Raw genomic sequence first — 144,179 nt, 5'->3', positions numbered from 1 at the left:
GTGATGTTGAGCAGCTTTTCATGTGCTTCTTGGCCATCTGTATGTCTTCTTTGGAGAAATGTCTATTTAGGTCTTCTGCCCATTTTTGGATTCGGTTGTTTGTTTCTTTAATATTGAGCTGCATGAGCTGTTTATATATTTTGGAGATTAATCCTTTGTCCATTAATTCATTTGCAAATATTTTCTCCCATTTCTCCCATTCGTTTGCAAATATTTTCTCCCATTCTGAGCATAAGCTGTTTATATATTTTGGAGATTAATCCTTTGTCCATTAATTCGTTTGCAAATATTTTCTCCCATTCTGAGGGTTGTCTTTTCGTCTTGTTTATGGTTTCTTTTGCTGTGCAAAAGCTTTTAAGTTTCATTAGGTCCCATTTGTTTATTTTTGTTTTTATTTCCATTTCTCTAGGAGGTGGATCAAAAAAGATCTTGCTGTGATTTATGTCAAAGAGTGTTCTTTGTATGTTTTCCTCTAAGAGTTTTATAGTGGCTGGTCTTAAATTTAGGTCTCTAATCCATTTTGAGTTTATTTTTGTGTATGGTGTTAGGGAGTGTTCTAATTTCACTCTTTACATGTAGCTGTCCAGTTTTCCCAGCACCACTTATTGAAGAGACTTTCTTTTCTCCATTGTATATCCTTGCAACTCTCATACATTGCTAGTAGGAGTGTAAAATGATATAGCCCCTCCCACAAAATGCTGACTTCTCTGGTCCTTCTCTACAGTTTCCCATAGAAACGATCCCCCTAAATACAACCAATGTCCCATTCTGGGCCATCAAGCATGTCTAGGCACATAACTGTGCATGGTGTCCTGCTCCTACCCCTACCACACACACCAGAAAGAATGTTTTAGTTACTTTGTATTTGCTAGAAAAATGGAAAACATAATCAAATTTATGGCAGCAATTTTTTTTTTTGGTGGAAAAATGTTGAATTCATTTTCAAACTGATAGGGAACTGTGTGATACTGGAGAAATTGCCCATGAAAGCAGTACAGGTAATAAGAATACCCATACTATCCTACCTTCCCCCTCTCCTCTGAGAGGGAGCAACAAACATTATCCCTCAACACCCATAGGCTCCTCCTGCCTTGTTCCTGACCCTACAGAAGGTAAGAGTGGGGACCTCAGCACTAAGGAGTACTTTTCTATTCTTTTTCTTTGTAGTTTATTACAGGATATTGAAAATAGTTACCTGTGCTATAGAGTAAGACCTTGTTGTTTATCTATTTTATATAGAGTAGTTTGTATCTGCTAATTCCAAACTCCTAATGTATTCCTCTCTTCCTTTCCCCTTCAGTAAACATGAGTTTGTTTTCTATGTCTAAGTCTACTTCTGTTCTATAAATAAGTTCATTCATAACATTTTTTTTCGATTCCACATATAATGATATCATAGGATATTTGTCTTTCTCTGTCTGACTTACCTCACTTAGTATGATAATCTCTAGGTCCATCCATGTTGCTGCAAATGGTATGATTGCATTCATTTTTATGTGTGTATGTGTGTATGTGTGTGTGTGTGTGTGTGTATACCACATCTTCTTTATCCAGCCATCTGTCAATGGATATTTAAGTTGCTTCCATATCTTGGCTATTGTAAATAGTGCTGCTATGAACATTGGGGTGCATGTATCTTTCTGAATTAGAGTTTTCTCTGGATATATGCCCAGGAGTGGGATTGCTGGATCATATGATAACTTTATTTTTAGCTTTCTAAGGACCCTCCATACTGGTTTTTTTGTTTGTTTTGTTTTGTTTTAACATCTTTATTGAAGTATAATTGCTTTACAATGGTGTGTTAGTTTCTGCTTTATCCATACTGTTTTCCGTAGTGGCTGTACCAACGTGCATTCCTACCAACAGTGTAGGAGGGTTCCTTTTTCTCCACACCCTCGCCAGCATTTATTTGTAGACTTTTTGATGGTGGTGTGGAAGCACTTTAAAGGAAAGCTGACTATGACTGCATTGTTTTTCACCATTTACTCTATTTTCTTCCTTTTCAAACTAGATTGTGATCTCTTCATTTCTGAATCTTCAGAACCTAGTATATATAGTTCCCATGCTATAAGGAGGCACAATAACTATGAGTTTGACCACTTTCATTTGGAGCCCACACAAATGGCAGGAAATAGGTTGGTTAGAAAATGTCACTTGTTCATATTATTCCTTTATTCAAAGATAATTATTGAGCTATTATTTTCTGTTTATTAATTTTAAATAAACCTCGGACTGTTGGAGAAAAGACCATATATCCATTGTCTCTTAACTACTGGGCGGAGCAGATATCAGTAATTAGAAGAAATAGATTTTATGTGAAATTTTATACTGAAATCAATCTTGTAACTGTAGCTAAAATTGGCATCACTCTCTAAGTAAGGGACTTGATAATACTTATATGAAATCTAAGTCTGGTATGAAAATTAGGTGCTTATCAATACCACTTCTTGGAAGCTATTTCCTTCCAACTGGCCATTTGGTTTGCATTCTGCATCACTGCTGAATCTAAAGCTTGAGAACTTTGTCATAAAAATTCCTTTATTCCATGTGACTTGTGTTATTTCTTCAAGTTTCAAAGTTGGAAGGGATCTTTAGAGACCACCTGGCCCGATCCCCTCATTTTTCAGCCGAGGAAACACTCCCAGGAGGTTAATCACTTAGGCAAAGATCACACAGCTAGCTGACATTTGGGATAAGAATCCAGTTTTGTAACCAGATTGTTCATTGTTGGTTCATTGTTCTTGGTTCATTGTTCTTTCCTTGGTTCATTGTTCATTGTTCTTTCCTCTACTGCAAGTAGGTGAGAAGAGAAATCCCGGGAATGGCTTTTTGTCAGGGGCTGGAGTGGGGTGGAAGGACAGAGTGTCTGCTTTGGGGAGGGTAGGTTAATCACAGAGCTTTCCAGAAGCCGTATTCCTCAGAAGCCAAACTATGCATCTCCTGTCCCCCTGCCACAGATCACAGTTTCCTGCGCAGGTTTAGGTCAAGCAGGTGGCAATGGAGCTGGATACTAAGGGATCTAGAGGAAAATGAAGTTCAGCAACTCATTTCACAGGAGGAGAACTGAAACCAGAGCCGTTAGGCCACCTTCCTCATCCGCCTCTTTGTGACAGCTTATTTCTGTGGAAGCTGATTTTGAATATTGCATTTAATCACCAACTCTGGCCAGGGGCTTTATTGTCACGAGGCTCTCATTTTACTGATAGACAAAGCAGAAAAACAGAAGTGGTGTACTGTGATGCGAAAGTTCTGGCAGGAAATGAGTTGGCCGGTTACCCCCCCGTGGCTCTCCTGCTTCTCTCTGCAAGGCTTCTTTTGAATTTTTCTTGCTTTGCCTTCCTATGGAGTAATTGAGCCAGGCTTCATTTAAATTGTGCTCATTTGCATTCACTCTCGTAATGAAGAAGTGTATTCCCACCTGGCCTGGAACAAAGCCTGTGGTTACTTTGTGCCTTCTGCGCTGTGTCCATTCCCTGGGGGCCTGAACGCATTCTGAGTGGAGAGTCACAGTGGGAGCAGAAGGAAGTGACTGGCAGCTGCAGGCCGTGCATTAGATGAAATCACATGATATGTGCCTGACACACTGTATGTGTTCAACGTTTGTTAGCTCCTGGTATTGTGGCAGTAGAATTATGAAGCACACTACAGCGTATCATTCGTTTCAAAGGTGACATAAGGCCATACAACTATTAACCAACCTGAGTTAACGTTTTAATTTGTATTTTTGTTTTACAATCTGAATATTGCATGGTAATTCCAAACATATGTTTGCTCATTTGCAGGAGTGTTATCGGAGCAGAGTCTGTCTGGAATTGACATCAGCACGTCTTATATGAAAGGCCCTTAGGTTGTGCTTCCCAACACGTGGCGATTATAAGATGGTCAATAAGACATGCCTCTCACCCTCAGATAGTGTTTGGCAGGGGCCTATGTGTTTCCCAGCACACCTGGCCTGGGCTCTGCTGTTCAGGAAACAGCAGGCTCTGCTGTTTACTGTACTGAGACACCCGCCGCGAGCCCAGGGGTAGAGCATTTGGGGAGTGAAGCAAGTCTGCAGTGTCACTGGGTTTGGGGAGGGTCTCTAGGTGCTCAGCTGAGAACAAAGCTTTCCAGAAAGGTGCTGCTGACTGGGATGATTTTTCTGCCCCTGGCCTGTGAGCCCTCAGGCTTTAACCAGCAGGCGTAAATTAATGAGCCAGCCTCTGTCAATAGCCGGAGCAGGAAAGTCTCATTCTTGTCTCTCAGAGGGACCTGGCCTGGAAAATTCTTGTCCTGGTAGGGATGATCATTTTGGACGATCATGTTTGCATAAACATCCTACTGAAATTTGAGGGGCAAACAGTAAAGGACAGGGGAGGCCAGACCTTCCCCAGGTCATCGGTATGGATGAGAGTTGAGCCACTCAAGGCCTTTGGGGCCCCCTGCTCAGTGATTTCACATTAGTCCTCACATTTCCAAGGATTCTCATGGTCTAGGTTAAGGCTTTCATCACTGTGGCCACTTCTGGTAGAAAGGGTGTGCTCATAGCTGTAGTGAAGAGGGGCCAAGTAGATCTGTTAGTGCTAGCCTCAGAAAATCCCACTCTTGTGTTTATTTTTTTCAGTAAATCCCCTTATCAGATACAAAAGTAGTGGAGGGATGTTTCCTCTCTATCAAACAGAAGAAAAACCTTGATCCTTTCCCAGAGATCCTATCTTCCTTGTACAATACAGGTGAAAGCAAATAATGCATAAACACTCATAACCTCTGACCCTCCTGTTATCCATAAGGAAAATTCTGGAAATTCTAGGATTCTTGCCTTAGTACTTAGCCTTTGACCATGTTCTCTTCCCCCAGCCTACCCACCTCCCCAACAGACATTTCTATTATGAGGATCTAGTTTATTAGTGAACAGGAGAAGTGTAAGACAGAAAATTTATACTGAAAATGAAAAAAACCCCAATAAATCTAAAAATGGGATAGAATACTAGATATATCTAGTAAGATAGTTTTCGTGGAATTTTAAGTTGGGACTTGAGGATGACAGATAAAATGCTCCCAGGAAGTAACTTCTATCTACATGGAAGTTATTGAGAATGGAAGAGCTAAAGAGACAGGATGCTTAAGATGTTTGATTGTGGGTTAAGAAGTTGGTTCCTCAAGAAATGGAAAAATATTTGAATTACTTTGAATTGTTTTTAATAACTATTTAGTTGTCTGGCTGTTTTTCTTTGAGTTGGGAGGCATTGTTTAAAGTTTGGGCCATGGGGATGGGGACAATTATATTCATATTCTTCAAAAAAGAAAAACATAGTGAACCTATCTTTGCTCTAAATGCAGAAACCCTGCTTTAAGAGAGAAGAAGCACTTTTTCCAATTAACAACCAGAAGTGCAGCCAGTGCCAGTGTGTGCTGACCTCACCTCATTGCCGCAAAGCCTCTCTTCTTTGGGAGGTGGGTAAATCGCCTACTTGAGTTGCTCTCACTGCTGCAGTAACACTATGCTTAATTGCTGCTGACAACACTTTGCTGAGTGTGCAGTGGTACAGCCCTTGCCAAGAACCAACTCCATGCTGTCACCACTCGTGACCCTCCTCACACAACCTCTCTCTTGATGGCATTCCAAAGTTGTCTTGAAATAAAGTCTTCACTCAACCAAAATTGCCGAAGTTGATTGTCTTCCAGCAGCCTTCCCAACTACTGTCAGAACTTCCTTATATGGAGGCAAAAGGAGAAAACCTGTTCTTTGTAATCCCCACTATCTTCTAAGGAAGGTTGCTCCTGATGAATGGAAGGCTCTAAGTTATGTTGATTATCTTGATGAATTTCCACCTCTAAGTTTCAGAGCAGACTCTGTGGGAGAGAAGAAATGCTCTGCATGATAGGAAGGGAAGAATTTGAGGGTCACAGGGTGTGCTCAGAGGAAACAAGGAAAGAGGAAGGATGGAGCTTCTGAGATGGTAGAGGGACGTGTGCTGTCCATTGTAGCTCCAAATCTTTAGCAAATCCATCTGAACTCAAAAAATGCGCTGACTTCTTGAGTCCAAGTTGATGCATGACAGAGACAGGACACATGAACTCAGGATCCATTGACAGAGAACACCAAGAGAATAAATAACTCTTGGGAATTCACAAAAATCATAAAAAATGGCTGTGGAATTGGGGATTTTCAATTAAGTTTGCCTGGATCTCTTGGACGGCTGATACTGGATTTTCATTTAAAAGGTTCGTTAGTATACAGTGAAGATAAAGATTTAGAATACAAGTATCCCTGACATAAATGCACACTGAGGTATAAAGAACTAATGTCTTATTCAAAAGACTTACTCAAAAGTACATATGGAAGGGTAGTAGGAAACTGAAGTAGAAAAAGAGGGAAAGAGAAGAGATGATACTGGTCGGGAAAGGAAGGTAGAGAGAAGGAAAGCTTATCTGTGCCTGGGCTAATTAAAATTTGCAACATATGTGGGAGGAAGGAGTAAGCATCAAATGGATAACAAGAATTAATTTTTCTGTATTAATGTATAAATTAAATGAAAAAAATTGAAAAGGTGTCAAATGCTATTCCTAAATCTCAGTGATATAAAATAATATATATTCTCCTACATCTTTTTTAAATGACCTAAAAACATCAAGTGTGAGAACTTGAGATTTTGTAGTTTATACATTCTGAAGTTTATGCTCTTTGTGTGTCTTTATCCTTCATTTAAAATATTATATACATAAAAAGAACATATTTTTGTTATAAAATGTTTTTTGCTGTCCTTAGTTTCACTAAATCACTTCTAAGAAATGATTTCTTGGTTAAGATTATTTGACTTAATTCTGAATTTGACACTGTACACATATGTTATTTCGCCATCTCACCACTCCCTAGGATAAAATCTATAAATGTCAAAAGGTAGCATTAAAATGCACCAATTCCGATTGTATTATGAAAATTTGAAGATGATTTGCATTCTTCTAGATTCCTTTGGGGAAAGGCACCTTTACTAATGAAAAACATATTTTCATTATGGAAATTACAACTGGAGACACAGCCTGCTGTGAAGAGTTCAGACCTATTTGGTTAATTGCTGAGCAGACATGACAGATGGCTACTTGCATTTGGGCCTAAGGAGTCTGATTGGTGTGTGTTTGTGTGTGGGATTCAAACCACATATATTGTTGGGGTTCAGACATAAGTGGGTATGTCTGGTGAATTTGTGCAGTGATCTGAAAGAGGCTTGCTGTGCTATGCTGCTCAGGGAAGAAGGGGCAAAGCATGAAGAGTTTGAACCAGTAAAAAGATGTACTTCTCAGAGGTGACAGGGATCTGGAAGACATAATTGCTATTACTTAAATCTGCCCTTAGCGTAGATGCCCACATGTCTACCTTGTTATAGAGGGAAGAAAAGATGGAAGAAAAAATCTGTTGTGTGATACATCAGGCTCAAGCAATCCTGCCTTGAGATCTCTCATATAGAACACAAGAGAGGGATCCTCATAACACAAAAATGAGGAATGCTCTCTCCTTCCTCTCTAGAACATTGCATGACTCTAGTGTTCCATGGCTCATGGTTTGTAGCATGTAGCCCAGGGGAATGGTAGTGATGGTCCACTCTGGCAGAGCTGCATTGGAGCAGGATCTGCTTGGTGGAGTAATTGCAAACATAAGTTGGGAAAGTGCTGTGCCCAGTGGAGATCTGAAGAGAGACCATGGTGCAGAGATTATGGCGCATGCCTATGGAGCCATGCAGGCACCCTGGGAGAGAGATTTCTCTAGGTACACAACCCATGAAACTATCAGAAATAACTTGAGCTAGAGTAACTGTGTGGCCAAGTTAGAGCTAGGATATTTGATTTCTATGTGTAACTTAATGGAAATTAATATTACGATACACTGAAGCTAAAATGTGAAGTAGATATGATATTAGGAGTATACATAGAATTGGAGTATTTTATTTTGAGTTTCATTTTGGGGTAACAAGTCACCTTGATTGACATCTTCAAGGAATTCAGTATCTAATAACAGTAAAACATCAAGATGGCATTTCTGCTTCCATTTAGGGTAGAGAAAGCCGGAAAAGAATGTCACTCCTAAACTAACAATGAGAAAAAGGCAGACTTAGGAGAAAGATTGGGCCAGGGCAGGAGACCTTAAAGAGTCCCCCTTTTTCATTGTGGTAAAATACACATAATATACAATTTAAATTTTTTTAAATGAAGTGTAGTTGATTTACAATATTATATTAGTTTTAGGTGTACAACAGAGCAATTAAAATTTAAAACAAAATCCAAACCAAGCTCAACTATTGACTAAATCAACCCATTCCTTCAGACACACACACACACACACACACACACACAGACACACACACCACAGAAAAATGGTCTGAAAAAGAAGTGTACCGATTTCCCAGCATAGTATTATTTACTTACTCTCCACTGTTCTTTTACATTCACATGCTGGCATTCAATAGAATAACACAGAGGAGAAAACAAGAAGATATCCACTATCAAAAGATAAAAAGAACAGAATAAGCCCCAGAAATGGCAAAGATGTTGAAACTATCAGCCAAAAGTTTTAAAATAACTACGATTAATATCATGAAGAATCTAATAGAAAAGATGGATAGCTGGCATGAGCAGATGGGAAATTTCAGCAGAGAGAAAAAAACTATAAAAATATCACATTACATGTTGTAAATAAAAAACTACCATGATGTCAAAGAAAAACAATTCTCTTGATGAGATTGTCAGCAGTAAGCCTGAAGATAAGTCATGAGAAATTGTTCAAATTGAAACATAAAGAGAAAAACAACAACACAAAAATAAACAAACAAATTTAAAGATCCTAGAGTGCTGGACACTATAAAAAAAACTAACAAATACAATTAGCATTTGATCAGGAGAAGAGAAAGATAACAGAACAAAATAAATATTGGAAGAGATAGTGGCAAAGAATTTTCTATAATTAAGGAAATATAACAAGCCACAGATCCAGAAAGTACAGAAAACAATACAATGGAAAATACAATAAAATAAAAAATTAAATGGCTGAAAACCAAATACAAAGAGAAGACAATCAGAGGGAGGGAAAGCCCATCATATACAGAGAAACAAAGATAAGAATGACAGCAGAGTTCTCATGGGAAACTATGCAAGCCAGAGACAATGGTATAACACCTTTAAAGCACTGGAACACTCTCAACCTAGAATTATATACTCAGTGAAAATCTATCTTTCAAAAATAAAAGTGAAAAGATTTTTTTCAGATGGACGAATGCTGAGAAAACTCATAGCTGGCATACTTGCACTATGGGAAAGATTAAAGAAATTTCTTCAGGCAGAGAAATGTAATACTAGTGGAAACTTGGTTATTCACAAAGGATAGAAGAATGCTGGAAATGGAAAAAATGTGGGAAACTTAAAAAGACTTAGTCTTCTAAATTTTAAAAATGTAAATTGACAGCTTACAGTAAAATTTTTGACATTGTATTTTTAGGTTTATAACATATGTAAAATAAAATGTATGATAATGATAGCGCAAAGGCAGATGTGGGAAAATGAAAGTATTTTTAAAATAGATCTTTATTGGAGTTTAATTGCTTCACAATACTGTGTTAGTTTCTGTTATACAACAAAGTGAAACAGTCATATGCATACATATATCCCCATATCCCCTCCCTCTTGAGCCTCCCTCCCACCCTCCCTGTCCCACGTCTCTAGGTCATCACAAAGCACTGAGCCAATCTCCCTGTGCTATGCTGCTGCTTCCTACTAGGTAACTATTTTACATTCAATAGTGTATATATGTCGATGCTACTCTCACTTTGCCCCAGCTTCTACCTCCCCCCTGTGTCCTCAAGTCCATTCTCTATGTCTACGTCTTTATTTCTGCCCTGCCAGTAGGTTCATAGTACCATTTTTTTTTTTAGATTCCATATATATGTGTTAGCATATGGTATTTGTTTTTCTCTTTCTGACTTACTTCATTCTGTATGATAGACTCTAGGTCCATTCACTTCACTACAAATAACTCAATTCCTTTTCTTTTTATGGCTGAGTAATATTCCATTGTATATATGTGTCACATCTTCTTTATCCATTCTTCTGTTGATGGATATTTAGGTTGCTTCCATGTCCTGGCTATTGTAAATAGTGCTGCCGTGAACACTGTGGTACATGTCTCTTTTTGAATTATGGTTTTCTCAGGGTATGTGCCCAGTGGTGGGATTCCTGGGTCATATGGTAGTATTTTGAGTTTTTTAAGGAAACTCCATACTGTGCTCCATAGTGGTTGTATCAATTTACCTTCCCACCAACAGTGCAGGAGGGTTCTTTTTTCACCACACCCTTTCTAACATCTATTTTTTGTAGATTTTTTGATAATGGCCATTCTGACCAGTGCGGGGTGATATCTCATTGTAGTTTTGATTTGCATTTCTCTTATAATTAGTGATGTTGAGCATCTTTTCATGTGCCTTTTGGCCATCTCTATGTCTTCTTTGGTGAAATGTCTATTTAGGTCTTCTGCCCATTTTTTTAATGAATTGTTTGTTCTTTTGATACTGAGCTCCATGAGCTGCTTGTATATTTTGGAGATTAATCTTTGTCCGTTGTTTCATTTGCAAATATTTTCTCCCATTCTGAGGGTTGTCTTTTTGTCTTGTTTATGGCTTCCTTTGCTGTGCAAAAGCTTTGAAGTTTCATTAGGTCCATTTGTTTATTTTTATTTCCATTACTCTAGGAGGTGGATCAAAAAAGATCTTGCTGTGGTTTATGTCAGAGTGTATTTCCTATGTTTTCCTCTAAGAGTTTTATAGTGTCTGGCCTTACATTTAGGTCTTTAATCCAATTTGAGCTTATTTTTGTGTATGGTGTTAGGTAGTGTTCTAATATCATTCTTTTAGATGTAGTTGTCCAGTTTTCTTAGCACCAATTATTGAAGTGGCTGTCTTTTCTCCATTGTATGTCCTTGCCTCTTTTGTCATAAATTAGATGACCATAGGTGCATGAGTTTATCTCTAGGCTTTCTATCCTGTACTATTGATCTATATTTCTGTTTTTGTGCCAGTACCATACTGTCTTGATTACTGTAGCTTTGTAGTATAGTTTGAAGTTGGGGAGCCTGATTCCTCCAGCTCTGTTTTTCTTTCCCAAGACTGCTTTGGCTACTCAGGGTCTTGTGTGTTTCCATATGAATCTGTAGGTTGCTTTGGGTAGTATAGTCATTTTCACAGTATTGATTCTTCCAATCCAAGAACATGGTAGATTTCTCCATCTGTTTATGTCGTCTTTGATTTCTTTCATCAGTGTTTTATTGTTTTCTGAGTACAAGTCTTTCACCTCCTTGAGTAGGTTTATTCCTAGGTATTTTATTCTTTTTGTTGCAATGGTAAATGGGATTGTTTCCTTAATTTCTCTTTCTGATTTTTTGTTGTTAGTGCATAGGAATGCCAGAGATTTCTGTGCATTAATTTTGTATCCTGCAACCGTACCAAATTCATTGATTAGTTCTAGTAGTTTTCTGGTGGCATCTTTAGGTTTTTCTGTGTATAGTATCATGTCATCTGCAAACAGTGACAGTTTTACTTCTTCTTTTCCAATTTGTATTCTGTTTATTTCTTTTTCTTCTCTGATTGCCATGGTCGGGACTTCCAAAACTATGTTGAATAATAGTGGTGAGAGTGGACATCCTTGTCTTGTTCCTGGTCTTAGTGGAAATGCTTTCAGTTTTTCACCTCTAGGTATGATGTTTGCTGTGTGTTTGTCATATATGGCCTTTTTATGTTGAGGTAGGTTCCCTCTATGCCCATTTTCTGGAGAGTTTTTGTCATAAATAGGTGTTGAATTTTGTCGAAAACTTTTTCTGCATCTATTGAGATGATCATATGGTTTTTATTCCTTAACTTGTTGATATGGTTTATCACATTGTTTGATTTGCATATATTGAAGAATCCTTGCATTCCTGGGATAAATACCACTTGATCATGGTATATGATCCTTTTAATATGTTGTTGGATTCTGTTCTCTAGTATTTTGTTGAGGATTTTTGCATCTATGTTCATCAGTGATATTGGTCTATAATTTTCTTTTTTTGTGATATCTTTTTCTGGTTTTGGTATCAGGGTGATGATGGCTTCATAGAATGAATTTGGTAGTGTTCCTCCCTCTTCAATTTTTTGGAAGAATTTGTGAAGTATCAGTGTTAGCTCTTCTCTAAATGTTAGATAGAATTCACCTGGTCCTGAACTTTTGTTTGTTGGAAGATTTTTAATTACAGTTTCATTTATTTACTTGTGATAAGTCTGTTTATATTTTCTAATTCTTCCTGGTTCAGTCTTGGAGAACTGTACCTTTCCAAGAATCTGTCCATTTCTTCGTGGTTGTCCTTTTTATTGGCATACAGTTGTTTGTAGTAGTCTCTTATAATCCTTTGTATTTCTGTGGTGTCAGTTGTGATTTCTCCTTTTTCATTTCTAATTTTATTGATTTGCATCCTCTCCCTTTTTTTCTTCATGAGTCTGGCTAAGGGTTTATCAATTTTGTTTATCTTCTCAAAGAACCAGCTTTTAATTTTATTGATCTTTGCTATTTTCTTCGTTTCTATTTCATTTATTTCTGCTCTGATCTTTATGATTCCTTTCCTTCTACTGATTTGGGTTTTCTTTGTTCTTCTTACTCTAGTTGCTTTAGGTGTAGGGTTAGATTGTTTATTTGAGATTTTTCTTGTTTCTTGAGGTGAGATTGGATTGCTATAAACTTCCCTCCTAGAACTGCTTTTGCTACATTCCATAGGTTTTGGGTCATCATGTTTTTGTTGTCATTTGTTTCTCTGTGTTTTTTAATTCCTTCTTTGATTTCTTCAGTGATCTCTTGGTTATTTAGTAGTGCACTGTTTAGCCTCCATGTATTTGTGTTTTTTACAATTTTTTTCCTGTAATTGATTTCCAGTCTCATAGCGTTGCGGTCAGAAAAGATGCTTGATACGACTTCAATTTTCTTAAATTTACCAAGGCTTGATTTATGACTCAAGATGTAATCTATCCTGGAGAACGTTCCATGTGCACTTTAGAAGAAAGTGTACTCTGCCACTTTCAGGTGGAATGTCCTATAAATATCAAATAAATCTATGTGGTCTATTGTATCATTTAAAGCTTGTATTTCCTTATTTATTTTCTGTTTGAATGATCTGTCCATTGGTGTAAGTGGGGTGTTAAGGTCCCCTACTATTATTGTGTTACTGTCAATTTTCCATTTCATGGTTGTTAGCATTTGCGTTATGTATTGAGGTGCTCCTATGTTGGCTGCATTATCATTTATAATTGTTATATCTTCTTCTTGGATTGTTCCCTTGAACATTATGTAGTGTCCTTCCTTATCTCTTGTGACAGTCTTTATTTTAAAGTCTATTTTATCTGAAACAACTATTGCTACCCCAGCTCTTTTGATTTCCATTTGCATGGAATATCTTTTTCCATCCCTTCACTTTCAGTCTGTATGTGTCCCTAGGTCTGAATTGGGTCTCTTGTAGACAGCATATGTATGGGTTTGTTTTTTTATCCATCCATCCAGTCTGTGTCTTTTGGTTGGGACATTTAAACCATTTACATTCAAGGTTATTATTGATATATATGTTCCTATTACCATTTTCTTAATTGTTTTGGGTTTGTTTTTGTGGGTCTTTTTCTTCTCTTGTGTTTCCCGCTTGGAGAAGTTTCTTTAGCATTTGTTGTAAAGCTGGTTTAGTGGTGCTGAATTCTCTTAGCTTTTGCTTGTCTGAGAAGCTTTTGATTTCTCCATCGAATCTGAATGAGATCCTTGCCGGGTAGAGTAATATTGATTGTAGGTTTTTCTCTTTCATCACTTTAAGTATATCCTGCCACACTCTTCTGGCCTGCAGAGTTTCTGCTAAAAAATCAGCTGATAACCTTATGAGGATTCCTTTGTATGTTGTTTTTTGGTTTTCCCTTGCTGCTTTTAATATTTTTTCTTTGAATTTAATTTTTCTTAGTTTGATTAATATGTGTCTTGGTGTGTTTCTCTTAGGGTTTATCCTGTATGGGACTCTCTTGTGCTTCCTGGACTTGAATGACTATTTCCTTTCCCATGTTAGGGAAGTTTTCCACTATAATCTCTTCAAATATTTTCTCAGACCCTTTCTTTTTCTCTTTTCTTCTGGGACCCTATAATTTGAATGTTGGTTTGTTTAGTGTTGTCCCAGAGGTCTCAGAGATTGTCTTCAATTATTTTCATTCTTTTTTCTTTATTCTGCTCCTCGACAGATATTTCCACCATTTTGTCTTCCAGCTCAGTTATTCATTCTTCTGCTTCAGTTATTCTGTTATTGATTCCTTCTAGTGTATTTTTCATTTCAGTTATTGTGTTGTTCATCTCTGTTTGTTTGTTCTTTAGTTCTTCTAGATCTTTGTTAAACATTTCTTGTATTTTCTCAAATCGGGCCTCCATTCTATTTCAGAGATTCTAGATCATCTCTACTATCATTACTTTGAATTCTTTTTCAGGTAGATTGCCTTTTTCCTCTTCATTTATTGGGTATTTTAGGTTTTTACCGTGCTCCTTCATCTGTTACATATATTTTTTCTGTCTCTTTTTTTAATGAGTGGGATTGTGTTCCTGTCTTACTGGTTGTTTGGCCTGAGGCTCCAACACTGCAGTTTGTAGGCTGCTGGGTAGAGCTGGGTCTTGGTGCTGAGATGAAGACTTCTGGGAGACCTCACTCTGATGAATATTCCCTGGGGTCTGAGGTTCTCTGTTAGTCCAGTGGTTCTGACTTGGAGCTCCCACCACAGGAGCTTCAGCCCGACCCCTGTCTCATTAACCAAGATCCTGCAAGTGGCATAGGGTGGCAAAAAAATAAACAGATAAATAAAGGAGAACAATAACAAAGTAAAAAATAAAATTAGTCTAGGAAACTAACAGCTATATTAGAAAAAAATAAAAATATAGATGAAACAACAATCAGAATGTAAAACAGAACCACAATAGTAAAAAAGAGGAGGAGGAAAAAAAAGGTGGAAAAGGCCTTGGTTGTGGAGGGTGGGGGCCTAAGAAGGGCTGAGGTTTGGGTGATGGGCAGGGCCTATTCTTAGTACCCACAGGGTAGGAAAAGGCGGGGTGGGAGGGTGGGAGGTGGGGCTTAGGCTCAACAAAACAGAAGGGACCCAAGCATGCTTCTCTCTCCCACCTCTGGTCTCAGATGGTAGGGGACCCCACCTGGGAGCCCACCAGGCTTCCTGGGCTCAAGTGGGCAGGGCAAACACCCTCTGCTCCTCTCCTGCTCCTCCTGTAATGGAGAGCCCCTCCCACCTGCCTCTCCTGATCTCCCCAGCCTCCCTTCTACACCCCCAGGACAAACCCAGCCCAGAAGGGACCTCTGAGAGCTGGGAAGACTTCCCCAACCGGTTAGGCAGGGGAAGTGCTGTGGCTGCTCCCCCTGATTCAAGCCCTTGAGGGTCCCTCCAGGTGTGGGAAACCCTCCATCCTCTCAGCCACCCCTCAGGGGCACTGGTCCTGTCCAGCCTCCACTTCTCCCCTCCCCTCAGTCCCCCCACATCCTTTCGGTTCCCTTGGGGGTTCTTCCCATCTCCTTGGATGTTGGGGTCCTCCACCAGCATCTGCAGGTGCCCTAGTTGTGAAAGCATTCTGTTGAAACATGTTTATACTCTATGTGAAGTAGTATAATATTATTTGAATTCTTACTACAATAAGAATGAATACTGTAGTCCTAGAATAATTACTAAATACAACACAAATTACAGGTAATAATCCAATAAATAATATAGAATGGAATCATAAAATAGTAAATTAATCTGAAAGAAAAGAGAAAAATCAGAGAACCTAATAACAATTTCAAAACATATTTAAAAAAACCTGATATAACTGAAAAAGGGACACAGTCAAATCCACAATTAGAGTTGAAGATTTCAACACTTCACCCTTAGGAATAATTAGAACAACTAAATAAGGCTATAGAATACCTGAGCAAAGTCATTAGATAATTTTGCCTAAATAATAATTACAGTAAAATCCACTCACAAAAACAGAATCCACATTCAAATCCATATTGATCATTCAACAAGATAGGCAATATTCATAATAAAATTAAAAGGAATCAAATTACATAAAGTATACTCTTTGAACAAATTGAACTTAACTACAAATAAAAAAATAAAAACCTGTCTGAAACACCCTCAAATAATTGAAAACTAAACAATATAATTTACATGTAATTTTCTTTTTTTGTAGTGATTTTATCCGGTTTTGATGTTACGGTAATGGTAACTTCATAAAATAAGTCTAGGAGTGTTGCCTCTTCTTTAATTGTTTGGAATAGTTTGAAAAGGATAAATATTAATACTTTTTAAAATGTTTTATAGAAGTGACCTGTGAAGCCATCTGCTTCTGGACTTTTGTTTGCTGGGATTTTTTTTATTTTATTACATATTCAATTTTATCGCTAGTGTTCAGTCTGTTCAGATTGTCTGTTTCTTCCTGATTCAGTCTTGGAAGATTGTATTTTCCTAGAAATTTATCCATTTCTTCTAGTTTGTTCAATTTGTTGGCATATAACTCTTCATAGTATTCTCTTATGATTATTTGTATTTCTATGATATCAGTTGTTGTTTCTCCTCTTTGATTTCTTAGTTTACTTATTTGGCTCATCTCTGTTTTCTTCTTGATGAGCCTGGCTAAAGGGTCATCAACTTTGTCTGTCTTTTCAACATACCAGCTCTTGGTTTCATTGGTCTTTTCTATTGTTTTGTTTTTGGTTTTGTGTGGGTTTTGTATTATTATTATTACTTTTGGTCTCTATTTCCTCTCTGTTTTTTAAAAAAATATTTATTTATTTATTTGGCTGCACTGGGTCTTAGTTGCAGCACACGGGACCTTTTAGTTGCGGCATGCAGGATCTAGTTCCCTGACCAGGGATTGAACACAGGCCTCCTGCACTGAGAGCGCACAGTCTTAACCACTGGACCACCAGGGAAGTTCCTCCTCTCTGATCTTTATTCTTCCCTTTTGCTGACTTTGGGCTTTGTTCTTCTTTTTCTAATTTCTTTAGGTTGTTTATTTGAGATTTTTCTTGTTTCTTGAGATAGACCTATATCTCTATAAAACTCCCTCTTAGAACTGCTTTTGCTTTGCCCCATAGGTTTTGGAAAGTTGTGTTTTTATTTTCATTTGTCTTGAGATATTTTCTGATTTCCTCCTTGTTTTCTTCATTGACCCATTGTTTTTTTTTGTTTTTTTTTTTTGTTTTTTTTTTGCGGTACATGGGCCTCTCACTGTTGTAGCCTCTCCCGTTGTGGAGCACAGGCTCCGGACACGCAGGCTCAGCGGCCATGGCTCACGGGCCCAGCCGCTCCGCGGCATGTGGGATCTTCCCGGACCGGGGCACAAACCCGTGTCCCTTGCATCGGCAGGCAGACTCTCAAAGAGAGGGAAAGTCATTAGATAATTCCTAATGAGGAGGTCCAGCAGAATCACCTGGGATTCTTTTTCAGAATAAGCATGTCTGAATTCATCTCAGGCTTACCTTTATAGAGGGGGCTGGAGAATCTCCATTTTAGTTTGGACTCACCATTGGGAAGGCCCCTCTCCTATTTTCATCTTTTGGAGCACCGGGCTCCTTGAGAAGATTTTCCCTATTGATGTAGACCTAACTTCCCTATCAGCTCACATTTGGCAAGAAGATGGCCCTCTGTGTGTATAAAGCACAGGACCTGGTAATAAGGGGACAAATTGTTTTCTGAAACGCCAGCAGAGGGAGCTGAGATACAAGTTTTCCTCTTGCCAAATATTCCCATGGCTACAGATAAAAAATACAAACTTTTCCCTACTAGGTTATAATTTGGAACAGATTAAGCGAAGATCCTAATATTCCAGAATTTGGCAAGTGAGTGTGCCTGGTATTTCAGTACCACTTTCCTTCCTGAGCCAGCCATGTGGTCCTTGTCTTTGAGTGATGGGAGAACAGATGTAGCACTGTGTCCCAATGTGGACATTTATGCTGCCTTATGATCCTCTTCTGGTAGAGACAAAGAGAGGAGAATCAAACTGGATTACAAGACAAATGGTTAATACATTTCTCTTCGGCTTTTTTTCTAGTAAGTTAAAGAATGATTTTACTTAAAGTAATAGTGTTATTTATTCTTTGTGAGAGATGACTTATTGAGGAGTCTGATGACAAACGCTTCCATTTGATCCATAAAAAGAACAGCTAATTACTCAGGACGGATAGTATGAGGTTGAGTTTATGCTAGGTCTGTAAATGAGTCAAATAGATAATTTATAAAGGAAAAGGAGAATCAGTCATAGAAAGGGAGGAAAAAATAATAATTCAACCTAACTTTGCAATTGTGAAGAGAAATGGAAATGCTTAAGAGAAAAAAATTACAAATTTGAAATGTTAAAGACATGCACTGATGAACAGAATCCATTAACTTCTTGAGTAAATGGAATAATGGCAATAATTTTATATTAGTGGCAGAACTTCACATTATTTCCTGGGTATTAGTGGGGCTAATAATCAGGCTAAAAACAGCCGTAGGACTTCTATTTATTTATTTATTTAGCCCCTATGATAAGTCAGGCCTGGCTTTTCTGATTTCTGCATAGATGAACACCAGCCTAGGAGCCCTCAGAGTTATTCCATCTGAAGAACATGCTCAGTTTTTGGAATAAAACTCCCAGTCCAGGTGCGAGCTCTGGACACACCTGGACCATCCCCTCTTCCTGGAAGATGTCTCTGCAGCAGTTGAGTAACAGTTTCTTCTCAGGAGTTCAAAGCCCTCAGTCATCTGGTTGAAATATTATTTCCTTGATATGAACTTGGTGGCTTTTTCTAGTTCTTATATAACTAACTGGTATGTCAATTGGGGGCTGACCTGCCCCTTGAGATGTAGGTAAAATTACCTTCAACTCTCTAATAACTGGGCCTGTGGAAAGTGAAACAAGATTTCTGCTACATTCCCCTAGGGCAGACCAGTCTTACATTGTTCTCTGAGTCTCCTCTGCCTCTCTGGCTTTCCGCTTCCTCCTGGGTTGTCTAGGTCATCCCATGCCAAATGTGAAACATAGTCGCTTTAGCTTCCACCACAAAAACTCACTCAAATAAGCATGTGTAAGACTCTTAACAGAAGAGGGCCCTGAGGAATTGATGAAGGATATCTAGGTGAGAGGTCACAGCTCAAAATGCAATTCCTCCTTCTCAATGGCACACAATTCTCTCTCTCCTCCTCTCTGCTTTCCAGTGGATTTCCTGAGGAGGTCCAATGACTTCTCCTTTTATTTTCAGAGTATGTCAGCCCTTTTCTCTTGAGCCTTGGTTTTGGCCTTCATGGAGGTCCCTGGTGATGGTGACTGAGGAGAAGTGGAAGTGAACTTTTCCCCCAGGTTCTTCTCAAATTATTTTTCCAAAGGGGAAGAGTCTTCTTCCTAAGACAAATTTTGGTGCAAACCATAGGTTAATATTTTGTCAACCTCATGATGATGATTTTAACTCAATTACTCAATAGCAACTCCCACCTACATTAAGCTCCATTCACAACATTGATATTGATACATAGAAATGACTGGTTGGAAAAAGGAGGAGCTGAAAATATTCTTTAATAAGAAAAACATGCACTACAAAAGCATTCTTATTAAAGCAATAATACAGATGAAAAGAAAAATCCAATCAGTTCAGATGGGCATGTAATAATAATAAAATATCTCATTACTTCCTTCTGCCCCCTCTGCTCCCACCTGCTCCCCAGAGGCAGCCACTTTTGACAATTTCTGCTTTTAGTTCTTCTGATGGTTACAATCATAACTTCCCTGAATGAGAGAAATGACTAAGCCCTGAGCATGAGTGCAGACCATGTGCACTAGAAGGTTTAACTTGAAACATGTGGGCAGGAAGTTAGGTTAGAACTACTTAAAATGCTGAAAGAGGATAGGCCCTTTCACTGCTGTTTGCCTCCTCAAACCCAGTGATCACGATCAGCATCATCTGGGAACTCTGCAGAAAAGCAATTTCTCTGGCCCCATCCTGGGACTTACTGAACCAGAACCTATGGGGTGGGGCCCAGCAATGGGTGTTTTAGCAAATTCTCAGGGTGATTCTGATGCATGCTCAAGTTTGAGAGGCACTGCTCTAAATCAGCCACAGAAATCCTATTCCTCTTGCCCATGATTGGCTTAGGGTGGACACGTGACCCTGTTCTGGCTAATGAGATGCCACAGGAGGTTTGTTTGAGGGGCTTCTGGGAAAAGAGTTCTTGCTCTTAAAAGAGGCGCATGGAAGATTAGGAGCCATCCTTGGTCCTTCCACCAGATATAGTCACCTCTAGGTGAGAGGATGGAACTGCTGTGGCGTCTATTGGTGGTGGGGTGAAGTGACAGAGTGAAGAGGGTGGAGTTGAGAGGTGGAAAGAATCTGATGCCCTAATGATATCCCAGGGCTCCAAAATTAACAATCTTGGACTCATTCTCCCATGGACTTTTTTTTGTTGTATGCATAGGGGAGGAGAGGGGATAGGTGAATGAACCTACTCCAGCATTTATTCCATAGGCATTTGTCCAATCATTTTCACACCTGACATGCCTGAATCCAGGACCCCTCTTCTGCTGCAGCCTTCTCTTGGGCATGTTCTGAGCTGATATCCCTTCTGCCAATGTTTATCCCTCAGTGTAATTCTACCCAAGAATCATGAAAATCCTTGGTCTGCTGATCCTCTCCTATGCTCTCCACTCTTCCTGGTCCTTCCTTATTGCCATATAGATGGGATGTGGGGAGAGAAGAGAGAGAGGAATATGCTTAGTTTGCTAACTTGAATCAGAAGGCCTAGTTTGTTTGTTTGCTCTTATTGAGACTTGGCACTCATTGTCCCTGGTGACCCATTTCAAAAGGAGAAGGAAAGATGAAGTGCATGGAGAAGGAGGAGAGCTGTTCAGTGTGGTCTCTTCTGGCACATCCATGTAACCCTTGTGGGACGTTTCCGTATATGGAAATTATGCTTAACTCTTTCATGCTCAAAATGTAGATCCTTCAAGAGAGACAGGAATACTGCAGCAAGTCATTGTGGCAATAGAGAAGGCCAGCAGGGCTCCTGAGCTTGCCTTATGTGGCTTCTACCCTTTCCTGGAGCTTGGGCCAACATCCTTCCCTCCCAGAAGTTATTGAAACTGAAGTTTCAACTGCTGAGCACAGAAGGATTGAAAATGTGTGTATAGTTATATCCAAAACCTCAACCACATGATGTAATCTTTTTTAGCATACCTTAATTTAACATAACTTATTTTTTTATTTTTAATTTTATTGGAGTATCGTTGATTTACAAAGTTTTGTTAGTTTCAGGTGTACAGCAAAGTGATTCAGTTATACTATACATATATTCATTCTTTTTCAGATTCTTTTCCCATATAGGTTATCACATGATACAATCTTGAGTTAGCACTTACACTGGTGAGAAACCACCAGGGTCTCTAGGGACATCTTGGATAGGCATCTGTATTCTACTTTATAGAATAATTTTCCAGCTTATACTTCCTTCAATCTGATGTGCTTTTGCCACAGCTATTTCAATTTACTCTTTGATCGTAATTGAACAATACATGTGATTCTTTTTCTCTCTTTAAATGTCAGAACATGACATTCTGTTGTTTAGAAGAACAACCCTGGGTTGCTGAGGATGGCCCAGAATGAGGAGGCTTTTACTGCCTCTAGAACTGAGTCAATTCACTCCTTTCTTTTTGAGCTTCAGTTTCTTCCGCTGCAAAAGATGGAGATTAATCACAGCTTCTGACAGGTTTTGGTGCTGAGGCTTGACAGCAGTGGTAGGAAACACTGCAATGTTGTGTAAGAAGAGCCAAAGGTCTGAAGTATAAGTAAGTACACCATCCCCACCATTGAGAGCAGCAATAATCACTTGACCTTTTACATTTTCACTTAAAAAGTAGATGCAAGAGTGCGGTTCTTTCCAGGGAGACATCCGCGTGGTACCAGGAGTGTGTCTGATGAGGAGGAGGTGCCACATGGCCTTGGCTTCGTAGTGGTCCAGCCTGAATGCCAGTTCTTCTTCTCCAGATTGCAGGTTCATCTTCCACAGGTTGAGCAGGGCTAGTGGTGCTCACCCATCCCAGGTGGGGGTCCCTGACGCCAGGCCTGGAGTGGGGCTCCTCCCCCACCCCGCCCCCAACCCGGCTGGAGGCTGGGCCACGTGCAGTTCTGAGTCCCCCAGGGCCACAGCCCAGGAGAGTGAGGTGCCCGAGCCCTGGGCAGCTGAGGAGATGTTGAAAGAACAATGGCAATAGAAAATCAATACAACATGAAAACTGGAATCTGCTTCCTGAATGAATTGGAAAATCAGGGACTAGTAGAAGGATAGCATACCACACAGAAACACTCTTCCATTCGTTGTTGCCGTGTGGCTGACAGGGTCTTGGTGCTCCAGCTGGGTGTCAGACCTGAGCTTCTGAGGTGGGAGAGCTGAGTTCAGGACACTGAACCACCAGATTGGCGAGAACTCTCCCAGAGATTTCCGTCTCAATGCTAAGACCCAGCTCCACACAATGACGAGCAAGCTCCAGTGCTGGACACTCCATGCCAAACAACTAGCAAGACAGGAACACAACCCCATCCATTACCAGAGAGGCTGCCTAAAATAATAAGTTCACAGACACCCCAAAACACACCACTGGATGCGGTCCTGCCCACTAGAAAGACAAGATCCAGACTCATCTAGCAGAACACAAGCACCAGTCCCCTCCACGAGGAAGCTTACACAACCCACTGAACCAACATTACCCACTGGGGGCAGACACCAAAAACAATGGGAACTACGAACCTGCAGCCTGCGAACAGGAGACCCCAAACACAGTAAGTTAAGCAAAATGAGAAGACAGAGAAATATGCAGCAGATGAAGGAGCAAAGTAAAAACCCAACAGACCAAACAAATGAAGAGGAAATAGACAGTCTACCTGAAAAAGAATTCAGAGTAATGAGAGTAAAGATGATCCAAAATCTTGGAAATGGAATGGAGAAAATACAAGAAACCTTTAACAAGGAACTAGAAGAACTAAAGAGCAAACACATGATGAACAACACAATAAATGAAATTAAAAATTCTCTAGAAGGAATCAATAGCAGAATAACTGAGGCAGAAGAACAGATAAGTGACCTGGAAGATAAAATACTGGAAATAACTACCACAGAGCAGAATAAAGAAAAAATGAAAAGAATTGAGGAGACTCTTAGAGATCTCTGGAACAATATTAAATGCACCATCATTCAAATTATAGGAGTCCCAGAAGAAGAAGAGAGAAAGAAAGGGGCTGAGAAAATATTTGAAGAGATTATAGTTGAAAGCTTCCCTAGTATGGTAAAGGAAATAGTCACTCAAGTCCAGGAAGTACAGAGAATCCAATACAGGAGAAATCCAAGGAGAAACATGCCAAGACACATGTTAATCAAACTATCAAAAATTAAATACAAAGGAAAAATATTAGAAAGAGCAAGGGAAAAGCAACAAATAACATACAAGGGAATCCGCATAAGGTTAACAGCATATCTGTCAACAGAAACTCTGCAAGCTAGAAGAGAATGGCAGGACATATTTAAAGTTTTGAAAGGGAAAAATCTACAACCAAGATTACTCTACCCAGCAAGGATCTCATTCAGATTTGATGGAGAAATTAAAACCTTCACAGGCAAGCAAAAGCTGAGAGAGTTCAGCACCACCAAACCAGCTTTAAAACAAATATTAAAGGAACTTTTCTAGGCAGGAAACACAAGAGAAGGAAAGGATTTACAAAAACAAACCCAAAACAATTAAGAAAATGGTAATAGGAACATACATATCGATAATTACCGTAAATGTAAATGGATTAAATGCTCCAACCAAAAGACATAGACTGTCTGAATGGATACAAAAACAAGGTCCATATATATGCTGTCTACAAGAGACCCAATTCAGACCTAGGGACACGTAGAGACTGAAGGTGAGGGGTTGGAAAAAGACATTCCATGCAAATGGAAATCAAAAGAAAGCTGGAGTAACAATTCTCATATCAGACAAAATAGACTTTAAAATAAAGGCTATTACAAGAGACAAAGAAGGACACTACATAATGATTGAGGGATCAATCCAAGAAGAAGATATAACAATTGTAAATATTTATGTACCCAACATAGGAGAACCTCAGTACATAAGGCAAATGCTAAAAACCATGAAGGGAAAATTAACAGTAACACAATAATAGTAGAGGACTTTAACACCCCACTTTCACCAATGGACAGATCATCCAAAATGAAAATAAATAAGGAAACACAAGCTTTAAATGACCCATTAAAAAAGATGGACTTAATTGATAGTGATAGGACATTCCATCCAAAAACAGCAGAATACACTTTCTTCTCAAGTGCTCATGGAACATTCTCCAGGATAGATCATATCCTGGGTCACAAATCAAGCATTGGTAAATTTAAGAAAATTGAAATCATATCAAATATCTTTTCTGACCACAATGCTGTAATACTAGATATCAATTACAGGGAAAAATTCTGTAAAAAATACAAAGACATGGAGGCTAAACAACATGTTACTAAATAACCAAGGGATCACTGAAGAAATCAAAGAGGAAATCAAAAATACGTAGAAACAAATGACAATGGACACAGGATAACCCAAAATCTATGGGATGCAGCAAAAGCAGTTCTAAGAGGGAAGTTGATAGCAACACAATCCTACCTCAAGAAACAAGAAAAATCTCAAATAAACAAACTAAACTTACACCTAAAGGAACTAGAGAAAGAAGAACAAACAAAACCAAAAGTTAGCAGAAGGAAAGAAATCATAAACATCAGAGCAGAAATAAATGAAATAGAAACAAAGAAAACAATAGCAAAGATCAACAAAACTAAAATCTGTTTCTTTGAGAAGATAAACAAAATTGATACACCATTAGCCAGACTCATCAAGACAATGAGGGAGAAAGCTCAAATCCACAGAATTAGAAATGAGAAAGGAGAAGTAACAACAGACCCTGCAGAAACTCAAAGAATCATGAGCGATTACTACAAGCAACTATACGCCAATAAGATGGACAACCTGGAAGAAATGGATAAAATCTTAGGAAAGCACAACCTTCCGAGACTGAAACAGGAAGAAATAGAAAATATAAACAGACCAATCATAAGCACTGAAATTGAAACTGTACTTAAAAATCTTCCAACAAACAAAAGCCCAGGACCAGATGGCTTCACAGGCGAATTCTATCAAACATTTAGGGAAGAGCTAACATCTATCCTTCTCAAACTCTTCCAAAATATAGCAGAGGGAGGAGCACTCCCAAACTCATTCTACGAGGCCACCATCACCCTGATACCAAAACCAGAGAAAGATATCACCAAAAGAGAATACTAGAGGCCAATATCACTGATGAACATAGATGCAAAAATCTTCAACAAAATACTAGCAAACAGAATCCAACAACACATTAAAAGGATCATACACCATGATCAAGTGGGGTTTATCCCAGGAATGCAAGGATTCTTCAATATATGCAAATCAATCAATGTGATACACCATATTAACAAACTGAAGAATAAAAACCATATGATCTTCTCAATAGATGCCAAAAAAGCTTTTGACAAAATTCAACACCATTTATGATAAAAAGCCTCCAGAAAGTAGGCATAGAGGGAGCTTACCTCAACATAATAGAGGCCATATATGACAAACCCACAGCCAGCATCATTCTCAATTGTGAAAAACCGAAACCATTTCCCCTAAGATCAGGAACAAGACAAGGTTGCCCACTCTCACCGCTATTATTCAACATAGTTTGGGAAGTTTTAGCCACAGCAATCAGAAAAGAAAAAGAAATAAAAGGCATCCAAATTGGAAAATAAGAAGTAAAACTGTCACTGTTTGCAGATGACATGACACTATACATAGAGAATCCTAAAGATGCTACCAGAAAACTACTAGAGCTAATCAATGAATTTGGTAAAGTAGCAGGATACAAAATTAATGCACAGAAATCTCTTACATTCCTATACACTAATGATGAAAAATCTGAAAGAGAAATTAAGGAAACACTCCCATTTACCACTGCAACAAAAAGAATAAAATACCTAGGAATAAACCTACCTAAGGAGGCAAAAGACCTGTATGCAGAAAACTATAAGACACTGATGAAAGAAATTAAAAATGATACAAACAGATGGAAAGATATACCACGTTCTTGGATTGGAAGAATCAACATTGTGAAAATGACCATACTACCCAAAGCAATCTACAGATTCAATGCAATCCCTATCAAACTGCCAATGGCATTTTTCACAGAACTAGAACAGAAAATTTCACAATTTGAATGGAAACACAAAAGACCCCGAAGAGCCAAAGCAATCTTGTGAAAGAAAAATGAAGCTGGAGGAATCAAGCTCCCTGACTTCAGACTGTACTACAAAGCTACAGTGATCAAGACAGTATGGTACTGTCACAAAAACAGAAATATAGATCAATGGAATAGGATAGAAAACCCAGAGGTAAACCCACACACATATAGTCACCTTATCTTTGATAAAGGAGGCAAGAATATACAATGGAGAAAAGACAGCCTCATCAATAAGTGGTGCTGGGAAAACTGGACAGCTAAATGTAGAAGCATGAAATTAGAACACTTCCTAACACCATGCACAAAAATAAACTCAAATTGGATTAAAGACCTAAATGTAAGGCCAGACACTATAAAACTCTTAGAGGAAAACATAGGCAGAACACTCTATGACATAAATCACAGCAAGATCCTTTTTGACCCACCTTCTAGAGAAATGGAAATAAAAACAAAAATAAGCAAATGGAACCTAGTGAAACTTAAAAGCTTTTGCACAGGAAAGGAAACCATAAACAAGGTGAAAAGACAACCCTCAGAATGGGAGAAAATATTTGCAAATGAATTAATGGACAAAGGATTAATCTCCAAAATATACAAGCAGCTCATGCAGCTCAATATCAAACAAACAAACAACCCAATCCAAAAATGAGCAGAAGACCTAAATAGACATTTATCCAAAGAAGATATACAGATTGTCAACCAACACATGAAAGGATGCCCAACTTCACTAATCATTAGAGAAATGCAAATCAGAACTACACTGAGGTTTCACCTCACACCAGTCAGAATGGCCATCAAAAAACCTACAAACAGTAAATGCTGGAGAGGGTGTGGAGAAAAGGGAGCTCTCTTGCACTGTTGATGGGAATGTAAATTGATACAGCCACTATGGAGAACAGTATGGAGGTTCCTTAAAAAACTAAAAATAGAACTACCATATGCCCCAACAATCCCACTCCTGGGCATACACCCTGAGAAAACCGTAATTTAAAAATAGTCATGTACCACAATGTTCACTGCAGCACTATTTACAATAGCCAGGAGATGGAAACAACCTAAGTGTCCATCGACAGATGAATGGATAAAGAAGATGTGGCACATATATGCAATGGAATATTATTCAGCCATAAAAAGAAATGAAATTGAGTTATTTGTAGTGAGGTGGGTGGACCTAGAGTCTGTCATACAGAGTGAAGTAAGTCAGAAAGAGAAAAACAAATACCATATGCTAACACATATTATGGAATCTAAAAAACAAAAAAAAGGTTCTGAAGAACCTAGGGGCAGGACAGGAATAAAGATGCAAATGTAGAGAGTAGACGTGAGGACACGGAAAGGGGGAAGGGTAAGCTGTGACGAAGTGAGAGAGTAGCATTGACATGTATACACTACCAAATGTAAAATAGATAGCTAGCGGGAAGCAGCCACATAGCACAGGGAAATCAGCTCGGTGCTTTGTGACCACTTACAGGGATGGAATAGGGAGGGTGGGAGGGAGAAACAAGTAGGATGGGATATGGGGATATATGTATATGTATAGCTGATTCACTTTGTTATACAGCAGAAACTAACACACCATTGTAAAGCAACTATACTCCAATAAAGATGTTAAAAAAAAAGAAAAAGTAGATGCATATCCCTATAGCTTTGCTTGTCTAAGGCTTATCTGTAATGTACTGGCAGGAAAGTTTTGGTTTCTTTAAAATGGAGTGAAAATTTATAGGCATATTTTAAAGCATTCTAAGTGTAGACATTTTTGTGATTCTCCCTTGCATTTACCCACCTGTGATTTGACATATTTTATAGTGCTATGCATTTACTCTCTCTTTCCAAAGCTAGTAACTTAATTTTCATAGAAAGAGTTATGTTTTTTTCTTTGCAGAGACTCATATTTCATTAGTTTAGGTAATCAACTTCATCCTATAATTAGAATAGTAAGTACAGCTTGTAATACCTTGGGACACACTCACTTGGGAACAGATCCAACTGAGTTTATATGTACAATATACTTGGTAGGAGTGGAAGTGAATGAGGCGTGACCAGCCCTGGGCACTCAGCGGGCCTTGTCAAGTTTTACAGAGTAGTGGACAGAGTTGGCAAGGTGGTTTAGGGCAGGTCCGTTAATGCAGCCTTTTGTGTGCCAAGCAAATGTGTTCCCTCACCCTCCCACACTGTTGGTAGAAATGTAAATTTGTGTAGCCACTATGGAAAACAGTATGGAGGTTCCTTAAAAAACTAAAAATAGAACTACCATATGATCCAGCAATTCCACTCCTGGGTATATATCTGGAAAAGAAAAAAACTCTAATTTGAAAAGATACACGCACCCCAATGTTCACAGAGCACTATTTATAATAGCCGAGACACGGAAGCAACCCAAGTGCCCATCAACAGACAATTGGCCTTAGAAGATGTGATATACATATCACATATATATATATATGTAATGAAATCTTACTCAGCCCTAAAAAAGAATGAAATATTGCCATCTGCAGCAACATGGATGGATATATAGATATTATACTTAGTGAAGTAAGTCAGACAAGAGAAAGACAAATATTATATGATATCACCTATATGTGGAATCTAAATATAATACAAATGAATCTATATACAAAACAGGAATAGACTCACAGACATAGAAAACAAATTTATGGTTATCAGAGAGGAAAGTGCGGGTGAGGGATAAATTAGGAGTATGGGATTAACAGATACAGACTACTATGTATAAAATAGGTAAGGAAATACTGTATAGCACAGGGAACTGTATATTCAACATCTTGTAATAACCTATCAAGCAAAAAATATCTGAAAAAAAAATATTACTGAACCACTTTACTGAACACTTGAAACTAGCATAATATTGTAAATCAACTATACTTCAATTTTTAAAAATGTGTGTTCCCTTCGAATTGGTCCTCTAGAGCCTGGCTACTCAAAGTGTGATCTGGGGACCAGCAGTGTTGCATCATCTGAAACGTGTTAGGAATGCAGTGTCTCAGGCCTCACCCCAAACCTCCTGAATCAGAATGTTCATGTTAGCATGAACTCTAATAATTCAAAATCATAGGATATTCTGAGAATAACTGGTCCAGTGTCTGCTTTAAGGCCTCTGTTCTTCCCACTCTACACACTGAAATAGGTACGTCATGAATATGTTCTGAAAAAACGGGAGAAACTGTTTTGTTGGAAATTGGCCCCCAGAGCCAGCTTATGAACTGCCCAAGAAAATCAGTTTTAGAGTCTTTGTATGAGTTTTTGCCTGCTTTTACAACAAATTACCAGAAGCCCAGGGCCTTAAAGCAGCCCAGATTTATTCTCTGATAATACTGGAGGTCAGAACCCCAAAACTGGTCCTAATGGGCTAAAGTCAAGGCGTCAGCAGGGCTAGTTTGCTCTGAGGGCTCTTAGGGAGGACTTCTCTCCTTACCTTTTCCAGCTTCTAGAGGTCATCTGCATTCCTTGGTCTGTGGCCCGTTTCTCACCTCATTCCAACCTCTGCTTCCGTAATTCACATAACCTCCCCCTGCCTCCTTGTTAAAAGGCCCCTTATGATTACACTGGGCCCACCTGGATAGTTCAGGATCGTGTTCCCATCTCAAGATCCTTCTGTTAATCACATCTGCAAAGTCCTTCTACACATTCTCAGATTCTGGGGATTAAGATGTGGACATCTTTGGGCTGGCCATCACTCAGCCTTCCACATCCTTGTCGGATATTGTTTTAGGGAAAGTTAGCATCATTATCATTACTATTTAACAATGCTTGCCATGTCCTGGTATTTTACATACGTGAAACCTAATCCTCACAAGAATAGCCCACAGTAGATATGATCATCTGGTCCTTGTAGATGATAAGCCTGGGCTTCAGACATCACAGTGACACAGAGCAGAGATTGGCACCCAGAGTCCAGGCCTACTGAGCACCCCTTGACACCCGGCTAATTAACTCAGCATGAGTGACGTCGGACAGTCCAGGGTGGTCCAGTTGCCTGTTATGCCCACTGATCTAAAGCCCATGCTTATTTTGAGAAGGCAATTTTACATGTTATTCAAAGACCAAAGTGATGGTTTTGATGAAAACCCTGAGAGGCTTCCTGTGCGCTATCAGCTGAGTGATCAGGGCCCGTTTCTAGAAATCACACACCTAGACAGGAAAGGTCCCACGGTTAAAATTGCAGGAGTCAGACAGAAATGCTGTCCCTTGGCAGGAGGCAGCTTGTGAGATGCCACTCTAATGAGCTTCCATGGTAAAGTGTGGCTCAAACTTTTATGGGAGCAGAGGAATGAATCTGGGACAGAACAGAGGTGGCAGATGTGGAGACGTTTCAGGGTATATATATATGCATGACTGAATCACTTTGAAACTAACACAACTTTGTTAATCAACTATATTTCAATAAAAAATTTAAAAAATAAATAAAATTGAAAAAAAAGAAATGAATTCCTTTCTTTATTTTGAATTTTATACTTTAAGGATTATATTGTATGTTTTTGGACTATTAAGGTTTGCAACAACTCATGGACAAAATATAGATCTCTGACCTGACCCTTAAACAAGTTACCTCTCCAGTACATGCCTCAGTTTTCTTACCTGTAAAATGGGATGAGTCATCCAAGTTTGTGATGAAAAACATGAGGGGAAAATGAGTTTGACTGAAAGTCAAAGTGTTCTCTTTGCCGATGTGTGGAGTTAAAGTGAAGTTACCCGCTCGCGTTAACTCTTCCCTTCCCCCAGCGGGGTCTGTCTGTTCTGTGTGTACTTACTCAAAGGGAACCGTGGGTTTCATATCACTGATGAAATCAGCTGCCTTTGTCACTTCCTGTTCTGGCAGCGCCCTGCTGAGCTTCTCGTGATCTCAGGAGACTAGAAGCTGGCTGACGGAGCAGTCCAAGATGGACTTAACAGTACAGTTCCCGGATTGTTGGGTTAGATTTCCTCTCGGTGGCAAAGCTCCAGGTACACAGGAGACTACACGTTTACCTTTCTGCAACTTGGATCCCTTTCTCTTGTCTCCATGTCAGGATTAGAACTCTGCCCCTCCCCACAACACCACTTCCTTCCTCTAACTTGTCCAAGCTGATAAAATTGGGTGTGTCATTGTTTGCCCACGTGCTGGGCTGCTGGGTGGGCAAGGAGGGCTCTTGAAACTACACCACTGGTTTGTGGTCCAGAATTAGTCACCACCCTCAGCATCTCAGCCCTGCAGTGCTATGTGGACAGACAGCGCCCCTCCTCACTCTTGTCCACACCCCTCCCCAGCTGGCCCAAGTTGGCTTTGCAGCCTCATACGCCGTTTAAACAAGGCAGGTCCCTCCTGTTCACCAAGTTAGAGCCGACACCGCACATGTTAATTTGTTAACTATCAGCTTACTTTCTTATTAGATCACATGAAATGGAGCTTTACGGACTCTTCAGGTCACATAATTTCACCAGTGGAAATTAAATTCTTCTCTAAGCTTTATTAAGAACTACATGGCAGACATTATCTTGAGTGTTTTGTTGTTGTTGTTTTTTTTTTTTTTTTGCGGTACTGGACCAGGGCACGAACCCGTTTGCCCTGCATCGGCAGGTGGACTCTCAACCACTGCGCCACCAGGGAAGCCCTATCTTGAGTGTTTTTGATGTATAATCTCATCTGATGGTCTCATCAGCTCTTTGAGATAGGTATAATTACCTTCATTTCGCAAATGGGAGAAGTAAATCTAGGAGAGGTTCCTTGACATGGTCACAGTCACACAGATAGACAGCTGAGCAAGGAGGATTCAAACCCGGGAGTCTGGTTCTAGGGCCCCTGTTCCCCATCGAGCTTCTGACTCCAGCTCAGGCTCCTGACCCCCCGAACTTTCCACAGCACTGATGGGCTCATGAGTCCTCAAGGACAGCTTCGTGAAGCCCTGAGCCAAGGATTCCGGGCAAACAGGAGCCAGTGCCACTAGGTGTGGATGCCCTCGGGCAGGAGGTGAAGAGGTGCGCCATTTCCCCACTCTCCAAACTGGGGGGAGTGAACTTGGCCTGGGTTCAGCTGGATGCCTGTGGGCCTGTGCTGCAGCAGAGGGACACCACCTCCTCTCTGCTCTCTCTCCTTACAGGGCAAGTGTGACAGTGGCTGCGTTTGACCCTTGAGCTGGCCATTTCCGTGCTCACTTAGCCCCATGACTACAGATGGTGAGGAGGGTGGAATCGCCGGCAGATTCCATGATGCTGGGCCCACTGGGAGGCAGTGGTCATAAATGGAGCTCCTATAGTCAGAGATTCCCAGCACACAATAAAGGAGGTCATTTATCATCCAACAGTCTGTGGCCATCCATTTGGGAGAGGTGGGCAAAAGTGAAGCCCCCTATTCTGGAGCAGCGAACCTGGGAAATTCATCTGCTAGTTGTGGCCAGACCCCTGGGGATTGAGGCCTGCTCACTTAGCTGACCAGCAGTGCGTTTCTTTGATAGATTCCTAGTTGGCCCTCCTGGTCCTTGGTGGCTGTTACCTCACTGCGCTGGGTGTGAGCAGAGATCCCATAGGCCTCTGGGGTCTGTGGGCTCACTCTAGTGGCTGCTGTACCCAAAGGCTCGTTGGGGTTTTTCATTCCAAGTGTTGTTCTTTTTTTTTTTTTTTTTTCAGAAGTGGACCTCCCAAAAAGCATAACCCCACACTTGTAGCCCAGAAAAGGGAGACCCTTAGTAGCAGCTGACCCTCGTGCCCGTGGTCCCAGCCTCCACAAGTGATGGCGCTGGTGCTTCGTCTGGTAGACAGTGCTGATACTGGGTAAATACTGCTCAACTAGGCATGCAGAAGGGCTCGACGGGGTCCTCCAGGGTGGAAGATGTCTCCCCCACCCCAAGGGTGCTAGCAGGTCAGGGGAGAGCAGTAATCAGGGTGACCATGATGTCTGTGGGCCACTGAAATCCCTGAGAGGGCAGGTCACGAACCCTAAGCTTCTCCTCGTGATTGTGAAAGACTAGGGGAAGGATGGGACCAAAGATTCCTCCCCAGGATAGAGCAGTTACTGTATGAATATACTGTCGGGTCTCTGGGGAAAGAGAACTGGGCTTCCTAAGGCCCGAGTCACCAGAATCTCTTGATGGAATCTGTGCAGTGGAGTAAGGCCAGTGACAGGCAGTAAAGGATTAATGCAGAACTTTTTTTGGAAAAATAGGTATGGAGAGGGGCTGATCAAGAAGGCAGACACACCTGGCCCGGTCCTTTTTAATTTAAATTTTTAAATACAATTTTTAAAGGTTACTTTCCATTTACAGTTATTACAAAATATTGGCTCTATTCCCTTGTTGTGCAGTACAGCCTTGAGCCTGTCTTACACCCCATGGTTCGCATCTCCCGCTCCCCCTACCCTTTTCTGCCTCTCCCCCTACACCCAGCCCAGTCTTGAACCGGACTCACAGTGAATAAGTTTATATACCCGTGTGGGGAACGGAGGAGACCCCAGATGCAAAGTTGAACAGCCCTGCCGAGACCACCGGTAGCACCCGGCTCAGCCTGCCCTGTAAGATCCCAGGCAGGATGGGTGCAACCCACAGGGCTCCACCCAGGAAAGAGGGGACAAAAGGTAGAGGAAGCCCAGAAAGGGAAAGTGGGTCAAATCTGCCATGATAACCCATCACCTAAAGCAGGATGGTTAACAGCATTTTTGTTAGACGAGAAATGGAGGGGTTTCTGATTCTTAAAACATGGGGGAAAATACGGAAAGCTTGAAAGGGGAAGCCAGGCTCGGCAGAGTTTCGGGAGAACCTGGGCATGTGTGCGTGAGCTCTGTCTCTCTCTGCACGTGGCTTGGTTGGCCTACACAGGGCAGTGGGCTTGTGTTCAAGGCCAGGGGTACAAATCTGGGTTTCAGAGAGCCGGCAGGCGGCCACTTAGGTGCCAGCACTGTGGTCGCTAGTTAATAGCAAAGAAGGCAAGATCATTGGAGCCAAAGCAAAGGAAGAGGGGTTTTCAGCCCACTGAGGGCCATTCTGGTGGGCTTACCCCCTCTGGGCTCCTTGGGCAGTGTGTCCAAGCCTGTAGACCTACTGTGGGACCAGCTGTGAAACAGGAAGCCAGTGGGCTACCCCCGAGCCTGGATGGGCCATTTTTCAAAAATGATTGGAATGGACTTCATTCATTGAGAAACTTCTCATGGCAGTTCGTAATAGTTGGACAGGGTAAGAAGGGGCAGAAAACAACCTAGAGTAGGTATGAAAAGGACGGTGACCAATCAGAACACCGTCAAGGTCAAGGAAGAGGTAGGGCAAGAAGGGCTGCCTTTTTGCCCTAGGGCTCCCTCTAGGGATCAGTGAATCCCTACCCCGCACTGGGTTCCGAGGACAAGGGGAAATAAAGGCACCGAATCTTGGCACCTTGACCATTTCCATCCATCTTTGGGCTCTGGTGTGAGCTAAGTGCTTGAGAAATGCTGGCATGGAGGGACTCCCTGGGGGGCAATCACGAGGCCCAGGCTCCTCTGCCATGGGGAGACCCCTGGCCCCCTGAGAGTGGATGAGTGAGGGGTGGGAGAAACTAGGCCTGCATCCCTCGCTCACGTGGCCAGCTTGGTCACGTTAGCCTCCAAGTTGCTCTGACCACCTGTTCTGGGGGTTGATGCTTTAGCTGCAGGATGCTTTTAAAAGGGCTTGAGTGAGGGAGACAGGGAGGAGACAGGCCCTGGTACTGCCTGTAGCCTGTCACTCAGGGATGGACACAAATTGGACCTACAGATGGGCCTTGGGTGATTTCACTAACACACTTTCTGGTCCCTGGAGGTTACCTCTGGTGGCAAGATGGAGATTCCTGGGTCCCCACAGAGTGTATTGCTCCAAAGAGAGGCATACATCACCTGGTTCACTTTGGAAGGAGTGGAAGACCCCCGCTGGTTGGGCATGGACACATCCAACACTGGGAAGGAGGTGGAGTGGGATAAACCCCTAATCCAGACACCACAGAGCTATGCCCTGCGTGCTGAGCCACTGGGGTCAGACAGCCGAACTGGAGCTGAGCAGGGATGTCTAGTGGGGGCTCTGCATGGCCAGGAAGCACGGCTTCCCTTCTACCAGTGGGATAGGCTGAGACTCCCGTGGACTCAACTTCCCACTGGACTGGGGAACCCCAACTCTCCAGGTGTTAGGGCGCGGACATTTCCCCTAGTCTCCTGAATACCTGGCCTGTCCCTGAGACCGCTTGACCTATGAGCCTATAGCGTGTATTTCTCTTGGGCAAGACCTCTCACGCCAGCCCCATAAGAAAGGAAAACACCCTGCTGGGCCAAGGTCCACAGTGCGTGATCTCTGCAGGATGTGGAGAGAACGGGGCCAGGGGCACCTGGGGCCCTTCAGGTTAATACCAATTGCACTTGCTGATGTCCTTCCTGAGCCACTTGGAGGACCAAAAAGTGTAAGGTCAAGGAAATGTCTATTTACATGATGCAAAATGTCCATCCAGGGGACCTCAGCCCTGAACACCAGACTCCTATCCAGCTGCCCACTGGACTGTCTCCACTTGGACGTTTACTGGGCATCTTTAGCTCACAACGTGCTGACCTTCTCCACCACTCTGCTCCACCCCTTCTCCCCAGCCCGCTCCTTCCTCGCCTTTCCATCTCAGCCAGTAGAAGCCCTATTGTTCCATTTTCTCAGGCCGAGACCCTTGTAGTTTCCCTTGATTCCTCTCTTTCTCTCACACCCCTCACCCAATCTGTTAATAGAACTGACAGGATTGTTCCAGGATGTATTTAGAATCTCAGCCCTTCTCACCAACTCCTTGGCCACTGCCAGAGCCTGTGCTGGTCCATATGGTGATGCTTTTGTAATGTTTAGAAAAACATCACGCACATAACTTAATGGGTGGACAGAGCCTTTGAAGAGAAATGTTCCCTTCCCTCTGGAGGGATGCAGCACCACACTTAGGCCTTGGCTGGATTCCAGTGCCCCTTCACCCTACCCATGAGGGCAGTGCCTCTGCAATGTATCAACTGCACAACCATGTGTGGTGTGCTGGCTGGTCCACACTGGTCCAGACCCACTGGCCCCTCTCACCTGCACTGTTGCAGTCAGCCTCTGAAGTCTCTGCTTCTGTCCTTGCCCTCCTCACCCTTCAGGCAATTTACCTCCTTTTGCTTCCTTCCTGCCTACTTGAGCTGGGGCCTCTTATTTCCTCTTCCCCAGCCCTCAGCATGGAAACCATAGTGATTTTTTTTTTTATTATTGAAGTGCAGTTGCTATACAATATTATATAAGTTTCAGGTGTACAATATAGTGATTCACACTTTTTTAAAGGTTATGCTCTATTTATATCATAGTTTTAAAATATTGGCTATATTCTCCATATTGTACAATACGTCCTTGTAGCTTATTTTATACCTAATAGTTTGTCCCTCTTAATCCCCTACCCCTATGTTGCCCCTCCCCACTTTCCTGTCCCCACTGGTAACAGTAGTTTGTTCTCTATATCTGTGAGTTTGCTTCTTCTTCTTTTTTTGTTTTTTGTTTTTTGTTTTTTGCAGTACACGGGCCTTTCACTGTTGTGGCCTCTCCCACTGTGGAGCACAGGCTCCGGACGCGTAGGCTCAGCGGCCATGGCTCACGGGCCCAGCCGCTCTGTGGCATGTGGGATCTTCCCGGACCGGGGCATGAACCCGTGTCCCCTGCATCGGCAGGCGGACTCTCAACCACTGCGCCACCAGGGAAGCCCTTCTTTTTTTAATATTCCGTAGTTTGTTGTATTTTTTTTAGATTCCACATATAAGTGATATCATACAGCATTTATCTTTCTCTCTCTGATTTATTTCACTTAGCATAATGCCAAGTCCGTCCATGTTGCTGCAAATGGCAAAATTTCATTCTTTTTTATGGCTGAGTAGCATTCTATTATATATATATGTATATATAAAAATATATGTGTATATATAAAAATCTTCTCTATCCATTCATCTGTTGATAGGCGCTTAGGTTGTTTCCATATCTTAGCTGCTGTAAATGGTGCTGTTATGAATATTGGGGTGCATGTATCTTTCCGAATTAGTGTTTTTGGTTTTCTTGGAAATATATCCAAGAGTGGAATCACTGGGTCATATGATAGTTCTATTTTTAGATTTTGAGAACTGTCCATACTGTTCTCCATAGTGGCGGCACCAATTTATATTCCCACCAGCAGTGCACCAGGGTCCCTTTTCTCCACATAGTCGCCAACCTTTGTCATTTGTGATGGTAGCCATTCTGACAGGTGTGAGGCCGTACCTCATTGTGGTTTTGATTTGCATTTCCCTGATGATTATCGATGCTGAGCATCCTTTCATAGTGATCTTTTAAAAGTACAAATCAAGTCAAGTCACTCCTCTGTTCAAAACCTCACTCAAAGTAAAAGTCCCGGCTGGGTCCTAGAAAGCCCTGTGCAGTCGGCCCCCTGTTACCTCATCATCCCATCCCCAGCGATCTCCCCCTTCTTCCCTCCACTCCAGGGACATGGCCTCCCCGCTGTCTCTTGGTTATACTTGGCTTGCTCCTATCTCGGGTGGGGCCCTTGCACTCACTCTCCTTTCTTCTGGAATGGTCTTCTGCAGATATTCTCCTGGCTCATTCCTCACTTTCTCTAGGTCTTTGCTCAAATGACACACATCCGACTATTCACAGCTGCAGCCACCCCTCCTGAAACCCAGCACCTCTTCTCCCTTCCCAGGGAACATCTACTCTTTTCCACAGCGCTCATCCCTCGTAACATAGCACACTCATCCTGCTTATTATTGTGGTTATGTCTCTCTCTCCTCACTGGAATAAGCTTCACAAAAGCAGTTTTTGGCTGTCTTGCTTTTGGCTATATTCCCAACACCTAGAACAGTGCCTGGTACATGATAGGTGAACAACTTATTTGCTATTTGTCGAGTGAATGAGCAGCAAGAAGCAGAATGGAACTCTTCCACTGAAACATATGAAGTTGTTTTTGCCAGTCGAAAGTGGTCAAGTATCAGAAATTTCATGTGGTTCAGCCTAATATAATGCAACCCATGATTATGTTATGTGGGGGACACTTCCCCTTGATTTGCTCTGTGTGCTCCCATTCAAAAACTTCAGGTTCTGTTTAGAGCCCTTCAGGGACAAATTTCCCATTTAAATGGACATTTCTCTCTCTAATCCTGTGATCCATGGGACAGCCTTCCTCCAGGGAAAATTAAAAGACATTATTTTATATATATATATATAATATACATAATATAATATTATTAATAATATAACTATAATATAAATAATATAATATATTATTATGTAATAATATATATTATAGTATATTATATAGAGTATAGTATATATACTATATATACTGTAATATACAATAATATATTATATTAATTTATATTATGGTATATATAGTAGATACTGTATAGTATAGTACCTATATTGATATATATCATTATATATACTATATACTTTTATAATAGTATAATAATATAATATCATATATATACTATATATACTAACATACTATAGTATATTATAGTATACTATATATTATAGTATATATATAGCTTTATATACTATACTATATATAAAAATTATATATAGCATAGTGTATATATAATTTTTTTTTGGCTATGGGATAGTTGGAAAAACTAAAAGTTAATAGACTATCAAACTGTGACCAGCCATCAGAATCAACAGTAGAGCCTTAGCAGAGGTGAGATCAGTAATGAGCAGGGCATGTCCACCTCATGGCTCAGGCCTGGAGGAAAAAGGCTCTGAGCTAAGATGCCGGTACCACATCCCTTGAGCCAAACCGATTGTTCAGAGGGTAGAGTCTCTTCCTCTGCCAGTTTGGATTTTTTTTGTTCCTGTTTTACTCATATAGCTAAGGGAAAGGGAATAAGACACTGAACTTGTGACTTTTAAATACAACTCTCTTAAAGACGTAGACTATTAAAATCCATATGAAAAAGATCTTTCTCTTGATGTCTCTAAATGCCACACTTCAGGACACACATTCTGTGAAATCAGTCATACCCCTGAAGGTACGGCCTTTAACCCTGCACAGTTGAGTAGTAACTAAAAGTACAGTTGCTGGTCGACTGCACCCCCTAATATGGGACCCACATTCCAGCGCCAAAAGGAGCCAGGCAGGGAATATTAACACATGAAACTAGCTCACTCGCGTCCACAAAGAAATGTGTTTTCTCCCAAACGTCTTGACCTTCCCAGACTACCTTTATTCTCCTCACTTTTGAATGAGACATGAGTACAAAGTGTCATACTTTTCTTCTCAAATCTATTCTAAGGAAAACAACAGTCCAAGTGTGACTATAAATGGCACCTGGCCCTGCCTCTCTGGAGCAGAAGGGTCTTGGCACAGCTGACCTCTCTGAAGAGGGTCAGCCTCTGCCGAGATTCTGCTGACCGTGATCTTGTGGACACGCTGGTGCCTGTGGCTGAATCGCTGGCTGTTTCAGAAACTCAGATTCCTTTAGGAATCTCTTGATTTTAAAATCATGGCAATGAAAAAAAAAAAAAAAACTCTGTGTGAACAAGACGGGAGGATGTCACAAAAGTGGGTGCTCTGCACAGGGGACTTTTAGGGCAGTAAAACCATTCTGTATAATACCATGATGGTGGATACAAGTCATCAAGCATTTATCAAGCCTGTAGAATGCACAACACAATGAGTGAATCCTAATGCGAACTGTGGACTTTAGTTAATAAAAATGTGTCAATATTGGCTCATCAATTCTATCAAGAGTACCACACTAATGCAAGATGCTAATGTAACAGAGAAGAACAAACCTGACTCCACATTGGATCTATTCCTTTAGCTCTAATCCTTGTGTTCTGTTGCCTCTGCTTTGTCATGCTGGCTCTGCACCTTTGGTAAAAGAATGTTGCCTATACCCTGAAATAATACATGATAACCCATTCTCAAGGCTTTGACCTTTAAATGTGTAACTCTTTTCCATTTATGTAGAGATAAAAAGTTGCAGAACAGAAAATAAAAATTGTCTTTTTGGAGTTTTACAGGATCATTGTGACCAGACCTACATGGACACAGGCAAGGACAAAGGATTCCAACACCAAGACATCTGCAACAACCAGCCACACACCCTCCACTTTCAGTATAAAAGAAGCTTGAACTCTAACTCAAGTAAGACGGTTCTTTGGGACATGAGTCCACCATCTTCTCGGTCTGCTGGCTTTCCAAATAAAATCACTATTCCTTGCCCCAACAGCTCGTCCCTCAATTTCTTGGCCTGTTATGCAGTGAGCTATATGAGCTTGCACTCAGTAACACTAGTAGGCGGGAAAAGGAGGCATTGTGTGGGCGCTGGAGGGTGGGTTGGTGGTATGTGGGAACTCTCTACTTCTCATTCAATTTTTCTGTAAACTTAAAACTGCTTAAAGAACAAAGTATGTTCTTTTTTTTTTTTCTTTTTAAATATAGGTGCTCTACCTGAATTGTCAGGATAAAGTCATCAAGATGCAGTCGTTCAAGGCTTTTTTTAGCATGGCGTCCTGCAGGTTTTATGAACCAATTCACCTGGTTCAAATGCCAGGCTTCCTGGAAAGCTCACGAGATGAGGGGCGTTGTTATAGACTACTGCTGGGGAAAGTAGGATAGGGGCTGGAATAGGGGTTCAAATCCTCAGAGAGCTGGAGTGGGAAGGATTGGGAAGGATGGGGGATGGGGCTGATATTTTCAGGTGGGCAGTGTAGTCAATCAAAATACACGAGCCCCGGGCAGGTTCCACAGCAAGGAGAGAGTTCTCACGTGGACAAGGTGGGACCATAACCAGCAGGGCTTGTCGGGCCTACCAAGGTGAGGGGTGGAAGTGTCCAGCTAAGGGGCAGAGTAGTTTTAGCGCAGACATTATTTAGAATTATCCTGTGTGGTGATAATAATAAAGGAAAGCCGAGGGCTTTTAGTTTCATTCTATTTTTTAAATTCTCTACAGGCAAACACCTCTATTGCCTGCTTAGGGCAGGTGCCTCCCCTTTCCTCTGGCCACCCCACACTCACTACTGAGAGAGAAAGACATTAGATTCAGGGACCAGCACCAAGGGCAGCGCCCTAACCTTTCACCAAGCAACTCTTCAGGGGCTGTGGGAGACAGGTGGGAAGGAGGTCAATCCCCAGCCACTTCTCTAGAGCCCATGATTTTGCTGTTGTTAGACAGTGAAATTAAAGCCTCTTTTGTTTCAACTCTGACACCAAGATGCTCAAGATTTCTCTTTGTTTCTATCCACCCCCCTCCACTGTAATGTACGATTAATTTTATTAAGAACAACAGCAACAAAACCATTGGGCCAGCACTAGCAACAAAGCTCCTCTCTGTCCTCCTAGGAGAAGCTTACTGATCAACAGGGCACTGTCCTATCGCATAAGGACCTGGGTTCAGAGAAACCTCCCCGACTTCGTTTCACGGGCAGAGACTTCCTGACAAAGGTGGGCACCCACAGCGTGTCTCTCCTCGAGTCTGTTCTTCACTCAGAGACACAGACTGTGGAGAATCCAGAAAACTGAACTCCCCTTCTCTGCTGTACATTTCTTTGATGCTCCTCAGTGAGGTAGCTAGGGTATCATCCTTCCATTCCCTCCCAGGCACTGCTATAAATCCCTGCAGAAAATAGATGATGATGGCAACCACACTTGGGGCATGTGATGGAGAAGGAGAGGGAGAGATCCAGCGGCAAAGGACTCTCTCCAGCAGACCCGATCACTACTGGTAAGATGCGACTCTGTTTTCATACCCAGCATCACTTACAAATTTGCCAGGCAGTGGGTAGGGGAAAGTGGTACTTCAGAATTAAATACTGCCAAAAGTTTGGTATGCTATTCGGCACAATGTACATCAGCTTCCCCTTAAAGAAGGTTTTAAAGGAACCAAAACAAAACAGTAGAGTTAAAACCAAAACAAAACAGTAGAGTTAAAGCCAAAACTGAAGGCTTAAGTTTTAGCTGAATGTGGTCTTATAGAAATGCACGTTCCCTGTGGCTACATCTGTGGACGTTTCAAGAAGCAGAACTTATGCTTTGGAAAACCAAACCAGCCAATAAGCACATGGAAAGACACTCAACATCACTGGCCATCAGGGAAATGCAAATCAAAACCACAATGAGATACCAGTCCATACCCACTAGGATGGCGCAAATAGAAAAGAGAGATGATAACAAGCTTTGGGGATAATGTGGGGAAAAAATGGACCCCTCCTGTATCGCTGGTGGGAATACAAAGTGGTGCAGCCACTTTGAAAAACATTCTGGTGGTTCAAGAGTTTAAACATGAGTCACCGTATGATCCAGAAATTCCACTGCTTCGTACAGGCCCAAGAGAAACAAAAGCATACGTCTACACAAAAACTTGAACATGAATGTTCACAGCAGCATTATTCATAATACCCCAAAAGTAGAAGTAAGCCAAGTGTCCATCATCTGATGAATAGATAAACAAAATCTGCTACATACATACAATGGGATATGGTTTGGCCATAAAAGGAAATAAAGTTCTGATATATGCTACAAAATGGATGAACTTCAAAACATTACGCTGTGCGAAAGAAGCAAGTCAGAAAAGACCCCATATCATATGATTCCATTTATATGAAATGTCCAGAATGGGCAAATATATAGAGGCAGAAGGTAGATTAGTGGTTGCCTGGGGCTGGGTGGGGGAAGTGGGAAGGGGCTGCTAAAGGGTATGGGGTTTCTTTGGGGGATGACGATAATGTTCTACAACTGTGGTGACGGTAGAACACCTCTATGAGTATAGTAGAAAAATCATTGAATTTTACCCTTTAGATGAGTGAATTGTGTGGTACATAAATTATACCTCAATAAAGCCATTAAAAAAACAAAACCAGGGCTTCCCTGGTGGCGCAGTGGTTGGGAGTCCGCCTGCCGATGCAGGGGACATGGGTTCGTGCCCCGGTCCGGGAGGATCCCACATGCTGCGGAGCGGCTGGGCCCGTGAGCCGTGGCCACTGAGCCTGCGCGTCCGGAGCCTGTGCTCCACAATGGGAGAGGCCACAACAGTGAGAGGCCCGCATACCACAAAACAAAACAAAACAAAACAGTGAGATGAAGGACAAACATGAGAAACTGTGTCGAAATGCAGAGGACATAACAGAGGTGACAAAATGAAAGACAAAGAGGCTACAAATGAAGAACTAGCAGGCAGCTAACCAGAGTTTCTGAAGGAGATCCTAGAGCGAGTGGGATGAAAGTCACAAATAAAGGTATAAGATAACCTTCCTTTTGCAAGGTCACTCAGACACATAGATACCTAGACATATGTGACCCCTACAAATGGCCAGTAAGCACATTCAAAAGTAACTTGAGTTTCACTATTAATTAAAAAATTGTTTGAATAACTGGCAATGATTTTAAATAAAACAATGCCAACTTTTAGCAAGGCCATGAGGGAACTGGACCCTTCATATATCACCGATGTGAACATAAACTGGTAGAACCTTCTGTAAGACAGTTTGGAAACACACGTCAAGTCTTAACATTTTCATATCCTTTTTCACAGTATTTCCACCTCTAAGAATTCACCTGGGGGTGAGGGAAAAAGTGGGAGAATGGATTTCCGCAGATACTTAACTATAAGAAGATTATAAAACTTTGTGTATCTCTCAGATGCTCAGTGGTTACAGGGCTTTGTTGAATAAATTTAGCTTTCATTACACAATTAAAAACTATGAGGCCATTAAGAATGATGTTTTAGGAAAATGCTTAAGGATTGATAACTATTCATTTTTTTGTCAAGGCATGATAGCAGTTTATAAAACAACATGCATGGTAATTTTTGAATTAAAACAATATATATACAGATATGCGATATCTAACTTACAGCGCGGTGACTGTAGCTAATAATACAGTATTATATGTGGGAAAGTTGCTGAGAGGAGACTGTAAGCATTCTGACCACACACACACACACACACACACAAGTAGTAACAATGTTAACTATGTGAGGTAATGGATGTGTAAATAATCTTAATCTTGGTAATCACCCATCTGCATTGTATATGGATATCAAATCATCACGTTGTACACTTTCAACATATACAATTATATTTGCCAATTATTTCTTAATGAAGTTAAAAATAGCATATACATACACTACATCCAGAGAGGAGGCTGAGAAGGAGAAAATTTTTCTTTACATCTTAAATGGTAACAGTGATTTTTATTTTCTTTATGCATACTTAAAACTTGCATAGGCTTCTATAATGGTAAAAATAACAATAAAAGGAATGTATACGAAGTCCTCCAATGACTGTCACCTCAGAGTGGAGTCCAAGCCCTCAGCCAGTGCCTGAGGCCCTGGCCCAGCGGCCCTGCCCCCTCGGCCCATCTGTCTGTCTCCCCCTCTTCCAAACTTACCCCGTAGCCGTAGCCAGATGCCATTCCTAGCTCTTCCCTAAGTGGGTTTGGTGTTGTCGAGCTCTCTGCTCTTTCATCAGCCTGGAACATCTTCCTCTGGCTCCCTCACTATGCTTCCTGCCTGCCTGCTCTCTCCTGGGTCACCTTTCCTGGGAAGCCTTCCCTGGCCACCCAAGCAGAGCTCACAATTCCTGTTCCACCCTACTCCGTGCGTACACTATTTTTTTTGTCTCCAATGGCACTGGTTTACACTTCTCTCTCCTGAGTCATTTGAGGATTAGGCCAGGTTCTTAATCATCCTGTTTACTCAGCATCCAGCCAGCACAGTTCTGGATAAATGTTTATGGAGTGAATGAGGGAACGAATGAACGTGAGCTCTGGGTTCCCACAGCTGCAGGACATCTGCATTGAGCACCCCGCAGCTCTCTAAATGCCACCTCCCCTGGACTGACAGAGCCCACCATCTTCTCCTTGAGGTACCTTGACTCTCCCTCCTCATCAGTAGCCCTCACTCTTTCTGTCCACACTCCATCTCTGTGATTGGAGCTTCCATCTCTGCAGGGACTGGGGCCAGGACTGTGGGCATCTTTTTTCTCCCATAGAAACTCCCCGGGGCCATAAATCCTACCACCTGGATGGCTTTTGCCTTGTTTTCCCTTCTTTCCCTGAAAGCGGCCATTGACGTCTCCCCCGCTCTCACTCTCACCTCCATGTCTGCCACAGCCTCTGCAACCTCGCTCTAATAAAAACTCCCCGGTAGCTTCTGTTTCCTTCAGTGTAAAGTCAAAACTTTTCCCAGGGATCCACCACGATCCAGCCCTGGTCTCCCTCTCCAGCTTCGTCTCTCCTCCATCCCTCCCCTTTCATCCTTTTCTGGAGCAACCTGATGAGTCCTTTCTTACCTCTGTGCCTATTGCATGCTGTTTGTTTCGTATGGAAAACTTCTGCAACACTCTTCTTCCCTAACTCATTCATGAAGCCTTAATATAAAAGACACTTCCTTCAGAAAGCCTTCCCTCACAACCCCAAGTCCCAGTTAGGCCCCTCCAAGATAAAGTCCCATACTCCCCAAACTGCCCCCAGTATACCCTTCTCACGTAGTATTTAATTGTTGACTTAACTATTCTCTCGCAACAGACTGTAAGTTGAATGAGGGCAGAAACAAAGTCAGCTTGTTCGTGAACATTCTACCAGTGTCCAGTAAAAAAAATAAGCTCTTAATTAATGGTTAGCATTCAGTAAGCAAATAGATGAATGAGTGTTTGCTTTTCCTTTTGCTATAGCAGATGCTGATTCAAACTTGGGAACCAGACAAGACATCTATAGTTCTTCATTTTCTGAAGGTCAGGAATCGGGGAGCAGTGCTGCAGCGACGCTGCCCGTCACCCCTACCCAAGCAGCTGACTGCTCCAGAGCAGGCTTTTCGGAGGGACGGCAGCTGTGCTGGGCCTTTCCAGGGGTGCTTTTCTTCTGGCTGCCTTTCCAAGTATTCATGAACAACTTCCCCATCAGTCATGAGATTTTTCCCAAGACTTTCAGGAACCTACCCTGAAGAGTAAGGGAAGTTCTCTCCATGTTTCTAAATGCTACCTTCAAGATATTTTCAGAGTTCTTGAGTTTAGGTCCCAGGATTGAACCTTTGCATGATGTCAAGTTCCCTGTGGAGATGTTGCTGGGCTGGGACTCGGGATGGCTATCCACACTTGCCTCCACCCCGAGTCAGGATAGAACAGAGAAGTGCTCTTTGGGTCAGGCAGGCAGTAATGCCAAGCGGGCGCTCCGAAGTCTCCAACTGACTAAGTTCAGAGGAATCCAGCACCCCTGGGGTGCTTGGAGGGTAGCTGAGCCGTGTTGGTGTGATGCACTGGAGCATTGATCAGCAGACATGTACTCCTTTTCCCCCCTGTCCCCCACCCCCGGGTTGTGTGTACTTCCTGTTTCACTGACTTTGGACTTGGTCATGTGATGTGTGTGGGTCACTAGAATATGAGCAGATATGATAAGAGCAGAGGCTTTAAATAGGCTTATGTGGTTCTTCCCTCTTACACTCCTTTCATTCACAATGAGAAGAATATGCCTCAGGTCACCCCTGCTCCTTCAGCCTGGTCCCCCGGATATAAGTTTTGGATTTTTTTTTTTTTTTTTTTTTTTGCGGTACGCGGGCCTCTCACTGTTGTGGCCTCTCCCGTTGCGGAGCACAGGCTCCGGACACGCAGGCCCAGGGGCCATGGCTCACGGGCCCAGCCACTCCGTGGCATGTGGGATCCTCCCGGACCGGGGCACGAACCCGTGTCCCCTGCATCGGCAGGCGGACTCTCAACCACTGCGCCACCAGGGAAGCCGGATATAAGTTTTGGACAGTTTAGTTTGAGGTGGTTATTTGTTATATAAGCAGAGATGTGTATGATTTGGGGTTCAGGGGGCAGTCTGGGCTAAAAATCTACCTTGGATGGATCAGCAAATGCATGGCATTTAAAGCCTTGAGACAGATGAGCTCACCAACGTGTGGGTATAGATGGAAGAGTAGTCCAGTGAGTGAATCCTGGTTTCCTTCACTGTTAAGAGGTCAGGGAGATGAAACGGAATCAGCAAGGAAATGGAGATGAAGCAGAACGGCAGGCAGACAACCACACCAGTGAGGAACGCTGGGAGCCAAGTGGAGAGAGGGCTTGGGCTTGGAGAAAGGAATCAAATGTGTCAAAGTGAGATGACATGTGGAATTGACCAGTGGATTCAGTGACAGGGATGTGGTCGATGTCCTTGATCAGAATATATTCAGTGGAGTCATGGGAGCAAAAACATCAACCAAAAAGATTCAGGAGAGAATAGCAGGACAAGTGTTTGCAAGTATAGACAATTCTTATGAAAACTTGGCTCAGAAATGAAGGAGAGAAATGGGGCTGTAGCCAAAGGGGGAAATGACATCGAGAGAGATTTTTTAAACTGTAGTATATAAAAGAATAAGTGTGGGGCTTCCCTGGTGGCGCAGTGGTTGAGAGTCAGCCTGCCGATGCCGGGGACACGGGTTCATGCCCCGGTCCGGGAGGGTCCCACATGCCGCAGAGCGGCTGGGCCCATGGGCCATGGCCGCTGGGCCTGCGCGTCCGGAGCCTGTGCTCCGCAAAGGGAGAGGCCACAGCGGTGAGGGGCCTGCGTACCGCCAAAAAACAAAAACAAAAAACAAAAGAATAAGCGTGAATGCTGGTGGCAATGATCCAAGAGAGAGAAGAAACTGATGAAGCAGTAAAGATAGAGGAGTGATGACACAGTTTATCCTTCGGAACTGAGAGAAGATTGAGTGTGTGAGCTTCCATGCATGGAAGTGAGGGCGCTACAGTGATGGGAGCTTGCAGACGTTCTCCTCCAGTTGCATCAACTTTCCCAATGGAACAGGAAGCCAGGGCATCAACAGAGTGAGTACATGGAGGCAAAGAGGAAAGTATAGCAGAGTCATCCAGGAGGGCTGAAGAATGAATGGACCAAGGATGTGTAGCTCATATTCTGGCCAGTAATGACTCTTGTGAGCACTCTTACCTACTATCTTATTAGTTCCATTACCTTATAGCCTTATTAGTCTTATTATCTACTCTCTTTAATAAGCCTCATGATAGCCCTCTGAAGTAGGTCCTATTATTTGCCTCATTTATAGATGAGACTATTGAAGCACAGAGTAGTCAAGAAACTTATCCAAAGTCACACAGCAAGAAAGTGGTTGGGCCAGGATTTGAACACAGGCATTCTGGCTCTTGGACCAAATACTTAATCACTAGGTCAGTCTGGCCCAGTTGAACATACGAAAGCCTGTCACAGAACTGAACTAAATGGAATAAGGGTTGAATTGATGTTTGTGGTGTAACCACTATGCCTCCAGCTCTGTACTAGATGCCTTCACAACTCTGTGCAGTCACGGTTATTATCAACCCATTTTACTGCTAAGGAGACTGAGGCCCAGAGAGATTCAGTTGCTTGTTAAAAGCTGCAGAGCTAGGAAGTGGAAGAACTGAGTTGTGAACATATATCAGTCTGATTCCCAAACCCACACCCTGTACACAGGGTCAAAGAACCACGATAACACTTAAGTGGGTCTACCCAGCTAAAGCTCACTTATTAGCTAAATACATCAGCACCCTCCTGACATCAGGCTGAGATCACTTGGAACCTTTGTCCTGAGTAGGTGGAGAACTTACTATGTGGGCCTTATAGCAGGAAGAAGGTGACTAAAAGAAGGTGACCTAAACGAAGGTGACTTTGGGGGAAAGCTCTTTGTCTTATTGACCGTTTTTGTAAGCCCACTCTGTTCAATGAGAAGGGAGCCTTAGAGGTAGATGGCCAGAGTCTTAGAATTTTCTTTTCTTTTTCTTTTAATCAAACCTCTAGCACTCACTCTACTTATATAAGCATTTCCAAAAACCATTTTCTCAAGAAAGAGATTATAATGTATCATTACACTGAACAACCACCCACTTCCTCAAATGCAAGGAAGCAGACAGTTAAAAAAAAAAAAAAAGCCAAGAGGCAGCCGTTGTTTATCACGACCTCGCCTCAGTGAGGCCTGAGATTCTTTTGAACAGGAGCTTTGCTTCCCATGACGCAGAGTGAAGTGTCAACTGGGATATTTCTGGTAATACTGAAAGCAGGAAAAGCAGGGTGCACACTTCATGAGGTACCAGCCCCCCGAGGGACCGTGGGCAGGTTTGGGTACCATCCCCGGTGACAGATGGATGGACCTTTCATCTGAGAAAGGAGAAGACATGCTGGCAGACCAACCTCAAACCGAAGATTGCTTGTGAAGCAATCGTAAAGGGGAAAACACACACACACAAGCTTGTGGGGCAAGAAGATCAAAAAGCCAAGAAGGGCGTGAATTGAGGCAGACTCCCTGCTTCAGCAGCAACTCACCCAAACCAGAAGCAAAATGTCCCTGAAGTTGCCAAGAAACTGGGATTTCAACCTGCGAGGGGAGGCTGGGAAAATAGGTATGGTCAACGTCTTTTTGCTGCCTTTGTGGTTCTCATGCTTGAGTTCCCACCATTTGCATGTCGGTCTGCAGGGAGCAGAGTCTACTTAAAAATGAATCTGTCGGCAGAGCTGGGTTTGGGGTCAAATTTGCATTCAAACTGATATGATGGCTCAGAGTTCCCAAGTGCTGGGGAGGGGTTCTTTTTTGTTTGGAGGTGGCGGGAATGGAGCTCCTTGGTGTGTGGGATCTGGGGTACTTGGGATGGACTAAGGCTACAGATCTCACAAAACATGGTGAGTTTTTCTCTGTTTATCATGGAAGGATAATTTCCCTCCTGTTTGGACACTCATCCGTATTTTGAGTGGATTTTGGTAGGAGTCTTTGGAAATGCTTGATCTGTAAAGGAATGCAAGGTGTTCTATTTTGTGAGTCCACTGGGTCCCCAGACCTTCTCTGTGGACTCGGGGCTAAGGCGGTGTTACTTGTAGCAAAAAGTAAAGAGTGTGGACAAGACAGGAATACAGAGACCTTTGAAGGTATAACAAAGACACGTTTAATTAAAGGGACAGAATACATTTTAGATTAATTACCTTAGGGGACTCTGGTATGTTTTCTGAGATATTCTGGCCTTTAATTCATACCTCTTCCATTAATGATGTTGCTGATACATTGATTTTTAAAAAATTTTTTTATTGAAATATAGTTGATTTACACTGTTGTGTTGGTTTCAGGTGTACAGCAAAGTGATTCAATTGTACATGTATATAAACATATATATTCTTTTTTACATCATCTTCCATTATACGTTATGACAAGATATTGAGTATAGTTCCCTGTGTAATACAGTAGGTCCTTGTTGGTAATCTATTTTATATATAGTAGCGTGTATATTTTAATCCAAAACTCCTAATTTATTTCTCCCCTGCCCTTTCCCCTTTGGTAACCATAAGTTTGTATTCATGTCTGTGAGTCTATTTCTGTTTTGTAAATAAGTTCATTTGTATCATTTTTTTTAAGATACCACATATAAGCAATATCATATGATATTTATCTTTTTCTCTGGCTTACTTTACTTAGTACGATAATCTCTAGGTCCATTCATGTGATACACTGATTTTAATCTGTTCTATAATTGTTATCATGAGTTTCTTTATATGGGTTCCGTCTACTATTAAATTGACCCCAGTAATTTAGAATAGAGCAGTTGGGCTGGAAATGATTCCCTGTGTTTTGCCCTTATGCTTGTATAGTGAGATAACTTCCTTGTTAATGGACATAGATAAGTATTAAGGTGTTTCTAATGGCTAGGAAAAGTTTTGCTTGGAACAGTTTTAAACCTGGGCCTCTAACAGTGGTTAATGAGCTACTAAAGCAAGGGGTCCACTGCAAAGTCACATATCTGAGTGTTAATGATATAGGTCTGAGAAAGAATTTGAAAGAAAATTGAGAGTAATCAGAGAAGCCATTTATCTTGGTAACCAGGGAGGATTAGTGGTCTCTAACCAAGCTGGGAATCATCGAAGGTCGGTTCAGAGAATGAGAGATTTTACGTAATCAGAGGTTTTTCTCCTAACTACTGTTGATATCAATGTACTTGGCCAATGCTCATTCTATTGTATGTCCTAAAAAATTTGTTTTTAGAAGTAAAACTTCTCTGATTCTGTTCCTTTTGAAAATGTCTTGCTTCTCTTTACATGGGGTCACTCTACCCTCTCACCATCCGTGTTTGAACAAGTCTTATTCTCCTTCTTTTAAAAATGGAAGCTTGAGACAATTAATGGTTAGATGATTAATTGATTAAATGGTTAAATGATTTTTTTCAGGGATAGAGGACGTTACCACATTAGAGTGCAGGTCTGCATAATCTCAGACCTGGGATGAGGTTGGGTAGATTTCATGATTTCTACCAACGTTTCTTAAAACATGGTCCCATAGTTAGCCTGTGTTAGAAGTCACCACAAGTGCTCACTAAAAATGCAGATTCCTGGGCATCACCCTGACTTGTAAAATCAGAATCTTTGAAGGGAGATCCAAGCATCTGCAATTTAATAAGCTCCCAGCCCTCCATCTCACCTGATCAAGAAGTCCGGCTGTGGTCTAGGTTAGTAGACTTGGACAATTACCATTCATTTAGCATAGAGCATGGTGCTGGGTCCTACTGGGCACACAACAAATATTTGTTGACTGAATGAATGAGTGAGTACAAGCAGATATTATTTAGTATTTTTTAATGAAAAAAATCATAATTACATAATGAAATACAGAGGAGCCCTTGTCATTATCCATGCCATTTACAAGTTTGTCACCCCAAGAGATTGAACTGCAGCCAGAACACTTTTTGTGAGTGTCACGTTGATGAGAATTCAGATCACAGGCTGAGCCCTCTGAGGGAAGAGAGTCATTGACTCAACCATGGGACCTCTGGTCCCTTCTCCAGCACCCTGTGTCCAGGTGTGACGGTAGGAACTGACTTAAGAATAACCAAAGATGCTCACATCTATTAAAAATTGTGTGGAGCTGGGAGTCATGACCTGTGGTTTTTCCAGACTGGGCTAGTCAGGAGTAGGTCTGGGTTTCTCAGTCTGGACACTACAGATATTTTGGGCTGGTTAGTTCTCAGTGATGGAGGCTATCCTGTGCATTATAGGATGTTAGCAGCATCCTCAACCTCTATCCACTAGATGACAGTAGCACTCCCCTACCACTATCAGTTGTGACAACCAAAAATATCTCCAGAAGTTACTGGATGTCTGGGGAGAGATAGCTCTCCTAGTTGAAAACCACTGGAATAGATCATCACCAAGAGGGTGTGGTTATCAGGTCACTTGGGACTGGAATCCAAGTATTACCTCATGATTCATTGTCAAGGTCAACTTTCAAGAGGCTCTTAGTAAGATATAACTTCAGGGAATGGGCAGTGCCCTAGGAGGACACCAGGTTCAGTACTCAGGGAAATAGCAAGGCACTGACCCATGATGTGTCCCAGGAAGGGGCTCCAACGTCTTTTTGGTGAGCGACACTTCTAGTTCCCTCTGAATCTTGTGAGTGCTGAGCCAGGGCTGGAATGAAAGTGGAAGTCTCCGAGAGAGGGTGGAGGACTCTCTGTACTTCCATCTCAGGGAGTGGGGAGGGCCCCAGTGGCTGGGAGGCTGACCAGAGACCACACCATGGGTCTGGAAGCGGTGGGAGAATGTGACCCAAGCTACCCTGTGTCTGACCTATTGGTCCTAGGAGGGAACAGGGGTTGGAGGCAAGGGAAACACAGAGCCAACAGACTTGACTTGAGGTGGAGCCGGGAGCACATACTTCTTCCTTCGATCCTTTGTCATCTTCAATTTTAGTCCAATGGTTAAAATCACGATAGCTTTCCATTTCTTTCATGTAGTGTTACTCATATCTTTAACTCTTTCATTTATGTGTCTTTCTAACTGAACTGTAAGCCCTAGAGGGTGGGTTCTAGGATGCAGTGTCCTTTCTTGCACACTGTCCAAGGGCATGGCGCATCCAGAGGCTGGCATGTAGGTGCTCTATTGAGAGGGTATTGACCATCCAGGGAAAGCCCTTCCTGCCCGGCTGCTGGGGAGGGCTTAGTTGGAAGATCTCTGGGTGAATTTCAGGGCCACCCACATTGTATCCAGTTGCAGGCACGTATTACATTGTTCTCTGCTCCCCTAAGCCGAATGAGGGGAGAATGTGCCCTAGAGAGCATATGACTCTGAGATACGTTAAAAAAGTGACTTTGGAGGGACAGTTGTTTTCAACTTTCTTTTACCCTCTGAAATTCAATGTTGAAAAAATATTATCCAGAAACAAAAATTCATTATTCTCATCTCCCAAGTAGTGAAGTGAAAAACAACAGTAGTGGAGGGCTTTTTTTCCACTTGATAAATCATTATTTGTCTGATATGGGATCTAGTTTTGCTCTTTAGAAAATCAGAGTAAAGGGAATAAAAATATTTGTTACTTAAGACCCTGTAACTAGACCAATTTCCAATGTAGGTTATTATTCTTGTTAAAAGCTGTCAGATTTGAAAGTACAGTTTTAGATAAACAGATGCATAGATAGATACAGAGATCCACAGAGGCAGAGAGAATTGAATATATAAATAAGTCCTATGAATCAAAAAATAGTTTAAAAAATGAAGAAACAACATGAATAGGTATTTTACAGGATAGGAATAATACTGCCAATAAATATATGGAAATATGGTTGATCACAGTAATTAGGAAATGTAAATTAAAAGCACAATGACATACCTAACCTCACCCACCAAAATTACTAAAATGAAAAATTCTGACAATACCAAGTGTTGTCAAGGACACGGAGCAATAGGAACTCTCAGACACTAAGAATAAAACAATTTTGGAAAACAATTTAGCATTGATCAGTGAAACTGATGATGTACAAACTCTATGAAGCAGCCATTTCCCTCTGGAAACTGTCCCCTGGAGAAGCTATTGTGTATATGAACAAGAAGAGATGTACGGAAGTTCCGTAGTAGTATTTCCTGAAATAACAAGGGGCAGGAAACAACCCAAGTGCCCATCAATAACAGAATAGAAAAATAAATTGTAGTATCTTTATAAAATGTAATGCTACCCAAGAGCAAAAACTAATTAATTGTGGTCATATATTTCAATGAGTCTGAATAGCAAAAACTTAAGTTTAGGCAGAAAAGGGAAGTCACAGAAGATCAGAATGGGGATTCATTTACAGGAAGCTTAAAAACTGTGTATGTATATGGCAAAACTATAAAGAAAAATGAGGAATTGATTAACATAAAGTTCTGGATGGTTGTTACTTCTGTAGGAAAAAGAAAGGGAAATGCATTTGGGAAGGTCCAAATGTACCTAACTAACGTTATTGGTAGTAACATGAGAAGTTATTTTATTATTGTATATAAAATGAACAAAGAAACGAATGCATAAATAATCTGGGTAATGCGTAAAAAAAATCTGGAAGGAGATATACAATTTGTTAATACAGTTGACCCTTGAACAATGGGGTTGTTAGGGGCGCAGGACCCTCCCTCCCCATTCCGTGCAGGCAGAAATCTGAGTACTACTATCTCTGCCTCAGAAACAAAGCAATTGATAAATTACTCACTCAAGGGGGCAAGATGTTGAAATAGCAAAAGGATCTCCAATCGAACACAAACTTTTCGCTGAACTTAAAGATCTGTAAAATGAAAACACAGGAACTACATTTATCAAAAAAATTCACCTATAAGTGGAACTATGCAGTTCAAACCTGTGTTGTTCAAGGGCCAACTGGAGTAGCTAATCATGGGTGAAGGATTTATGGCTGAGGTAGACCCACACATGTATGTATTATTACTTTATAAGTATTTTCCAGAGTTTCTATAGTGAACAAGTATTAACTACATGATTAAGAATACTCAAAGCTAAAACAAATTCCAGTGCTTGGCCAGGTGTGTTGGCACAAGGTCTGGCGGCACATGTTCTTTGGCAGTCGGCAGCCAGGTGCCAAGCCCTCCTGCAGCTGCAGAGGTTGCAACCAGCCAGGACCTACACGTGGTCATCGGCAAGCTGCTCATTATAGGGGTGTTGGAAAGATCCTGGGACTGGTTAAGGAGACTAAGTTGGTGATGATGGTCCCATCACACACAAGACAGCATGAAAGAAAAAATGCCTCTCATGAGGCAGCTCTGTGGTTGTTTCATTGGACAGAGGAGAAGGGAGTGTGTAAAGAGCTTATGTGAAGCCTCAGCGTTGGCACAGCAATTGAGACAAAAGGGCACCCGTGGAGACTCAGGGAAATACCACAGGGAGAGCCAGGGTGAGGGGCAGGCCAATGGGACAGATTCCAGCCTGGGGGTGGTATGTAAGTTTTGTGGAGTCCCCAGAGGGGAACTGAGATATGGGAGTTACAAAGAGAGAAAATAATTTACATTTCTTGTCTTGTGCTTTACTCATCACCATTTTTCTCCTTGCAAGCTTTTTTTGTTCTTCCTTTGAATACGTTCTAAAAAATCAAAATCACTTTACACACACACACAAAATGACACCCATAGGTCTGGCAAGCAAATCTAAAGGCAGTCCTGCTCTCTGCTCCTCCAAGGCTTACAGGCTAGTGTGGCATAGACAGAGAAACAATTACAGGACATCAAGACCAGTCCTATGATAACAGCCGTGGGAGCCACAGGAGGGCTCCTAGGAATCGACATGCTGGTCCCGCCACCTCTCTCCCCAACACTGCCATTCATTTTTATCTATATATCTATAGATAAAAGATATCTATAGATATATCTTTAAGATATAGATGTGTATGTTCTTCAGTGAGTCCCAGACTTGCCATCCTTCTCAGACTGATTTTCCTGTACATGGTCCCTGTTCTTTTGGAGAAGAAAAAACTCTATAATTTTGTGTAGCTCCTCCTTGTGAAGGGATTAGACCTGCCCGCTTACTCTTGCCACAGGTGCTTCCCCAAGCAGACGCACGCACACTCTAGACCCCAGCCATGTCCTTTTCAGTTCCCTGCCCTTTCTCATCTGCCTGGAGCCCTCTCTACTCAGGGCTCCCTTACTACCACCCGATTCCTGCCCGTGCTTTAGCCCACACTTTGTCTCCTTTGAGGAACTGGCGTGCTTCCTCGTTTCTGTTAAGACAGCTGTGAAACTCATTGTATTTCTCTTTTTGTCTTGGCTGCCAGGAAGCTCAGAGCTAAATTAGGCTCTACCACATTTCAGTCACAGTGTAGACATCTTGTCCCCTGGGAGACCTTGAGTCTACCTATCACTGGAAGGAGAGTGTAACAATCTTTTCCCAGGCCATTTAAACAGAGAGACTCACAAATCTAGAAACTGTGGACTTCCTTTGCAGTGAGCTCAGCGAAGGCTCCTGAACTTGAGAGATTTGAGTCAAACCTACCAACTGATCGATTGGCTTTTATATTTTTAATTAATTAATTAATTTTAAACATCTTTATTGGAGTATAATTGCTTTACAATGGTGTGCTAGTTTCTGCTTTATAACAAAGTGAATCAGCTATACATATATATATGTTCCCATATCTCTTCCCTCTTGCATCTCCCTCCCTCCCACCCTGCCTATCCCACCCCTCTAGGTGGTCACAAAGCACCGAGCTGATCTCCCTGTGCTATGCAGCTGCTTCCCACTAGCTATCTATTTTACGTTTGGTAGTGTATATATGTCCATGCCACTCTCTCACTTTGTCCCAGCTTACCCTTCCCCCTCCCCGTGTCCTCAAGTCCGTTCTCTAGTAGGTCTGCATCTTTATTCCCGTCCGCTTGGCTTTTAAACAAAGAAATTTCTCCTTAATCAGTAATGTGCAACCCCAGCACTCTAGGCCCTCTCTGGAGAGAACTAACTCGAATTGCCTGTAAAAAGTAGCACCGACAGAAGCTTGTCTAAGGGATGAATTGCCCATTGGCTTTTCTTGGTAAGAGTGTAGGAGTGCAGGAAGGTGTGTGTGGTACAGAAGAGAGTGCGTGAGCTTGGGACCCCTTTGCTGATTTGCAGTAAATCCCAGTAAAACATTCACTTAATTATTAAACAGAATTAATAATATGTATGTTGAGAGGAAGAAAACATTTCATGCACATAACACGTTAGGTGTTTAGCAAACACCTGTTTCCTTTCTTTATAGATAATCTGATTTCTAACCTCAGATCAAACTAGAAGCTGTGCTTGGGCTACATGACCTTGGCATCCTTACAGATGGTCTCACTAAGCTGCACTTTACTGTCACCCCATCAGTTTTAGTCATCACTGCAGGTAACAATTTCATGAAATCTGCTCCTCATTTTGTAAAAATGAGAACAAGAAATGAACAATGCAGGCGACTCCTATGTGTAACCCTAGATGAGAAAATTCACTGAGACTTCAGTGCTCATACTTTGTCTCCTTTGAGGGACTGGCATGCTTCCTCCTTTCTGTTAAGACAATTGTGAAACCTATTGTTTTTCTTTTTTTGCCTTGTCTGCCAGGAAACTCAGAGTTAAATTGGAGCTCAATCACAACTTTTACCCATTCAATTAGCAGACTTATATTTTCCTTTGTCTTTGGTATAAATTTATGTGCTCATTGCAAATGAGTTTTCTATTTGAAGGTGAAAAACCCATGAAGTCTTTTAAGGAGAGAGTGTGAGTATATGCAATCTATCAGTAAACAACTCCTCAGGTAGCCTGTGAATAAATTTCATACTTATTAGTGGCTACTGGGCATTATAATTTCTCTAAAAACAGTGTTCAAAGAACATGGGTGCTCAGAATCAATTCTTTTAGTTCATAAATGAAAACACAATTCTATGACCACTCGTATTTTATTTATTTATTTATTTTTGCGGTACGCGGGCCCCTCACTGCTGTGGCCTCTCCTGTTGCGGAGCACAGGTTCCGGACGCGCAGGCTCAGTGGCCGTGGCTCATGGGCCCAGCCGCTCCGCGGCATGTGGGATCTTCCCGGACCGGGGCACAAACCTGCGTCCCCTGCATCGGCAGGCGGACTCTCAACCACTGCGCCACCAGGGAAGCCCCACTCATTTTTTTGCTAGTTATATGTAATGATGGTGGCTTCAGGACACCGAGGCCGATCATTTTCATTTCATTCATTCATTCATGTAACATGTATTTGCTCACCTCTACATGACAGGTCCTTTTCAAGGAACATTCTCAACATTGTGCCCTGTGACAGCCGCTTCACTTCATCCTTATGCTACTCACCCACCTCCAAAATGTGTACACACAGATGTTCCAGATGGGGCTGGTGATACGCTACTGCTGGAACCCTGGTCTATGGCTTCTGAACCATCTGTAGGCTTCCTTGTTGGTCTGAGAGTTTCAAAGTGAAAGAGGAAGTGGTACAGTATGAAGTTTCTGATGCTGATATAAAATATTTTTTAATATTTAAAAATGATTTTTATAAAGTTTACCAAAAAACTTTCTAACAAAGTCTGAACTAGCTACAGTGACACACGCCAACTGTGCACAATATGGTAGTTAGAAAGTTACCTTAAAGTAAATTCCACCGTCACTAGTTGCTAGTCATGTGACCTTGGTTCTCACTTTCTTTATCTGTAAAATGGGCATAATCACAGTGCTAACCCATATGGCTGTTGTGACGATTAAAGGAGACCATCTTGGTAAAACCCTTAGCATAACAGCAGACATCAGCATGTGCTTCGTATATCACTTGTCATCATCACTGCCGCCAAGCGCATGACTACAATGTGGGTACGCTATCAACTCCTTCTAGCCAAGTCTTTGGTGAAAGCCCCAGCTAGCAGTGTTACTTTAGTTTGTCTTGGTCCCGTTTAGTTCTTCTCTTTTCTCTTTAGACAAATGGCCTTTTCAGCATCTGCTGATCCCCTTTGCTGCCCAGTGTCAGCCCCCGGCTCACCACAGCACTGCTGCTCTGGGGTTGCCTGACGTGTCTTGTTTCTGACTCCTTCACCTCCAGTCTTTGACTCTGCAGCCCTTCCTTAAGGCATACAAATTTCATCCACTATGTTTACACAGCTACATCACTTTTCACCGTTTGTCCTTTTCCTTTCCTCTTGCTTTTCTTTTTTTTGTTTTGTTTTGTTTGTTTTTGCCATTTCTTTCCTAAGTTGGTAAAGTACCTGAGTTGTGACTTTCCTATAAGGATGAGGAAGGGCTTGTGGTAAGTGTCCTGCAGGATGTTTGCTGTAGAGAGGTCCCTGTCTCCGTGCTGCTGTGATAGGGACCGTTCCTCATACTCCTCTTACTCTGGGTAGGAAAAGAGTGACTCTGGGCTGTGCACCACCTGGGTGACCCTCCTCCATTGCTGAGGAACCGCTTCCGCCAGAGCTGCAGACGTCTCCCACTGTCACGAGTATCTCTGGCCATCGAAGTGAGGTTGCATGCTGTTTGTTTGGGCCTCATTGGGGTCTATGGTTAATGTCTGTGATGTCTTACGTGTGAGCTACAGCAGCAGCAGTTTAGTTTTTCCAGTTCTGTAAGAATCCCGCATGTGGCCAGCTACTCATTTCCAGGTCGTTATTTTTAGATACAATCGTGAAGAAACAGCAGGACCTTCAAAATGAGACCTCTGTCTTCCTTGGCCTCAGTTCTCCTGCTGCAACCCAAGGGTCCTTGCGAGTGCACTCTCCCCCCTCCTTGCTCTTTTGCAATTTCCTCTGGGCACTTGGTCGTTTAGAACCCAGAAACCCATTTTGCTGGTGGGTGAGGAATCGCACCGGGCTCACAACCCAGATCTGTGATGATCACAGGTACAGAGTAAGTTGGCATCCCCTGTCCATTCTCAGCCAGGGCCCTTTGTGCTCTGTCCCGAGCCCAGCTTGGCACCAGCCTTCTCCATCTGAGCTGTTCTGAGTTCCCCTGCTCAGCTAGGGTGACCAGCTGTCCCGATTTGCCTGGGACTCAGGGGGTTCCTGAGATATGAGATACTCAGTATGAAAACCAGAAAAGTCACCCTGGTCCCATGCTCTGTGTCTGAGAAAACAAGGCATTTTGAGAAAAGAATGCCATCATTGTAAAAGTGCTCTGTATTATCTATTGAACCGAATTTCCGGTGAGGTCGCACAGTTTAGGGTAAAAAAATTACGGGGAATCTTTAAACCTTGAATTGTTGTTCTTTTTTCAGTACTCATGGTTAAAAATCCTTCCAGATTCTTCCTTCAGCCTGCCTGAATCTGCCATGCTAGCTTCCTCTCTCTGTTTTTATGAAATTTTAAGTTTCTTGTTCATACTTTCTCAGGAAGGATTGGGAGCCACAGCTGTCAGTCATATAGCAGGGAACTTCTTTCCAGAATCACACAAAAATCCCTGCCTTGTGGAGTCTCTATCTGGCCCCTAGGTTTGCTCTTCTATTTTCTGGATTCATTTCAACTTTACCTGTCCCTCCCCATCCCCATGGCCACCACCCTTCTCCTCTTGGAAGCCTTCCTGAATTGGCCAAGTAGGATTAAACCCTCCTTCTTCTGTGACATTGTACCACTTTGCTCATTTGCTCATTGCCCTTCTGTTCTGATTGACACATATTTATCAGACACCTACAATATGCTGGGCACAGTACTAGGCTCAGGATGTAAGAAGATAAAAAAATATTAAGATCTTGACTTCAAGTAGCTCAATCCCATTGGAGAGACCCTCAAGGTTAGGGTTAAGCAGGGCTCTCTGTAAAGAGAATCAGAAAGTCATAAATGACGTAACTGAGACTGTGACATTTAAAATGCTGACGTAGGGTTTGTTCCGTAACTAAAGTTTCCTTGCCCACTTGAGCCATAACCCCTAAATATCTATAAGGGGCAAGTTTCACTCGTTAATTAAAACACACACACACCCACACACACCCCCAAAAGCTTCCAACCCCACATGGCTATTCTGACTAAGTGCCAGTAGAGGGCGCCCACAGACAACATAACTACGTTTCTACCCGTAAACTAGGTCCATTTCCCTTATTTCTCTCCAGAAAGACCTAGATTAAACCAGTCCCTGGTCATCACAAAGTTATCCCCATATCTCATCCTCTGTGGCCTGAAATGCCCAGCATTATAACGGAAGCGACGGATGATTTAATCACCTTTTGTGTCTTTACAGATACAAAGTAGGGTTCCAGATAAAAAATGTTTCTTGAAAGAAACGGCTCATGGTCCTAAGTAAACCATGTCCTCCCTCATAACTGTACCATCTCTGAAGTCTCACTTGCAGGCACCCACTCCAGCGATTCTCGGCCCTCAGTGAGCTCCCATTCCATTGGTTCTGCCACTTTTTCACCATCAATCCCCCTTTATGTCCTCTTGACCATAGACTGCTAATTCTGGCATTGCAGAGCTGTGGAACAAACACCCTTAACTCCTCTGCCCCTAACCCTGTTTAAACCCAACAAGCCACTTTCTTGGCACCTGTACATGGGCTCCTGAACATTGCTGGGGAAAGTGAGACCACTGAGCTGCCTGGATTTACTTAAAATTTGTGAACCATCACGTGAGGTGTCTGTTCAACAGACCCAGACAAGCCTGCTACGCCTAGCTAGTAAGTTTCCTTTCCTTTTCCCAAAAACATGTTTTCTCTCCTCAAGGCCTTAACACCTACTCCCACTGTCACCCTCACTTTTATTTCTTAGAGAAAAGTATGTGCACCTGAATGAGAACCAACTCATTTTGCTACCTACAAGTGCTTCCGTCTACCCATGTCGTCACCTCCAGAACTGCCCTTAGATTTGGGCACGGGGCCACCGTCTGGAGGCCTGGATCTTACAGGGTCCTGCTCTGGTCGGGCTCTAGCTGCCGAGGCGTCTGCCCACCCGTAGCCTGGGCCCTGCTAGCTGTCTAGACCACTCGGGAAGGTGAAATTCCCCGCAAGGATAGCCAGAGCTGTTTCCAGGGCCGGCCCGGCCTGTCTTCCTGGGTCCTCCTAGTGGTTGTTCTGCAGAAGGTTGCTGGCAGGGAGGCCCGGAACAGAGCTTGGATGTCTGGGCTGGCGTGTCGACGTGCATGTGTGTGCGGCCTCTCACTCTGCGAAATGGAGCGAGCGGGCAGCGGGAAGAGAAGAGGTGTGGGCGGTAGGATGAGGGGGCCTCCATCTGTATAGTCTTGCCACACGTTCTCCAGTGCTGGTGGCCACTGGTCTCTTGTCATTCTGTAGTCAGCCAAATTAAGGACTGGTGCAGGCCACACTGCCAAGAAGGTCATCGTCAAAGTCACTGATTGTTGGGAACTTGGCCAAGGGTGCATCTATCGCTGTCCTTGTCTCACTCCAGTGCCCTGCGGTGTTGGACACAGTTGGCCATTTCCTCCCAGAAGTAATCTCTGGGCTGGCTTGATACCGTACTCTGGGCCTTCCTTACCCCATTAATCACTCTTTTTGAGCTTTCTTTGATGGAGTCTCTGTCTCCACCAGATTCTTAACTTTGAAGTGTCTGAGGCAGAAGTGGCTTCATCATCTGCAGGGCCTGGTGAGGAGTGAAAACGTGAAGCTTCTAGTTCCAAATTATGAAGAATTGCAAGATGGCGGCCGCAGAGGATTGAACCAGGTGCGAGGGACCTGGGGTTCAGCACAACCGCACAGGTTGCGTGTCTATGAGGCCAGCTCCGGCCCCAGGGCTCAGTTCCCTCGTCCTCTTCTTTCATCCGTCCTCACTTGCTGGGTAGTCTCATCCCTTCCCATGGCTTTAAATCCCGTCTATCCTTTTGTACGTTCACCCTGGTCTGTCTGCTGGGCTCCAGACTGCTCACCATCTCCACCTGGATCCCTCTCGGGCTTCTCTCTCCCGGTACGTCCGACACAGAGTCCAGAATTGTCTCTCTTCGCATTCCTCCCCACCCAGTTTAGCTGATGTCAGTAAAAGACTCTACCTTTCACCCGGTTGCTCAAGCTTCCATCTACGGTCATCTTCCGTTCATGTTTTTCTCTACCACCCCGCATCTAATCCACCAGAAAAAGACATTTGGATTCGTTAGCGATTTGTGTTTCTCATCTGATTATTTTCAATTATCTCTGATACTGTAAACACCATCATTTCTTGCTGAGTCTTCTGCCATTTTTTCCTAACTAGTCTTCCTGCCTCCACTCTTGCCCTGTAGAACAGGGGTCCCCAGCCCCCCCGGGCTGCGGACTGGTACCGGTCCGCAGCCTGTTAGGACCGAGGTCGCACAGCAGGAGGCGAGCCGTGGGCCAGCGAGCAAAGCTTCGTCTGCCGCTCCCCATGGCTTCCCATCGCTCGCATTACCGCCTGAACCATTCTTCCCCCCGTGGAAAAATTGTCTTCCACAAAACTGGTCCCTGGTGCCCAAAGGGCTGGGGACCACTGCTGTACAATGTACGCTCTGCACCATGGCCAGACTTGATAGCATTTAAAAGCAGAAATCAACTTGTGGAACGTCTTCTTGAAAACCATCAGTATGAGATTCAAACTAATTATCCCTGCCTGTGGGGTCTGACCCCCAACCCCTTCCCCCAACCCACCTGCCTCTCCTCTGCTCCTCTCACACTGCCCTTCAGCCACGCCCACCTCCTAGTTCCTTAAACACTTGGAGCTCAAGGCCACCTCGGGCCTGTCTGCCACTCTCTCTCTGATATACCCTTACCCAGATCTTACCGTGGTCTTTCCTCCACTCCATTCAGCTTCGGCTCAAATATTTTCTCTTTAAAGAGGTCTTTCCTGACCCTAATACCTACTATAGCATCCCCCTACTGCAGTCTCTCTTTATCCCATCACCTTATTCTATTTTCTTCACAGCACTTTTGTACCGGAAATGATATTCATTTGTTTTCATGTCTATGGTCTCCACCCCCACTAGACTATAAGCTCCTCGAAGGCCGGGCTTTGTCTGTTTCCCTCACTTTTAGGCCATTGCTGCCAAGAACAGTGCCTGTCATACAAATAGGTGATCTCGGAGATTTTCGTGGGATAGCTGGGGACTGCCCTGTGGCCTGCTAACTTTGCCTCACCCCAGTGAAATCTGTACGTTACAACAAGACCAACGCATGTTTTTCTGCTGCCCTTACTGGTGTGGAGCAATGGTTTGATCCAGACAGACAATTCTGCCTTTCTTTTGGAGAAGGAAGTAGAACTTTTGGTTTCTGAAGCTAATTTGGAAGCACATGCAGGTGACTGAGAATCTAGCTGTTCTCAAGACAGGTTGGGACCTAAGTCACAGGGCTTAGGCTGCTGCATAGGGTGCCAAGGGATACTTCTCGCTCCTGTAATCAAAGTCTTTTTTGAAAACTTGAAGTATAGCTGATGTACAATGTTACATAAGTTACAGGTGTACAAGAGCGCGATTCACAATTTTTAAAGGTTACACTCCATTTATAGTTATTATAAAATATTAGCTCTATTCCCCGTGTTGTACACTATGTCCTTGTAGCTTATTTTATACATAGTAGTTTGTACCTCTTCATCCCCAAAGTCTTCTTGATGATGGGGATTGAAGTGAGGCCAATGAATTAATCCCTCCACTTCAGACTCAGGGACTGGGGAGACATGTTCAGCAGCCCCAAACCCTCTGCCTCCCCCCCCCCTTTTTTTTTTTTTTCGGTACGCAGGCCTCTCACTGTTGTGTCCTCTCCCATTGTGGAGCACAGGCTCCGGACGCGCAGGCTCAGCGGCCATGGCTCACGGGCCCAGCCGCTCCACGGCATGTGGGATCTTCCCGGATCGGGGCATGAACCCGTGTCCCCTGCATAGGCAGGCGGACTCTCAACCACTGTGCCACCAGGGAAGCCCTGCCTCCCCCTCTTTAACTGGATATTGGTTAGCGCTAGGGTTAGGGTATCCAGGGAGCTCCTAAGAGGCGCAAAGCAGCTTTTCTCAGGAAATGGAAATATTAAAGTTGTACGTCAGTGTTGTCGTGTGATCAGTTAGTCTGGGTGGGTAGCTAAGATGAAGAGCGAGGGGGAGCAATGGAGAGTAGAAAGGAGGAAAGACAGAGGGTGGGAGAGGGACCCAGCAAAGGCAGAGGGAGGGAAAGAGGGTGCAGCAGGTGAGGTGAGTGGAAGACAGGTCTTGCTGTAGGGGAGGATGCTCTTCAAAGCCCTGCAGGTTGGCTTTCACCGACCAGCAGTCAAACTGAACTCATCAGCTGCGGATTCAGAAAGTTATCATGCTTTCAATTAGGGATGACAAAACCGGCTATGATTGTAACCCTGGACTCTCGCTGAAACGTCCTTCTACTTTTCCTTTCTTTGGAGAGACTGAAAACCTGAAACCAAGGTTTCTCAGACTCCCTCGTAGCCAGGATTCTAGAAATAGATGACGTTCTGCTGGGTCAATTCACTGGTATGCGATCCGGACCGTAGAAGTGAAGGGCAGGCATCTCCCTGTGTCTCCTTGGTTATTGCTGGCAAACAAGATGGGAACCCGTGAGGCTCCTGGACATCGCAGCTCCAGCGCCCGCTCTGTGGGGTCTCGGACATGGGGGGCAGTGGCGGCAGTCTCTGCGGAGGGACCTTACTTGTGGAATTTCCCCAGAGGTGATCTGTCTCTGAGGGAATCAGGTTTGTTTTGCCCTGGTGCCTGAAGTCTGCTCTTTGAGCTCCTCCAAATATTCGATAAACGCTTAAATCCTTAATAGGCAATTCCTACTTCCCAAACTGAACTTGGATGGATAAGTTTTCATATGTCACCATTGCAGTTTGCACACAACCCTTATCATCTTCTACTCCCAGAATGGCACATTCCACAGACTCCTCCACCAAATGCATCTCCACAGTCCCTGGTGCCATTGACTCCCCAGCAGCCAATAGTAAACCAGAGCCCTCAGGGTAATCCTGCCGTTCAAATATTCACAAGAAATTCACCGACAAACAGGAAAATCTACAATAACAAACAGAAAATCTACCTCCTACAATAACCCCAGCTAGCACTTCTGTGAGTCCTTCAAAGAGACAGAGTCATCACCCAGTGGCCTTTCATTTCTAGGTGTCTCTCTCCACACACCCCCTGTATCGTCCACTCCTAAAGTGGCCAAGATCCTCTCAGTGCTGGTGCTTGGGTGTGCGACCTGGGCAACCGCGCAGGGTCCCCGCGCTTGGTTAGAGGCTCTTGAAATTCTTAATTATTTTTGAACAAGGAGCCCCACATTTTTACTTTGTACTGGGGGCCACAAATTATAGAGTCAACCTTGATGTTTTTCTACCTTGTGTCCCAAGAATGGGCTGATTGTTGAGCCGGACCTTGACCTCTTGACCAGGACCCCTTCCTTCCCCAAATAGAGCACATCAGTCCTACTAATTCTCTTACCTGTATCTCAGATCCACCCTCTTGTCTTATCTCCAGATTACTGCGAGCTTCCTAACCATTATCCAGCCTCCAGTTTTCACGGTCCTTAACTTATTCTCCACGAGCTCCCCAGTGCCTGCATGTGTTGATAGTTTCATCTATCAGAGCCATCATTCCAGGGCTCAAGAGAATCACATGAAGATGGCATCAGGTTCTTGAGCTGAACCTTCCCTACCCCTCCTCTAAATCATTGGTTCTCAAACTTGGCTGCTAAATTCCAACTAGCAGAGACACTGATGTAAGTGACAAGGGTGCCACCTTGGTATCTGGCGAAGTTTGGGTTCTGCTGCTGTGGGCGTGGCCAACATACAGGGCCAGCTGACACTATTTCACCAGCTCTAAGCATGAATTGCTTGTGGGGTAGCCTAGAAGGACTTATTTTGGGAATAACACTGTAGACTCCAAAATTTAAAGACAAATTCTCTTTCCATGTTTTTCATCTCTTCACAGTGTCTCATTCCAGCCCCAAAGGGATTGAGAGATGTTCATCCCCATTCAGAGCCCAGAGACAGGGTAGTGCTTGTAATACTCACTCGGTGAGGTGGGGATGTCAGCCTAATCCCAACCGGTCTCCTCACTCCCAACTCAAGCCTCACTGCCAGCCTGCCAGCGACTCTGGCCAGAAAGCACAGGGGGATGAGAAAAAACACAGGTGTGTAAAACAGGAACCCAGTATTAAGGGTGAAAAGAGAAGGTGGGGATACACAGCATAGATAAATATGTCTAAGGGGCCATACAGACATTTGGCACGTTCTAGAGGACAGTAAAGGGCTTAGTATCCTCCAATTGGCATAGATTTTCTCTTTCTTCTCTCTTGCCTACCCCTGAGCTTTTCCCTTTCTGTTCCAAATGGCTTCAGAGTGGCTTGTGACATACATGTATTATTACCCAACAAACATGTTTGTCAGGCCTGTATCCAGTGTTCTTCCCTCTGTGTCCTGGACTGGCTTCAGTAAACGCACGACCCTCCCAAAATTGTATGAAGAATTATATGTGTACGTGCAGACTCTCAAAAGGGTCTATACAAAGGCTAAAACCACTGTTTTACGTTTCCAAGCAACAAACCACTCCCAGCACCCCGCCCCCAGTAAGGAACCCCGTGATAATTAGACACAATGTGGTGCGCACATGGGTCCATCCTCTGTCCTGTCCAAGGGTATTTTCTGGGTGTCGTGTGTAAGAGAGTGGAGGGAGAGAAAGCTGAGTAGAGGGAAAATGCCACATGGTTCTCTAGTCTACAGCCTTTCCTGGCCCACTGTTCCTGGCCTGGGACAATACAAGGGTGACAACTAACTGGGAAATTCTTAGAATTGCTTCTTGTTTCTGACCTGCTGGTCCCGGCATTCTGGACCGCATGCTGGTCCTTGATGTGTAAGCTAAAGCTGACTATGGCCACCAGAGGGCAGCACACTCAGCCGCGGCTGGGTCAGGCCTGTTGGTCCACCTGGACCTTTGGAGCTGCCTTGGGCAACTGAGCAGGTTCAAGGTCGCCGTGCCATTTCATTAGCTTCAAAATAACGTGACCTTATGCTGTAGATGACTGATTTTGGCCCCCACTGACTGTGTCGGGACAGGGATTTACTGTACTTTCCGTTATCTCATTCGGTCCATATAAACTTCAGGTGGCAAAATTACCCTTCATATCCTGACAGCTCTAAGCGGGTAAAACTTGGGACTGACATAAGGAAGCAAAACTTATTAAAGTTCATGGAATCAGCTGTGCAAACTGGGGAACATAAGTTACGGTTCTATTTGTTCTGTAGTAGCATAACAACCGCAAACTGTTCTTCAAGATAAAAAGGGAAAAAAAGGGAGATTATGAATTCCATTTCAAGGAGAGACCTGCCATTTCTGCTTCCAAGAGACCTGCGGCCCACGGTCATTTATTTAATGGTAGACTTCTAGAGGGTAGATGGCCTTATCATCCCTTTACAGATACATTTAATAGCCTCTTTGGGGCTGTTTTCCCAGCTCCCCCTCTTGGCTTCCAACCCATCTCCATGGGTGGCCACAGGCTTGGCCTTTGCAAGCCTGTCCTTGGACAGAGCTGACTCAGCGGCAACTAGCTTGTTTTCTCACAGCCGGAGGTTCACAGAGAACGGGCATTTAGAACCGAGCCTTGCAAAACGTAGGACACTAAGAGGAAGGGCCTTGAACTCTAAGAGCTCAAAACTTGCAAAATCTACCTTGATTTCTAATCATCCTGAGCCATGATCTTTTCCCCAAAGTTACCTTAGTGTTTTGAAAGAATATTTTCTTTTTAAAAAATTATACACACATGCACATACATCATTATGTTTATACATGTATGTGTGTGTCCATACTTATAGCAGGGTTTCTCAGCCTCAACACTGTGGCCATTTTGGGCCAGACAACAGTTTGCTGTGGCAGCTGCCCTGTGCACGGTAGCGTATTTAGCAGCAACCTTGGACTTCTCCACCTCATGGCAGTGGCAACCCTCCTAGTTGTGACAACCAAAATATCTCTAGACATTGCCAAATATCCCTTGGGGGTCAAAATGTCCCCAGTTAAGAACAATGGGTTGATCTAATTATTGGTCCATGTATGTATGTATGTATGTGTCGATCTATCGTTCTAAGGATCTATTATCTATCTGTATTAAACCAGCTTGATTCAGAGTCTGTTTTTTTCAGCCAAAAAAAAAAAAACCAAGTCTGGTAAGACAATGATAAAACATGCACTATGTAGACTGCTCAAATATGAACACAGCAAGTTAGCAGCAGAACCAGGCCTGGCTAATTAAGTCTCCTGAACACTACCCAGTGGGCTTTCTACTACTTTCCACCAAAGAACTCCTTTTCAGAGTATTTAACGCCACCAGCTTACCTATCATTGTGCTTTCCCTTGTACTAAAACCTGGAAGCACTGGAATTCAGAGACCGTGTTGATGGGAGGAAACACCCCTGGCCAGGTTCCCTTATTAGTCTGAGACACCTAAATTAGTCATCCGGGTGAGGATCATGGTCAGACTTTCTTCGCAGGAGTGTGGGCTCATTGCTGGGGACGGCATGCCATGAGGTAGACCAGCCTTTGAAGGGGTACCATCCGCCCTCCCTGCTCTCTTACCATCTGGGGAGATTTAGCTTAATATTTTGGTCTTCCCTACATTCCCATGTTTTTCTGAGGCCACTCACCTAATCCAAGTCACTGTGGGATGGTAGAAGTCACTTTCTTTTTTTCTATTCAGAACTTATAACAAACAACCCAATCCAAAAATGGGCAGAAGACCTAAATAGACATTTCTCCAAGGAAGATATACAGATTGCCAACAAGCACATGAAAGAATGCTCAACATCACTGATTAGAGAAATGTAAATCAAAACTACAAGGAGGTATCACCTCACACCAGTCAGAATGGCCATCATCAAAAAGTCTGCAAACAATAAATGCTGGAGAGGGTGTGGAGAAAAGGGAACCCTCCTGCACTGTTGGTGGGAATGTAAATTGATACAGCCACTATGGAGAACAGTATGGAGGTTCCTCCAAAAACTAAAAATAGAGTTACCATATGACCCAGCAATCCCACTACTAGGCATATACCCTGAGAAAACCATAATTCAAAAAGAGTCATGTACCACAATGTTCATTGCAGCACTATGTACAATAGCCAGGACATGGAAGCAACCTAAGTGTCCATCAACAGATGAATGGATAAAGAAGATGTGACACATATATACAATGGAATATTACTCAGCCATGAAAAGGAATGAAACTGAGTTATTTGTAGTGAGATGGATGGACCTAGAGACTGTCATACAGAGTGAAGTAAGTCAGAAAGAGAAAAACAAATACTGTATGTTAACACATATATATGGAATCTAAGGAAAAAAAAAAAAGGTCTTGAAGAACTTATCTCTACAGACCTACTAGAGAATGGACTTGAGGATATGGGGTGGGGGAAGGTTAAGCTGGGACAAAGTGAGAGAGTGGCATGGACATATATACACTACCAAACGTAAAATAGATAGCTAGTGGGAAGCAGCCGCATAGCACTGGGAGATCAGCTAGAGGGGTGGGATAGGGAGGGTGGGAGGGAGGGAGATGCAAGAGTGAAGAGATATGGGGACATATGTATATGTATAGCTGATTCACTTTGTTATAAAGCAGAAACTAACACACCATTGTAAAGCAATTATACTCCAATAAAGATGTTTAAAAAAATTGTAAAAAAAAAAAGTCATGTACCACAACGTTCATTGCAGCTCTATTTCCAATAGCCAGGACATGGAAACAACCTAAGTGTCCATCGACAGATGAATGGATAAAGAGGATGTGGCACATATATACAATGGAATATTAGCCATAAAAGGAAACGAAATTGACTTATTTGTAGTGAGGTGGATGGACCTAGAGTCTGTCATACAGAGTGAAGTAAGTCAGAAAGAGAAAAACAAATACCGTATGCTAACACATATATATGGACTCTAAAAGAAAAAAAAAAAGGTTCTGAACAATCTAGGGGCAGGACAGGAATAAAGACGCAGTTGTAGAGAATGGACTTGAGGACACGGGGAGGGGGAAGGGTATGCTGGGACGAAGTGAGAGAGTGGCATGGACTTATATACACTACCAAATATAAAATAGATAGCCAGTGGGAAGCAGCTGCATAGCACAGGGAGATGAGTTCGGTGCTTTGTGACCACCTAGAGGGGTGGAATAGGGAGGGTGGGAGGGAGGGAGATGCAAGAGGGAAGAGATATGGGGATGTATGTATATGTATAGCTGATTCACTTTGTTGTAGGGCAGAGGCTAGCACACCATTGTAAAGCAATTATACTCCAATAAAGATGTTAAAAAAAAAAGAAAGAAAGTCAGCATTTGATATTCAAAAAAAAAAAAGAACTTATATTAGCTACGGAAACTTTTGAAGGTCAGGAGGAAGTGAGAATGTCAGGTGGTTCTGTGTAACAAACATGCAACAAATGACAGCAGATGAAAAACTTGTTTTGAAATTGACATCTAGTAAAACGTATTTACTTTGGTCTGCAGTTGTATGAGTTTCGGCAAATGCCTAGAGTCATGTGATAACCAACATAATCGAGATAGACAGGTCCAGCACCGTCTCTTTTTAGCCAACCCCTCTTGGCCAACCCTGGGCAAACCCTCATCTGTTCTCCATCCCTATAGTTTTACTTTGTCCTAAATATCGTATAAATGGAATTGTATAGGACGTAGCCTGTCTGCAGTCTGATTTCTTTTAGACAGCAGAATGCATTTGAGATTCATCCATGTTCCTGCTTGTATCAATAGTTTCATCCTTTTTATTGCTGAGTATTATTGTATTGTGTGGATGTGGCCATTCATCAGTTGAAAGACACTGGGTTTGCTTCTGATTTTTAGGAGTTAGAATCGCCTGCTATAAATAGGTGCTTACAGGTTTTGGTGTGAATATAATGTCTCATTTCTCTTTGGTAAATTTTGAGTAGTGAGACTGCTGGGTCATATTGTAAGTGAATGCTTAACTTTGTAAGAAACTGTCACATTATTTCCCAAAGTAGCTGTACCATTTTGTATTCCCACCAGCCTTGTTTGAAAGTTCCGGTTGCTTCTCATCCTTAGCCGTCCTTAGTACTGTTAGTTTGTCTTTAAATTTTATTTCAGTCACTCTAATATGATTGTGAAGGTACCTCATTGTGGTGTTACTTTATGGTTTCCTGATATGGTTTCCTGATGTTTGGCATCTTTTCATTTAGTGAAGTCTCTGTTCAATAGTTTGCCCATTTAAAAAATCGGTTTGTTTGTTTACTTATAGTTGAGTTTTAAGAATTCTTTATATATTCTGGGTACAATTCCTTTGTCAGAAATGTGGTTTGCAAATATTTTTTCCCAATCTGTGGCTTGCTTTTCATTCTCTCAGTGCCTTTCAAAGAGCAAAGGTTTTAATTTTGACAAAAACCAATATCAATTTTTTCTCTTATACATAGTGCTTTCGGTGTCAATAGTAGTTTGTAATAATCCCAACCCAGGACACTCCATGGATATCAAATATGTTTTGTAAATTTTATAGATGCTCTGAGTCTCTCATTCAGCTCCTGCTTGCAATGGTTTGCAAACATTTGCTTTCATATTTCCTCTCCAGCCCTGCCCACGTGAACACACCCACACACTTAAGCGTTACAAACACAGATTTCCTGTGCCACTCTGAACCCTCGGCCCTCCCTTTCCAGCCCTCCTCCCAAAGATCACAGAAGTCACATTTTCCAAAGTATTTTTTATCATGCAGGGGAAAGTGCTGGAGATTGGAATGGTCAGTGCTATTTTTATGGCCAAACACTCCAGAAGGTCATTGTGAAGCCTCTTTCTCAAAATTATGCAAGTAGAAGTGGCATTATGGAAATTCATCCCCCAATATACATCCATCCCTCGTATAACAAAACTCACACTGTATATCAATGGGATTTAACGTTCAAGTGAATTAATTAGCTATGTTTGTCTATTTGTATTTTGAAAGAGCTTTCAATATATTCAAAGGAACAGATGTTTTCTGGGGCTATTTTTAAGTCTGAGTACAGCTTCCTTCCACTTCTCTTAGGTTGGATTTGAAGTTCTCACATTTCACAGTTGATACAATTAAGGAAATGCCAGAAAAGTGAAGGAGAGAGGGGAAGGGCGGAGATAAGGAGCTGAAGGAGAAAAATGTATGATCCATTATTGAGCACACGAATAAACCCTTTCTTCCATGTTTTAAATTCCACATTAAGAGGTTTACTACTTCTTTCCTGATTGTACCCCATGCAAGTTCATTATAAAACATGTCAGTTATTGTATCTCCATTTAGTGCATACACTGAGTTGAGTGAAATGATTCCCTTTCAACAAAACCTCATGAAAACATAAGTGATTTTTCACCTTGAAAAGGTCTTTTATGCTATAAGATGCGCCAGACCAGTGGGACTTGGAAGTGGGGGCAAATCCTGCCTGTCACGGTATCAATCACCGAGTCACCCATGCGTGGTTCCCCATCTTCTGCTTCCTGTTTGTCCATCTGGGCTTCCTGCTTCTTCAGGTTCTGCACCTACCACTTCAAGGCTTAGTTTGTCTTTCAGTGGCCATCGGCTAAAAGCAAACAAATGGATAAAGGAAAAAGAAAGAAGAACGATGTTCTTCTAGATCTTCAGGTGATGTGGTGCAGAGGCTGGGAGGACTGTCAAGGGGTGGCCAGCCACAGAGAGAAGGATCAGGGCGAAGGTCTGTGTCTGCCTGTCGAAGAAGCCCACACTTCAGACAGATGCTTTCAGAAGAAATCCTAACATTTTTCTGAGGACCTTGGCCGATAATAGGGGAAACCCCTAGAGCATTTTTTTCAGACAGCTGATAAAGTTTGACAGCTTTGAAGAGGAAACAGAACTGCAGGATGTCAGCGGCAGAGTCACAGGGGAAACTCTGCCTCCTGCGAAGCCTCTCTCAAGTACCGTGAAGCATAGCCTGAAATGGATAGAAATGCTGGTAAATAATAATATTTTATGAAGGAGTAAAATCTCAGTGATTTCCCACATCAGTAGCTCTAAGCAAGACCTTGACATTGATTTTTTTTTTCTATTGGGTTAAGTTTCATGGATTTTAGAATGATTTCTTCTGTGAATCCTCAAAAAATTTTTAAAGGAATTGTAAAATGTCACAGCAATGGAAATGTTCACACATTCCACAGCTCTCGAGTATATGCCACAGTAGAAGTGTCAGAAATTTTCTGTTGTGTCATTTTGTGTTTCTTTGAAACTCTCACCTTCATCACTTTTCCTTATACAGCTAAACACCAAACACTTGGCCTTGCTCCTAAGAACTTTTTCTTGACGTTTTCTTGAAGAGTTTTTCAATTTTCAGTAGTTGAATTTTCAGCAACATAGAGCATTCTTTCAGCTACCTCTCATTGGTTTGAGATAGACACTCCTTACCACCTAAGAGAGTATTCTATTCTTGATAATTAATTTTGCAATATCAATCGATATTGAAATTTATCAAATGTAAATTCACAATGTTTTGAAAACATATGGCTTTTCAATTCTTTTACCTATTGCTGTAATAAACCATTGAATAGTTTTCCTAACATTGAAATAACCGCATTCTTGGAGTATTCTAGACACTTGGGCTACCTGAGTGGCAAAACAGGCAAATCTCTCACTTTGTGAAGTTTATGGTCTATTTTAAATGGTCTTTATAAAATGAGTGAGGAATTGGCCCTTGTACAGCAATGACCACAATTCAGTTTTAGAAGACTTTCATCTTTCCAGAAAGTTCCCTCCTGCCCATTTGCGGCCAATCTCTACTTTTACCCTCAGCTCCAGGCAACCTCCCATCTGCTTTCTGTCTCTAGAATGTTGACTTTTCTGGGTACTTTTCTTCCATGGATTTGCAATATGCTGTCTTTTGCATTCAGTGTCTTTCACTTGCATAAGGTTCTTGAGGGTTACCATCTTGTAACTTGTATCAGTACTTCATTCCTTTTTATTTGGGGGCAGTGTTGCATTGCACAGCTATGCACTTTGTGTTCATGCATCCAGCAGCTGATGGACTCTAGATCGTTTCCAGTTTGACCATTATGAATAACGCTGCTGGAAACACCTGCGTACAAGAAATCTGTGGACATGTGCTTTCACTCCTCGTGAGGAGATTCCTAGAAGTGGAATTGCTGGGCGGCATGGTAAGCGTACCTGTAACTTTTTAAGAAGCATTCAGTTTACGGAGTGAGGCTCTGTTCATGGAGAATTTCTTTTTTTTTCTCCTTGGCGAAGCCCCAGGTTAGTTGGAAAAGTCTTCCCTGCTCTCACTGGTTCAATGGCCCAGGTTAGGAGCCAGCAAGACAGGCCCTCCCACCCTGGCGGGACTTTCAGCCCCTGGGGTAAGCAGATAGCACAGCATGCCCAGCCAGGTCTTTGTGCTCTGGGGGCCTCCCTCCGTTCCCCCCAATGAGTGCTGCTGGCCCCCTCTAGGAGGTGGTGCAGATTCTTTGGGGGACCATCCCACTCTCGTGGACAATTTCTCCTCCACAGACACTGAACTGTGGGTTGGTCGGCTCTTTCAGTTTGGTCCTGCCTAGCCTCCAGCTCACAGAAATCCTCCTCTCCACAAATAGCTCACAGACAGCATGCTTCCTTACTTTTACTTTCATTTCCCATTTCCCATTGTTATCACTGAAGTCATTCTCTGGTCATTTTGATGGAAATTTGGAAATGGGGCTGTTACACCATGGGGTCAAACCCTCCAGAATTTCAGGGGCTCCTTCCTTCCTGGGGTCCCCCAGAGCACCCCCTTGTGCTCCCTCAAGCCTTTCTGCTGACTCTTCTCTTTCCCCAAGCCCTGCCCTTTCTCAGCCCCAAAGAACTTGTTCTGGTTCTATGGTTTCTGTGATCTCCTCCAAACTATACTGATCTCCCTCCCTCGCTGAGCACATTCTCTCTTATTTTCTTTCCTAAATAATGAGTCTGCTCTGCTCGCCTTTTCTCTAATTCGACACTCTGAGCACATTAGGGTATTAGTAGAAACTGCTCATATACAAAGAGTAGAAGAATTTGGGGTCTAGAAGGACCTTAGCAAACCTCCTGTTCAACAGCCTCATTTTACACATGCAGAAACTAAGATCTGCAAAACTTATTCTTGTAAATGACAACAATAATAAGCAAACCTATACCTACTGTATATTTCATAAAGGACATTTATATATTGTATCCTGCTGGTAAGTAATCCCATCAGGCAGGGAAGGGTGATTTGCCCAAGAAAGCATAGCTAGCTTCTGAAATGCTCTATTTGAAAACTTTTGGAATTCACTTTGGTTTAGATTATGAAAATTCTTCCTAACATTGGGACTGATTCCTCTCAGTCAGTTCTTTCTTGACTCATGTTAAGTTTTAAATTTTTTAATTGGGGAAACAGCCTGCAGATCATTGAAGAAAAAGCTGACGTTCAGATTTTACAAATAACTTTTGTTCCATTTTGTTTGAAAAAATGACAGCATGAGAAGACATAAAAATTACCCATAATCCCACCTATCAGGAAAATAACCTATAACCCTACACCAGTCTGGTGTGAATCTTGCATTGTGTTTTTCTGTGCTACACCACACATGTATTTATGACTTTCTTACACTATAGTATGTTGTGTGTGCGTGTGTGTGTGTGTGTGTGTGTGTATTTTTAACAAAATGGAGTCATCCTGTGTATATTGGAGTAAGCAGTTTTTAACCAAACTACATAAATTCAATGTTTTCCATGTCATTATTATTTTTTTTCCATGTCTTTATAACTCAGGAAAGCATCAACTTTAATGGTATATAGTATTTTACTTTATGAGTATACCATACTTCGTTCAACTGATTCCGTGTTGTTGGACATTTACTTGTTTACATTTTTCAAGCAACAATGCTGCAGTGAATATCTTTGTAAATAAATTTAAGATACATTCATTATTATCTCAACTAAATTAGTAGAAGGCTTCTTGGTCAAAAAGACATGGATGTATTTGCAGATGTTTGTATGTAAAGTCTGGTTTAAAGTTGGAGAGATGGGGCTTCCCTGGTGGCGCAGTGGTTGAGAGTCCGCCTGCCGATGCAGGGGACACGGTTCACGCCCCGGTCCGGGAAGATTCCACATGCCGTGAGCCATGGCCACTGAGCCTGCGCGTCCGGAGCCTGTGCTCCACAACGGGAGAGGCCACAACAGTGAGAGGCCTGCGTACCGCAAAAACAAAACAAAACAAACAAACAAACAAAAAGTTGGAGAGATGCATCCAGAAAGATGATGGGGTCTGTAATATTTGGGGGCTAAGGTATCACCCCAGAATAAATCGATCACGCAGCCTGTTTAATTGTCAGCCCTTGAGTAATAGTTGCAGTGGCTTTTGTCTTTGTACCTCCTACCCTGTATTATTACTGGGACTTCTCAGGGGATCTTCTTTAGCCTAATATCGAAATTCACACTCTAACCAGGACGTGTCAAACCATCTGTGTTTGATTAAAATCACCAAGATTATGTCTTTTGCCAAATTCATTTTTCTTAATCAATTACATAAACGTATCACTACAGACCTGTGACCTTGATATGGAACTGGATTCTTGCCTGAGTTGGCAAATTAAGTTAGTCATGTTGCACATTAAAAACAGGATTACAGCATGAAGTATCGGCTGAAAGATGTTTGATAGGTCAATCAAAAAAATTTAGAGTTGAAAAATTTTTTTTTTAATTTAGAGTTGGAAAAGCATTCAAGATGGTTTATTTCTATCCTTTTATTTTACAAATGAAGAAATGAAGACTCAGAAAGGCCCTGAGAGTTACACAGCTGGTTTGTGTCTGAGCTGGAACTTGAATCTGGGTCTCTTGATGGCCAGTCAGATACGCCTTCCACTGCTCTAGGCTGCCTGCCTGCCTGCTTGCTACAGGGCTGGAAGGGAGACTATCATCCAGTGTTGGCCATCTACCAGGCCCCAATAGCCTATGAACTAGCACTTCCGCCCATGTTGTCATTGTAAACTCTGATAATCAGTCACCCTATTCTTTCCATTGATCTGGAACTAGGCCTCCGATGTCCCAGACGTTACTTCCGGTCAGAAGGAATTGTCTAGCAAGTCTCTTTGCCTTCCTTGCAACAGCTGTTTTTTTAAGCTCCTTCTGTGACCCTGAGGAATTATATATGTGCGTGTGTGTGTGTGTGTGTGTGTGTGTGTGTGTGTGTACACGTACACAGACAGACCATCACCACCATGAACAGTTTGAGTACAAGCTGACTTTACAGGAAATATTATCCGTAACTGGAAGCATCAGGAGTCCCTCGGTTCTTCCCCTTCATTAACTGATAAAGTGACAGCGCGGGGGCAACGGAGGGGCTGGATCTGTCCGGGGCGGGGGAATGTGTACGTGTGTGGTAGAACATCTGTGTAACATCACTTCGCTGTGCTCAGAGGAATAACTAACAGGTCTGGAAATGCAGGCCTGGGAAAACCAGCAAGTTGAAGTTCAGGGCAAGAGCTGATGTGTGAAAAAATCTTAAGCCTAAAAGAATTTATTTTTTAAGGCCTAGTAGAATCTTGAAAAAGATTTTTTTATTATACATACATTTCAAACACCAACATAGAGAATAAATATAATGAAATGCCATGTAGATCCATTACTGAAATTCAAAATTATGAAGAATTTTTTACATCTGCTTTATTCCTTTGTTTCTCTTTTCTTTGCTGAGATATTTTAAAGCCAATCCCAGACACTGTGTCATTTTATTCCCCATGCTTAAGTATGCATCTTTGAAAATACGGACATTTTATTTCCTAATCACACGCCTAATCACACCTACGAAACTAATTCATAATTTATGGGTGTCCTCTGTCCTCCATCCATAATCTAATGGCCTCCATTTTTAATAGAATCTTTTATCAGATTGTAGAAAAATGATACAGATGAACTTCTTTGCAAAGCGGAAATAGAGACATAGACGCAGCGATCAAACATATGGATAACAAGGCGGGGAGGGGGGCGGGATGAATTGGGAGGTTGGGATTGACATATACACACTATTATGTATAAAATATGTAACTAATGAGAACCTGCCGTATAGCACAGGGGACTCTACTTGGTGTTCTGTGGTGACCTAAAGGGGAAGGAAATCCAAAAATGAGTGGAGATATATATATATATATATAGCTGATTCACTTTACTGTACAGCAGAAAGTAATGCAACATTGTAAAGCAACTATACTCCAATAAAAATTAATAAAAAATGAATCTTTTAATCAGATTGTAGAGTAAGAGAGACCTATTATGACTTGTATGCCAGGCCCATTCCACTGCAACAACTGTTCGTTGTTCACACTCTCATTAGAACCGTATGGTTAAAAATCACTATTCCCGAGGACCAGAGAGGGCCTCAGGAACAGACTGGAGTGACATCTGTAGGCTGGTTGATAGCTTGTAGCTTCATCAAGGCCCAGTGCTTGATTATTGAGGCCAGCCAGCCCTTAGGCAATGGCCTGGTTGGGTCACTGCTGTGAGTTACTGGAGCCACAGAATTTAGCTGGGCTTATAAAATATAAATACTTCAAGCATTCTAATGCACTACCTATTTATGAATGCTAGTGACTAAGCAGAACCCCTTACCTGGAGCAAATGACTGGCTTTGACCGTGGAAGGGTCAATAGTTCTGGAGCTTACTGTGTCAATGATGCAAAGTCCTTCCTTCCATCCATATCTGGGAAGCCAGTTAGCTTGGATACAGTTAAGGGGCCACAGTGTGGACCTCGGGGTGTGTGTGCCCCCCGATTGCCAAATCTCCACTACACCGTGTGCTGAGGAAGAGGCAGTTCCGAGCAGTGTTTAGTCGGAAGCACTCACAATTCTGCATGCTTCTTGTTTTTATGCTTGGCTTCCTGTTATGCAAAGATAGGCCGAGGGGGCTGGTGAAGTGTTGCAATGGATGGAGACACAGGCCCACGAGAGACAACTGCTCTCCACATTCCCGAGACACGCGAGCTGCAGAATGAACACCAGAAGGGTGGCCCTGGAAAGGTAGCCTAGTCAGGCGGATTCACAGTGTAGCACTTGCAAGGCTGAAGAAGAAACCGAAAGCCAGCTCTCTCTCTCTTATTCATATGCTACAGAGACCGCATTTTTGCTTCTTCCTGCAAAAGACGTAGCTGCGTGTGCTAAATCTCTTTGTGAAGCAGCGTTTGCTTTTTTACATTGAAAGGCTTACTTGTCAAACAATACATTTCTATGAGCTATAGAACATGGGGCAATTAAACCTGCTCAGTTCCTGGGTCTGGAGACAGGTATTCAGGGAACAACCTTAGGTATTTCTTTGAATTAGGTTGTGTAAATGTGTCTCAGGGCAAGCGGCCTGGGAAGGCCCGTGTGACTGAATTCTGGGTGCCCAGAGAAAGCCCCTTGGCTGTCCTTAGTCTCACATCTCATTACCTTTTGGGGGGTTGGGGGTGGAGCAAAGTTTTTTAAGCCCAAGTTAAAAAAGAAACTGAGAATTAAAAAAAAAAATCCAGGAGAGTAATCACAGGATAAATTTATCCTGAAGTCTAAATGCCAGGTTTTGAGAGTGGAAAGATTTTTAAATTTCCCCACCCCCCTGAATAGTGGGTGTTTCAAAGAAGAGGTCAGTTTGCCTTTGACAAGGAAAAGAGAAAAGAGGTAAAGAAAGTGGGCCTGGAGGTTCTGAAGTTAAAAGACTTAATTTTCTTCTAGGAGGGCTGTCTTCCCACAGTCTGATAACTAGACAGGCTGAGGGTCTGCAAGTGTGTTGGGGGTGTGTGTGGATGTGAGTGTGAGTGTGTGCATGTGTGTGTGTGTGTGTGAGAGTGTGCGTGTGGGTGCGTGTGGGTGAGTGTGGTGTGCGAGTGTGTGGATGTGGGTGTGAGTGTGTGTGGGTGTGTGAGTATGGGTGTGAATGTGGGTGAGTGGGTGGGTTAGTGCATGTGTGAGTGTGTGTGAGAGTGTGTGCGTGTGTGTGAGTGAGTGAGTGTGTGTGGGGGTTAGTGTGTGGGGGTGTGTGGGTGTGAGTGTGTGGGGTTAGTGTGTGTATGAGTGTGTGTGTGGGGGGTGAGTGTATGAGTGTGTGTGGGTGTGGGTGAGTGTGTGGGTGTGGGTGTGAGTGTGTGTCGGGTGTACACAATGGTGTTTGGACCCCTACTGACCATCTCCAGGGAGGCAGCCATGCGGGGGCCTGCTGTTTCCCACGGCTTCCAGGGCTGCCTCTTCAGCAAGGGTGGGGGGCCCTCTGTGAGCTGCCCCGTGGGCCGAGTGCGGGGCCCCCCTCGGGTTGGTTCCATGCTCCTCTCTCCCACGCCTCAGCCCCACTGGGCTTTGGTCAGGTTCCTTTGGTCAGGTCTCTTCAAAGGAGCTTGTGCAGAGAGCCAGTAAGTCGTGGCAGGACCAGTAATATGTCCATTTTCCTGACGGGGCGTTAGGACAGCCTCAGGGCTGGGCTGGAGGCTTCAGTGTTACTTCCCCATCACTCTTTCATCAAGGCCTGCCGAGCCTTGCAGAGGTTAGGATGGAAGGAAAAGGTAGCACAAAGTGATTTATGCATAACATTGCGGCAGAATGGGTGGAGGCCGAGGCTGGTGTCTCCGCGATGGGAATAGTGGCCCGTCCCCTTTTCATCTCACCCCTACTGTCTAACCCTGTGAATTATTACACACGATTCTCAGTCTAGGCACCTCTCTTTACCACTAGAGCATGTGCCTCTCTGTGGGCTGTGTGGCCTAGGTACGGATATTGGGCTTTGAAATTAGATTTCTAGCCGTGTACCTGGGCAAGTCACTTCAGTTCTGTGAGCTCCGGTTCCTGGTCTGTAAGATAGAGCTTACCATGAAGAGGTAGGGTGAGCCTTCAGCCAGGATGCCTTGACAGATAAGTGTGCTTGCACGGTGTCTGGCGCAGGTAAGACCTCATTGAATACGTCACTGTTGGTGGGGCTCATTATTACATCAGGGATTCTATCTTCCCCGGCTGCTCTGCTTGCATGGGCTCAAGTGAGCACATCTAGACGTCCCACAAATGGGTAGATCAGTCAACGTTTGTTGCAAATGGAAAATGCCTCAAGGTGACTCACATTTCTCTCTAAAATGTTTCTTTTATTCACTCAAGAAATATTTATTGAGAACCTTCAATTGGCCAAATGCTCTTCTAGAAGGTGTGGTTTGATTGGTGAAAATAATTTATAAAAATCCCTGCCCCTGGGAACCTATTTTCTGATACCTGAGCCTCCGTCTTTTCCCATTTCATGGTTTGTGATTGATTATGAATCTCCTTCTTTATACAAGGAGAACATGACAGAGCTCTGGCCCGTCAAGAACTAGGGCTGGGGGCTCCCCTGGTGGCGCAGTGGTTGAGAGTCCGCCTGCCGATGCAGGGGACACGGGTTCGTGCCCTGGTCCGGGAAGATCCCACATGCCGTGGAGCGGCTGGGCCCGTGAGCCATGGCCGCTGAGCCTGGACGTCCGGAGCCTGTGCTCTGCAACGGGAGAGGCCACAACAGGGAGAGGCCCACATACCGCAAAAAAAAAAAAAAAAAAAAAAAAAAAAAGAGCTAGGGCTGGGATGGAGGCAACTATCGGCAGCAGGGTGCGGTAGGATGCATTTTTGTGTGCCAGGGTGCACAGCAAATATTTGAAGCCTCACAATCTAGAGTTCACTAATTTAGAGAGCTTCCTCTATTTTTTAAACTCTGCACATTACCTAGCTCCACTCCCTGCACATAAGACATGCCCAAGAAATTTTTCTGATTGGTTAATTTAAAGGATATGAATTTCTTTGTTAAAGAGAATCCATCCTATGAATTTTCTATTTGAACTTTAGTCAACATTAACACACACACACACACACACACACACACACACACACACACACACACACACGTACACTTCCTTCCTCTCTTTGTTCCTTCCAATTAACTTTTCTAAGCCAGACACAGTGATGGTCCTCAGGATACTAAAATGAATAAGACGTGGTCTTTGCCCTCAAGAACCTCTCCATAGCTCTAGCACCTTGTAACCTGCAGACATGCCATAAAAGCACGAAGATATTTATTCCTCACTACTCAGCCATAAAAAAAATGCGATAATGCCATTTGCAGCGACACGGATACAAACTATAGATTATCATACTAAGTGAAGTAAGTGAAAAAGAGAAAGACAAATACCATATGATATCACTTACATGTGGAATCTAAAATAAGGCACAAATGAACATATTTGCAAAACAGAAACAGTCTCACAGACATAGAGAACACACTTGTGGTTGCCATGCGCGAGGTGGGGGGGAGAGGGATAGACTGGGAGTTTGGGGTTAGTACAATAGCTGCAAATTATTACATTTAGAATGGATATACAACGAGGTCCTACTGTATAGCACAGGGAACTATATTCAATATCTTGTGGTAAACCATAATGGAAAAGAATTGAAAAAGAATGTATATATGTGTAACTGAGTCACTTGCTGTACAGCAGTAATTAGCACAACATTGTAATTCAACTATACGTCAATAAAAAAATAAATTAAGAAAAAAAGATATTTATTCCTGAGCCATGGGGCCTTCTGCTCACCTACACAGCCAAATATCATTTTCTGAGAGAGAACACTGAGATCAGAAACTCAAACACTTCTTTGTGGGCTTCCCTGGTGGTGCAGTGGTTGAGAGTCCGCCTGCCGATGCAGGGGACACGGGTTCGTGCCCCGGTCCGGGAAGATCTCACATGTCGCGGAGCGGCTGGGCCCGTGAGCCATGGCCGCTGAGCCTGCGCATCCAGAGCCTGTGCTCCACAACGGGAGAGGCCACAACAGTGAGAGGCCCACGTACCAAAAAAAAAAAACCCCCCAAACCCCCACTTCTTTGTAAAGTACCTCTTGCTTCTGAATGGTGCTTTATGTCCTTAAGGGTTCTCTTGCAGAACGTGGATGTCTGTACAGGTGCATGGTCAAGAGTCTTGGCAGAAACGGTGAGCAGGGCTGAAACCCAGTTGGTGCTCCTATCATCAAGCTGTTACCCTGGAGAGTGGCTGCATCCATCCATCCAGGGGCACCATCTTCTCCCCCAGGACAGCTCCTGGCCCAGGGGTGTGAGATGGACCAAAACTGGCCCTGGATCTTTGCTTGGCATAAGAGGGCAGCCTCTCTCCCTTCACTCCCCTTCCAGGAAGCAACCCCTGCTCCATTGCGAAGCTCTTGGGGATAGTGGATTTTCTTGCTGCGCTTCTTTTCTCCCACACTGTTACCTAATGCAAGCTCTGTAAAGTCCCAAGGAAAACAGTAACCTTCTCTGTCTTGTATCTAAGTTGATCTCCAGTGCTTTGAGTTAATGCTAGTCTCCTCTGGGATCAGCCTTTTCTTTGATTTCTGAACATCTATTATGTTACTTTCCGGATCAGAGATTCTCACATCCTGGCTTTCACTTGTACCTCTTTTTCCCCAATAAGCTCTTTCTGAGCGCACAGGCCTCACCTGTCAAAACTAGAATTCTGGGGAAGTCGAAATCTCTCAGCCCACCCTCATATAGCATCACACCCAGAACAGGACTTTCCTGCCTATTCCAACCCACCACGTTCTCTGCTTCCTTCCCAGCTTCGACGAACGAGTCTCTCAGGTCTCTGAATGTTTGTGGGGCAGGGTTGTGTCTGATGGATCTTAGATCCCAGACCCAGTCACTGCTCCCGGCACGTGCCAAGGACTCAGCCAATGTGCATTGGATGAATGGAAGGAGAAGGCCCCTCACCTGAGCCACCCAAACCCCAAACTCCCACCCACCTCCTGTTCAGCCAGCTCTGGAGCTCTGGTGGTCTGCCTCATCATTGCCTCTCCTACGCTTTCCATCTCCCTGGCCGCCATCCTAATTCAGGCCTCCGGATTCACACCTGGAATTTTGCTTTCCTCATTCTCTCTCCCTCCTTTCCTCTCTTCCCTTTCATCTCTTCTTCCCTTTCTCTCATATAACATAATATCCAGTCCATTCTACGATAATACTGCTAACAATAATAGCTTCCATTTAATGCCCATGTTTTAAGAGGCAGACATTGGCTGGGGCCCGTCCACTTATCTTTGTTAATCCTTATAGACTGGCCACTCCACGAGCTATGAAATTAGCTGTATGTTATCACAGTTTCACAGAGAAAGTAACTGGCTCTCAGAGACAGAACATGATCCACCCAAGGCTGCATATGCAGAAGCCTGTGCTCTCTGCTACCTCACCCTGCCCTCTCTTTGTCAGCACTGTGTTAGATGTGGGGGATACAGGGCAAACAAGGCTAAGCATGAAAGCAGAGCCCCTGTCCTCTTAGAGTTCAAGTTGAGAGAGAAGACAGAGTAAGAAAAAGCACCAGGAGGGACGATAAGTGATTTGAAGGACATGTGTCCCCAGTTAAGAGGGAAGAGAGCCCAGGGTGTGACTCAGTCTGCCTGGGCTGAGAAGGCTTCTCATGGGAGGTGTGGCCGGAAGTAAGTCTTGAAGGACGAACAAGAACATTTCAAGAACTGGGGGTGGGTGAGAATGGGTGGGGAGAAGAGTCCAGCAGAGGGAATGGAATACCATCATGGATGGAGTGCAGAATGGGTATGCAGGAAGAGAGCAGGACATGCAACAGGAGAATCACAAAGGACTCTGAACCCCATGGTAGGGAGCTTAGTCTTCATCTTTTAGGATGAAGATGTTGGAGGGTCACTGAAGGCTTCTAGGTCAAAGAGTAACGTGATCAGATTTGTGTTTCAGAAGGACCACGTCACAAACAATGTCATCAGTGGATTAGAGATGAGATTGGTAGGAGGGAGACAGGACAGGGAACTATTGCGGCAATCCCGGGAGAGGATAAATGGGCCAAGAAAACCAGGTAGGGGTAGAGAGAAGGGATCAGAGAGAAAAAGAGCTATTGATTGTGAGGACTGTAGGAATGGGTCAGCCTTCTGGTTTGGCTGGTTGACCGGGGAGAAGTCAGTCACAGCAAACCATAGAAAAGCAGGCTTGGGTGTGTTTGTCACATAAGCCCGGGGAACGGTAGGAGGTAGGGGGACAAAGACGGTAAGTTCAACTAGCATCACGTGACCTGGAGATCCTTACGGAGGTACCTGCGGGCGGTCGGGTAGATGAGTCTACAGCTCAGGAGAGGGTGTCTGGGGGTAAGTTATGTATATTCTACTCCCTTTTCAACTTTATTTAAACAAGGTTCCCAGACTAATGCACTGCTCAGATCAACATATTGAGAAAATACCTTCAGTGGTTTTCCAGCTTTGATTGAACTATTCCCATCTCACATGTTCGGAGCCTCTAAAACAGAATCTAAACTCATGCAGAGTTGAGAGAAGATGGAAGAAATATCTCAGAAGTAGACCCTAGAAGATTGTGTGATTGATTTTCTGTGGGGGGAGGGTGGAGTCAGAGGATGAGAAGATAAAGAGAGGAAGTGATAACACCTCCCCAGCCGACTTCCCTGTTTATACTTCCTCCTTTAACTTTTTCTCGCTCTAACTTGGGGCAAAAAGCAGCTACCTTCTACTGCAGAAACAGCACCCCTGAGACTGTGGAACTTCTTTCACGTGTCTTCTTTCTATGTCTCTTCTTGCCCTCCCTCACCTGCAGACCAAAATGCAGCCTATGCGGTTCAATGACTTAACTTGTCTCTATTTTATCATGAACCTCCCTTGCTGAGGTACGTGAGATTGGTCCCTGTTAGCTCTCAGATCAAGGTTGAACTTCTCACTCTGAAAAGAAGCTACTTTTCGGGACCTTCCAGTTTGATTTCTCACTTTGATGAAATGCTACCCATACCTTTATGGCCCAGTTTGTCTCATGCTTGGTAATGATACTATTCAGATTCCCGGAAGAGCCAACCAATAGACCTTTCTGTGATGATGGAAATATTCTCTTCCTGTGTTGTCCATTACTATAGCCATGAGCCACATGGGCTACTACTGAGCACTTGAAATGCGGCTGGTGTGACCGAGGCACTGAAGTTAATTTATTTTAATTCATTTCAATATCCGTATCCAGTCACGGCAAGTGGCTACAGTACTGGACAGTGCAGTGCTGGGGGCTTGTTCTTTCTTTATCTACTAGAGCACGGGTGGGTTTCCCACCTCCCTAGAGTGTTCTGCAAACTCTTAGCAACTGCCTTCCAACTACCTGCCTTTTGCTGGTCTTCCCTCGGCCCCCGGTCCAGCCCACAGCCTGGCTCAGACGTCCTTCCCGAAGGGCTGGGATCGTGCGCTCTGTATGTGATGACTGGCTCACAAGCAAAGCTTATCATGGTTATTATTTTCATTATGAGAAACAGCTCTAGAAATAGTAACAGATCTCTTTGTTTACTTTATCCGGGAACATGTCACACCCACAGACAAGAGAGACTGTTCAAAGGAACGAATGAGGAAAGTCGTCAAAAACAAGTCCAACTCAGGGCCCACCAGGCTTTCTTCTCTGCTATTTGAATCACCCCATGATAGGGCTGGCCGACGAGCCATACTGAGGGCCGAGGTGGCAGATGGCTCTGATATGGGACGGAAGGAGCCCCTGCTTCGTTACTGTCTCATCAGAACCCCTGCTGTCATCTCCCCAGTGTTCAGGCCTGATTCGAGCAGTGACAGTTTGCTCTGAGTCATCTGTACTCATGGCCCAGTGCCCACAGTCATATCACGTATGGTGGATGTATGGGTGAATGGGATCATTTCTGAAATATAACAGATGGTTAGCCAAGACCTTGATCCCATGCATACGGACAAAGTGTCCACCTACTTGTCACCAGGACATCAAGACCCCTCTTGGCCAAGTATGAGAACATAACATTCTCATATCTACTCTTCCTTCGCCAGGCCATTCTGCAATGCACAGATGCTTCTAGGGGGAGGTTTTGAGTGTTGCATATTTGTTTTTGCTATTATTGTTTTGGCCACTACAGAGCATAAAAAAGTTTCCCAGAGCTATCCCAGCAGCTGAATTCTTCTGTGCTGGGTTCATTCTCTTCAGTCTATGGTGTCTTTTTGGCCCCTGCTCCCCCTATCCTACTCCTACTTCTCCAATTCTTGTTGGAGTTCTTCAGTTTCTCCCATTTTCTAGAGCAGTCCGAACAGTTCCTGTGGGTCTCTGGGGGTAGCCTGAGTCTGCGGGGACCTGAGTCTTCACAGCCACCATGTGGCACCCACCTGCTTTCCTCCTCTCCTGCGCTGGCTGCCTTTGGTGGTATCGCCCTAGAAGCCTAGAAGCCCTCCCTCCCAAGTCTGATACTGCTTCAGCTGGATAAGCACAGAAGTCACTCTGGGCTGGGCAGAGGCTACCGAGGGGAGGGAAAGTCCCCGTGCGTCTGCCAGAATCCCTCACTCTTCAGAAATTCTGCGTGCCAACCATTCTTTCCATCTCTGCCCTGTTTCTAGCACGAATATGAGTCTTTCCATGTTACAGTTTCAGACCTAGAGAGACACAGAGCTGGGCACAGTTCTTCCAGCTCCCTCCTCCCCACTGTATTCCTGCCCAAACCCTCCTCTGTTTCCTTCAGATCATTTAAACAGCCTTAGAGCAAGTGATCAGCCCCAGAGTGGCTGTTCTTTGAGTTACAGGTGGAAGGCCTTGAAGATTGCAGTGAACTGAAGATTAAGATCAAAGATAAAATTCTTAACTGGCGTGCCGGGACACATGGATATAAAGCAAACCCTTTGCTAACACACTGCTAAATTTTCATCAAAATGTCAAGTTACTTTATACTGCAACAGGGTATGGGAGTATCTGCACTCTTATGATATCTGTCTAATAGGAGGTTGAATCAGGTGTGTCTTGTTCCCTGGTGTACAGCATAGTATGATCTCTCCAGTCCCCGGTGGGAGGCGAGGGGTGACTGCAAGTTGGCACCTTGGGAATGAGGGTATGTGACAGGAGCGCAGACCACTTGTGGGGTTGAGGGAGCCCAGTTAGGGCAGAGTCCGCTTCAGACAGCAATCCAGGATGAGCTATGTAAATAGGGTGATAATTCTGGATCCAGTTAGACTCAGTGGAAGAAAGACTCTGTAATGCTGTATAAAATTCTGGTATTTGAAAGCAAGTCATGAATGTAAATAAAAGACAAAAACTATAGGCCTAGAGGGAGATAGAAAGAAAGGAATCAAAAGCGATGAGAGAAGCTGTTGATTCAATTCATTGAAAATGGGAATAGAGGAAGAGGGAAAGTTTGACAATGCAGCAATATTTTGAAACGAAGAGGGAAGTTTAGGAGGTTCTCGAAGATGATCTCCATCTTCGCAGTAGGAAGTAAAGTCATCTGTTGATAAAAATAATGAGTGACATTTGCTCACCTTGGACCAGGGACTGTGCAAAGTGGTTTATATATATTAACCTGTTTAATCTCCCCAACAGTTCCATAGAATAGGGGCTATGATGATCCTAATTTCACAAGCAAGGAAACTGAGGCTCAGAGAAGTTGCATAATGTACCCAGGGTCAAAAAGCAAAGAAAGGAAAAACTGGTCTTTACCAGGTGAGATGAGATTGGATGAGAGTGGAGCTGGCTTAGTTCAGCTTCTTCGTGAATGCTCTGGGGACTGACAAAAGCTGGATAAAGGGGTTATAAGACGGAGACTTCCTTGCAAGGAGGAGAATGCAAACACTGGGGACTGGCAAGTGTGGAGCACACCGCATAAGGTCGAGGAGACACGGAGCTCCAATGCGGTTTTAAGGGAACTGTGGAACCAGCTGCGAAAGAAGGAAGGGGAGAATCAGAGGAAGGACATGTTGACTCCCAGGGGATCACAGGCCGGCTGATGGATCGCTGTGGAGAGGAGGAAAGGAGAGAGTTATCCTGGGTGGGAGTTACCATGGAGACGAGCTGCAGACACCTGGATCTAATCTGATGAGAGGCAGAGCTCTTATGTGAAAACAAAAGCAAACTACAGGATGCAGTGGGTTGGGGGGGTCTGGATTCAAATTCTGCATCTGTGTCCTGGTGGCAGATTCATGTCATTTTCAAATGCTTGTGTGCTGTCAGCCCCGTGGGAGGGACAGCCCAACTGAAAACGTAGTAGGAAGGCAGCTACAGGGAGGCCCTTTGGTCCAGCAGAAAGGGCTGTGAACACTCTCCGTGGGCGGGGAACAGAGAGTACTTGACGACACTGGGCAGGAAGATTCAGGAGGTGCTGGCATCCTGCACGCTGGCTGTGTTGTCAGGGGTCGGGGGGCTTTGGGGGGCCGCTGGGGCAGGGCAGTACTGGACAGTGAGGTTGGGGAACACAGTGACTCCTTGTGAGGAAGAAGCCGGGCAGCTTCTGACTGCCTCTGCAGCTGTGTGGGACTCACCCTGAACCCTGAGAGCAAGAGGCATTATTTTCTCCCCTCTCTTGTCAGATATTGACTCCCACGCAGGAAAAAGGAAGCACCTTTTGTCAGATGCTGCGGCCACTTCCTCTTCAGAAGGCTCCAGCCAATCTCTGGCTTTGCAGAACGAGGGCGCTGACTCCAGCTGCCGGACCTTGAGGGTGTAGGGCCCCAGGGCCGGCGCTGATGGGAGCCAACCCCTCGGCTGGCCCGCTGGGTTCCGGGGCAACCTCTCTGCTGCAGATCTGGACCCCTGAGCCCGGCCTAGCTGGGGCCCAGCGCTTCCCGGCCCCTCCCTGCACACTGCTCACAGCCCCTGTCAGCCCGCCTGTCTGTCCCTCTCCACAGCTCGGTCAAGGAGTGTGATGACCGGAGAGCAGATGGCGGCCTTTCACCCCGCATCCATCCCCAACCCACTGGAAAGGCCCATCAAGATGGGTTGGCTGAAGAAGCAGAGGTCCCTCGTGAAAAACTGGCAGCAGAGGTACTTCGTGCTGAGGGCACAGCAGCTCTATTACTACAAGGACGAGGAGGACGTGAAGCCGCAGGTACCAGCCTGGCTGTTTGCCCCCTTCCCAGGGCTGTCCCCTCCTGGGTGCGGGAGGTGGGTGGAGCCCCGGAGATCACTACAGACTCGCAGGGGGGCTTCTTACTAGGATGAGACCCCTGTCCATTTGAAAGGACTTCTCTCTCTCCTTCTCACCCTTTGTGAGATACATAAACTGAGTTGCAGAGATGACAGGGTGATCTTCCTTCACGGAGCCCCAAGATGAGCGCTGGGGCTCTTCCTAAACGCAGCGCTAAGTCAGGGTTGGCAGCGTGGTCTTGATGGGAACGTGGAGCACAAGGGCTCAGGGAGAGTGGATTTGGGTTCAGGAAAATTGATTTGGGGCTTTCATTTATTTGTCTGTTCAATCAATATTTATTGAGCATCTACTGTGTGCCAGACACTGTTCCAGGGAGTTGAAATAACTCAGTGACTAAAACAGATAAGCACCCCTGACACGTGGAACTTAGAAGATGGGGAGGGGGGAAGCAGAAAGATAAACATAATCAATAAGAAAATTATGTGGTTTGTTAGAAAATGACTAGTTCTATGAGGAAAAAATAGAATGGGCTAGGAGGATCAAGCATTTGGGGGAGGTGGTACAATTTCAAGAAGGGTAGCCAGAATGACTTCATGAAAAAGGGGACATTTGAGCAAAGATTAAGGAGGAGAAGCAATCCGCCAGGCAGATCTCTGGGTAAAGAGCACTCCAGGCAGAGGGGACAGCCAGTGCAAAGGCCCTGAGGTAGAGCATGTCTGATGTGTGTGGGAAATAGCAAGGAGGTCAGCGTGGGAGCAGCAGAGTTAGGGAATGAAAGGATCAGAGGAGATGAGGTCAGAGAGTGGAGCGTTGGGGGTTGGGACGCAAATTGTAAAGGACATTGTAGTCCACTGTAAGGACTTGAGTCTTTACACTGAGGGTGATGGCAGGCCTTGCAAGGTTCCTGGCAGAAAGGGGTCATTCCTGGGTTATGTTATAAAAAGATGGTTCTGGTTATCATGCTCAAAAATAGATCCAAGGCTGAAGGGAGGAGGTATAAGGGTAATTTAGGTGAGAGGTTACTGTGTTTAGAATCTCAGTGGGCTGGAAGAAAATGATCAGATCCCTGATATACTTGAAAATACAGCAAACAGGGCTTCCAGATGGAGTGGATGGGGCTAGAGAGGGCTTTGATTGTAAATCTTGGGCCCGGGTCTTTTCTTCCTGCCTCATTGATTCCTCATGGCCATCGTGGTGAATGAGAGCAAAAGGGGATGCTGTTAACAGCTGAGAGACCCCAGGTGTAAATTGTATGTCTCAAGGCAGCCAGGAGGACTGGACACCCTTTCTAGAGTCATGCCTGTGGAGGTGGAAGAGTGGGCAAGGAACTTATTAGGGAGGACAGACTCTAAAACTTTCTGGAGCCAGAAAAAAAGCCCCAAGAAGGGTGGGGATATTGAAGGTGGATGGCCGGGTAAGCAAAGAAGTGAGAAGGTCATTTGGAAGAGGACAGTTCTCTCTAAGGGCAGGCTGGAGGCTCTGTGAGGCATCGGCAGTGCCCGGTTAATCAGGCCCTCCACTCAGAGGGCTGTGAGTGTCTGTCCCTGCAGAGGCTGGAGAGGGGCCAGAGACCCCACCACTGCCTGGGTTCTTGCCCAGTGTCCTGCGCGTGGTAACCAGACTTTCTTCACTTTATGAACAGACCCTATCAGAGGCAAGCAATTACAAGCTAAGATGGGGTTCCTGGTACATTAATAGCCAAGGCAGGACGTCTTCCCATCTGCGGAGCGTGAGGGAGATGGCAGTAATGTGTTAGCCTTCCCAAAGCAGCAGAAAGGGAAGTTCAGTGAGGCTTACTTCCGCGAGGTGTAGCAGGGAGCTCGTGTTCTTTCCCTGGCTCTACTACCATCTGGCCGAGTAATTATTTAATTTTTCTGGACCCCTCGGTTTGTCTTTTGTAAGATGAGGCAATCATACCTGGCCTGCATCTGTCCCAGGATTAAATGATATGAAGCACATGTAAAAAATTGTTTTGTAAAAACATAAACGGATGTCAAAGAGTAAAATAAATTATTGGAGGTCCTGGCTTGTCTCCCTTACTTTTGGAGGAGGAAACTCTGAGTCCTCTCAGGATTAAATTAGTCTGATAATTAGGTAGAGCTTCTTCTAGAATGACAAGTATGGTTTATGTTTTAGAAAACCTATGAATGTATCAGACCAATAAGTCAAGATCAAGAAGTCGAATGAGAAAAACCACACAACCCCTAAATAGATGGCTGAAAAGAGCATTTGATAAAATCCAAAACTCATTTCAGATATAAAAAGTATTTTTTTAAAAAGGAATAAAATGATAATTTCTCAGAATATTTTATTTTATATGGATGTGAATATCTTGATTACAAAAGCTATATGGGTATATAGTTGGAAATCTGGAGGAAGCAGAAAATCACGAAGTAGAAAATAATAATTATCTCTTCAGTGAGAAATAACCACCTAAATCCTCAATTCTTCCAGTTTTTTCTATGCACATGCATTTAGAAACTCATCTAAATGCAAAATTAGGATAATAGTATTCTTTAATTAAAAATTAACACTATGTCTTGAATATTGTCCAGTGTTATTAACTATCATTCTACAATGTAATTCTTAGTTGTGGCAAAATAACTTATTTTATGGACATTCTATAAGTTATTTAACCAATTTCCTCCTAGAAAGTAGTTGAATATTTGGGCTGATGTTTCTATGTTATTATAACAAACAAGAATTAAGTGGATATCCTTGTCGACTTTTCATATATCCATCATTATTTTATTAAGGTAAAGAAAAGTCTATTCAAAATAAAACACTTTCATTATGCTATCATTTAACATTGTTTTGGGATTCATAGACATTGCAAATATCTAGACGTGAAATGAAAGATATAAACTGAATTCTTGGGAAAAAATAAAGGTCTATTTCCACACTACGCTTCACACCATTCATGATTCTGGATGGGTTAAAGACTTAACGTGTGAAAACGAGTTCATAAAAATCCTAGAAGAAAGTGTAATTAGCTGCGTGATCTTTGGGAAGCAGGTGTTTCTTAAGCATAGTAACAAAGACAGCACAAGGAAGAGACTGATTTAATTGCATAAATAGAAACGTCTGTACCTTAAAAACCAAAATAATAAGGTGAAAATGCAAAAGTAAACAGAAAAAATTGTAAACAGCTATTCTTCCTATTTAAAATAGTCTCAAATCTTATAAGAAACAGCAATAGGAAAATGAGTAAATGACGTAAATGGGCAATTTCCCAAAGAAATGTAATAGCCAAAAAGCATATGTAAAAACTCCACTCAGTCATAATTAAAGACAAGCAATGGAAGTTAATGAGATACCATTGTCCCCTTATCAAAATGGCAAAGATTTTCTAGAAATTCCAATGTTAGTAAAGATCAGGGAACAGGAATTCTCATGCACAACTGGTGGAAATGAAAATCTGTACAACCTTTCTGGAGGGTAATATGCCTCTTAGAAATGCAAATTCTTTGACCCTGCATTTCTAATGTAGGGGTTTATAATAGTGATGTGGAAACAATGCCCGGTGGTAGGGGCTAAGTTATGTGAGGCAACTTTTATATATCTATCCGATAGAATATAATTCAGCTGTTGATGCCCTAAATTAATACTTTTTAAAATTGAAAGATGTCCATGATATCATTGCTTTGAAAAAAGCAGTTAACAGCAGAGGATGATTTATATGCTAATCCTATTCTTTTTTTTTTTTTTTTTTTATGCGGTACGAGGGCCTCTCACTGTTGTGGCCTCTCCCGTTGCGGAGCACAGGCTCCAGACGCGTAGGCTCAGCGGCCATGGCTCACGGGCCCAGCCGCTCCGTGGCATGTGGGATCCTGCCGGACCGGGGCACGAACCCGTGTCCCTTGCATCGGCAGGAGGACTCCCAACCACTGCGCCACCAGGAAAGCCCGCTAACCCTATTCTTGAGGGGAAAAAAACAATGAATCTGTAATTTATGGGAAAAGCCTTGGAAAGAAATACACAGAGATGTTAACTGAGTTATCTCTGAGTACCGGAGTTACACATAACTTTTACTTTTCTTCTTTCTCTATGACTAAAAAATAAATTAGTTGTAAATTTAAAAAGAACACACATACACTCCGATTCCTAAAAAACTCAAAAAACAAAAATCACTCCAGTAATCTTAAAGCAATCAGATGAAAAATGCCCTCATGTATACTGATGATGTGTACGCTTGGTGCAGTCTTTCTAGAAAGCAATTTGGCCAGATTTCTAAAAGCCAAAATATATCATATCCAGAATGACCCAGTCATTCTGGTTTTAAGAAGCTATCCAAAAGAAATAATAAGATATATGCAGTGCTATTTGTAATTAGAAACAGTAGACCAAATGTCCAACAAAGGAGAATGATTAAGTAAATTATGGGGCCCTCTATGATGCACCCTTGTATGTGCTCTTCGAGGGGACCCTGGGGTTCAGGAGAAGGCAGTCTGTGCAGTTTTTCCTCTGAGTTCTCAGAAAGGTCTGTCTAGCTCTAACAGTATAATGCCCTGTAAGTCCATGACCTAGCTTCCTATAACTCATTCCAAAAGTTTCTTTGTCAAGGAAGTTGTTTAAAACAGAATCTCAGTGAATTGCCCTCGAGTCTCTGCTACAATGATGGTTTTAGACAATCCTGGCTTAGATGTTCCATTGCCTCATCTGCTTTCTCTGAAGTTAGAGCAGAGAGTTGTCTATCAGGGGTGAGCTGGGAAATGTTTAATCAACAGCCCTGTGGTAGGGGAGGTTGCTCTGGACACAGCATCTGCCAATTTCTGTTGTGTAAATACTCCCACTGTGGCTGATTCAAGCTACCAGCATCCCTGAACACAGAGTTGAGAAGGGATGTACAGTAGCAGCGTTAGATAGTATTTCTACCACACAGATAGATTTGATGTAAATGACCGTACGAACAGAAATAATAGTAAAATAGAGCAAATAATTAGGTAAATAGAAATTTTTCTCTTTTCTTTTGTATTTATATGAGATGATGGATGTTCACCAAACTTATTGTGGTGATCATTTCATGACGCCTGTGGGTCAAATCGTTGTGTTCTGCACCTTGAACTTGGACAGTCTGGTATGTCAATTGTGTCTCAGGGGAATTGCAAGAAAAAAAAAGAAAAAGAGAATTAGAAAGTGTTGAATTCTGAGTAGTACTACCTTTATTTTTAATATAAAATATTTCATTGTAAGTTTATATAATTTAACTTTTAATAATGGCTGTGAGTTATGTCACCAGAATAAAACACTATGTTGTTTTTTCAGACAGGAGGAAGCACTACCTGGTAGGAAGATAAAGAAAGTGTCATTTCAGGGGTACCTGCCTCTCCTAAGTTTGTCTCTAAACTATTATTTGATAGTTTCATCCAAAAACAGTAAAAATAAAATACAAAGTATGTAAATACCATTTATTGAACACTTACTAGGTGCCAGGCTCTGTGTTAAATTTCCTGAATATGCCATCCAGCAGCACAATTTAAGGGTCATTTTTTTTCTGAGACAACTGATATTATTTAAAGATGGCGGGGAGCATGTAGGTGGTGGTTATTTTTAAGTAATAAAATGAGAGAAGTGTAGGCAGAATTTTTTTTCTTTTCTCTTGTCCTCCTTCCGCCGGCTCCCCTCCTTCCCCTCCTTCTCTTCCCCTTTCTCTACTCCACCCTCCTCTTCTGCTTTCGCTTCTACTCTTTTTCTCACTCAGTCTTAGACATTTGCATTCATAGACCCCCAAGAAACATTTATTCTTTCAGGATTCTGAGCTGATCTGGGAGTTCCTTAAGACTCTTCCTTTATAGCTTTTCTGCTACCAATCCTTTTCATCCATGGTTTGTTCTAGAAACAAGACATCACTGTTTACTCAGCTCAGAATCAGACACCCTACCTACGACAGCTAGTGAAATGTAAATTATGAGTAAGGAACTCTAGGACAATTAACTGTGCCCCCTCGTGCTGTTACTTAAACTTTGAAAGTGTTGGTTTCCTCATCTGTAATGTGGGAGTGGCCATCCTGCCACGTTTCTGATTTGGGGGCTGTTCTGAGGTCTAAGGAGATGTTGCATATGACGATGCACTGTCAATGGTAGAGCAATGAGTGTACACGTGGTGGAAGTGACTTGGTTTTCTGATGACATATTCACGTGTAAGGTCACAAATGCCACCCTCACTCCACCCCTCCCCCACAACGGATCCATGATCCTCCTCCCCTTGCCTGTTCAAGGGACATCAAGCTGCTGGGTCCCAGCACTTCCACTGTGATGGTGAAGAGCACAGGGTTTGAACACACTTCTGAGATGAATTACCATTCTGCCACTTACTAGCTCTGTGACATTGGACAAATCACAGAACCATTCTGACCCCCAGTTTCCTCACTTGTAAATTTGTGTAGCAATACCTTGCCTGGAGAATTGCTTAAAGGACTAAGTGAATAATACACATTCAAGGTGCTTAGCAGAGGGACAGACACCTGGAGTGTGCTGCTCAGAAGCTCTTGCTGCTACTAAGTACTGCATCGCCTCAATGAACCTGTGGTTCAGTCCCCAGTGCCCCCTTTGGCAGCCCGGCAGGTGGTATGGTCCCGCCAGTCTCAGCATGGCCTCCACAAAGATCAGGTGTCTTGTTTGGCAGGGAATTTTAGCTCTTGGAAAGTAGGAAGAAGCAAGTGTTGGTGATGGCATCCTCTCAGTTCATTCTCCAGTCAGAACCTTGTCCTCCTGTCTCTTCAGGCACCTTGCTTGCTGCCACATAGCCGCCACTTAATTTCACCAAGGTCTGAGTAGCAGAAGTGCCCCCTTCGAAGCTGGGATGCCAGCTTTCCATGCTCCTCTCTGCTATCCCATCATTATCCTATCTGTCCTCCACCTTTATTTTAGTTCATAGCTGGTAATGTTTTTGCTTACCTTAAGGCCTCGTTTTCAATCTTTCAGGGTTGCATGTATCTACCAGGGAGCACAATCAAGGAGATCGCCACAAACCCAGAAGAAGCGGGGAAGTTTGTCTTTGAAGTCATTCCAGGTAGGTGACGAAATGTGGGATAGACGTGCATCACGTTCCCATGTTACTTCTGACCCCAGAAGTCAAGGTTACATTCAGTGAGTCCGTCAACCGGCTAGCCAACCAACCTAGTAAGAATGCATAATAGTTCTGTATATAATTAATGGTCCCATACTAGTTCATTAACGACACGTGAACTAAGTGCGTGTGCATCCGGTTGAGCTCTGTAAGCATTTCACGAGCACCTGCGTGGAGCCAGGTATCCACTAGGCACTGGGATACTGATCGGAAAGTGCATCATCCCCGCTCGCTAAAAGGAGCTCAGCTTTGAAGACGAGTGGGACAATAAAATGAACAGTTAAATTATAAATTGAACCATGTGAAATCGCCATGTTGGTAGGTCAAAAACGGTCGACAGTCAACAGTCTCATATGGTTCATTGTGACCTATTAAGAAATGACAGCTCCGACTTCCTGAGCACTTACTGCATGTCAGGCGCTGTAATTTACCTATTGCACAAGCTAGCCACGCACTGGAGGGTGTCTCTTTCTAATCAAGAGTTACCTTCCTCGAATGCATTTGGGGAAAGGGGAAGTTTGTCTCAGTTTGTCTCAAGGGAAGTTTGCTTGTGTCTGTGGAAGTCTATCACACTGAGGCTCTCCTCCCTGTCTCTTGCTCCTTCACCAGCCCCCCGCAACCAACAGGAACTACAGAGCTGCTGGTCCAGCTATGCAGCCAGGTTGCTGCTGCCATGCTGACACAGCAGGGGAGACCAATGTCCCCTGAGTGCCCCTTGCCTTAAATTTCTTCTTACCTCTCACACAAGGCAGCTGTGCGCATAAGAAACTGGATGGCAAAGTCAGTGTAGCAGAGAGGGTAGACATGCCCCATCTGGAGCCAGCCTTCCCGGGGCCACATCCTGGCCCTGCCACTTACTATGTGTGCAATGGTGATCAATTATTTAATTTAATAATTTAATTTAATAATTTAATTTCTCTTTGCCTCTGTTTCTTTACCTGGGAAATGGGAACAATGATGATGGTAGTGAGGATTAAGTAAAGAAGTATATATGCCGCACTTGGTGCAGTGCCAAGTGTCTGAAGTTTTGGCAATAACTAGAGGAAATTGTAATGTAGAAACCAATCCCCAAACTGGCTCTGACTATTTATAGAAAACAAAGAAAAACAGGTTTTTTTTTGAAAGTTCAGCTCTTCCCAAGTGACCCCCTCCCTTGCTTTTTATCTGAGAGTCTATTCATTTTTCTTCTTCCTCAGAGGAAGAGCCTACTTTTCCATCTCTCCTTTCTGGGATAACCCCACCCTTTTCCCACGAGGTTTCTTCTATCCCTAGGATCCCTTTCCCAGCACAATTCAAGGGATGTGACCATTCATGATGACACATGTCCCAAAACCTGATTTTTCAATCTGGGGTGACCCTATTGAGAGCTCCAACTGCAAATTTACTGTGGACTTTGCAGTAAATTGAAGATTGCTGTCACTGTAGGATGAAGATTTGTCCTCTCATTGTTACTCACGCTTACAGCTGTCTCCTGGGCTGCTGGGGGAATTCTTGGACAGATTCACACATGTGTGTACGTGCACATGCACACACTCAACTCATATGGACAAACAACAATTCTAAAGCAATAATATGGCAGGGAACCATTTTCCTAAAGACACCATCATTCTCAAGGCTCCACCTAACCTAAAATGAGACAACCCTTTATGTTATGATGTAGAGAATTTTCAGTTCCTCTTTTTGTCGTCCTCTTGTGCAAGACAATTCTCAGGGGCCAGAGCTGGCATCAGAAATGGCCTCCCTAATCGGGGCCCCCTCTCTGTGATCACCAGTTTTAGCTGCACAAAGGCCATAGAGAAGAATTTGGTTGTGGTTATGCTGTTTTTCTTTACTTGGAGCAGGCAAAAATTTGAGGCAAGCTTCTCTCTCCCTAACTACCTCAAGCAGAAGAACTATCTGTTCTCCCACCCAAAGGGAGTCATCAGGGATGGGGGGGGGGTTATTCCTTCTGTAGAATAAGTAGCATTTAATTCTCATACTGCCTTCTGAAATGTTACACCAAAATTATTGAGCACCTGCTACGAGCCGGGCACTATTGTAGGAACTGGGGATCCAGCAATGAACAGAACAGCCTGTATGCAGCTTACAGTCAATGGGGGGAGACTGAAAACAAACCAAATAAATGAGAACATTGTACAGTTTTATTATGGGATAAGTATTATGGGAAGAAAGCAAAGAAAGAGAAAGTACTGGATGAGGTGGGGATGGCAACTGTTGATTTGTCATTTGAAATAGAGCGGGAAGAATAGACATCCTTGAGAAGGTAACCTTTGAGCCAAGATGGAAGGAAGTGAAGACGTGAGCCAAGTGCACATCTGGAGGAAGAACATTCCAGGAAGGGGAGCAGCCAGTGCAAAGTCTCTGAGCCTATTTCTTGTGTCCAGGAAACATCAAGGAGGCCAAGGTGGTTACAGTGGAGTGCTGAGAGGGAAGAAGAGTAGGTGATTTGGTCAGGGGTGGGCACAAGTTTTACAGGCACTGGTAGGCAAGTGCAAAAAGTTTAGTTTTTGTGCTACAAGGATGAAAATCCATTGGGAGGTTTTGAGCAGAGAAGTAACGTGATCTGACTTTTGTTTTAAAACTCTTTTGAGTTGAGACTAAAAGACTAATAATTATTGTAATTATCCGAGTCAGTGATAGTAACAATGAAGGGGGTGAGAAATGATCAATTTCTGGACACAATTTGAAGCTAGAGAGGACTTCATTTGCTGATGGATTGGATGTAGGAAGAGAAGTCAAGGTTGACTCTAAGGTTTTCACGTAAACAACAGGAAGGACGGCTTTCCTGAGATTTGTGCGTGTGACCAGTTTTGGGTGGAAGATCAGGGCTTTAGCTTTGGACGTATTAAGTAATTAATTCAATTTTAATGATAAGGAAATTAATGTTCAGGATAATTTAGCTACTGCTGTGATAGAGGTGATGATAGGATGTTAAGAGGTTTAGAAAAGGGAGTCCCCACTCCATCTGGAGTGGGAGGGGGAGGTTTGAAGGAAGGGTCCTTAGAGAAGATAACATTTGCACTAGGTTTTAAAGGATGGATAGGAGTTCCTTAGGCAGGGGAAGAAAAGAAGGGAGGTTCCTTTCTGACAGGGGTAGCAGCCCAGTAGGTGACACAGGCTGAACAGACTGTTTAAGTCAGAGAAAGTATGTGCCTGAGGGCAGAGATGCTGTTCATGGGCTTTGTGTTAATGTCATGCAGTTTCCCTCAAAGACAGCTCTTCCTCGCACCCCAATGTGCCCAAACATTCATTTTTTTGAAGGGTAACAAAGAATTTTCAAATTCCCTTTGGCTCTTGTCTTTTGAATCTATCTTAATATTACCCAGCCTCACCTTCCTTACCCTCTGGGATGACTGACTTCTCAATCCATCTTGTCGTCAGCTCTTCTAATCAGAAAGATCAGTCCATGGAAGCCCCGGTCATTGAGGAACATCCTGAGAGGTGGTTGCCATGATGGAACTAAAGGAATCTCTCAGGAATGAGAGATAACTGAGAAGGCATGTTCTTGATAACGTAATAGACTGGAGTGTAGGCATGGTGGAGAAGGATACCAGATAAATTTTGGCCAAGGTCAAATTTGAAGCGCTATGGGCTGGTGGAAACTATTGGGAGAAAGACCCATGGCCTTGCCTTGAGTTTGGTGGTAACTTACTGGGTACCAATGGGCAAGGCCCTTTGCACCTCTGGGCTTCAGTTCCATTATTTGTAGAGCAGAAATGATACTAGAGCTCTACTCTATTAGTAAAGGATGTTGTGTTTCCTATGGGATTCTTTAGTTCTGCCCTGAGGGCTTTTTACTGCCCATCTTACTTCTGGAAACACCCAGTTTCAGGATGTTCCTCAGTGACCAGCACTTCCATGGGCTGACCCTTCTGGGCAGAAGAGCTGATGACCCAGTGATAAGATGGATTCAGAATCAGGTTGTCTCAAAGTGTAAAAGAAAGTGAGGCTGGGTAATATTAAGATAGGTTGAAGAGACTGAAAACAAAGGCACTTTGAAAGTATTTTGTTGCTATGTAAGAAAATACAGGTTTGGGCCCAACTGGGCAGCTAGAACAGGGTCTTTTTTTTAAGCTTTTTAAAAGTTGAAATATAGTTGATGTACAATATTATATAAATTACAGGTGTACAATATACTGATTCACAGTTTTTGAAGGTTATAACCCATTTACAGTTATTATAAAATATTGGGTATATTCCCATGTTGTACAATATATCCCTGTAGCTTATTTTATACCCAATGGTTTGTCCCTCCTAATCCCCTACCCCGTATTGCCCCTCCCCATCCCTCTCTCCACTAGTAACCACTAGTTTGTTCTCTATATCTGTGAGTTTGCTTCTTTTTTTGTTATATTCACTAGTTTGTTGTATTTTTTAGGTATGACATATAAGCAATATCATACAGTATTTGTCTTTCTCTGACTTATTTCACTTAGCATGATGCCCTCCAAGTTCATCCATGTTGCTGCAAATGGCAAAATTTTGTTCTTTTTTGTGGCTAAGTAATATTCCATTGTATATATATACCTCATCTTCTTTATCCATTCATCTGTTAATGGACACTTAGGTTGCTTCCATATCTTGGGAATTGCAAATAATGCTATGAACATCAGGGTGCATATATCTTTTCAAATTAGTGTTTTTGTTTTCTTCAGATAAATACCCAGGAGTGGAATTGCTGGGTCATATGGTAGAAAAACAGGCTCTTTTTGAAGGAAATGCCCTGATATTTTGAGAAGAATGGGTTGATGTCCCCTAAAGCGATGTGAGATTTAATAGTATCCTGTAATTGAAAGGGATTGCTGTTATTTTCTTGTACTTTGTAAGACCTATGTTTGATGTGCCCCTTCTCCCTCTCCTCTCCTCTCTCCCTATTTTTCTCTCTTTGTCACTTTCTCTTATTCTTTCTCTTGGTCTCCTCTCCCCACTCTGCCCCCTTGTCATTTCTTCCACCCTTTTGTCCATTTGATAACACCAACCCAAGACATACTACAGATGTCTGTCTGTAATCTTGGGTTTAAAGTGAAAACGATAAAGAATGTCCTAACAAACTTCATTTGTCCATCAGCTATGTATCGAGAGCCTACCACTTGCAATGTCTTCATGCAGGCAGGAGGGCAGTAATCCTGAACAGGAGGCACAGATTCATAAGAAAGGCACACGGTGCTCATTGCCCCTCCCTCCTGAGTTGCTGTTCCCTCCTCCAACCCCACGGCTGAGCTCAGGGTAGCCTAGGAAGGTATCCATGATTGACATGATGGACTTAGGTTTCAGAATCGTATGGGCTGAGCCTGTCTCCTCTTGTACTGACACTGCCCCTTGAACTTCCTCTTAATTTTTGATAGGAAATGGCTTCTGTCCTCCATGGGGACAGATCTCAGCCCAAATCATCTCAGTTGCAAACCACTGAGTTCAATGATTTGTGTATAGGATTAGAGCTCCAGCAAAAACAATAAAGGTGCGTAGATACTCAGTTGTGCTGAGGAAAATTAGATGCCTTTGTGCTGTTTGACCGCTTGTTTAATTGGACCAAAGAAGCAATTCAGGCTCAGCTTCCCCTCGCTGCCCCTTGCTCTGGCCCCTGACCAATGTATGACCTTCATTAGTGTTACTTCTTCCTCCAGCCTCATGTGACCAGAGTCGCACGGGACAGGACTCCTATGTCCTCATGGCCAGCTCCCAAGCGGAAATGGAGGAGTGGGTTAAATTCCTTAGAAGAGTCGCTGGCACACCCTCTGGAGGTAAGGACTCCTGCAGGCTTTCCTGGACAGGTGTCTGTGACATCTCAAGGATGGGAAGGAAGTCGTTTCAGACAAGAGCTTTCCTTGAACAGTGTTCAAAGAAGACCACCAGAGGACAACTCTGAGGCCATGCTCATTGCCAAGGCTCTAACTTCCCTCCCTGGGTGATGTCAAAGCCAACTCCAGATTAGCTGGAAGGACTGCAAGCCCTTTGCACTCATTGGCAAATGTGTGTGATGCCCTGAAGCAGTCCTTTCTCCTCTCTGGACACAGTGCTCTCATCTGTAAAACGAACGGGTTGGACCAGCTGACCCCGGTTCCTGGCAGCACTAACCTTCAGTGGTACCAAGAGCCTGCCCAGTTATGGGGGTTTGGGAACCCAAGAAGGTTGATGGCAAGATCTATGCTGAAAGCATAAGTTAGGCTGATCAACACAGGAAACTAAAGCTGCTGTCCAGAATTGGGGTGGTCACAAGGAGGAGAGGTTCCGGAATTGTGTCTGCAGTCTTACAGGTACACAGTGAATTCAAGGTTGAACACTTTTCTGGGTTACAGGTGTTTGAGTTTATAAGCTCAATTTCAAGGTTACAAGCTCAAGTGTTTGAGCTCTCTGAGAACACTCAGTGTTGTGTCCACACTGCAGGAGGGCCCTGCCTGTGAATAACTAATGTGAAAAAAATCTGAAATTAACAAACAGGTGAATTCAGTATGTGTTTTTTCCTTTCATAAAAATATGAAAGAACTGGTGACGCAATCTCAAGTGACCATTTTCCTTCAACTTTTTTAGGAACACACTCATTTGTGTCAACTCCAGGATAACGATATAATTTATGATTATTTATCACTTATGCTGCCTGTTATTTTGGAAATTATTTGGGGGGGGCTGTTATAGCTCAAATATTAAATATTTATTTGATTTCCCAATAACTTCTTTCAAAAATTATGAACATCTTAACAATTTTGTGGACATTTGAAAAAATATAGGAAAACAATCACTCCTAAGACTACCAGAGGTGTTTTTATATTTTCCTTCCAGCTGGTGTTCATATATACATACTTGTTTCTCAGGATGACAAACACAGGATTTATGCAGTTCAACACGGTTTATTTTCGAGCTTAATTTTCCCAAAGGGCTGTATAATCTTAATTGATAAATTTTATCCAGATGATGTTAAGCAAGAAAGAGGCATTTGCGGGGCAGGTGCAAGTTACTCCAAGAAACCAAGGGCAGGAACTTCCAGGAGGACTGAAGGGACTGGGGCTGAGAACTGATGTTTCCCTGGGGCCACGCAGCTTCCCATTCCACTTTTCTCTGCCTGCCTCTTTTTGTCTAGTTAACAGCCCTCTGGCGCTCACGCCTGTCCCAAATACTGCTGTGCCAGCCCCGGCTATCCTATATTTATCCCTGGAGTACCAGCAGAGGCTGAGCTCAGCCTCTAGTGCCTCCCCCTTCCAAACTCCTGGCTCAGCTGTGGTCAGGATCTGGGGCAGGGAGGAAGTCCTGCGGCCAGTGACCTGCCCAGGAGGGGCTGCGAGAAAAGAAGTGACTTGGTGGGACAGCCTCATTTGAGTACCTGCCTCATACAAACAGCTGCAACCTATTACAAAAAAGAGGAGTGTAGTTTCATTAACCATTTCCCAGTTCCTAAACACAGTATTTTTTATGGTGCTAATCAGGTTGAGATGAGCGGTTTATTTATTAAAGCTCTGTTACGTGCTTCTCAGCCCGGATGGTCTGACCTGTGACCTTCCTTACTGCCCTGGATTGTGTGAGGGCTGACATTTTCTGTTTTCCCTGGTCCAGTGCTTTCGGCTGTCTGCAGCGACAAGGGTAGCACATGTCGTCTCAATTATGTACCTGTTCTGAGCCAAAATGCTGTAGAGGGCTTCCCTGGTGGCGCAGTGGTTGAGAGTCCGCCTGCCGATGCAGGGGACACGGGTTCGTGCCCCGCGGTTCGGGAAGATCCCATGTGCCACGGAGCGGCTGGGCCCGTGAGCCACGGCCGCTGAGCCTGCGCGTCCGGAGCCTGTGCTCCGCAGCGGGAGAGGCCACAACAGCGAGAAGCCCGCGTACCGCAAAAAAATAAATAAAAATGCTGTGGAGGCACTGTGACCGGCATCTATGCCCCGTGTGGTGCTCTGCTCAGCCTTGTCAGGGTGAACCGCTGCAACGGTCATAACCCACATGGGGATTTCTCCCTCACCCCACTTGGAGGCCACCACCGTCAGAAGCAAGTCAAGCGTAAGTCCTGTAGGCAGAGGAAAGTCCAAGGGAGGAGAAATAAGAGTCCAGCACTATTTATGTATTCAAAGAACAAGGTTTGGATTTGATGTGGCATCTCAGATTGAACCAAAATCAGAGATCTCAGGAGGAGAAGGCATTTTAAGACAGCAGAGTCCAGTCTTTGGTCTTGGGACAAGTCAGACATTTGCTCTTCCTGTTTGTAAGTCAGGAAACTTCAGACCTGAGGAAGTAAACGATTTGTCCAAGGGACCCAGCCGTCGAGGGGCAGGGCTGGGGCTCCTGCCCCTGGGGAGCCCTCTTTCGCCTTGTAAAGTGCCTCTGATCTGGGTCTACTAGATCGGCAGGGTGTGCCCCCTCACACTCTGGAAAGTCACTGAGGTATGTTGCTGCTGTCTTTTTGCAGCTCTTCATGAAACCTTCTATGACTTTTCCCACCCAGAACCTACCCGCTTCTCACCACCTTTGTTACTTGCCATCCTGGTTGAGGCGCCAGACTGCCTTGTTCGAGTTGCAGCAGTGGTCTCCAAACTCTCTCCACGCTTCCAGGCTCGCCTTCTTCTAGTCTGTTTTCAACAGAGAGAAGAGTGAACCTATTAAACCTGTCATCTCAAGACCCTTCTCTGCTCATCACTGTCTAATAGCTTCCTTTCTCTCTCAGAGGAAAAGTCGGACTCCTTATAATGACTCCACACACAATCTGCCCCCACCCCCATAAGCTCTCTGACCTTGTTTTCGAGAACCCTCTCCAGTGCCCATTTCACTCCAGCTTCACCAGCCTCCTTGCTCTTCCCCAAACACCCTAGGTACACTGCTGCCTCACGGCCCTTGCACTAGCTGCTTCCTCTGTCTGGAACCCTCCTTCCCCAGGGTGCTGCACGACTTGGTCCCTTGCTTTCCTCAGGTCTTTGCTCAAACTTCACTTCAGTGAGCCTTCCCCTGATCGTCCCGTTTCACATTGAACCCCTTCCCCACCAAGTCATTCTCATGCCAATTCTGCAGAGCTGAGGCTTCTTCCTGCCCCGACTCCTTTTCTGGCTCCCCTGATGGGAGAGAGGGTCCACATGTTTCCCGTGGCATACCTAACTTCTTCCCCGCAGCTCCTCCTGCATCTGAGCTGACTCTGGACATGTCTCTTATGTTGTCCGATTTGATTCTGGGACCAATTCCAGTGGGTGCGTGTTGGGGAGAGGGGGAGGGCTCCCCACACGTCTAAGCAATTCTTGGACACCAGCTCGGTGTTCTACAATTTAACTCAATTTTGATGCTGTCTACCTGGAGACAGCTTCAGATTTCACAGGTTAATGGCTCAGTCCTACAAAACTGCCCTCATATGCCTATGGCAAGTCCAGATTGTACCCTGTGCATCTAACCAACCAGCTACAGATAGGAAGTTCCACAACCCCCTCCTTGGGTTCAAATAATTTGCTAGAGTAGCTCACAGAACAGAGGAAACCAGTTTACTTACTAGATTACTGGCTTATTATAGTAGAACAAAGCTCTGGAACAACCAGATAGAAGAGACGCATAGAGAAGGTATGGGGAACAGGCACGGAGCTTCCATGCCCTCTCCCAGCGCCATTCTACCTGCACCTCCTTGGGTTCACCAACCCGGAAGCTCTCTGAACACATCCTTTTGGGCTTTTCTGGAGGCTTTAGTACGTAGGCACGATTGATTAAATCATTGGCCATTGGCGATTGAACTCAATCACCAGCCCCTCTCCCCTCCCTGGTGGGTGGGACTGAAAGTTCCAAACCAATAATCACATGGTTGGTTCCCCTGGCAACCAGCCCCCATCCTTAGCTGGGATCCAAAAATTACCTCTTTAACGTAACGAAAGATACTTTATCGCTCTCATCACAGGAAATTTGAAGAGTTTTAGAAACTCTGTGCCAGGAAGTGGGTGGAAGACGAAAAAATATTTATTATTATAAATCACAATATTGCACCTTGGAGAGCAGCTCTTTGGTGCATCTGGGTGTTCCAGCCTTTTCCTTCCTAGACAGCCAATTTATCTCTCTCTCTCTCACTCCCTTTTTTTTTTTTTTTCTTTCTTTCTTTTCCTACCTTTTCTTAAGGGCCCAGCTGGAAAGGTTAGATTAATTTTTTCCCAGAAATTCTGGATGCAGTTCTAGGTTGTCCTGAATTACGTAGGAGAAAGGGAAGGGAGGTGATCACACCTCAACTTCAGGTGACTTGTTCCCAGGCTCCCAGCTGCCCACTTTCTCCAAACCACCTCCTCCTTTTAGTAAGGGGGCTCTGCCTTCCCTGGATCTCCGCATTGAAACCTGGTCTCCATCCCATCCCCAGGAGGCTGGCAGCCACCCTGCTAATTGTTACTCAGTCGGGACCTGCTTTGCCTTCTTCCTCTGGAGGATGGCCTCTGGAGTTTTCCTTGGGCCATCACTGGGCGCAGAAGCACGGCACTAAATTATGCATAATTCTGCTCCACCCAAGCAGGTTGAAAGACCCTGGGGCAGGTCGCATGGTTTAAGCGTCTTTGTGTGTTTGCCAGCACTAGGTATGGATCATATAAATATGGAATTGTTCTATGCCTCAGGTTCCCTTTCTCCCTCTCATTTCTTTAGGTCTCTGCAGCCTTCAGAGCAAGATTTCACAACCCACAGCCCAGCGTAACCTGTGGGAGTGTGGTCTCTGTGATTCACTGTTACCTCATGTGTCCTGCTTTTTCTCTGTGGCTAAATGGGACATTACGAGGGATGATTTTTATTTATTTTCAATAATTCCCTCACCTCCCTTCCCCTGAGATCCTAACACCAGACGGATACTTAGTTAATTCATTTACTCAACAAATATTTCTTGAGCATGTGTCACGTGCCAAGCACGGCACCAGCACTGGGAGTACAACAATGAGAGAGAGAAGAAGAGAGAAAAAAAGAAAAGACAAAGTCTCTACTTTCAAGGAGATCACAGTCTAGCAGAAGACACAGAAAGGAAACAAAAACCCCAAGGAAAACCATAAAATTACAACGGCGAAAAGTACCATGAAGAAAAAACTCATGATGCTATGTAGGGGAAAAAGAATGTCTTTGTTAAGAAGTTCAGGGAAGGCGTCCCTGAACTAGTGATGATTAAGCTTCTATCTGAAAGGCCAGTAGAGGCCAGCTAGGCAGAGAAGGGGGAAGAGGAGCAGTGTCCCAGTCAGAGGAATAGCATGTGCAAAGGTCCTGTGGCAGAAAGGAGAATGGGCTCTGGAGTGAGAGGAAGGTGAGAACAGTGGAGATAGCTATGTTAAAGATGTGGGTCTTCATCCTAAAGTGGCTTGGATGAGGGTGGGGGTGGTGGAGGTGGAGAGAAGTAAACAGGCTTGCTTGTTTCTGTGGTAGCATTGCCAGGACACGGGAGTGAATTTGACATGGAAGGAGACTGTGGCGTCAAAGATGAGTCCTCCTTTCCTAGGAGCACGTGGAAGGGTGAACTTGGTTGGCAGCATCCCACTGCCCAGGACCCTTCCTGGCAGTCCTTCCCTGCCCCTGCCTATCCTGCCCACAACGCTGAGAGTCCATTTCAAGTCTCCTGGGCATGTCTAGTTGGCCTGCTGCACTCTTTGCTGAATCTTCTCAATGGGAGGGGGGAAATCATCTCATTTTACCCGGCAACCCACCTCCAAGATCCTTCTCTCTGAACGCTCCACTGAGCCACATGCAACTCAGTCACTTCCAGGGAAGGGTAGGCTGGCTTCATCAGCGCTAAGTGAAATCCTGTGTTCCTGCCAGAGGCTTTGATATATGGAGCGATGTTGGTAAGGGCTGTGTGTGGGATTTTTCTTTTTTTTTTAACCCACGTCCCTGGTATTCCTTGAATGGCAGTTGACAATTCGCTGCTAAGTAAAAGGAGGTACTTATTTTTATTGCGGGGGCCTTGACAGCTTTATGTTCACTCTTTAAAAGCCAAGAGTCGTGTGTGTAAAGGTGAGTGGGGAGGAGAAGCAGTGTGGGAAGGAGGAAGGGAGGGCCGGGGCAGGTGCCGACACATCCCATGGTTTCAGTGCCGGAATCAGAACCTGAGCAGTATTGACAAGCATGTGTTGATCTGGAAGCAAGAGGGGATGGTTCTTGCAGCTTGGGGAGGAGGGAAGGTCTGAGCCTGGCCCAGCAGAAAGTACGATTCCTCGGCCCCCGCCATGCCTCATATTCCCAGGATGCCGCGGTGGGAACTGGGCTGTGGCTTTCCTGCCCTGGCACTGCCCTTTTGCTGGAATTTCAGGAAGAAAACCCCCAAGCTCCAAAAGAAAGGTATTTCTTTCCTATTTTGTGATTCAATTCTTCCACGAAAAGACACTTCGCCCAGCTCCCCTTCCCTCTCCCGTCTGAGAGGGGGATGCTCCTGGGACTGAGCCTCTGGGGACGGGGCCAGTGGGGAGAAGGAGGAGAGGGGCAGGGTGGGCTCTCGGTGACCTGCGCCGGACTGGAGGTGGGGTGGGAGGGGCTCTTGTCCTGAATCCAGGAGTGTTGGAGCGATGATGAAGTAGGAGCTATATTAAAGGGAGGTGACAGCTAATCTTTCTACTTTTGCTTACCGGAACCAACACAGTGTTCTGGGGTTTTCCAGCAAATCTGGGGAGAGGGCTTAAGAAGTAAAGAATGGAGGATGGTTTGTGAGTAGAAACGCGCAGCTCACCCCTCTCTCTCTTCCCTTGAGCCTTGCTGCTGTCTGAAATTTCACCTAGACAATTTTATTCCACTGAGTTTAAACAAGAAGGATTAAAGTACTGATTTTAGAATCACAGGGCAAATATGACCTTGGACAGATTCCTAATCTGAGTCTCAGTTTTCTCATCTATGAAATGGAACAACTGTAGGGTTCTTATGAGGACTAAATGAGAGCACACGTGAAAGCTTTTAGGGTAGTCTGTCATAAATTAGCTTAATTAATTAAATGTATTAATAATTAGATTACATATTATAATTAATTAAGATTTGTACCTGTTTAGGTGGAAATGCGTCTGTTAAGGGTGACGGGTCCAAAGCGATGAGCAGTTCCGGGTGGATGCGTGGCCGGCAGAGGTTAAAAAGGGTAGTAGGTCACTAGTTCCCTGAAGGACTGAGTGCAAGCTAGGAGGGCTTGGCACAGAAGGGGGAGCTGGGTTTCACCTCTCGGAATCCTTGGGGTGGGAAATGGTCGTTGAGTACCTGTCTGCCGTCTTCCTCCATCACTGGTCCCTTCCCTAGTTTCCCTGGATTTTTTGGGTTCATCTATTATTCCCTTATATTTAGGCTCTTTCATGTCCACCCAGGATCAAAGGGTAGCAATTAGGATCCACAAGTCAGCAGTAGGCAGAACTCACGATTGGGTCTTTGGAGTTCCAGGGATATGGAGTTCATCATATGCGATGTGAGATGAAAAGTGACCAACCCTGACCTAGACAAACTGAACAAACAAGGATGCCTTTTCTTTCACGTTAGAAGGGACCTGTGGGTCCTGATGTCTCTAGAGCAGGTCGTGGTCATTTCTTGGTAAGAATAACTTGGACTGATTTCTAGGCTGGAGATGGAAAGTTTGGAACCTTTGACATATGGGTGATATTTAAAGCCATGAGATTATGAAGTAGACGCAGACGCAGAAGGAAAGGCCTGAGACACTGCAACCTTTAGAGGACAGGGAGGAAGCAGGAATCATCGAAGGAGGCAGGGAACGAGAGGCCAAACAAATAAATGGAGAACCAAAAGTCACGTGGGAAATTGTCTCAAGAAGGAGGGGTGATTTGCTGGGTCACATGTTGCTGATGGAGCAGTTCAGATAAAGACTAAGAATTTGACCCTGGATTTTAGAAACGTAGAGGCCATTGATTTCTTTGACAAGCCCAAGTTTGAGGAAGTGCTGAGAAGAGTACATTTAGGAGAGGAGAGATGGGCAACAGGAGGAATGGAAGATAGCAGGTAACATCACTTTGAGGACGAGTCTGTCGTGTGGCAGGTTCTGTGCCAGGAGGTAAAAATAGATGGTGAGCCAGGCAGGCTGTCTGCCTCTGAGGAGCCCACAGTCCAGTGGAAGAGAGATGCTTAACTAAATCATCATAAAGGGACACGAGAAGCGATGAGGTATGCACAGGGAACGCCATGAGCACAGCAGAGGGAGTAACCGGTTCCCTCTTAGAAGAAGGTGTTTGAATTCAGGCTGCAGGAGAATCAGGTTTCCAGGTGGGCAGGAGGGAGGGCTTTCACTCCAGAGATTTTCTGTTTTTGTTTTTTGCGGTACGCAGGCCTCTCACTGTTGTGGCCTCTCCTGTTGCGGAGCACAGGCTCCGGACGCGCAGGCTCAGCGGCCATGGCTCACGGGCCCAGCCGCTCCGCGACATGTGGGATCTTCCCGGACCGGGGCACGAACCCGTGTCCCCCGCATCGGCAGACGGACTCTCAACCACTGTGCCACCAGGGAAGCCCCTTCACTCCAGAGTTTTTAAGAGAAAGACTATTTTTCCTTCTTTCTATCATAATCTCCAGCTACCAAAGAAGCTGGTCCACAGCAGACGCTCAGTCTATATTTGCCAAATGATTTCATGAGTTGCAGTGGAAGGAATTCACAAGAAAAAGAACTGCAAAAGAAACCATTACAATAATGTGGACAGTATGAGCGAGGATAGAGAAGAGAAAGAGTTTAAAGGGGATTTAAAAGGTCCTGATCTGTTAAGAAGGAAGGAGGGTTGTTGCAGATACTTTGAATGCTCACACTTTTGCTAACTGGATTAGTTGAGGGCGGGTACCTTGCGTTAATGGCTTTGTACTCTCAAGGTCTAGGAGAATGCGTGCTGCTTGACTGCTTGATTGATTGAAGGCCATTGCCTGTGGGGAAGTGTGTAGGAGAAGCAGTGATATGGGAGAGTTGGGGATGGGATGAGAGTGAGATTGGAGAAGACAGTGGGAGAGCTGCCATCAGATGTTGGGCTTATAGGCACAGAAGAGGGACAGAAAGAAATGAGGGAGATAGAGATGATATAGAGAGAGAGATTGGACCAGGTATGCGGATTTATGTGTCAGTTTATAGGTGATATCCAAATGCATGGACTTTCGCAAGGATAACATCTAGAGTGAGGAGAAGTCGGAGTCGGAATGCTAGGAGATGACACACTGAAGGGGCAGGTGGAGGAAGGGCAAGTACTGGAGCCTGTAGAGCAGCCTGCAGAGAGATGAGACTAGAATGAGGGTGGACTGTTTCACAGCCACATAAGAAGAAAGTCTTGGGGAAGGAAGGAGAATCAATACCACAGAGTCTTCAGAGAAGACCAGTAGAGTGTGGAATGAACATAGGTCTGATCTGGCCATTAGGAGGGCACGAGAAATCTTAGTGAGCAGATTGGATGGGAAGATGCAGCTTGTGAAACAAGGTTGAGATGGATTGAGAGTTTACATGAATAACAAGGGAAACAGTAGAGGCTATGAGGGTGGATGACTCCCTCCAGAGGTAGACATGTTTTTCTATGAGCATATTGGTGAAGAGAAGAAAGGCAGGTATTAGTTGATGGCATGAGAGCAGGGGTGGGAGATGATTCTTTAATAAATTGGTAAAGATTTAGACTCACATGCTCTTTCAATCTAAGATATAAAAGAGGAGTGAAGACCTAGGAGAGGTGAAAAGGATGGAACCCACAGTTCAAGAAACATCATCTTAGAGGAAAGCATAGGGTACTTTTCTTCCCCTGAGAGAGGACAGACAGACGGACAGAGGAGGAAGGATAGGAGAGGCAGAGACTGGAGACCAGGGGGCTCTCTCATGATGCCCTTCATTTGGGGAGATAAGCGAAGGAGGAGACAAGGTCACCTGCTGAGGCAGAGGGGAGGGGATTGCGTGGTGAAGATTTGGACTGAAGGTCTTGTGGAGATCGGTATGCTCTGTACCTCTGCGGCCTGAGAAAAGCATGGAGGGGGTGGTGGAGATGCTGGGTGGAAAAGGAATGTTGGAAAATGAGTGTCTTGAGGAGAATGACATTGAAAGGCCTGACTGTGGACATGGGAGGAAGAGAAGATGAACACAGGACACGGCTGAGAGACTTGGTTGAGGAGAAAAGCTGATGGGCTGGCTGTGCAGAGGGCTGGAAGAAGGAACTTGATTCCAGATCGTCTGCCTTGGGACCTCAGAGTTGGAGATCATGTTTGATAGCTCTGACGTCTCCATGACGGTATCCTTCTCCATGGGCATCCAGTGGGCTCCTTGAGCCCAAGTTTCAACTGCTCTGAAACACATCTGCTTCTCCCTTTGAGGTGCCCTCCCTGGACCCCTCAAAGGGAATATTACAAATGTCTCCTCGTCTGTGTTTTGAGTCAGATCATTTTAATCATTTCCTTCCAGTTTGGTGAAAACAGAAACCTAAGGCTGTATAGTTCCTCACATCCTCTAACTGTTTCTCATTATTTTGCATGGAGTCCTTTCATTTTCATAACTTGGTAGTAAGCTAATTGAAAGTGAGAACCACATCTTACAGTCCCTCCTTTTCTGTATAACCCATTTCACGTGACCTGCTGTTAACACATGCAGGGCACTCAGTAGATGTTAGTGTGAAGCTGGATTCATTTACTGATGGGGTCCCTACTATTGTTTAAACTATGGAAATGCCCAAATTGTCATGAATCACGGAAAGCACTTGCTTAAAGATGACATCATTCATTAAGTAATTCAGCAAAACTGGTTGACTGTCTACGGAGCCCAGGCCCCATGCTAAACAAGATAATAACAAGAGACCCCTCCCCATACTCCCGGCCTCAGGAAGCCTACAGTCTTGCAGAGGGCACAGTACTTACAAATGACAATAGCACAGTGGAAAAGGGATTGGGGTATTACAGAAGGGATACAGGTGCACAGAGTGGCAATGGAGCCCCTCGGGCTGGGTCAGGGAAAACTTGGCAGAGGTGATGATACTGAGTCAGGCCAAGGAACACATAGAATCTTAGTAGACAGGGAAGGGAGAGATAAACAGACTGCCTCAGCAAGGGCATGAGGACTAGAGAGCACTGTGGGCTTTGAGATCATCAGGTTGAGGTGTCAGATCAGGCAGAAAGGTAGGTAGGAGCCAGTACAAATGCCAACCTGGTTTTCAAATTTTAGCCACAGAAATATTTAAGCAAACAGTCTCACTGGAACGCTGTAAGTAAAACAGACAACAACCCAGCAGGTCAGGTTGGGAGGAGGGAGGAGGAAGGCCCACGTCCTCAGCTCCTCCGAAATGCTCTCACCTCTCAGCATCTGAGGGGCCTCTGAGGAACCCCTGGAGCTTTGAAGGGGGAATTTGAAAATCGCTGCTGTGGCAATTGGGGAAGAAGTGGGTGACTATTAAAAACAAGGACAAACGTGCTCAGGTAGACCATTTGTTTAAATAGCAGGAGGGTTTTGAACAATTACAGGAGAGGAGACCACAGCAGGGGGAAGTGAGAGAGGAGTCCAGCCTGGCCTAGGGCAGCGGGAAGTGGGGAGGACACGGTGGATTCCAGAGAGATCGCTGCAGCTCTTTACATGTGGCATCCGCGTTAATTAGAGACTGGATAAAGGGGACCAACCAGAGAGAATCATGGGGGAAACCAAAGGGCTTTGGAAACAGTGTCCTAGCGACTGGAGTGGTCAGTGTAACAGAGCCCTAATTATGCCAGAGAGAAAACCAGGCAGGACAGAGCTGAAACCATGACTGTCTTCTGAATCTCCAGGACACAAAGGCATGGGGCCCTGGGGCCCTATGGGGCCCAGCCAACCAGTGTCCTGATTTATAAACAAACCTTGTTACACTGCTGGGGTGGGGAAATTATAGAGCCAAGTGCTGACAGGGCTCAGTGGAGATGGTCCACACATGCTGAAGGGAGGAAGGGAGGGAGGGAATTACACTGAAGGCAGTGTAATTTGGAAAAATATTTTTAGAAAGCAATTTGCATACTGTAGTCATTAAAATGTTCAAACCACTTAAACTAGGAATTCTACATGTGGGAATGTAGAATGCCCTAAGGAAATAGTCCAAAAGAAGGAAGAGCCTAGGTTCATCCATCCAAATGTTAATTAATCAATTAATTGGGAATTATACATTGCACTATATACATTCCAGGAACTCTGCTGGGGGGGTGGCCATGTTTGCTGTGGCCATGCTCATAATAGTAGAGCCCGGTAAACAACGTAAATTATTTAAAATGCCGCAATGGTTTAATACAGTATGAGACATCCGCATGATAGACTATTATGCCTTAAAGCTGCATGACACAAGCAGAATTCAATTGCTTCTCTTGACTTTGCTACCTGGGCTTGAATTCTGACTGTACCGTGTGCTGGCCCCTGACCTCGGCAAGCTCATTAGCGCCTCTAAGGCTCAGTATCTTTCATCGGAAGGCGGGCACAATGATATCAACATCTCATGGGATTCCTGTCCAGATTAAATGAGAATCTGGTGTACACATTCAGCATGGTGTACACAAAGGTGTACACATTCAGCATGATTCCTAGCACAAAACAAGCACTCATTAAAAGCGAGTTGTTATTTTAAATATGATAAATGTGGACAGACAGAAAAAGACTGACAGACTGCTTCAAGTGGACCTCCCCCAGTTTATAGCCCCAGGAAATATTCTGTGTGATTTGTCTTCTGTGGTTTGTTTAGACAATCAAGACATAGACAAAGCACTTTGACCTATCAGTTCCTCCAAGGGAAGTCAGAGTGACGGGCAGGCTCTGCTTTTTTCTCTTCCCAGCGGTGTTCGGCCAGCGCTTGGATGAGACCGTGGCCTATGAGCAGAAATTCGGCCCCCACCTGGTGCCCATCCTGGTGGAGAAGTGTGCCGAGTTCATCCTGGAGCACGGCCTGAACGAAGAGGGCATCTTCCGACTGCCTGGGCAGGACAACCTGGTGAAGCAGCTGAGAGATGCTTTCGACGCAGGGGAGCGGCCCTCCTTTGACAGGTATGCCGTCCTCGCCTCGCCTCTCCTGTGCCCTGCTCGGCCGAGAGGACCTCTTTCTACCAGTTGAGCTATGGGACTCGGACAGATGCTTCCAAAAGCCCTGGTTTGCAACAGAAAGAACCTTTCGTTTTGCTCATAACTCAGAATTTGGGAGCCTGGAACGCAGTTAGAGGAACATTCTGATCATTTAGGTGAGAGATGATGGAACTAGAACTGGGGCCTTGCAGGGCAGTCAAGAGGTGTTTAGGATATGGTGGGAGGGGAAGGGTGGACCAACGGAGCAAGATGGGACTTAGCTCAAGGCATGCACTTCGGAGCGGATGAGGGGTGGAGAATTGCTGAGCTGCCTGTACTTACTCTGGGTGGTGGATAAAGCACCATGTCCCTATCCAAGGGCTCCCTGGTCTTCCTCAGCTTTCCAGAAACGGCCAGAGCCAGGACTTCTTGTTAACTTGGGTGACCACAGTTCCGTGCAACTCTGAACTTGGTTCTGAACCCTTTGGGAGGGGGTGCATACCGACATCTTGGCGTTCTCCCAATCTCCTCTGTGGAGGTTGCCCAGTCCTGTTTGGGGCATTCCAGACGCAATGACATTTCTTCCACCATCCCCCTCCTGCCCCTGCTGCTGCAGCCACCCTGCCAAGGTTTCCTTCTCTGCCCTGCTCAGCAGGTACGACCGCCACCCGACATTGTATACTTTCTGTCTGTTGTGCAATATTTGCCCCAGTTGCCTGCACGCGCTTGTCCTGCTGGCAAGAAGGAACCACTCTTGTTTCCAAATCGGCAGCCCATAAAACAGGATTCATTGAGACGGGCCTGAACTCTTCCAGTTTCCAAAGGCTGAAATCCCCCCAAGAGCTTATTTACGATAGAGGACTCGGGCTGATTCTGGGAAAATCGTGAACAGCTAAGTGTGATGCTGTGTGGAACGTCTCACCCTCCCTCTCCCTCAGCTCCCACTCCAGTCACCAACAATGCCCACCCTCCCTCGGAAGCATCGCCGAGACCCGTCTGCTTCTCTCCATTCTCAAAGCCACTGTCTTAGTTTGGATCACCATATGTCTGTCTTTGCTGCCCTTGGCATGCAATAGGTTAATTTATCAAGGTGCTGTATTGTATCAGGAAAGCAACAGGTGAAGATGTTACTGGAACTAGAGCAGGTTAGGGGCATCAAATTTACAGAGCTTTCAGCAGGACCATAAATCACATTTCATTATCAGGCACCTATTCAATCAAGTTCACTACCTTTATATTCACTTTTCTTTTTATGGTTTTAACTAGCTTTATGTTGATCAAAAAATACAGGTGGGTTGTTGCGAAGGCAATGGGAACAGTCAGCCAGGAGGACTAGAGGTGATGGTGGGGATTGCCGAACACCTGCCCAAGCCTTGAGCTTCTGCATCTGTAAAGTCAGCCTGGGTGGTAGACTTGGAGTCTTTGATTCTGTGAAATATTTGGGGCTGGAGGGAAGAGAGTTACCACACCTTGTCATGATAGCTCCACCCTCTAGAACTGAGGGAAAGAGTTTACACATCCAGTAATAGGAAGGATGGCCTCTGGCTCTTTGGAGTCCTCCCAGGGATGACTCTCGTGTCCACGTGACCCGTGTGGGTGCTCACCTAGATCCTCTACACGGGTCATGTATGCAGTTCCACCAGAGATCCCCGAAATTGCCTCGCTAGAATGAAGAAAAACAAAGGCGCTCTTACTAGGTAGATTCTACTGGATGTATTTGGTGCTCATTAAACATATAAACAGTATGGGATGGATATCCATCTACTGGGATGGATACTGCCAATACACGATACACTTCCCGTACCTATATTTCTGTGAGAAAATGACATACATGCCACATTATAAGGTCAGTGCTACAAGGGAAGAGTAGGCGGACCACCTGAGAGGCCCTGGCTGATCTCTGATGGGTCAGGCATTGAACTCAGAAGTTCATATAACCTCATATAGGGATGTTCAATTAGGTTGGAGGAAAAGCAGACTCAGGAAAAATCATGCTGGAAACTTAGATTATAAGCATGACATCTGATCCAGCTCTGTTACAATGGGGGCACAAACATTAAACCAAAAATGTAAAGACATAACTGTAGAATTTCCATTGTGTTAAATGCCAAAAAATGAAAAATAGATGGTATGAATACCATCTATTTTTCATTTCATTCCATTTTTTCATCATTTTTCATTTCAACAGGAGGCTTTTGACATGGTCTGCTGGATTTAGAATGCCCCCCCCAAAATGACACTTACGCTGAGACAATAAACAAGCGTGAGGACTTAGCCCCAGACCAAGCAGCATCATCTTCCCCTGGCAAAATGAATTGGGAAGTTTTCTGTGGTTTGCAATATTCTAGGATGACTTAGATGGCTAACTGTGTTTTCTGATGATAATTTTGAAGTATCATTCCTATATGTGTGGTTACACCCCCTTTCTCTTTTCTAATGTTGGCTATTAGTTTCTCCTGATTGAACTATCTATAGAGTTTGTCTTTTTTTATTGCTGTTTCTCTTCAAAAGTTTCTGGCTCTTGATGTATCATCTATACTGTTTTTCTCATTTCCAATTCTTGGTTTTCCATACTTGTTCTGTGGGTATGTTTTGAGTGTCGGGGGCTGTGCCAGTGATGGACAGTGCATTGGAGAATGGAGTTGAGGAGCCAAGAGGCCAGAAAGGGGCTGGCAGAGTCCTAGCAAAAGACCGTGGCCTTCTGGAAAAGGACAGGGAGTGAGGCCTAGAGGGATTGCTGGGACATTAGCCGAGTGGGATTAGAGGATGTGGGGTGAGGAAGAGACTTCAATCAAACTTGAGACCCTGGACTCTGATGAAGCCCACCGGGTGGACTGTGGTGCAGAAGATTTGGGACAAAGGAGATTTTAGGACTTAGGAGAATGCTGCTCTTGCAAAGTGTCAGCTGGCTGCTGTCCTGCCATTTTCTGGGGAACTTCTCCTGCCTTTTGACGAGAGGGCTTTGCCAAGGTATTTTTAGGCAGTGACTCAGCAGGGAAGGCTTTTCCAGAATCCCCACCTTAAGTGAATGGTCTCCACCCCCGATTTCCTGAGGGCAGCAGTGGAGCAGAGGCAGGGCTCTGTGCCAGCTCAAGTTCTCCTTTGGAGGCAGAGTTCACAGGCTGCAAAGTGGGGAACCTTTCCAGAAGACAGTTCCAACCACTGGCTGTCAAAAACCAAAAAGAAAACATTTACATGAAACGTCAAGATAGAGAGCTCCACAGTCAAGCCTTGATGTTCTGGTTTCTGAGGCCTCAGATGCCTGCCTTCTTCTCCTGCGCAACTCCACCCCTCCCGGCTCTCCTCCAGGATGTGATCCCACCCAGCCCAGCCGCTTCTATGTCCCCATTGCTGAAGCCCAAGAGCCACTCAGATCAGCTGGACCTCTTGCCCCATCACAGCTTTTCAAAATACTACTGGGAGTGTCTCTTACAGATACCAGTTTTTCTTTTTCTTTCTTTCTTTTTTTATTGAAGTATAGTTGATTTACAAAGTTTCAGGTGTATAGCAAAGTGATTAATTTATATAAATATGTGTGTGTGTGTGTATATATATATATATATATATATATATATATGTATTCCTTTTCAGATTCTTTTCCATTGTAGGCTATTACAAGATATTGACTATTGTTCCCTGTGCTATACAGTAGGTCTTTGTTGTTTAGCTATTTTATATATAGTATTGTGCATCTGTTAATCCCAAATTCCCATTTATCCCTCCACCCCCCCTTTCCTCCTTGGTAACCATGTTTGTTTTCTATGTCTGTGAGTCTATTTCTGTTTTGTTAATAAGTTCATTTGTATCAAATTTTTTTAAGGTTCCACATATAAGTGATATCGTATGATATTTGTCTTTCTCTGTCTGACTTACTTTACTTAGTATGATAATCTCTAGGTCTATCCATGTTGCTGCAAATGGCATTATTTCACTCTTTTTTATGGCTGAGTAATATTCCACTGTGTATACATACCACATCTTCTTTATCCATTCATCTGTCGATGGACATTTAGGTTGCTTCCATGTCTTCGTTATTGTAAATAGTGCTGCTATGAACATTGGGGTGCATGACCAGTTTTTCTTGATATGGAATAAATATTTTTCACTAATGAGTTTCAAGTATATGGTATATTCAGACTTATTTTCTCTTATAGAGCTGTGGAATAAACACAATAGCTCCATAAACCAGGGATCAGCAGACTTTTCTTAAAGGGCCACATATGAAATATTTAGTCTTTGCAGACCAGACAGTCTCTGCTGCAGCTACTCAACTCTGTTCTTATACCAGAATTCAGCCAAAGACAATACAAAAATGCATGAGCATGGCTATGTTCCTATAACACTTTATTTATGGATGCTGAAATTCAAATTCCACATGATTTTCACGTGCCATGAAATATTCTCCTTTTGAGTTTTTTCCCCAACCATTTGAAAATGTTAGATCCATTCTTAGCTCACAGGCTGTACAAATAAAGGTGATGGGCCAGGCTTGGCTGGTAACATGTATATGACTTGGTAACATTTGAGTCTGCATAGCTCTGTCACTCCATGAGGACAGGGATCTTGTGTGTCCCTCAGGTTCAGTGCTGAAACCCCAGTGCCTGACATAGTGTCTTGCACCTAGTAGGTTCTCTCAACACATTGGTTGAATAAATGATTGTGTGAATATGTGAATGAATCCCAGACCTACTTTAAGCTCTCTGATAGACTAAAGAGATCAATGGGTCATAGCTATAAGGAGTTACCACATGAAAAACTAGAGACTAAGTAGAGAATGCTCAATTGTACTAAGTGACTTGGAGAAAGAAGAAAGCAATGAAGACTAGAATAGTTTAACAGGCTTATTGGAAGAGTAGACCTTAAACTTATCTTTGAGGCAGTTAGGTAGAAGAGATAAAGGAAAAGGTCTTGGGGGTTATTATTCCAGAAGGGGGAGTTGCAAAAATATTTTGGTCAGATACATCTTTATCAGACTCTACTCCTCTGCAAAATTTCTTTTTGGAAGCTGGGATCTTATTCAGTGGATCACCAAGGGGGAGGTGAGGAGAGTTCTGGAGTTTTGTTTTCAAAAAACATTGTTTGTTTTTTTCCAGAGATACAGATGTGCACACGGTAGCCTCCCTGCTGAAGCTCTACCTCCGAGACCTCCCAGAGCCAGTAGTCCCCTGGAGCCAGTATGAGGGTTTCCTGCTCTGTGGGCAGCTCATGAATGCAGATGAGGGAAAGGTTTGTATCTCAATAGAGTTAGTTGTCCTGCTTCAGAAGGTGAGGGTTACTGAACACTATTCTGGTAGGCAAGCAACAGTGGGTCAAGGGTGAACCCCATAACTTTTGGTGAGATACTTTGTCAAACTGGAACTCTCAGCAACAAAAGTCCAATGAATCCAATCATGGTGACAGCCTTTATGGGATGTTGCACTCCAACAAATTACTGGACTATCATTAAATACCCCCAAGTCACTCTAAAATTAGTAAGAGAATGAGGATGCTTCTGAGAAGGGTTTCAAGCAATATGGCCTTGCTAAGACCCGCTGGGACAAAAAGACAGACTGACCCACCTGGAGGGCAGGTGAGAGGTCCAAATGTTCTAGATCTGTGATGACCATGCGTGTCACGCATGGGTATACAAGAAACACATGTGCCAGGGAGAGGAAGGACAGAGCTTTTCTTGGTTCCTTTCAGCTGCAGCTGCCTGTAGGGTCTGCAGTCCCCATCTGCAGCATCATGTAGCTCCTCATCAGCAGGAATTTTGATCCTTATGTAAATTGTTTCCTTAAAGCCCTTATAGTCAACATGTTAAAAAAACTAACCAACCAGTAAGAGGAAATCTGACTGACAATAAGCTAGCCAACCAGCAAAAGAAAACCTGACTGACAACAATAAAACCATTATGGTTTTTAACCAAGATTTGCAAAACTAAATGGCCCATGAATGCATTTGTTACGCAGCTAATAAAGGGGTCTAACTGCCCATTTGGGGGAGGTTAGTGTTTAGCACTACTATGTTAAAAGTTCTCTCTGGCAAAGTGGTGCACAGAAAAACTTGCAATGAATTTCACTTTGATTTTGCCATTTAGCAAATGATGCATCTTCTGTGAGACTCAGTTTATTTACTTAGCCCAAGAGAACTTTCTACAATGATGGAACTCTTACCTAACTGCGCTGTCCAATGTAGTAACCACTAGTTATACGTGGCCACTAGGCACTTGAAATGTGGCTGGCACAACTGAGGAACCAAATTTCCAATTTTATTTTATTTTATAATAGTCACATGTGTCAAGTTGCTGTTGTATTAGACGGCACAAACTTAGACACATTTCATAATATCAGGATTGTTTTGGGGACCATGGGATATGTGTCACAAGTGAGTGACATTTTAAAATGATTGATTCAAGGGGATGTTTAGTCTCTGCTCTACTTCAGAATTTATTATATGCTCCCAGAAAAAGTATATATATATATACACATACACACACATATGTGTGTGTATATATATATGTGTGTGTGTATATATATATATATATGTGTATATATATATGTATATATATATATATAAAATCATTGAAGAGATAGTGCCCTAGCCCTGGAAGAAAATACAGCTGTGAGAACTTCTATCCTGATTCAGAGGGAGGAGACGCACAAATTAAGTAGATCCTGGTACAAGAAAAAAGGTGGTTTTATATTTTAGCATGAGGAAAGAAAGAGCACAATAAGGATGCCACTAATACACTATAGCCTTTGTAGCTATTTCCCAACACAAAAATTAGGTTGCATGATGTGATTTTAGGATACTTTGTGTATGATTTATGAATTTTGGGGGGGTTAAAATAGGATATGGAAAGTCTTAATTTATACAGGCATATCAGCTCACCTTTGCAAAAGTAATACAATTTTATGGAATAAGGTTTAAAAGTTGGCTAAAAGATGAATGCTTCAGGTGATGTCTTGCCCCACAGCTTCAGGGAAAGGAAAGGAGGTCCATGGATGCAGTTCTGACAAGCAGACTCCCACCCCTGAACTTCCTTGATTTAGATCTGCTTCTCCCAACTTTTCTCGATCTCAACATATTTGAGAGTTTCTAATCCATGGTAACACAGATCTGGACAGGGTGAAGGATCACAGCCTCTCTCATGGGTGAAAACGTGGCAGAGGCAATCACTGGGAGGCGTGAGTCTAAAGCAACCTTTGCAAAGAATTTACTTGACTAAACTGAAGAGGAGGGAATCAGTATGAAGCAGGCATTCTAGATCCAGTGGGGCTGCAGCCAGTCACTGCATGCAGGCCGACACGCCATAGGGTGCATTTTCTCCTGGAGGAGCTGCTCAGGTTTGAGGAGAGCCTGTGTGTCTCATGTGCACTGGTGCACTTCTACACTCATGATGTTGTAGATGGTGACTGCAGACACTATAGGCACTGCGAGCAAAAAGAACAAAGAAAATTCACTGTCCTTCCTCTTCCTGGCACTTGCATTCCTTGTAGGGCTGTCTCTAACATTCAGTGTCATCATGAAGCTATAACCTTCGGACCTCTCACCTGCCTTCCAGCTTGGTCAGCTGTCCCTGGGTTCTAGCAGCTCCCAGCAAAACCATATCGCATGAAACCTCAGTTCTCAGAAACATCCTCCTTTTCACAATACTTTTAAAGTGACTTGGGGGGCATTTGGTTCTGGTCAAATTCTTTATTGGAGAGTTACAGCTCAAGCATTTATTAAGCAAACAGTTATTGGGAGTATGGTTATCAAATAGTTCTTGCCTTAGAGTAGCTCTGAGGCAGGGAGGAGGACATAATCGCAGATGAATAAAAAAATACAAGGTACAAAAAAACAGTGAACCTCTCCAGGCTATTCTTGCAACTTCCTGTGGATTTATAGTGATTTCAAAATTAGAAGTTTTATAAAAATAAACAAATGGGACCTAATGAAACTTAAAAGCTTTTGCACAGCAAAGGAAACCATAAACAAGACCAAAAGACAACCTTCAGAATAGGAGAAAATATTTGCAAATGAAGAAACTGACAGAGGATTAATATCCAAAATATACAAGCAGCTCATGCAGCTCAATATCAATGAAAGAAAAAACCCAATCCAAAAATGGGCAGAAGACCTAAACAGACATTTCTCCAAAGAAGATATACAGATTGCCAACAAACACATGAAAGGATGCTCAACATCACTAATCATTAGAGAAATGCAAATCAAAACTACAATGAGATATCATCTCACACCAGTCAGAATGGCCATCATCGAAAAATCTGGAAACAATAAATGCTGGAGAGGATGTGGAGAAAAGGGAACCCTCTTGCACTGTTGGTGGGAATGTAAATTGATACAGCCACTATGGAGAACAGTATGGAGGTTCCTTAAAAAACTAAAAATAGAGCTACCAAACGACCCAGCAATCCCACTACTAGGCACATACCCTGAGAAAAGCATAATTCAAAAAGGGTCATGTACCAAAATGTTCATTGCAGCTCTATTTCCAATAGCCAGGACATGGAAGCAACCTAAGTGTCCATCAACAGATGAATGGATGAAGAAGATGTGGCACATATATACAATGGAATATTACTCAGCCATAAAAAGAAACGAAATTGAGTTATTTGTAGTGAGGTGGATGGACCTAGAGACTGTCATACAGAGTGAAGTAAGTCAGAAAGAGAAAAACAAATACCGTATGCTATCACATATATATGGGATCTAAAAAAAAATAAACAAAAATTGGCTCTGAAGAACCTAGGGGCAGGACAGGAATAAAGACGCAGACATAGAGAATGGACTTGAGGACACAGGGAGGGGGAAGGGTAAGCTGGGACAAAATGAGAGAGTGGCGTAGACATATATACACTACCAAACGTTAGGTAGATAGCTAGTGGGAAGCAGCTGCATAGCACAGAGAGATCAGCCCGGTGCTTTGTGACCCACTCGAAGGGTGGGATAGGGAGGGTGGGAGGGAGGGAGACGCAAGAGGGAAGAGATATGAGGATATATGTATATGTATAGCTGATTCACTTTGTTATACAGCAGAAACTAACACACCATTGTAAAGCAATTATACTCCAATAAAGATGTTAAAACACACACACACACACACACACACACACACATACACACACACACATACACACACACACACACACACACGACTATGGGAACAGGAGTGACTGCCAAAGTGTTGCTTCTGCAGAGATACACCAGTTATGCTCCAGGGTCCCATTGCTGGCAAGTGAGCAGGCTCTTCTACTGGCATTAAAAATCTCTTCCCAGGCTCAGCAGGAGTTGATGAAGCAGCTCTCCATCCTTCCTCGAGACAACTATAGCCTCCTGAGCTACATCTGCAGGTAAGAGGCACCTGGTATCAGTTCCATAACTTTCAGCCACACCAGAATGAATTCCCCAGTTAGAGGAGGAAAGAGTAACTCTGTGAACTTAAGAGATTCTGTTCCAAACCTCTGGAAGGTCAACTCTATTCACATAGCACTGAGGTAGTTTCCTGTGTCCCCAAGACAATTGAAAGGATCCCGGAAAACTAATCAGCATAAAAAAGAAACATGCTTCCTTCTTCAAGCCTGCCCCAGTGCTGCCCAGAGTCCTGGGACAGGCATTAGAACCCAGAATCCTTATAATATTTCTACAATTATCTCCCATCTTCCTGTCTCTGGACCATAACTTAGCACCCCAGAGACATTCATCCCAGGCCACCTTTCTTAATTCCCTTTCTGAGGACGGACCTGCTATGTGCTGTCTCTGTGGCAACACATAGCATGTGGATTGACCCAGATCTGGCTGAGTTGGGAGCCTGGATCTCCATGTCAGACGTAGCTGAAAGTTATCTTTATTTTTTTTTAATTTATTTATTTAATTTATTTATTTTTGGCTGCTTTAGGTCTTTGTTGCTGTACGTGGGCTTTCTCTAGTTGCGGTACGCGGGCTTCTCATTACTGTGGCTTCTCTTGCTGTGGAGCACAGGCTCTAGGCACATGGGCTTCAGTAGTTGTGGCTCGTGGGCTCTAGAGCACAGGCTCAGTAGTTGTGGTGCACGGGCTTAGTTGCTCTGCAGCATGTGGGATCTTCCTGGACCAGGGCTCAAACCTGTGTGCCCTGCCTTGGTAGGCGGATTCTTAACCACTGTGTCACCAGGGAAGCCCTACTTTTATTTTTTTTATATAATTTTTTGTAGTTTCCAGATGATAAAAGAGTTACATGCTTGATACGGAAACTAGGAGAATATGAAATACTGTAAATAAATGAAAATTTCCCCGAATCCCCTCACCCCGAAAAAGTCACTGTTAATATTTGAGTGTGTTTCCTTCTGAATGTTTTTGTCTCTGTGATAGATGATCACATGCATCAGTATAAATATAGGGAAACAATTTTTTTTTTTTTTTTTTTGCGGTACGCGGGCCTCTCACTGTTGTGGTCTCTCCAGTTGTGGAGAACAGGCTCCGGATGTGCAGGCTCAGCGGCCATGGCTCACGGGCCCAGCCGCTCTGCAGCATGTGGGATCTTCCCGGACCGGGGCACGAACCTGTGTCCCCTGCATCAGCAGGCGGACTCTCAACCACTGCGCCACCAGGGAAGCCCTATAGGGAAACAATTTTTATACCAAATTAGAAATATATTTTTAATAAAATATATATACATATATGCTTGTATCCTGCTTCTTTTGGCTAAATGTATTGTGAGCATTCTCCTATGTCACAAAGTAGGATTATACATGACTCCATAATATTCCATAATGTTTCCTTATTTGGACACCCCTCCCCTGCCACTTATTTGATAATTTCTCTGTATTTGGAATTTTATGTTGCTTCAGCCGATCCACTTAAAAATGGTTTTGAGAGACAATATTTAGAAGTGTTTTTTTCTGATCTTTTCAGGTTTTTAAAATAGTGAATCTGAGAGCTTCATTCCTCAAATAGGTAGGATTACAGCAAAAATTCAGTGTTAGTTTTTGAGCACTTGCTGAGAATTTGAGACGCTTGGTGTTGTAACCTGAGGATGAGAGCAGGGAGGCACCATGAATTCCCATGTCTGAGATCTTCCCACGATGAAGTTTTCTTCTCCGGAGACTCTGCTGGGATAGGTGCTGAGAGCCTGGGAGAGAAGCCTGTAAAGTCAGGACCAGGGAGAGTCAAACACCCATTTCAGTCCTCTTGTCTCCTCTTAGCTCCCTGAACTGGACCCTGCCTCCTGCTGATGTGACTCCTCACCCACCCCTGGCCCCAGTGCCACCATCAGCAGCTGGGTTGCGTGTGTCTCTTCTTCCTTGATCTTGACTCTTTCAGGGGGAAGCTAAATCCTTGTAGTCAGAGCAGACTGGTCCCATTCCTGGGACCAGAAGAGTTGAGACCCACCTCTGGGATCCTGTGGGTACCTGGAAGTGCTTCCTTGTGGCAACTTCCTATTTCCTACTCTGGGATTTCCTGGTTGCCCACAGGTTTCTCCATGAAATCCAGCTGAACTGTGGCGTTAACAAGATGAGTGTGGACAATCTGGCTACTGTGATTGGTGTGAATCTCATCAGGTCGAAGGTCGAAGACCCTGCTGTGATCATGAGAGGTACGCTGGTCCTGTGGTGAATGTAGGGGCAAAGGAAGTAAAGACAGTGACATTGCTACCAAATTGCTCTGCAATTTGCCAAGCATTTTCCGTTGATCATCTTGTCTGAGTTGTAAAATAGCCCTGTGAAATAAGCAGGCAGGAATTATGTTCATTTTCCAGGTCACAGCAGAGCAGAGAGGTTAGAGATTTACCAATCATCACACAGTACGATAGGCTAGCACGAGAACAGTTAGTTAGTGTTTCTTAGTCTTTTAGTACTTTTAAACATCCTTAGCCAGAGAGAGCAAACAAGTGTGATTTTATAAGACAACTCCCAAAGAGGTTACTTGTTAAGCTGCGCTGAAGAGACTTCTGAGGAAGTGTCTTGGTTCAGTGAACAAGAGTCCTGACACAGAGTACTGATGTCTGCCATGGTTTGGGGGAGGCAGTATGCCTGGTATGCGTCCTCTATGCATGCAATAAGAAATCAGATGTCATATTGAGGGTCACATCAAGAGAGAAAGATGTATTCATTTTCTTTCCTGTCGTATTGCCTATAATCTGATCAAAGACTGATCCAGAGGACTGTTGGCCGAAAATAACCCTCTTTCACCCCACTGCCATATTTCTTCTTCTGTCCCATCCCATTCACCACAATCTCCTACCCCAAGCAATTAAGAAGGATCCTGTGAGGAGCAAATGAGGTCCTTTGGGGCCATGTGGTTTTAGAGTCAAGTTTAGAGACAGACATCTCATGGGTGGAGAACCTTGAGGACCACCTGCCCTCTGCCCCATAGTCCAGCACTACAAATCTCTTTCTTCTTTCTTTCAGGGACTCCTCAAATCCAAAGAGTGATGACCATGATGATCAGAGACCATGAAATCCTCTTTCCCAAATCCAAGGATGCACCCTTGTCACCCCCTGCCCCCAAAAATGACCCCAAGAAACCTCCAGTGGCGCGAAGCTCTGTGGGCTGGGATGCCACTGAGGACCCTCCAATTTCTAGGACAGACAGCGTCAGTAACATGGTAAGGTGCAGAGAGCCTTCCTCCTTCCATCCGACTCTTCCTTCAGTCCAGGTCATTCCATGTAAGAGCTGCTCTGGAGTGGCAATTTAGGGAGTCCTGGGTGATGCTGTGGCAGTGGGCACAGCTGATATAGACCCATTTGAATGAATCTTGAAAGCCTGGCCTCTTTCAAAATCTAGTTTCTAGTTGGTATCCTGGAGGTGGGATTGGTGACATGTGTGCCCATCCCCCAGTGACTAAGCAATGGGAGTCCTCACTAAAGCCCACTCTAAACCCTTTTAAGCTCAGTCCAGGGAATTTCGATGGGGAAACTACATATCGCAGTGTTAATGTTCTAGTGAGAGTTGTTGAAAATTCCGGGTGAAAGTCCAGAGAGAACGGTTTCCTGCTAAGCCATGAAACGTGATTCCTTTCTCAGAGTATGTGATGTGTTTGTGTAATATTTCTCATTCCCTGATAAGCTGTCTCAGCAATGTCAACCCCCTCATTTGTACTGAAGGGTTGGGGCTCACGTTCACAATGTCAAAAAACTCTGCAGACTCTGAAATTTAGACTATTTAGGCCAATAATTTACAAAGCTCAAATATTTTAACGTATTTATAGAGGCAAATATTTTTTAAAAGAACGTGTGAACTTTATATAGCAGCATAATTCTTTATGTGTGGTCAAGGAATGAATGTAAAATTTCCAGTTTGCCAGGGAATGTCAGTTGCCTACTGTTAATCCCGAGGATGATTAAGAATGTATTGGAGGGCTTCCCTGGTGGTGCAGTGGTTGGGAGTCCGCCTGCCGATGCAGGGGACACGGGTTCGTGCCCCAGTCTGGGAAGATCCCACATGCCGTGGAGCAGCTGGGCCCGTGAGCCATGGCCACTGAGCCTGCACGTCCGGAGCCTGTGCTCCGCAACGGGAGAGGCCACGACAGTGAGAGGCCTGCATACTGGAAAAAAAAAAAAAAAGAATGTATTGGAAAAAAGATGGTGGTAGTTGTTATTTTTCTTGGGTGATGCCTGCCTGGACACAGTGCATTTACTAATACTCTAAAATCAAATTAATATTTAGAAATGTTTATACGTCATATAATGAAATCATCCTAGACATCCTTGAGAGTAGCCAGTGTTGTACTCATTTGACAGGTTTATTTATTGTAACAGTACAGGCAGCAATGGACAGGCAGTGTGCTGGGAACCTTAAATAGATCACATCTGGAGTCCTCACCGTTACTTTGTAGGGCAGAATTTATCATCCACATTTTATAGATGAGGCACTGAGGCTCAGGGAGGTTGACCAGCTGTCCCAAGATGACAGCAGTAGAATGGTAGAGTGGGACTTAGATCTAGTTTGCACCTCAGGACCCAGGTCCTTCTGATTCCAGGTGGGGTTGCCAAAGCAGGTGATGAGCTAGAAGCATCAGACAGACAGCTTGAGACCTGATTCTCTCATTTTAGGGCTCAATCTTTTTAATTTAATCTAAAAATATATACGCATCACTCAAGAAAGTCAAAACAAAAGAGATATGTTTAGAACTCCTGCTCCCTCTGCTGTCTTCACCCACCTTATTTTTCCCTGCCTTTATCAGTTTCTTTTTTATCCTTCCAGTGTTCCTTTATGCAAATATAAGCAGATATGAGTGTAAATTGTTATTTACCTCCCTTTTTACACAAAGCATAACATGCTCACTCTCTCCCTCTCCACACACACACACACACACACACACACTATTGTGTATCTTGAATTTTTCTGTTTAACAGATACCCTGGAGACCTTTCCATGTCAATACATAGGCAGTACCTCATACAACCTCAAGTTTCTGGCAGATGTATGGTGTTCCATCCTGTGCATGTACCGTGATCTACTCAGCCAACCTCTATAGATGAACAGGTTTCTTTTACTCCTTTGTACTACAAGCAAGGAGGCAATGAATAACCTTGACCATACTTCATTTTGTGCTCAGGCAAATGTATTTCTGGGATAAATTCCCAGAAGTATGATTGCTGAGTCAGAGGGTAAATAGATTTGTCATAGGTAATTTTGATTAAAATTGTTAAACAGTGGTTGTACCATTTTGCACTTCCACCAGCAATGCATGAAATAACCTATTTCCCTATAGTTTCGCCAGCAGAGTGTGTTGTCAGATTTTGGAGGATTGCCCATCTGTTAGATGAGAACTAATATTTCAGTAATTTTCATTTCAGTTTGAGTTTTTCCTGTTATAAGAGTGTTCAAACATTTTTTTATGTTGCAGTTTTCCTCCATGAAATCTCTGATCTTGCTCTTTGCCCATATTTATATTAGTCTTTTTCTTCTCAATTTTTATGAACTTTATGCATTACGGAGAGTAGCCTGTTGTCTGTGATATACATTGCAAATATGTTTGTCAGTTTGTCATTTCTTCTTTGATTTAGCATGTGGTGGTTTCTTTGTTTTATTTTTAATTTTGTGGGTCATGGAAACACATGTGGGTTGAATTTATCAAATTATTCTTATATGGCTTCTGTATTTGGGCCATAGTTAGAAAAGCCCCCCTCCCCCCCCATTCTAAGGTTATAAAAGAATCCTAGTTTAGGGCCCCTTACCACAAGCAAACCATTGATTTTAGTCAGCAGTTTACCTCTAGAGCATGAGTTCCTTCAAGTATAATATCCTTTTGGAAAAATGCCACACAGATAATCAACTAATGTGACAAATTAGGAGATTGTCTTCTAATTGAGTTTCATAGGTGTGTGGCCAGGAGATACTTTCTTTCAAGTCTCTAATCCTTATCTTGGGAACGTGACACGTGTGGGAAAAACCCATGTAACATCCGTGGTCACTTTCTTCTAGGCCAGCGACTCAGATGCAACCAGCCCCACTGGACAACGGCCAAGTGATGGGTGTCTGGAAGACAAAGCATCCAGGGAAAAGCCAGGAGATTGGAAGCTGCAGTCACGAAAAAGGACTCAGACGCTCCCTAACCGGAAATGCTTCTTGACATCAGCTTTGCAAGGTGCCAACAGCTGCAAAGTAGAGATCTTTAAAAATGAGTTCTGGTCTTCTTCGGAGGGGAAGGCAGGGGACGGGCACAGGAGAACGATGTCTCAAGGTGTGCCACAGTTTCTCGACTCCCAGCGGACTTCCACCTACGATAACGTCCCCACGCAGCCGGGGTCCCCTGGGGATGAAGCCGGTACACTATCATCCCAGGCCTGTGACTCCAAGAGTGATGCTCTTGCCAGCCTAAACTCTGAAACCGGGCCTGGGAAAAATAACTCTGGAGAAGAGGAACTTGAATCTTTGCAGAGGATGGTCCAGAAGCTGCGAAAGGAAATAGAAACACAGAAGCAAATGTATGAGGAACAGATTGAAAAGTAAGTCAAAAGTAAGAGGGCCCTGGGCAGCCACTCGCCTTCCATCTTAAAAGCAATAGGGATTGTTCTCCTCTGCCAGAGAAGTGACATTATAAAACTTCAGTTACAGAAGACGCTATCTACAGCAGTTGGACCTAATGAGGAACAGGGCAAAGGCATTGAGGAGATGACTAAATTAGTGAAAACTCTAAGCTTTACCTTACATTCATGAAAAGTTAAATATGTAGCTTAAGTAGTTTAATCAACTGTTTCCAAACAGTGGTTGTTTAAGCATCAACATGTCTTAATGAATTAAGAGAAATTTTTAAAATTTTCATATTAATGTCATTCATCAACTCTGCAAACATTTATTGAGCATCTACTATGTGCCAGGCACCATCTCAGCTGTTAGAGAATAGCACTGAACAAAACACACAAAAGCCCTTTTGCTTATAGAGCTTTCCTTCTAGTGGAGACAGACAGAGAATACAAACAGATAATTTAAACATATGCTATGTTAGATGGTGGAAAATGCTAGGGAGAGAAATAAAGCAGGGCAGGGGGTTGGGGAGCTCAGGAAGGGGGTTCCAGTGTTACATAGGGTGGTTGGGGAAGGCCTCACTGAGAAGGTGACACTCGAGCAAAGGCCTGAAGGAGGGGAGGGAACTAGTGAGGTCCACGTGGGAGGGATTGGGGTGGGTTTGGGGGAGAGCAGGCAAGGCAGAGAGAACCGAAGTGCAGAGGCTATGGGAAGGGAGGGGTCTGGCGTGTTCATGCAGAGGAAGAGCGGTGGTTGGTGGCAGCAGGGGAGTGACTGAGGGGAGAGGGCAGAGAATGCAGAGGGCCTGGTCAGCCACCTGAAAGCCTAAGTGAGGCAGAGCTTCTGGGCACCCCTGACCTGACTGAGGCTTCACTGGGTCAGGATCACTAACTCTCCACGATCTCCGACTGCAGGGGGTGAACGGAAGCGAGGCCAGTGACATGGCCATTGCCACCATTTCACACAAATCTCTAAGATGCTCGGACATGATTTGCTCACTTGAGTAGATAAACTACTTCCTTGAAATCTTTTTCACACCGCTGATTTTTCCTGAGAAGAAACCTCAATCCAGATTTGCCTAAAGTCACGCTAATCAAAAGTTAGTGAAATGTGAACCTAGTGGGGTTTTCGAACGACGGGTACTTTTCAGTCCCTAGAGACTCAGGTACATGAAAGAAAGACTTTGGTTAGCCTGATCCTTTGTTCCCTGCAGAGGGCCGCCCATCTAGAACAACACATCAGTTCTTGTCTAAGAACCTGAAATCAGCTGTTTATAGACTCTGAGACTTGGGCGACATCTTGGCAGTGACCAAGGCAGCCCCAGAGCAGACACTGAGCCCCAGTTTCTAGCACGGGGGTCTTTGACAGGGTGGGGAAGAACTAGCTGCCCTTGAGGTGGCCGCTCCTCCTGAAGGGAACAAAGTCTTCTGAAGGCCTCACTGAGGGGAGAGGCCTGTCAGGGGAGGCCTGTCAGGGGAGCCTCCCATTCCATTCCCAGGAGAGGAAGGAGAATTAACATTCTACAGTGCCTGCTCTAAGCTTCATGCTTCAGACACAGCTTCTCATATAATCCCCTCAGTTATCCCGTGAAATAGGTAATACCCCCATTTTACAGAAGAAATGGCAGTTTAGGAAGTATAAAAAGGTTGCACAGCTCGTCATTGGTGGGGCTGGGATTCGAACTCGGGTCAGCCAACCTCCCAAACCCACTCAGATTCTACCTCTCCACTGGAGTCAGTGGTCAAGATCTAGCATGGTGTCTCTTTTGAGGTTTCCCCCCCAAAACAAGAAAGATATGGAGACCTCAGAGAAGAAAACTAAATTTGTAATGGGTGGAATTCCAGAGGAATGAGACTAATTTGGCTTTAAGAAGAAACAGGCAGGGGCAAGCAGGGCTCTGAAGAGAGGCCATTGCCTGCAAAATGGACCAAGGCCCTTGAAGATAGAAGCCAGAGATGGGCTCAAACAGGAGCTCAAGTCTCCGTATAAAAATGAGCAGGCCATTGGGTAGCAGGGAAGCTGCATCTCACAGAAAGAAATTCTGAAGCCACTTTCCAATCATAGTCTCCTCATAGGCCTGAAATTCCCTCCTTTGGCTCAAAAATGTCATATGTACTCTCATTCCCAAGGGTTAATTCAGCACAGCCTGGAGGGAGAGAAATGGGCACCTGAGGCTAGACTAAGATTTTGGCCAGTAACAGTGAAAATCCTGCGAATTCAGGAATCCAACAGATCCTTCACTTGGAGTGGGATTCAGAAGCAAGGGTGGGACTGGCAGGACAGTTGCTCCCAAGGGGCAGCTCCCCCAGATTCTCCAAATCTCGGTCCCCAGGAGCCTTCATAAGAGAAGGCTCTGGTCCGTGCTCTGCAATGAAGCAGGATGAGAAAGCATGCATGTGCACACAGGTGCTGAGAATCTGGAATCTGGATGGGGTTCAGCAGTCAGTCAACCTTGCAACTGAGCAGGACAGATGCAAGGCGCTGTGGGGCTGTAAATATTAGAGGTGGTCTCTTCATTCAAAGACTTTATTGTGTGGTGGGAGATACAAAACACAAAATGGCATGAAAAACAACACAAGAGATGTCATGATATGGATGACAAATGACAAAAATGGGGACAGGCTCTGGGAATTCAGGTTTACTGGGAAGTCCTCCTGTCGGGGGTGGGACATAACTAGGAAGTACAGGTTGGAGATGGGTCTTGGGATGTGGAAGGTTAAGTGGACAGAGGGGGTTGAGGGCAAGGCTGAAGAGAAAGTCTAGAGGTCACACCCCATCCTTTCATTCTTTTCTTTCCTTCCTCGTAGCCTTGAAAAGGAAAATTACGATGTGTGGGCTAAGGTGGTGAGGCTCAGTGAAGAACTGGAGAAGGAGAAGAAGAAGTCTGCAGCCTTGGAAATCAGCCTCCGCAACGTGGAGCGCTCCCGGGAGGATGTGGAGAGGAGGAACAAGGCCTTGGAAGAGGACGTCAAGGAATTTGTCAAATCGATGAAGGAGCCCAAGACCGATGCTTGAGCGTCCCAGGAGCACCACAGAGACAGCCTGCAGAGACCTAGCAATGCTCCCTTTCTCGCTGCTAGCTGATGACCAGGAAGCGATATTTCTCCCTAAGAAGGAGAGGACATTTTGGGGGGGAAAACATCACATTTCCCAGTAGATAAATCAGTGGAGTTTGCAGGAGGATAAGCGTGAGCAGGGACTTGTGTGGACATCTCCGAGCCCCAGGGCTGTATTCAAAGGGATTGCATTATCCCACTGTGGTCTCAGGCCGAGTGAAGTGGCACCTCCCATGGCTGAATAGCTGTGTCCAATGGAGACTCTGCTGCAGGCCACATCCCAGGACCCAGGCAACGGGCTGACCCCAACAGAGGCTGCACTGACGAGTTGGTTCTTTGTTTCCTGTGTGGGACATTTCACCTACTCAGATGGCCTCCGGGTGTCTCTGAGACACAGGGGCCAAACATGATATTCAGCTTTTGATTTCTCAGCCGTGGTGGGCTGTGTTTTGAAGGGCTGCACCTACTGAAGCCGGGACCCCATTCTGCCACCCGTCCCCCCGCCATGACGCACATTCTCCAGGGCTGCAAACTCAAAATTAGTATTAGGCAAAGACAAAACAAGCAGTAAACTGGATTCAGGAAAGCAATTAGAAAATTAGATTCAAATTTTAAAAAAGCAGAGCTCTTGGCAATCCATACAACACCATTATGAGAGTAAAAGTCTCCCCTGCCTGGGGAAAGATGTGCTGCTCTCTGGGCACATGGCTTGATGAGCAGGTCACGGGCTGCATTCCAATCCCACTTGCCTTTCAGGGGCCACGGCTGCATAGGGCAGGCCCACTATGATACAGCTTCCTTAGATGCTAGTTGGGTGTTTAGATAGTAACAGTCATCCTTCTGCATTAAGCCACCCTGGCCAAGGCCCCTGGTGAGGCCCCAGGCCTTGGTACATAGGATGGTGGAGTCTTTCGTGGTTTTTGTCATTGTTCTAGTTAGGTGGTCTCCAGGCTCTTTTGACCATGTACCCCATCAATAGAAAATATTTGAGCATACATTCCTCAATATAGGTATATTTATTTATTTATAAATTATACACACGTACTACTGTATTGCTATATCATAAAACATACACAGGACAAAAACTGAATCATGATGAGATAAAAACAAATATAAGTAGATATTCTCAAATGTGCTTTTAGCTCTGGAAACTCCTGGCCCAATTTCCCAGCAGGTATTACCTGTACTAATGTTACATAGTTCATCCCATTACTCCCATAATTTTCTTGAACTCTTGAAACCACGTGGCTGAATTAGTGGTTTGGAATCTCTGGTTACCACAGTGAGAGTTTAGCCTTCTGCAGCATCTGTGTCTCCTCCCTTATTCCTTTCTCTCCCTTCGTTTTCTACCTTTTTCTCCTCCTCTCTGTGCTTTCTTCACTCTAGTTATTCCCCACTGCCTGTGGCCGTGACATATTACTCACAGAGTGAAAGGGATGGACAGGGGGTCGGTGTTTCTCAGTCCTGCTACCCAGACCCTGCTCCGCCCACCTCCAGCCCCCCAAGGACCAGACTGACAGAGGGCAAGGATGACCCCTAGAGCTCCTCGTAGAGACTTGCTTACAGCAGACTGGGGGCGGGGAGACTGATTTGGAACATCGTTAAGTAAAGCAATAAAATATTTGATTTCCTGAGTTGATTTGTTTTTCAGTTACAGAGTAGCAAACATAGAAACACTTCCTGAACACCTAATGTCCACTGATGGGTGTCTGTAATTCTGCCAGACGTGTGCCATGTTCTCCCATGGGTTCCTGGCACGGACCCTTTGAATGCTAACGTAGACTTGAGTATGGAAGTAGCCGGCTTCACAGTTCCAAAGGGAACATTTGTTTGAAGTAGCAAAGAGGAAGCCCTGAAGCCTGTTTTCTTGGGGGTCCACGTTATAGGACCTTGCTGGGTCTCAGGCTGGGTGGAAGGCCCATGTTTGAATCCCAGGCCCCTCCTGGTCAGGTGATACCTCTCATTCCACACCTTTTGCCAGAACTGCAAGATCACAGAGCGGCAGGTCCAGCATCAGAAGACAGAAAGTCAAGTCTTCACAATCGAGAGGGGACCTGGCTTGCCTAAACTGCTCCTGTGCCACCCTCCATATGAGGAGAACACAAGAAAGAGTTTCTCCAGGACCCCAGGCCGTCGTGAGTCCAAGGAAGGGCCAGGGAAGAAGATCTGGGGTCTGAGGCCACTGTCCTCAATGCCCCAAAAGACCACCTATGCTATGCATGGCAACGTAGCTCCAGGCCTTACCTGGACCTGGGAGCCAATTTCTGGAAGGCAGAGCCAGACTGACCTATGTCACCGGTACTCTCTTGGACCCAGGAGCTCCCACTGTTACTTTCAAAGCCCTGCCATGGGCAGGATCTACTGAATCTGCCTTTTTCCAGCCACCCACTCCTTCGCCGTCCCCTCTCTTCTACCGGCACAGGTGCTGAGAACTCCAAAAGGTCTGCAATATGCATGTTCAAACCCCTTGCCCTCTTCCCACCAACATTCTGCATGTCCTCACAGCCTCGAGCACGACACGTTAGGGCATTTTCTCCTAAGCGTGAGGCACATCTGATGGTTTTCCATACGTGTGTGCACTGGGTAGGACACTTTGTATTAGGGGATTGGCTGGGATGAGTCCTGTCTACATCCGCTTGGACCACTCTAACGAAATCCCACGGACGGGGTGGTAGCTATTTGCCACAGCTCTGGAGGCTGGAGGCTGAGATCAAGGTAGGTGAGCCTCCTTTTCTGGGTGGCAGGCTTCTGGTTGTATCCACACATGGCAGAAGGGGGTAGGGAGCTCTGTCGGGCCTATTTTGTAGGATATTAATCCCATTCGTGAGGGCTCTACCCTTATGACTCACCTCCCAAAGGCCACATCTCCTAATACCATCCCTTTTGGGGGTTAGGATTTCTACATGTGAATTTTTCTGGGGGGTGGGGTGACAAACAGACCAGAGCAAATCTTTTCCAGTGAATCTTGGTCAGTCTGAGGCCTGGAGAGATGGAATGTGACGTCACTAGTACAGAGTTTGCTGCCGAGGATGCAAACAATAGACGTTTTGTTGTTGTTGTTTTGACCAATTGTTTAAGTCCTGCTCAGAGGCCCATCCTCTCAGGAAGCATGGAGCAGGGGACTTCAAAGCAGCCCAAGGCTCTCGAGAAGCGGGGGAAGAGATGCAGCACGGCACAGTAGCTGATGGCTGGGCTCCCAGATCAAGACAGGAGGATGTGTGTGCACTGACATCATGTAAACTTCCACATTCCATCCCTTCCTCTGCAGATACCATCAGGCTGTGTGCTGGCCCAGGAGCAGAGAGATCACTTAGAGGCGACTCCTGCCATTCATGTGGGCTGGCTTCACGAGAATGGCATGTAATCTTTCATCCTGCAGGAGAAGCCTGGGTGAAGGGAGGCCCCAAGGATGGAGATTCAGCTGTTGCTCAAGGCTGGCCTTTGGTCAGCAAAAGAGAGCTGCCGAGTGACTTCAGACAAGGAGTGAGCAGAGAGTACCAACAAGGATGTGCAACGCCAGCCTCTCTTTCCTCTGATGCCTGGAAACTATCTTAGGATCCTAGAACAGCACTGGAAGGCACCCTTGAACTTGTCTAATCTAACCTGTTCATTTAATGGATAATGAAACCGAGACTCAGAGACAAGTGAATTGTCGGTGTTTATGCAGCAATGAGGAAGAGGATTAAAGGGCTCCTCTGATCCACTGTGCAGGGATTCTTGGCTTCTGTCCAAAAGTTCTCTCCCCCAGTTTCACAACCATTCTGTGAAGCTCATTGAACACCAGTCGCTAAGTGCTTCCAGAACATAGAGCTGGGCTCAACTCTTGGTCGCAACAAGACCCACCTCATATGATGCCAGTTTCCACTTCCTCTGCATTACCAGTGCTGTCCTGAGACAGTGGTTCTCAGACTTGGCCTCACAGTAGAACCTCCTTAAGGATTTGATGCTCAGATCCCACCCCATATCAACTGAATCAGAATCTTAGTGGTGGGACCTGGGAATTTTCTTTTCTTAAAAAAACTTTCCAGTTAAGTCTAATATGCAGACAGGATTGTTAAACATGGTTCTAAAACTGCTAAGTTTGGCTCAAGTCATGACTAATGATAATATTAAATCTACCTGCTCCCCTTTCCCATCTCCACTCAACACAACGGTTGATTGGAGGATACTCTCTGTCCTCCCTTCTTGTTGGTTTATCATGTGTTCACTCATTTAGGATAAGAGATGCCTACAAGATAGAAAATGGATTTAGGATATGAACCCATTTTTTAGATGGGGAAAACTGAGCCTGAAGATGTTACCAAAGAATTTCAGTATAACAGTAGTTTAGTTATTGAAGAAGTCCCAGGAGTTTGATACTTCCTTAATACCTGGGGATACACTCAACTTATACTTTAAGGGTTGACATAGGCCAAGGAGATAAGCACTTCAGGGCTTGATTTAAAGAGTCCTGAGAACAACTCTGATTAAAACCATCTCCCTTTCAGACTCATAGTAGATTGAGAAATCTCTACCAGGAGCCTTTGGGATATTAACCACAAATGTGACATTCCTGGGAGACACCCATGAAGCTTGCATTAATCATTAGTACCATCTTTATACCATGTAGTTATCTCATTCCTAGCAGAGAGCTGTGTAATTAGAACGGGAGCCTGGTGGGGTCAGTTGTGCTGTGGGTGGTGAGGTGGATGGAGTGTGAGACTTCACCACGGAATAGTGAAGTGGGGGACGCTGGTCACCTGAGAGCACAGGGTGTACAATCTGAGATGGGTGAAGAGGTAGGGACTTAAAAGGGGACAGGGGGACTCAGGTAGCAGGACGGAGAGCTCATTTGCTCTCAAACAAAGCTGACAACTGATCAAAGTTGGCACTTTGACCACCTTTTCTGCTCCCTTCTCCCCTTTACAGATTGGTGTCCTCCCAGCCTGCAAGGCCCATCATGTTCAGACATCATCCTGGATCCTTGATTGTTGTCATCATCATCATCGACCTCATAACAGGAACTACCATTAATAAGGAACAAATACCATATATTCTCTGTGCCAAGGATTTTGTACATGTCATCTCCTTTAAATCTTAAATCGACTCTTGGATTAAATGCTACTCTACCAATTTTACAGATGACAAAATTGAGGTTTCCATGTAGCAGAGCTGGGAACTGACACAAGTCTGTCCAATTTGCCCAATGCTATGGCCCTCATGTAGAGGAGTGCAACATAGAAAATTATCTCTTAAGTAATGATAGATTAAAATAAAATTTCCAAGAACGTTCCAAGTTTTTTAAGGAGAGAAGACAGGTGTGGGTCCAGGAAAAAAAATCACTAATTTCGCCTTTTCTGACTCAGCATCAATGTGGAGAAATATCTGCAGGCAGATGCCTCCCCACAACCCCAGATCTCACCCCACCTGCTTGCCCTGAGGATGGATGGAGGCCACACATCACCTGGTCTTTGCCTGGAGTCAGTTCAGGGTCCCATGTCATCGGCTCCACACTTAAAAGATCTCTTGGGAATAACTCTGGGACTGGGGTCTCCTAAGAGCCTCTGGTTCTACTGTGCTAAGAAGTCAGTCTCTCTACTCTGAACTTTCTCACTTATTCTCAACCCTCTTTTCCATTTATTTAGAAAACACTTTTCTCTTCCCAGGAGCCTAGATGGGCCCTCAGTGGGCATGCTGGATGCTTTTGAAGGATGTACTGCCAATGAGATCGTTGGGAGAGAGAAAAACCTCCCCCTGTTCCACGTGGAGGCGGATGTGGTGGCAGGGGTGGGGACACAGGGTCACGCGTTCCCCATCCTTTCCTCGTCTTAAGATGTGTCATAAGTTAAATATATGCTCTGCCCTGTGGAACCTTAGCTAAAACAGACCATTCTGGCTGGAAGCTTGCAGCTTCTGAGCAGAAGGCACCGGACAGTCTTCAGTCTGTTTCACGTGGTCTGAAATACTAAATACTCCTAAATACTAAATACTAAATACTCTGAAATACTAAATACTCCTGGTAGATCAGCGAGCAGAGGAAATGTCGCCATATGAACTGCTCTAAAAATAAGGCTCATCTAATGATGCGTTTACCCACACCTGCCCTCTGCTTCTTGCTTTTTATCATTACTGCCTTTCGGCTAGGATGCAAAGCCCTAATTTCCCTTAGAAGCTGTCCTGGGGCTGCCACCAAACACGTTCATCGGGAACTTGAACTTGATCACCAGGAAGCAGGTGGTCTGGATTAGATATAGTGTTTATTTTAGGACCGGATATTACCTTCAACGAAAAAACAACCCCAATCAGAAAAAGCCAATACCCTGTTCTGCAACTGAGCTTACTCACCTGCGGAAATGCTGGTCCTTAAACAAAACTAATACCCTCAGAATCCAGCTATCGCCTTCAAGATTCTCACGCAGGATTTCATGGTATTGGACCCAATTGTGTGCACATCGGTTGTTTGGTTTGCCCTTCGTAATACTCACTTAGTCTTTGACAGACATTATTGTGTGTCTTCCTTGCTGTTCTGAGAGTAGTGGAATCTGTGCCCCAAAGAATTTGAGAATGACTGAAAAAATAAAATACATGAGAATCATATGGCATCTAGAATCTTCCATTCCTGATGGTTTATCTCTACACAGTGATAATCTGGGTAGCTGTGTTGCCAATGATATCTTTACTCAGTACAAGTAAACTGCACCTAAGATACAGCAAAATATTACAATACTGATTCTTCCTCCTACAGTTCAGTGTTTTAGAAGAGCTACATTTGTATGGACATTTTAAAAAACATAATATACTTATTGAGTGCTTCTATTCCCTAAGCATGGTAGACTCTGATTTACCGGCAATATTTCTATTACATCTCACAGTAAACTATGAGGGAGGTGCTAGCATCATCTCCATTTTGCAGATGAGGAAACAGGCTTCAAGAGGTTAAATAATTTGCTTAGGCTCATAGTTAGTATCCTGCTAACTAATTTCAAGCGTGCAGATGTTTTTTTTCATTTGCATACCTGAAATTAATATGTCCAGTGTGTGCTTTTCCAACACCACAAGCAGTTAATTCTGACACTCTTTGCGGGGAGATGGCATCTTCCGTGTGGAGAACCCACAGGTTAAGGGCTTAGTCCTGCAGGACCGCTCCCCCATTCAACCCTTCAGATACCAATTGTCACCTGTGCCTCTAACTGACCTGCTACAGATGGGGATCCCACCATCCCCTCCTCAGTTGTGATTAATTTACTAGAGTGGCTCACAAAATTCAGAGAAGGATTTTACTCACTAGATCATAGGTTTATTATAAAAGAATATAATTCAGGGACAGCCAGATGGAAGAGGTGCACAGGGCCAGGTACATGGGAAGGGGCGCAGAGCTTCCTTGATCTCCCTGCATCTTGATGTGTTCATCAACCCGGAAGCTCTCCGAACCTCATCATTTTGGGTTTTCTGAAGGCCTCATTCCATAATCACAATTGGTTAAATCATTGGCCATTGGTGATTGAACTCATCTCCAGCCCCTCTCCCCTCCCCGGGTAAATGACGAGACCAAGGGTATGGACCACTGAATTGGCCCTAGTGATTGTTACCTATCTTCCTTACCTGGCATTCCTATTTAAATTGTTATTTTAATTTTTCATCAAATGTGATGAAAAATTAATTCATGAATTAATTCATGAATTCATATAATTTAAATGCAAGTGTCAATTAAAAGTAATAATTATTATAATGGTAATAATCACCAACTTTTATTGGGTGCTGAATATCGCCGGCCAGACTGTTCTAAGTGCTTTTTTTGTATTAGCTGAGTTAATCCTAACAAAACCCCCAGAACTAGATAGCACTCTCCCCTTTTTATAGCAAAGGAACTTGCTTCTGCTTTTGCTCCTGCCTTTTACTGTGACTCTGCAAACTGTCTCGCATCCAGAGGAAAGCATTTTTCTGACAGCTTCTGGGGTCGGAGATGGATCTGGGGACACATGAGGGCAATGCTAACACTTCAAACAATCTCCAGTAATTGGGTGAATTGTTCATCTGACAAACTGACTTTTGGCAAATTAGTCTGCTTCACATGCTAATAGCCAAGCTCGGCCAACTGGAAACAGAGATTTACCGGAAACCCCAGTAAAGCATAAGTGAAGTTCGCACCTGGTAGGAAAAGAATTAGACAGAGGGTACAAGGAAAGGCAGAGGCCGCTTCCTGGACCACTGAACTGAAGATCAGGGCTGGGACAAGGTGGGATGAGGCAGTGGTTAGAGACCCTGCAGAGAGGATCAGCAGGGCCAGAGAAAGCTCGCCATTTGGAACTCCAGGGGGAAGACTCCTGTCTCCGGGTTGCCTGTGCAGTTGTACAGCTAAGGGGGGCAAATGCAGCTCCTTCGCTCTGCTGTTGGCAGCCTGCACTCTGCCCTCCAAGCCTCCATCCTGACCGCTCACCCCAAGGAAGGGGGCCTTTGCTCCA

General features: G+C 43.9%; 1 protein-coding gene across 2 annotated transcripts; it reads left to right on the top strand.

The window, feature by feature from the left end:
* The first annotated feature begins 49,295 nt into the window (after positions 1 to 49,295).
* ARHGAP25 (Rho GTPase activating protein 25) lies at positions 49,296 to 137,418 on the top strand. 2 transcript variants are annotated; one of them, XM_060026459.1, is made up of 11 exons: positions 49,296 to 49,695; positions 90,558 to 90,757; positions 97,720 to 97,807; positions 103,489 to 103,605; positions 116,528 to 116,735; positions 121,844 to 121,976; positions 126,012 to 126,085; positions 128,185 to 128,306; positions 129,121 to 129,317; positions 132,140 to 132,663; positions 135,490 to 137,418. In XM_060026459.1, exons 1-11 carry the CDS (start codon positions 49,635 to 49,637, stop codon positions 135,695 to 135,697), a joined length of 1,932 nt encoding a protein of 643 aa, XP_059882442.1. In that variant the 5' UTR covers positions 49,296 to 49,634; the 3' UTR covers positions 135,698 to 137,418. The 2 variants fall into 2 exon arrangements, with proteins under 2 accessions (XP_059882442.1, XP_059882440.1); XM_060026457.1 differs by lacking the exon at positions 49,296 to 49,695 and adding an exon at positions 49,893 to 49,972.
* The last annotated feature ends 6,761 nt before the right edge of the window (positions 137,419 to 144,179 follow it).

This window comes from Delphinus delphis, chromosome 12, assembly GCF_949987515.2.
Source record: "Delphinus delphis chromosome 12, mDelDel1.2, whole genome shotgun sequence".
Taxonomy (NCBI): domain Eukaryota; kingdom Metazoa; phylum Chordata; class Mammalia; order Artiodactyla; family Delphinidae; genus Delphinus; species Delphinus delphis.
Note: the sequence above shows the minus strand (reverse complement) of the source record. Positions and strands in the feature narration are given on the sequence as shown.

Bases quoted from the DNA above. Each gene is read 5' to 3' on its own strand.
- ARHGAP25 (XM_060026457.1), top strand. From the start codon at position 49,903: ATGGAGCTCCTTGGTGTGTGGGATCTGGGGTACTTGGGATGGACTAAG. The intron at 126,086-128,184 runs GTAAGAGGCACC...GGTTGCCCACAG, and splicing joins CTCCTGAGCTACATCTGCAG to GTTTCTCCATGAAATCCAGC. The intron at 132,664-135,489 runs GTAAGTCAAAAG...CCTTCCTCGTAG, and splicing joins TATGAGGAACAGATTGAAAA to CCTTGAAAAGGAAAATTACG.